This window comes from Patagioenas fasciata, chromosome 1 (genome assembly GCF_037038585.1).
Source record: "Patagioenas fasciata isolate bPatFas1 chromosome 1, bPatFas1.hap1, whole genome shotgun sequence".
Taxonomy (NCBI): Eukaryota; Metazoa; Chordata; class Aves; order Columbiformes; family Columbidae; genus Patagioenas; species Patagioenas fasciata.
The window spans coordinates 35,832,954-35,977,132 of record NC_092520.1 but is presented as its reverse complement, the minus strand read 5'-3'; the positions used below and the strand labels follow the sequence as shown (position 1 = coordinate 35,977,132).

The 144,179-nt window shown below is 36.5% G+C and overlaps 1 long non-coding RNA gene across 1 annotated transcript; it reads left to right on the top strand.

The window, feature by feature from the left end:
- The first annotated feature begins 35,274 nt into the window (after positions 1-35,274).
- LOC139826977 (uncharacterized) lies at positions 35,275-81,451 on the top strand. The gene is made up of 3 exons (XR_011737144.1): positions 35,275-35,469; positions 38,258-38,343; positions 81,382-81,451. It is a non-coding gene; the product is annotated as an uncharacterized lncRNA (long non-coding RNA).
- The last annotated feature ends 62,728 nt before the right edge of the window (positions 81,452-144,179 follow it).

Genomic DNA, 144,179 nt, shown 5'->3' with positions numbered 1-144,179 from the left:
GAATGAGATGAATACAGAATTCTCAGGTTTTGTAAAGTTATTTGTGTGGGGCTTTAACACCGTTCCTCTGAGATGTATGGAGAAGAGCTATGAACTACTCTTTTGTTTTTCCCTTATTGGTTTATTTCTAACTGCTTATACAAATATCTTGTTCCATACTTCCCTGAAATGTTATTTTTCACACTTAAACTTATTTGTGAATGTGTTGGATACCAAACCTGCATGATTGGTACTTGTGTGTTTTGTTATGTTGCTGAAAAAAAGTCTGATCAAATGGGCGTTGATTTTATCTTTTTATTATTTTTCCTTCTGTAGTGTTTGAAAACACAAAAATTGTCTCTCAGATAGACACAGATGGAAAAATCCTACCCACACAATACAGATGCATTATATTATCTTCTTTCACCTGGTATTTATGAAGTGGTAAGATGGGTTGTGGTTTTAATTTAAATAATTTCATTCAAGAAAAATCTGTTGAAAGATATACCCAAGGAGACCTCCTTTGGCCCCAGAAATCGCTGGATCACAAACTACTGAAATCTCCAAATAAATTTTTATGATGTTCTTGTAGTGGGTTCTCTGGGATTCTCCACCAGTGGTTTCTGCATGTCAGACATGAGACATGTCTTTTCTGTAATCAAATACAGTTTTAATGACATTAACAGAATGACCTAATGTTATACTGCAGATCTTTTGTACAAAGTTGCTCATTTCCAGAGCAGAGAAGCATTTTTGAAAACCACAGCAACACCAGGATATTCTTTCTGGCTTGCACAGCAGACTGATAAAAAATAAAATAAAATATTAAATAATAATAATAATAATAAAGTTTAGATATGTTTTAATATGTTTTAGACTTCACACATTGCTTTGCCTGAACATGTCAGCAGATAAAATGAATTACATTTTATGAATCACATTTTATGATGTGTTTCTTGTGCATGCTTTGGTTGACAAGACTGTAGGACATTTCCTGTGCTTCCCTCTCACATCCAAATTTCTTCTTCTTTTCTTTCATTAGAAGAGAAATTAGTGTCAGAATGTATCTGTACAGAAGCAAAACTACAATTAAACAAAAATGGTCTTTCCTTAAAAAGATACTCAGGCATCATCTATAACTCATCCAAGACATACATTTATGTATGAAAGTATAAATAAAATTATTTTTGATGGTGGAGTACAGGTAGTCTTGTGACAGTTTCTTTGCTAAAGACAAGAAAACCAACCTCTCATGGATCTCCAAAGAACAGCTCTAATTGTTCCTTTCATCCTGGAACTGGAAAATTGAAGCTATTTGTCTGATACAGGATGTGATACTTAGAAAGACTTTATTGTGACCTTGTTTTCTTTAATGTTCAAACAGGCAGAACTAAAATATAAAGACTTTACAGATTATTTTCAGAGCGATTATAGGAGTGAACCATCTGGCCTTTTTTTTTACAACAACTCGTTGCCTTCTTTGCACTCAGTCCTTTTTTGCTATGAAGTCCAGCTTCTGAGAAAAATAATAAAAGTTTGGTAGACCATTTCTTATTGACATTAAATGAAAAATAATAATAAAAAATTAATTAAAAGGTCTTCATGCCTTTCTGTTCATCAATATTATAACAAAATTTACTAGAAACCATGTTCCTGAAAGCAGTGCCAATTTGTGTTGGTTTGTTTTTTTGTTATTCTTATTATGAGTACTTAACCTTTTGTTTAGAAGCTAGGAATCATTTAATTTATATTTTTTTCCTTTCTCTTACATATATTTTTAGCAGATTTTCCATTGCCTGATTCAAGTATTAGTGTAATAAGCTAGTGGATTTACAACACAACCGTACAAGTGTAGCTTAATTTCTAGTTTCCTGTGATGCCATGAGTTAATAAGTATTACTTTTGGCCTTCTGATTTCAGTTCATTGCCATGTTGCTCAGAGTTATTTTTGAAAAACTGACTACTTCTCTTTCTTAGAATATATAGTTATTTTACATATTTCTCAAGCTCTTTTGAAACTGGTGCAGTTTTCTATTCTGAAGCATTTTAATACTTAATGTATAGGTTTATCTCTTTTTAGTCAGAAGTATGAATTCATTTTAATTTCTGCAAATCACTGACTCGTCTTCCCATGAAAGGACTGCATGAATATTTTATAAAGCAATCTACTTTTCTTAATTTGTTATTTCAAGATGCTTATAGATGTTCTCCTTTCTTCATACAAAAAATAGTACGAGGCAGTATTCACTATATTTTTTAGTGAGAGTCTCATTTGCAGTGTATCTGGTGCCTTCAGTAATGTAATGATGTAATGTTACACAAATGTCATGGAATCACAGAATGGTTGGGGTTGGAAGGGACCTCAGGAGATCATCTAGTCCAACCCAAATTTGATTGTGCTTGTCCACCTCAGTAAAGTGTCAACTGTCAACGTAGGTACTTCATGGAAGGGCAGATGCTCAGTTCTTTGTTCTGCATTGTCAGGGCAGTACAGAAGTATTGGTAAATTAGGCTCAACTTTCAGTCTCTGCAGACAAAGTTAGAAATAGGCAGGCTATGGGTAAAATCCTGTAGCCATGCAATATGGCATTAACAGTCTAGTAACAGGTCATAGGCTCTATCCTGAGTTTGTAAGGCCTCAAGACTCTGTCTGAACCTGCTTTGATCAAGAATCATTTTTAGTCAAAAGAAAGTATTAGAGAGAAATAACACATATATGGAAAAAAAAAAAATCAATATGAGTAATAATGCAATTAAAATTGCTATACACAAACTCCTCAGTTTCTGTTTTCCTGGATCACTCTTCACCTGTCTTCAACTACTGGCCCAGAAGGGCACAGGTTTTCTACAAGTCCTGGTATCACAGTCTGGGTTTGTATATGTCTTGGTTAGCGTTGGCCATTTCAAGCTATATCAGAACGCTATCTTCAGCATTTTCTAGTTATAAGCTGACCACAAAAACATTTTAGGTGTTGCAGACAAGTAAATGCAGTATGTTCCACAACTTCATCATCCACTGGAAAGGGACACAGCTCATCATAAATTCTGAGTTATTATCTGCTAACCTCATGTCTTCAATACCCTATAGTGTCTCATAGGCCACTCAGATTGAGTCTTATCTCCATGGACTGCAGCACGAACTTAAACATATCTGTAGACACTTACAGAAAGATTTCAACATATTATTATAAGTTAATAATACTTGATCTAAAATCGAATCACATCATTACAGAAAAATGAATAGAAGCTTATAGAATCTACTTTAGAATGGGGATGTACTTGAAAAAAATAAAATAGAAAATCTCTTCAATTAAGATGTGGGGAACCTCAGGTCAAATCCATTCTCTGAAGTAGACTGCAGTAAAAACCTGAATCTATGTTTTCTATTTCCTAGAAACCACCTTTTTTAACCACTTGTCTAACTAGTTAAAGTGAGACTTTTTCCTTTTTATTAAACTGAATCAATTAGACAAATTCAGCATAGATTTGTCAGTGAATCTAGCTTGACCCAAACCAATTTATAATTTGGGAGCCTTTCATCAAACAAATTATGTGTTGAAATAGAAGCACAGAAAACTAGCTTGTCCTAATTAAAATAACTGCACCAGAGTTCTTTAAGGATTAGTTCTCTAGGTGCTATTTTATGAAATATTGAGATGCTTTAACTCTCAGTGTCTGTATTCATACTGTATTATCTATCATCTTACTTTTCAAATCACATTCCTACATTCCACTTGTCACATCTTTAACACTTAGCGTTGTTACAGAGCATACTATATCAGGGTTGGGACAGATATTGAGAAATCTACTCGGGGAAAGTTTTTTTTTTATTTTTCCTTTTTTTTTTTCCCCTCTCTTTTTTTTTTCCTCTTCTTTTTTTTTTTCTCCTCTTTTCTTTTGCTGTTTACTTACTTGAAAAGGAAAGGATTAATAACACTTGGGAATTAATAATTAATACTTTTTATTTAATTATACTAGTGGGTTTATGTACAGAAGAAAACAAGTGCCATATGTACAATCTGTAGCATCTGACACGTTGCACAAAACTCATTCACATTACTTACCATATCATATGCCAAATAGGGCCAGGATAACCAGCTTAATTGCTTATCACTCAGCAAAGTCAGTTGAGACACAATTTAATCTCTTACTTTTCACTTAGGCACACCATCCTGACACAAAGTATTCAAAATACATATCTAAATAATCACATTGGATGCAAAGGTAGTAATTCAGAGTTTTAACACGTATTTCATTACCATGTATTTTCCAATATATTCATTGTTATTCAGATGTTGTCACCTGTCACTCAGCAAAAATGCTTGGCTGGCGTTATTCAGCGTCATTGATCTTACCTAGTGTGAAGGAGGTGACACAGCTTATGGTTTCCTCAACCATTTCGTGAATGCAAAAACTTTGCCAAGTTGCTTTAGATGTTTAGGACATCAGGCTATAGCTGAAAACTCTCTTTTGGAAAGCAAGGATAATAATTCCAATGAACCCATTAACATCGAAAGAAGGAAGGATTCTCCTCTTATGACAGCATACCTGGGATCTTCTAGAGATGAAAAAGTAAGAATATTTTAAAATAAGAAGGAATATTCCAAAAACATGCCTTCTTGAACAGTATATAAGCGCTAATCTATTCTTCTTAATAAAGGGTGTAGAAATTATTCTTAATAACAAGAAAACCTTTTATTTTAATATTAATTAGCTCAAATCCTGCTTTTATGCACAAAATGAACCTGTTTATGTTTTGGATCTATCAAGAGTGTACTATAAACAGTAATAATATTTGTATAACTTCACTGAGTTCTCACAGTTTGCTTTAGGCAATTCAGTGTTTTGGGGCTCCAAACAGTTTTTAGTGTCTAGACATGATTAGATGAGTTTCAAAACCGTGCACTACATAATTTTTTAAAACTAAATTGCTCTATCTTGACCTCAAAAGCTGTCACACTTGAAATTTTACATTTTCATAACATATATGCATTTGTTTTCTAACAACATGAGGTCGAGAAAACCCTTTGTCAAAATAATTTTGAAAACAATTCAGTTGAAATAAGAATAGGTGTGTTAGTTCAATTTTCAATTATTATTTAAAAATTGTTGATGGCAATTAATCTGATGACAATCACCACTGCTATGATTTTTAATGAGGTCATTTGCTATCTTAAAGGCAAAAATATTTTGTAAGTTTTGTCTTTTTAAGAATTCATCAAGTAGCTTTTGATGCAAAAATATTCAATAAATGAAAGAAAAGGTATACATTAATGGACAAAAATCAAGACCAGATGTTTATTGAAGAGTAATAAGATACAAAAGAGATACTATGCAAGATTTAACAGTAACAGGAAGACAAATATATATTTGTATGTAATACATTAACTTTACTTATATGCATATTTACACAGAATCATAGATTCATTTTGGTTGGAAAAGACCTTTAAAATCAATCAGTCCAACCATTAACTTAGCACTCCCAAGTCTACCTCTAAATTATGTCTGTATCACTAGTTACCTTGGGAAAAGAGACCGACACTCACCTCACTACAGCCTCTTTTATGGTATTTGTAGAGAACAATAAGGTCTCCCTTCAGCCTTCTTTTCTCCAGATCCTTTTCTGCCAGGCAGATTTCTAGCCATTCACCCCCAAGCCCATAGCGTGTCATGGGGTATTTGTGACCCAGCACAGGATGCAGCACTTGGCTTTGTTGAACCTCACACGATTCACCTCAGCTCACTGATCTAGTCAATCCAGATCCCTCTGTAGAACCTTCCTACCCTTGAGCAGATCAATATTCTCACGCAACTTGGTGTTTTCTGCATACTTACTAAGGGTGCACTTGATTCCCTCATCAAGATCATTGATAAAGATATTAAACAGAACTGGCCCCAATACTGAGCCCTGTGTAACACCACTTGTGACTGGCCGCTAACTATATTTTACTCCATTCACCACAACCCTTTGGGCCCTGACATCCAGCCAGTTCTTTACCTGGTGAAGAGCATGCCCATCCAAGCCATGAGTTGCCACTTTCTCCAGGAAAATGTTGTGGGAAACAGTGTCAAATTCTTTACTAAATTACTTGTGCATATTTAGATTATATATGTTTATGACACATATTTATCAACATATATATACACACGTAAGTATAGAGACACTTATGTACATAAATTTATATTACATGCTGGACTTCCATTTGTGTTTTCTTACCTTAAAAGGCTAAAAAAAATCCATATGTTCTGCTACATTAATAACATGAATAAAATATCAGTATTAAGGGAGAAAAGCTGGTGTTTTATGGTGTGGGGGCTTGTGTGTTTTGTTGTTGAAATGATTTATATCCTAGTATTATCTAAGGGACATTTTATCATCATATTCTAACAGTACTTCCAAAATGAGCTTTTTCTGTAACCTGTCTAAAAGGACTCTGAAAATGCTGACTGATGAACAGACTCAATCATGAACACTGATTTTCAGTTAGTATTATAATATTGGGGAAATCATAGAATGAGAATAAAGCTAATAATGGATTAACATTTTTTAAAAAGAAACAAAATAAATAACTTGTGTCTGCTAATATGATATCAGCCCTGAGTAAAACAATAAACCATATTATATATTGTTTAATTATTAAGAAATAATTAAGTAATATAATTTATTACATTTAATATTGACAAATAATTTGTTGTGTTTCTTTGATAAGGCTACAAATATGGTATTCAAGACACCATACATTTTAGATTCTTTAAAGAATCTCAGTTATTGCCAAGCAAATGTGGCCACTATGATCTTATGTGAAAGTAAAACATAAGGCAGGAATGACTCTGTAGAAAAGGAAAAACAAACCTAAGCAAATTATCAGTTACTTCTGAATTCAACCTTATATTTCAGAAAGGCTTGACTTCAACATGTATTGAGATGACATCTACATCTATGAATGTAGCCACTATGATCTTATCACCACATGACATGTTAAATGGATTAAGAGCTAGTCAGCTCATAAATCTTGACTTGATGTTATTTGGCACTGATAGTCAGAGGGAAATGGAGGAGGAGTGGGACTTCACATGGCTTGGTGCTAGTGTGGTTGTCTCAGAAAGTTCTGTTCATTCTCTTATCCAAAAAGTGTTCTGATACTCTGGAGAGTTGGTCTACGTATATAAGGAATCAGGCACCACACACTAACAGACCCACAGTGCTCTGACTTTATCAAAGAAAACCATAGAGAGAATTGACTAAAACTGTTTGTTTTGTTTTGTTTTCTAGAGGAATATTCTCATGCGGACAGTAAATGATTCTTCAAAGTATTATTTAGGAAGTAATAATATCATATTTCTAAATCATGGAAAGTATAGCATCAATAACAACTATTGTTATTATGCACGTAATGCAATTGGGCATAAAAATGTTAATTCAGAAAAGACAAAGGGTTTAAATGTCTACAGTGATAACTGTAGGAGATAATTTTTGTACAGCACAATGTCACGTTTGCTATGCATTCTGTTATAACGGACAAAATTAAGATAAGAGAAAGGAGAATTAATTTATAACATAATCAGGAAAAGAGGAGAGAATATTTGAGATCTTATGAAAGATGAAAGCCAGGATTTGTGGACCAGGTTGTCAATGAATTCTGGTTTCTCTAGTGAAGAAGAGTAACCATGACCCCAAGGAGCAATTTACATCAGCTTTGTACATTCTTTGAATTGTGCCTGTGGTTCAGAACAGCTGCAGGGCTGGATTTGGCCACGTGGAATTGTGAGTTCTTTTTTATTTTTATTTTTATTATAGGAAGCTATCAGAGACATAAGTACTGACAAAGGCTACCTCAGTGTATGCCTACATATTGCTGATATTCCCCTTCCAAATGACCTTATATAATTGTCTGCTATCTATGTATACCCTACAGAAATCACAAAATGTATTGACCCTTCATTGAGTCTCATTTACACATCAAAGTCCCAGGTCAGCTGCATCTCTCTCTCAACAGTGCACAGAAGGACAGAAGGATCCTGCCATTATTAACTAAGGACTGCATTTAAGCAAATGTAAACAACTCTATACAAAGTCTAACAAAGTAAAACTACTTAAAATGCAACTGTTTGAAGGAGATGATCAGTAGTGAAGACCTAGGTGATTTTAGAAACCACTCTTCAAGATGCGCTATTATTACAGTATTGTATTAGCTCAAAAACATTTATGCAAGGTAAGCTATGTGTTTTACATTAACTCTTTAACTATGTTTGAATTCCTCCCTTTTCATCTTTGCTATAAGCCCCAGAATGGTCAATTACTAAGGTGCAAGGTGTATATTTTCAATATATGATTATCAAAATATTCAAAGAAACATCTGATTTTCCTTCAGTGAAGTAGTGCTGGGATTTGGTCTCCACATCATGAGGTAGTTTAGAGTCTAGTATCAATAGGAAGTGTATTTCATATGATACATGTATTTCATTCAGCTACAGCCATTGGACAAATGAAAAAGCAACAAAAATTCTTTACTATGATTGTATTTCAAGCTAAGCCATGCTTTCTAGCTACTCAAATAGCGAAAGTAGTTTTATGTAAATAAATCATCAAATGTCTTCTCTGATGTTTATATACTCACCAGAAAATAAAGTTAAAAATATGCAAAGAAGCCATTAATTCCAGAATAAAAATACAATCAAGCCAGACATAAATGTCCACCATAATCCAAGTATATTCAAAACCTAATAAGAGAAGAACATGATAAATTCCTAAGAAACTTAAATCATATGTCCTTATCCACATTATCCAAAGTTACAGGGGTTTCAAAAGAACTTAAGTCCTCTACTTATGCAAACAGACCTCTGAAATTAAAAGTCATTTCATAGGGCAGTCCTTGCCCATGAAGAGTCTTAGTTTCTTCCTCCTATTACACCTTCTGACTATGCATGTAAAGTATCTCTCTCCTCTGAGTTTTGAGAATAAATTTAGAGACATAGATATCACTAAGCAGGTGAAATAGAAGTTTACTCAAATACAGATGTTTCAGTAGAATCTACACCAGGTGAAGACCCAACTCAGAGCACTGGAGGAGGCACAAGCGATGAGACTGGGATGCAAAAGCAGTTTCCCATTGCCACAGGTTCTCCTGACTAGCCTCCAGCTATGGTTCCTGAAGGGTGTAATTCATTCACCCCCTGCTGTATGAGCCATCACCACACAAAAATCTGGGATGTAATCAAGCATATGAAAAACATACAATATGTTAGATAACAAGTGGATATATATACCGCATTAGAAACATGATGGTTTTTGTCTTCCAGGACATGTTGAGTTGATTCTGCAAGTACTTTGATAAACTGGCTGGGATTGTAAGCTTCTCATTAAGTTATTTTGAGACAGATGCTGAGAAAGAAAGATACGTTATAGAAGGATCTAATTGGTCACAAATATCTCTCAGAAATACTGTCTCTCTATACATATTTCTAAGCTGCAAAATATGAGGAATTCTTGTGGACAGAGGAATACAAATAGTATTAAAATACTAGATACATTAATCTCTTGAAGTGAAAATCTCTTCGCGCTTTCATTGTGGACATTGGTGTTCTTTTTGATTTTATTGTACTTTCTCATTTTTTTGTGCTTTTCACAAGAGCTATTGATAGTTAGATGTGTGTTCAGTATATGTTTGATATGATTAAACTATGAAAATCAAGTTTTATATTTCTAATGAGGTTTGAAAATACAAATCAAACAGCAAATGTCTAGACAATAGCTGCTGCTATATCAAAAAAAAGAGGAAGAGGAAAAAGAAAAAGAAAAAGAAAAAAAAAGAAAAAGAAAAAGAAAAAGAAAAAGAAAAAGAAAAAGAAAAAGAAAAAGAAAAAGAAAAAGAAAAAGAAAAAGAAAAAGAAAAAGAAAAAGAAAAGGAAAAAGAAAAAGAAAAAGAAAAGGAAAAAGAAAAAGAAAAAGAAAAAAGGAAAGAAAAAGAAAATCTCCTCATTAAGACACTAAACTCCTTCACTACTTGATTAATTTATACTTCAAGGAAAACTAGTCCATAGACAGCAAGACACACTGGAGGAACTACTGACTTTGGCTAGCGGTAATCTCTGTCATTTAGCAGGTCTACTACTTAATGGAAAAACAGCATTCTCCTGTGTGCCAGCTTTTTAATGGAATGATGTGTCAGGAATGTGGAGCAATAGAAGAGATGTTTTGCTCCACTTTGACCTTTTATAGTAGTGGTGAGGCAGTTAAACCAAATGAAAGCTTGCAGTCGTAATAGCATAGCTTCAGAGTGGAAATTCTTGCCAAATAGTATCTAATTATCTGCTGAATGTACTTCAATACAAAAACATGTGTTAAAAGCTTACAATTTATAGATTTCTCAGCATACAACAACAATTGTAAATCTTGAAATAATATTCCTTGAAAGTGTGATACAGGGAAATCAGAACATTTAACTTCATAACCAAATAAAGCCCTTTGCTTCACTCCGTATTACAAAAAATATTTCATGTTTCATTGAAAACAGCTGAATGAACAATCTTTTTTCTAAAAATCATGTGATTTGGAAACACTAAGCAAAACTAAAGATTCAAAACACACTAAAAAGTCTATTGTTGTTCCACTGGTTTGATTTTCTCCCTAAAATTGATGCTTTGATTATATCATTAAATACTTAATATTTTCTGATTAAAAAATTCCCACTTTTATTATTCTACTATGAAATAAGAATTAATATGAAAGTAAAACATAAGGCAGGAATGACTGTGGAAAAGGAAAAACAAACCTAAGCAAATTATCAGTTACTTTTGAATTCAACCTTATATTTCAGAAAGGCCTGACTACTGTTTCCAAGTTTAGTTTTTTTCTACTTTGCCAAGACTGGCCCCAGAGCGCAATAGTATTTGATGTCCATCGAAATTTTACATCACTGCAAGGAACACCATTAAATATATATATATATATATATAATGTCATTATATTGGGTCATTGCTAGCTGAAATGTAACAATAAAGATTATGGGAAAATAACAGCAGGAACAGTTAGCAAAAATTTAGTCCTAGGGCATGTTCCAAATTCAGACAATAGTGCTACATGCTGTCAATTGCCACATCTGAAATGCCAAGTTGGATGTGACATCATACGTTGGTCTCCTACTTAACTATCAAATCAGAAAGGAAATTAGAACAAATAGAAACAAGTAAGTGTTGTGCAGCATTATAATTATTTATCTACTCTCTGGCAGTACCTACAACCCTCATATGTAGTTTGGCCATACTAAGGTTCCACAACCTCTGTCCATAATAGTTTACATTCTATTTTCCCAGAACCTGCAGACACACAAAAAAACCCACTCATTTCAAGTTTTCTGGAAACCAAAAAAAAAAAATCTTAGGTTTGTCATGTTACATAGATTTCCAAGTTCACGTTTTCCTTCAAGATATGTTGAGATGACTTCTACATCTACAGAAGACCTTAAATCACTTTTTTCACAAGAGAGTTCTAACATGCGAGAAGGCAGTGCAGGGGATTTTGTTCTGAATTACTTTTCTGAAAAGATTTCTCTGAATCTGTTCCAAGTCATCAAAAATAAGTAGTTGTTGATAAAGAGATAAACAGTAAGACAAACATTAGGACACCTGTTCAGATGTCTAAACATCTATCTCATGTAGGTTTTACCTCAACTAGCTGTAGACAACTGGTCCACAACACTCAATTTTGGTTAAATTATCAATACAGGCACTATCTGAAGAGAACTGATGTTACCTTAAATGTCTTTCTTAAAATGGAATATTGCAGCTTCCAAATGGTCTGTTTCTTTCTACTAATACAAATGGAGTTTTGTTAACTACAATTCAGACATTCATTTCAGATATTTGAGCTAACAAGAATGAAACCTACCTAAAGATACTTATGTCCTATGAAAGCTGCATTTATTAAGAGCAAATCAGAGTGTCATTCTGAGGATTTCTCATACCTGAATATGTCTTCCAGGCAGATACTCCATCAGGTAGCAGGAAATGTGGTTTGAAACCCTCCCAGAGAAGACTAACATCCTTGGTGTTATAAAAATCTCACCTTTGAGTAAATGATAGCTGTCTTTCTTTCAACTAATTTTCATAACATGTCCCACAACACCTCTTTCTCTCTTATTTTCTTTACAAACACGTCTGGAATATTCTGTGTAAATGAATGCTTTTTTTTTTTTTTTTTTTTTTTTTTAAATTCTAATTTTCATGAAGAGAACTGAAAATTCATACTAAAATCAAACTCTTGTGGGCGGTGGGGGCTCTTCCACTGATTTTCTGTTTGTTTTCCATAGATGTGTTCTTCCTTTCCTTTTTCCATTTTTCTTCTCCTTTAGCTTTTATAGATACAATAGAAAGATGAAAAGGTGGGACTACATGTAATTCAGACAAAGTGTCAGTGTTAGAGACTGTGATATGAGCACAGGGCTACAACTCATATTTAGGTTGTTCTTAATATGCTAATGGCTCTAAATATACTAATGGCTCTTAATATACTAATGGCTCTAAAGACAAAAATGTGAAAACCTTGATAGATTTTTTTTAAGCCAATTACTTGAAGTTCTTTAAATTAAATGATACCCTTCATGTTATGAGAATTTATGTTGTGCCTCCATGTGTATAAGAGTTTTAATGTCTATGCTAAATTATAATGTTACCATGAAAATGCAAGCTCAATGATGAAGAAATTTTGCAAACGCACTCTTCAGTGATGTAGTTAATAATGAAATCACCTAGCATAGTCCCAAATCTACAAAGATTTATATCAGGCTTTAGCACTTGGGGACATCATTCAGACATTCCATTTTGAATGCATGTTTGTTAAAGCTTATGTTATTACAATATTGCATAATTATTCTTTCAGGTTAAAAAAAAAAAAAAAAAAGGAGGTGATAGGCCATTTGAATGTTTTTGTCAGAAAAGTGACTTTAATCTTTCCTTGTGATAGTCTGCTAGTCTGCACTTCTGCTTTCAGAGTGACTTTTATGACAAGTTTCAAAGTCAAGCACAAACATAAATATCAAAATCACATTCAAGTCTCCCTTTTATTTTAAACCTACAATCAAATTGTTGATAATAAATAAGGTAGAACAGCATTAAATTCTTCTGTTTCGTTCTGTCAGTTAAGGAATCTTTTTTTAAAAGGTACAAGTATGACTAAGAATGTAGTTTTTTTAGGATTTCTGTATCTATTAATGGTTCTGAAATATAACCAGATCCTTTATAATAGAGTTGCAATAAATGCCCTGACAATTAATAAAGTTAAAGGTTAAGGTTTTGGATAAGTGCAACCACAAAGCTAAGTGAGCAGTTTGATGACTCCTAAATGTATACAGAGTTATACACAATGAATGGGAGACAGGTACTTTATCTACCATAAGTGGATAAAGGTTTTTATCTATCATAATCTAGATAGTGAACTAATTTAAACTATCTAATGTTGCTATGGGCATTTGTGCTGGTTTGACCAAAAATGAGTTAATTTTCTTCATGCAGGTAGAAACCTTTCTTTTTCATAGCTAGCACACTCATCATTTGGACTTATTTTGAGAACAAGAAGATAACACCCCGGGACAGATATAGTGTTTCTAATTGCTCTGGTCTGAGAGCCAAGGACATTCTGAGTGCTCTGAACACAGGTGTGAGTCATCAAGGAATTGGGGCATGGATGGGGCAGAGCTTGACTGACATCTGGACTGATCAATAAGAGTATTCCATTCTATCAGCATCATGATTCATATTTAAGGAGAGTCAGGGTCTTTGAATCTCTCTCCCACTTCTTCACCTTCTTTGTTCTTTTTGTAGGAGCTGGGAGAGTTCTGTTCCGGATGTTTAATTAGGCTTTTTGCCATTTTACAGAGGCCTCTGGGCCTTTCTGCTTTTTTCCTTTTTTTCTCTCTCTGGGATCAACTGTTCAGGACCAGGTGATGCTTCCTGAGACTGGCTGCTTGTTGTGGAGAGTTTGTGAGGAATTGCCGTGAGTATCTTTTATTTTATATTCTATTTCTATTTTATATATATTTACTAGTAGTGTATTAGTATTGTGCTATTTTATTAAACTATGTTTATCTCAATACAAGTTTCTCCCTTCGCTTTCGATTGTCTCCCTTGTTGAGGGGGTGTGGAGGGATTGTGAGTGAGTGGTTATCGTGGTTGCACTGCTAGCTCAGGTTAAACCACGACAGTATAGTAGATAAGTAAGACGGAGTGTAGAACAAGTGAACTGCCAGGTCATCATGAAAAAGAATCCCATCTCTGAAGACAGTTTTGTTCCTTGTTAAGATGTGTGCAAAGTTCTAACCCAAAAGACAACAGATATGTACAGATGGAGTATAACTAGTTTCCATTACATAGGGTTACAGTAGCTACACTTTATTTGCCTAAACACTGCACACTTAGTAACTCCAGGGTACACATGACAGCAGATGCATATAGAGTTTAGTCCATCCTTTTGGTTAAAAGAACAAAAGACACTATTTGACTAGTGCATGCAACCATTACTTTTTCTAAACTCAACTAAAACTGGAGTTGTATACTTCTTTTCCTTCAGGTGGCCTAAAGGGTGATACTGTTATAAGCAACAGCTATGAATCTTAACTACAGAGGATAGCCTATTTGATCTAATTTTAAACAAGCACATAACACCGTTCATCAAATTGCAAATTGGGATACATTCCCAAGTAAAGCAGTTCTATCTATCAGTTCCCATTCAATTTGAAAACAACACAGATGATGGGCCCTCAAGACATTTGTCAGGTCCTCAAAGTCAATATTCTCACAAGCATAGTGGATCCTGACATACTATTTATGTAGGAAATGAGTCGAATTATGATTTTGTTAATTTAAGACCATCAGTGGAGTAAGTTTACCCACAGAAATCATCCTAAATATAATTAATGGATATAATCATAAGTAGTATTAATGTGAAGTTGTTCTCCAAGTGTTAAGTGGTTGTTATGGTAATAACATATTAAACTAAAATATACTATGAAAATTACTCAATATTAATTCTGAATTTGCAAAACTATCAAGAGAGTTATGAAATTAAGATTTAAAAAAGAAAAAAAAAAAAAAGAAGTTTCAAAGCACCTGCATGGGTTTCATGTGCAAAATTAATTGCTGTATTAAATTAGCAGAATGACATTAACATTAAGGGACCATTAATATCGTTCATAATTATTCATTATATTTAAGTTGAATCATATGTCAATTCCTTGACATACTGTGTTTATTATTAAAAAGGTTAGCTTTCCAAAACTCTAATTATGGGTACAGAGCATATGGAAGATATAATATACATAATAAAGAAACCTGAAGATAAATATTCTCAAGCAATTTTTCTGTAAAGAACAGAATATTTTATCTAGAAACTTACTCCAGTTGGGACAAAACCCTGGGAGAGAGACAGTAAGTTAGAATAGCATATAGGAAAATTAAGAAAGCAAAAGCAACATCATCAAGGCAATCATTCACTTTTTTCCTTAACAGTCCAGATTCTACAACACATATTTTTCACTATATTCTTTAAACTAAGGTGTGGCTAATGACCGCAAAGTGCTATTAGGTGTGTCACTTAGTTTCAAGAGATCAATGTTTGATTTTTTTAACTGATTTAAATATTTTCATTGTTCATATGAAGATATTTTTTTCCTTTTAAGACCTAATAATAGACTGTACAACCAGTCTGAGGTGGACCTTAACTCTGGATTATTGACTTACACAAACATACAAATATAATTTAACATTTATTCCAGCACAAATTGCTGCTAATTTAAACTAGAGGTTGTAGAACCATGAGTTTAATCTTTACTCAAGTGCTCTGTGACAGATGGATTGGCTGCATGGTCCCAGTTCTCTCCCAACATACCCCTAAGAGGCAATTAGTCTGTGTCTGACATAGCCCTAACTGTTCTACACTGACTATGACAAACAACAATACAAGCTCTACTGGCTTAGGGTGAGCCACACCAGCTGAAATTGTGATGTTCAAGCAAAGCCATGTATTTCAAAACTATATCAAGGTTTTTAGGGAAAAAAAAATATAACTAAATAAGGAAAAAAAAAAAAAAATGAACAGTCCTAAACATCATCCACAATTTGTTCACGTTTATACATAGGCAAATGGTTTCAATGTGTTTAGGAGACTGAGGTGAAGTATTTTCTCTTCCTTCCAGCCTCCTCACATACACACAAACAACTTTAGAAACTTAATGTTTGTCACCCTCCTGAACACAGCTCTGACTGTTGCAGAAAGGAATTCCAGAAAGCAGTATCAGATGTCAGCCTAGGAGTCACATGCACATCTTGAAAAGAATGGCAAAGCATATCTCCTGAGCTAGTGCACGTTCTTCTAAGTCTTTTACCTTAAGTCTACTCTTTTCACACATTTCTCTGACAGAGTTCAGCACTATTTTTTATTATTAGGCACTAATATTACTTAGTATTTACAGGAATGCACAAAACTTACAAAAATTTCAAAAACCAATGAAGAACTGTATGTTTCCCCAAATATTCAATTATATCCACAGAGTTCAGCCTTGCTTTGAGAATTGCTTGAAAATAATCCATTTGCTTATAAGCCTGCTGCTGGTTATGAAAAATGGACCCCAGAACAGCAGCTATTATTCAGTTGTTCAATTAAAATATAAAAAAAAAATCGTGGACATCAGGTATTTGACATAGCTCTTCAGTCTTTTCTCAGTATAGTCACAAATACTGCAAATATAAAGGTGGCAGTTGCTGCAATTAATTTATTTTGATTTCACAAGAAATAAATTATGCTATGGCCAGCTCACCTTTGATGGTCTTGTTAAAATAAAAATAAGAAAAATCATTATTTGAAGATAGGAAAAGGTTAGGTATTGCGTCACCTAAGACAAACCTGTACCCCCAAAAAAGTTATAACTTAACAAGCTGCAGTCAGCTCTTGATAGTAGTGGAAAAATATTGCAGTTTATTCATAGCTTCTTGGCCTCTGCTTTCTCCATGTTCTCACCCTATCTTTCCTCTGCAGCTACTGGAAAATAACAAATTTATCTAACCTCCTCTTTCACAGATGTTCTGCAGCAAGCCCACTCTTGGTTATATTTCCACTTCAGCACTAAAGGTGGGCAATCTTTTTACTGCCTGTGTAGCCTCACCTGTTCTATGCATCTAGGTAAAGGAAACCAGCTATCCCACACTGCTCTCTGTCCTGAAATAGCTGATGTGTTCCTGGTACTCAGAACTGTACTTCTGAGACAATTCAGTACCTCTCTACTAAAAATCTACTCTCTGTTTACTTGAAGTCTCCTCTTTTAACAAAACAATAGTACCACCGTGAATTTGTAACAGCAAAAAAAGAAACACCACCACCCTTTCAACAAAATCAGTATGTATATGCCATCACATACAAAGTCCTATTTCCAGCTAATCCCAAGGGCAGAGATAATGTTTTGCTTGGGTTTTGGTTTTCCTTGCCCTTTTCTCCCTAAATGAAACGTCTGTAGTTAATTCAGTTCTTTTCAAGTTATACCATGCACCACAAGTTAAAAGCAGCAAAATGTTAACTCAGGTAAGAAGAACTAAAACCCATAAAAATGAAATTTGGATTTTTTTTTTTTCAGATACTTGGAGTTTTTCAAGTGAAATTGCACCCCTATTCCAACACATAAATTTTGAACTCTCCTGCAATATTTGGATCAATGATTTAAAAACCTCACTTTTTTTACCTTACTTGTACAATTCTCTTCCTTTATTGTGATTGACTCTTCTCTGAAGTACCTCTAGGCATTAAGTAAGCCAAGTACAGTTGGTGAATTGGAATGCAGTCATTGACTGGAATCAATTGCCTGCACACAATTATCATCTAAATTACTTTGTAAAACTATTTTACCTGTTTCCTGCTTAAAAGCACAGTTGCTTCTTTATTCTTGGCCTTTTTTCTATTACTTTCAATATCCTTTCAGATGATTGACTATAGGTTTTTTAGCTACTGATTATGTTCAGAGTCAACTTCACCATTTTACACTTCTGTTTTCTCATGCACTTGGATTCTGAAAAAATAAGATTTCTAGAGACCTCCCAACTCATTAATCCTACAGCCTTTCGTAGGAAAAAAACCACTTCACACAATCCAACTCCAAAATCTTTAAAATGAAATGGAATCGGAGTGGTTTCTTTTGCATAACAACAGCAATAATAGTAACAATAACAATGATTATTTATTCCAAAGTTTCACTGACGAGATGTCTGTATGACATATTCTGATTTTCATAGTAACTATATTAATTGACAGTCCATCCCATTTCATTTTTATTCTAACATTGTCCTGTGAATGAGTTGTTAGTCACCCCATTTTTATCTCCATATACTTGCAGACAACGGTTTGTTTTCCCTTCAAACTTGTTTGACCAAATATCATGGTTTCCATCTTTTCGAGATGTGACACACTGTTAATTCTTCCAATACATTAGTAGTTTCTTTATAGATCCGTGGTTTTGGATGACTTTTCCTTGCTGGAAACATGCACAGTATTGTAGCTTGGGTCTTATCACTCACTGTCGTCCTCTTTCTCTCTCTCTCTCCATTTTACTTTTTTTTTTTTAATATATATTGACAAGGGAGTCACAACAAGTACTTATAGACACCTAACTTTCCTCCAGCAAGCAGAACAGCTTTCATGCTATTTCTCCAAAGCAATCTTGGACTCCTTTGTTTTTACTGATGTTAAGGAAGTTTATTTTCCCTACGTACCCTAACACTGTTTTGGTGATCTTATTAATAGAGTGATACTTCTCACTAATTGTTTTATTTCTGTCTCTCTGAAGAGATGATGTATCTCAAAGTGTTTCAGTACTGACTTTCTAGGTTTCTGCTGCTATCCCACTATCTCTTTACAGAACCTGTATTAGAATTGCAAGTTCTTCCTTTCAGTTTTCTGAGCTTCTTATATGAACACAGAGCTGATAATTTCTTGCTGACTACCATCTTTATCTTATTACATTATTTGTTTTCTTCCTGGTCACCATTTTATGGAATCATAAAATCATATAAGTTGGAAAAGACCTTTAAGATCACTGAGTCCAAAGATAAACACAACACTGCCAAGTCTACCACTAAGCCATGTCCCTAAGTGCCACATCTACACATCTTTTAAATACCTCCAAGGATGGTGATTTAACCCACTTCCCTGGGTAACTTTTCCAATGCCTGACAACTCTTTTCATGAAGATTTGTTTTTTTTCCCCAATATCCAATCTAAACCTTCCCTGGTGCAACTTGAGGGTGTTTTCTCTTTTCCTATCACTTAATATTTGGGAAAAGAGACACGCCAATAAAACCTCCTTACAAGTACTTGTAGAGTACCATAAGGTCTCCCCTCAACCTCCGTTTATCCAGCCCCAGCTCCCTCAGCTGCTTCTCGTAAGACTTGTTCTCCAGACCTTAGACTAGCTTTGTTGCCCTTCTCTGAACTCACTCCAGCACCTCAATGTCTTTCTTGTGGTGAGGGGCCCAAAACTGAACACAGGATTCAAGGTGCGGCCTCCCCATTGCTGAGTACAGGGGGACAATCACTTCCTTAGTCCCGTTTGCCACACTATTTCTGATACAAGCCAGGATGCTGTTTCCCATCTTGGCTATCTGGGCACACTGCTGGCTCATATTCAGCCAGCTGTGGACCAACACCCCCACCAGATCCTTTTCCACCTTTTGCATTTTCTGTTGCTGATACTGTCAATCTGCTACTGTTGCCTCAAGCGATAGCTTTTCTCTCATCATGAATATTAATACCATGAGTAGAAATTGCCTTCACTACTTTCTCATCTCCAGTTCTCATCATTTTCACCGATGTCCCCTATCCTGTTCAAACTTCCAAAACTGAAGATAGCACAGTGGTCTTTTACAACCTCTGCTTCTCTAAGATGCTATCATCCAAACCTCAGTTGTCTTCTGAATCATTTAGTCTTAACACAGTACTAACTAATTCTTGAAAGAATTTCTCAGTGTAATGTTTTCCAGCTGAAAAGTTTATTCATGGTTTCTCAAGTCTTTCCAGCAGTCCTTTCTCATATAGCACACTTTTTTAATCTCCAGATTCACTCCAGCTACAGGACTGTTCATTATTCTTAATGAACAATCAAGAGCTATACAGTAGTGACTGGTACCTGTAAATTCCAGTCTTCCTTGTTCCACCCACCTCAAGACCACCTTTCCCAAGACAGTCTTTTGTGTTTTCCTAAGTTAACTTCAAAACTCTTCAGCTTAAACAAAAAAATTCCCACAGCCATACTGGTTAAAAGTATCTAAAACTTTTTATGTTACTAAACTAAACAAAACAAAAATCTTAAACCTCCATTTCCCTTACTCTAATCTAAAAGAACAGTTCAGGTACTTCCGATGCAGAGTAAAAGCATTTATTCACTTGACAAAAACTCCTGCTCCTTCTGTTAGACTGGTCTTGAATTATTGTGCAGGAGTTCATTTGTTCCTCAGGACTTTATCCCAAGTAAGAGACTTGGTTGATTCCAGGCATGTGCTGCTGGTGCTGTCATCCAAGAAACTGACCCAGCTGCTTTTGCATCACCCATTAATGGAGTGGGCCTGTTACCTGGTACGGTATCTTTCTTCTTCTTTATCAGACTCCAGTACCTGAATATTTCACTTTCATCTTCCTGTTATCTCCAGAGCTGGCTGCTCTATTCTTATTAATAATCTCCCTTCATCTTTTTCTTCTCCCCCACCTTTTCCTTTGAACTAGCATGAGTGAAAATAACCTTACAATGTCTCAATATAAGAATCTCTCAAATCATTGAGAATTCTGCAAGAACAGAGAATTATTTAATCATCCAAATGTTATTTGGCTGATGTTAAAAAGTCAGCAAGAGGAGCTCACAACATTAATTTTAATTAGTTGTCTAATAATTCTTCAGAACAGTGTATCTTATATGAAATCTGTTTGCAGAAATCCCCTTGGTGTTTGGACACAGCACATATACCAATGTAACATAACTTTTATTTAAAATTTAACAAATAGGTGTCTCTTCTGAAAGAGCAGCTGGACCTCTGGACTTAAAGCTGTGAGTCCTAATTGCATGAAATAAATGACTTAGCTTTCCTAGCTCAAAGGCTAGATTAGATTAAAAAATTATTTGTATTCCAGTCACTATGGAGGTACCGAAAACCCCACTAATTGTAGGTTATGTGCATATTCTCAAAATGTTGCCATTATTATTTATTGTTCATTACTGCCTGGTCTGAGCAGGCTGATCTGAGTATGACTTCAAAAGTTTAATTTCAAAATGTTTATTTTTTACTCCAAAAAGATCACTCATTTTGACATTCTTCCTAAGCTGTTTGAAGAAGTCTGCAGTTTTTACCTTAGACACAGCTCCAAACCAAATCCACTGATCCAAAAACTAGTTTTATGGAGAAGCACACTGAGGAAAGGATCAGAGATGGGAAGAGCCTGTTGAGGCATCCTCCAGACATTGCATTCACACATACACTCACTTGACAAAAATGCCTAGAGCAGAAAATTGCACAATATAGATTTATAAAGTTCCTGTGTGTAGCAGTAAATAGACAGGATTTAAATTTAAAACTGATAAAAGGATATACTTTGTTGCACATGCATAATTAAGCTAGAGAGCTCATTGCCACAAGAATCTCACTGAGGTCTTAAAGATTAGCAGAATTTTAAAAAGGATTAAACATTTATATGCATAATGAGAGCATTCACATTTCCATGGAATTAGATTTATTTCTTAAAACAAACAAACAAACAAAAAACTAAAAAAATACGAACTATCTTTTTTCAGGACATAAACCAACAGGTAGCCATTTGGGATAGGAAGAAATTTTCCGTCTCAGCAAATTATTGCACAATTGTTCATTTCAGTTTCTTTATGAGCATGTGGTTCTAGTCGCCAATAGTAGTAAGATGCTGGACTACACACAAACACTGCTCGATTGAGAATAGCAATTACCAGGCTCCTATTGACTTATGTTAATGGCCACACAATTACTAAGCTAGAAAAATAAATGTTTTGCCATTCAAATTTGTTCATGAGAAGATAAACGTGACACACAGACATAGAAATTTGTTATAATGAATTCCTGCTTCTTTTGTAGCAAAGAATACTTCTGTATAGATGTTTTGGGGAGTATTTAATGAGTGAGTAGCATAGAAATAAAATTATTGGCATGAACAAGTTAATGACCAATTAAGTACAAAAACAAAACTAAATTACTTGCATTGGTACCTAATTTAAAACTGTGATTGTAATCCAGGTAATGGAGCTCTGCTGGAAGTGTTCTTAGCACTCCCCTAACAGAAAAGTCATTACTGACTGGCCTGCTGGTTCATATAATTGCTGTGATAAGCCACTGCAAATATAATTGGCTTTAGCTGAAAAATATTTTATCATAAAGCAAGAACAGCAGTTTTACTTTGATTTATGTATTTATAGCAACTTAAGGAAGATCATAAACATGTTTAGTTTCCATACATTTTAAGCCAGAAAACACAACGAAAAGAGCTTAAAGAATCTTTAAGGAACAATACACTTTTCCTTTAATTGTGTTTCTTTTGAACACTGAAATGACTTAAACACATGTAGTTTATTAAAGCCAAAACAGACTTCAGATTCATTTCTTTACTCTTTTGGCAGCTTTTGCTATTATAGGACAGGCTGAGAAGCATGATAGTCCTAAACAGATACTGATGGATTGTGTATATTTCCTGTACTTTCATGGATATACAGTGTCATGGCCCGTTCTCTTGCTTGTCTAGATTAAACAAACAAGAATTTACAGTAGTAATAGACACATCTTAAAAAGTGTGTATATCCAATGGAAAATGATAAAAAATCAGAATTTTATTCTCTTGAGTAAGACTCCTAATTCCCCAGTTCATTCTTCCCATGCCTGTTCTAATGAATAAGTTTATCAGTGGGAGCTTTCCTAGAAACATTCATTTTTAATTGAGTATTAAGCATATTCATGACAAGCTCATTTTAAAATTGTGTATACTGGAAACTTAATTATAAAGATCTGCAGTTAGCCAGTCATGAAATGAAACATCAAATCATATAACACGTGACTTCTGTGTCCAATCAAAGCCATTAAAAAAAAAAATCATTGGTGGCTGCTATAATTAGTAATTTAGCTAAACATTTTTGTGTATCCCTGTTCCTCTATTGGCATATAAAAACACAGATACTGAGCATGATCCTTGCCATTCAAATGGAAAGTTGTATAGACTAGTTTGCCTATTTGGATCCCAGAGCCTCAAAATTTCAAATAAATCTATAAATAAGTACATATATAAATAACTAAACAAAGTAACCAACCATATGTGGGGTTTAGGGAGAGAAATCTTGAAAAAATATGCTTTTCAGTAACTGGCACTCATTATATTTGCCTTGCTTAACTTGACTCTGTTTTTATTTTTCATAGGAACAAATCTGTAGCATAAATTGAAGCAAGTAGAGTTGATAAATTACAGTTTAGGAAAGAGACATAGCATGATGTTGTGTAAAGGCTGCTGACACCTTTATTGCAAATCTTCATGCATTTGGATAGTGAAATTACTGCATTTTTATTATTAAAAAAAAAATCTATTTTATTTATGTAAGCAAAATACTTATAAAGTCACTTTTTCCTAAGCATTCTTTAACAACACTCTAACATTATTTTGAAGCCCAAATTCAGAAATATTACAAGTGTTTTTGCAGATTGTAGTTATCTATGTCAGCTAAGGTGTTTGATAAAGCTTTGTAGAATTTTTTACTAAGAACTCATAAAATTCTTCATAATAACCTGAAAGGTACATCTAACCTACTAATTCAGCCCAGTCTTGAAAACCCTTTGGAGCATGCTGACCTTTGAGTATAAAAGAAGTTCCACTGACACTAATGGATTTTGGATCAAATAATAAAAAGAGCAACCATCCAAAGTCACACCTCTCATCACTGGAGAACTGCATCTGTTCACTTCCTGTATCATTAGCACAAAGAGCCAACCATTCATAAAGGTTACAATGTCATTGTAAAGGAATTCAGGAGTCAGTGTTACTGCCTTATAATCAGTGTGTCTTTGGAAACATTAAATCATTCACTCAACTAAAAAGTGGTCTGATCTAGTGTTTCATCCCATGTATAATATGATAGCATTACTTGATATTTATGTCCTTTTTTGGACAGAGAATGAGAAAAATATAGGGAATAAGTCTGATTTTTTTAAAAGTTGAAAATATTAAAGTTCACCTCTACCAAGTAGTAATGATACAGTAGAGGAAAGCATGTCCTATTCCCATTGGAAAGAGTACAGAAATTTTAAAGTTAGAACATCTGTGTTTAAAATGCCAACTTTTTCTTAGTATGGATATGATTGCCTTAGAAACAATAACAGTTTCACAATATAAGAATTATTTTTCCACTGAGCTATTGTACTGGATCTGTTTGGGGTGGAGTCAAGTTTCTCACAGCAGCCCATCTGATGCTGTGTCTTGTGACTAAAAATGTTGATAATGCACTCGTGTTTTGTGTGTCACTGGCTAGTGCTTGCACAGTGTCACAGTGTGTTGGGTTGACCTTGACTGGCCATCAGGTGCCCACAAAGCTGCACTATGACTCCTCTACTGAAAACGCAGGGGAGAAAAATATGACAAAAAGCTCATGGGTTGAGATAAGCAGAGGGGGATCACTTACCATTTACCATCATGGGCAAAACAGACTTGAGGAAAATTCATTTGTTACCAATCAAAACAGAATAGGATATTGAGAAATAGAAAAGAGTCTTAAAACACCTTAACCTACTTCTCCCTTCTTCCCAGGCTCAACATCACTTCTGATTTCCTCTAATTCCTCCCACCAAGTGGTGCAGGAGGATGAGGAATGGGGATTGTGGTCACTTCAACACACATTCTCTGCTGCTCCTTCCTCCTCATATCCTCCCCTACTCCAGAGTGGAGTTCCACCCAGTGGAGACAGTCCTTCATGAACTTCTCCAATGTAGATCTTTACCTTGGGCTGTAGTTCTTCACAAACTGTTCTAGCATGGGTTCTTTCCATGAGGTGCAGTCCTTCAGGAAAAGACTGCTCCAGCATGATTTTCTGGCAGGATGTGTGATCTCAGGGGCAAATCTTCTCTTTCATGGGCTCCTCTCCATGGGCTGTAGTTGCTGTCAGGAGCCTGTCCTAGCATGGGCTCTCTGCAGGATCACAGCTTCCTTCAGAAACATCCATCTACTGTAGTGTGGGGTCCTCCACGGACTGTAGGGTGAATATCTGCTCCACTGTGGAACTCAATGGGCTGCAGGGGAAAAATCTGAGCCATCATGGTCTTCACCATGGGCTGCAGCAGAATCTCTGCTCTGGTGCCTGGAGCACCTCCTCCCCTCCTTCTTCACTAACCTTGGTGTCTGCAGAGTTGTTTCACACATTCTCACTGCTCTCTACCAGCTGTTGTTGTGCAGCAGCTTTTACCCCTTCTTAAATAACATTTTCTCAGTGATGTCACCACCATTGTTGATTAGCTCAGATTTTGCAAATGGCAGGTCTGTCTTCGAGCCAGCCAGAAGTGGCTCCATGCAACATGGGAGCAGCTTCTGGCATCTTCTCAAAGAAGACACCCCCACAGCCCCCTTTCTATCAAAACCTTGCCATGAAAATCCAATACACAGTGTTGTTTCTTTTTCTCACTCTCCCTACACAGCAAGTAGACTGGGGGTGGTCAAGAAACTGTTCAAGAAGTAGGTACTTCCATTTTTTCAAGTAACATTCAACAAACATGATGTGAGCAGATATTCTCACTGTATTTCTCTGTCTATTTTGAATCAGAACCACAAAATTTTTTTGTTCCTTAACTTTTTCACCTGACTCTGTGTGATTTATTTAGACATACAATTCTCACTTGAGGTGGTGATACAGGTAGAGTTTTGACCACTGCTCTATATTATCTATAAACAGCATCATAAAGAAACTTCACCAAAAATAAGAGCCTAACCTTTATTGAGTTGCTTAAGCTTTTAAAATAGATTGGACTATGGTACTGTTTCTGCATAATAGTCAAAATATTCGAATCCACATAGAAATTCACGTTCTCAGTTTGATGCTTCATTTAGGTACATGTGTTGTGGTTTCTAGAATTGTTTCATGGACATCAATTCTTTCTCCTAATTTTACTTACTGCCCCAAAGAGTTACTACTGCCCTTTTGAAACATCTTACTGAAAAAAAAAAAAAAAAAAATCTCTACATTGCAAATGCTCTCTCACCTACTTAGTATTGCTGTCCAGGTCCAGAGAAATTTAGGAACTCATTGACCTCAATTCTTTGTTACAGTGTTTCTCGGTCCCTAGAGTGCTGTTTATTCTCTGCTTCATTAGAAATTAAAATAATTTAAGATAGTTCCTGACCTAGCTTTTTGAAGGTTTTATTGGGACAATGATGCATGAGAGAATTCCAGCAGAATGGAATGAGGAACAGGGATTGTAGGATGAGAATAGGTCACTGGGAGGTAGATACTCTAGGAATTAGCAGATATTCTTCTAAATGATACATTAACTTAACACATTGAGCAGTGCAGAAGCAAAGGGAAACTTATTTTACATTGTTATGCTATTCTACTGTTTTTCAAAAGGTTATTTTGGTTTTGTTTGCTGAATTTCAACTAGTAACTCATTAATCAATTAGAACTTTACTTATTAGACATGCCTTTAACAGATCTGAGATCAATGCAGGTTATCTGCATCACAATCCATGAAATAAATGCTTTCAAGCTAAGGACTCTAGTGTTTATTTTCTATGAAGAAAAAAACTGTACTGATGATTATGTTTTACAAAAGCAAAATAATTGGGAGGAGGTTCTTCATGGCATGTATATTTGGAACATACTTACCAAGAGGCTGATTACAGCTTCTGGTATTCAAAACTTGCATGAATTTGAACAATATAGGTATTGTGCTAAATTAAGACTGTTCACTGAGATCCCCCACACTTCAGCTGGGAATTACCAAAGCAAGTTTTACTCCATCTCCATCTTGCAAACAACCTGTTCATATCAAACAACAGGAAACTGTGTATACGCTATCCTAAAGACAAAGGAAAGCTACTAGAGATTGGTCCTTAGTTAATCTGATGTGCTGAAATAACCTTGTCTCCAGAAAAATTGCAATGGCTGACAACAGCAGAAAATCTGGTCTCAAGAATACAACAACATTGAAAATTTCCAATTTGATTGAAATATGCAATCACTTATACCATAAATATGTCATTTGTACCTTAACTACATGATTTCAAAAAGTTAAATCCTACATTTCAGGGTGAATTTGCAGGATTTCTGGGGAACTACAGACCTGTCAGTCTAACCTCAGTGGTGGGAAAGGTAATGGAGCAAATCATCTTGAGTGATATCACACAGCACATGCAAGAAAACCAAGCAATCAGGTCCAGTCAACATGGGGTTTTGAAAGGTAGATTCTGCTTGATCATCCTGATCTCTTCCTATGACAAGGCGATCTGCCTAGGAGATGAGGGAAAGGCTGTGGATGTTGTGTACTTAGACTTCAGTAAAGCCTTTGACACCATATCACACAATATTCTCCTGGAGAAGCTTGTAGCTCATGGCCTGGATGTACTCTTTGATGGATAAAGAACTGACTGGAGGGCCAGATCCAAAGAGTTATGGTGAATGGGACCAAATCCAGCTGGCAGCTGGTCCTCAGCACTCAGTATTGGGGCCAGTTCTATTTAGTCTCTTTATCAATGGTCTGGATAAGGGGACTGAGTGAACCCTTAGTAAGTTTGTAGATGACAGCAAATTGGGTGGGAGTGTTGATCTACTGGAGGGTGGGAAGGCCAGACAGAGGGATCTGGACCAGCTGGATCATTGAGCCAAGGCCAATTGTATGAGGTTTAACAGGCTCAGGGAAAAGTGGCTGGAAACCTGCCTGGCAGAAAAGGATCTGGGGGTGTTGATTGACAGCTGGCTAAATATGAGCCAGCAGTGTGCCCAGGTGGCCAAAAAGCCCAACAGCATCCTGGCTTGTATCATGAATAGTGTGGCCAGCACCACTAGAGAAGTGATCATGACACTGTACTCACCGCTGGTGAGGCCTCACCTCAAATCCTGTGTTCAGTTTTGTGCCCTTCATCATAAGAAGGACACTGCGGTACTAGAGAGAGTGCAGAGGGAGTGACGAAGCTGGTGGCAGGCCTGGAGCACAAGTCTTATGAGGAGAAGTTGAGGGAACTGAGGCTGTTTAGCCTGGAGAAAAGGAGGCTGAGGGGAGACTTTATCAGTCCCTAGAACTACCTAAAAGAAGATTGTAGCATAGAGGGTGTTTGTTTCTTCTCCCAAGTAGCAAGTGACAGGACAAGAGGAAATGTCCTTAAGTTGTACCAGGGAAGGTTTGGATTGGATATTAGGAAAACAATCTTCACAGAGAGGGTGGTGAAGCAGTGGAACAGGCTGTCCAGGGAAGTGGTGGAGTCACCATGCCTGCAGGTGTTTAAAAGGCATATTAGATGAGATTCTTAGGGACATGGTTTAGTGATGGAGTTCAGTTATGGTGGGCCTAAGTGATCCTGAGGGTCTCTTCCAACCAAAATAGTTCTATGATTCTATATTCTATTTTTTTTTTTCTAGTATGGCACAAATCTTGAAACACTATAAATACGTGTTTTCTCCTTAACTTTCATTCTAGTTGATTCCAGCTGAAATCTTTCTGGCATTTTGAAAGACTCCAGAGCGACCTGCCACAACAATCCTCCTGGCTCAAAATTCTTCCTTTAAGTACCTTCAAAATATAGGCTCTCCTCTCGCTCTCCTCTCGCTCTCCTCTCGCTCTCCTCTCGCTCTCCTCTCGCTCTCCTCTCGCTCTCCTCTCGCTCTCCTCTCGCTCTCCTCTCGCTCTCCTCTCGCTCTCCTCTCCCCGGTTTAAAACATCAAGCTCAGTGATACTGAGCAACTTTGTCTTTCTCTCTCTTTTTCTAGACTTTTAAGAAAATCAATGTGTTATTTACCCTGAATACAAATTGCTAGTACAAAGCTTTTTACTAAGACTGAAAAATATCTGCATATTGCTCCAGAACTGGATTTTCCCTGAGTGCCTGAAGCTTTTGCAGTTTATTTATCTTTTTTTTCTGCATTGTCTAAAGATCTTGTATTGTTTCAGTACCCATGAATCCATAATTCTCCATAGTCCTCCTTGGCTCCCACAGAGCACAAGATCTGTGGAATATTCAACCTCTCATTTTTACAGTCAGTTGAGGGGAAGATTTTTTTCTTCCCTATTATGCACTTCCATACTTCCAGAATCAAAGTCTTTCATAATCAAAAAATCTGGGGCTCTGACTCTTGCTATGGATAGATTGAAATCCAATACTTTTGAATGGGCTTTTGGCAGTGTCTTTGTTTAACTTCTTGCTTCTGTTACTTTATTTCACGTTATAAAGTATCATGAGACATCCTGTACGAATACCGCTATATAAATATTGCTGTTGTTCTCAAACCAGGATTAGGCTCCATGGGTGTGAAGCCATGGTAAACATGGAGTTTTCACAGCTCAGTACCCAGAGTCACATTTTTGTAGGGGAGAGTTTTAAACGATGCATAGTTACCAGCTCCCTGAAAAGTGACTAGTTCCCAAAAAGAGCCCTCATATTAAAGAAGCACATACGGTCATAAAATATTTTCCAGTTTTTAAATTTATCTAGTGATGAAATAGTGATGATTTGACTTCATGAGTTTGAACCATATGAAAATCAGTTGCTCCTTTTTTAAAGAATGTTGACTTTTTATGGCATTGACAGTGGCTTGTTTATGGCTTACACAGTTTTTGTCTGTTCAGATAACGAAACATCATGTTATCCTAAACAAAGGAGGATAAGACTATCCTTCTGCATTCTTTTTCAAAAAAACCCAGTAATGTATTCTTGTGCTACTGGCACAACCCTTTCTGTTAAACAAGTTTTTGTATTCACTTATATGTTCCTCAGATCAGGCAACTCTTTTAAAATGTAAATAGATTGATTAGTTACAATGCAACTGTAGGAATGTAAATCTCAGATTTGGAATATGTTCTGCAAAATATAAATTGGTAACTTCCCATCCTAAAAACCAAAACCAGCAAATTAAAAACAAAACAAAAAAACCAAACAAACAAAAACCACAAAACAAACAAACAAACAAAACCGAAGCAAAACAAAAACAGTAAAGTACTGAGCTGGTATGAGCTGGTATTCATTGGAAATGCATTTTAAGACTGATTTTTGAGACAAGGTAGATAAGTCACTCTCCAGTTGTGCCTAATTTCATGTTACTGATTACAAAGGGAAGTGCCTCAGAAGTCTGATTTTCAGATGCAGTAAGTCAGTTGAAATGAATTCTAACTAAGGGAAAAAAATTTGAGATTTGTGATTCCAAAAACCTAACCAAATTATTCCCATGTACCAAAATTAAATTGTTCTCTGTTTATTTTCTTGTTGTTCTTCTAAATATTTTTTAGACTACTGTCAAGGACAGACCAGGCTAAGAACATTTGAATTTCCATCAGTGAGACACTGTCGAACACAAGTAGAATATCCCATCTCTGAATGTGATACTAACATAGAAAATTCAGGCATTGTTTCTCCCTATATTATTTGTTTTTTCCTGCTTCATAATAAATTGTTCATTTTAACTGTCTTCAAACTGAAATTCTGAATCTCAGTATATCTTTGCAGTGTTTGAAGAAAGAAGTGGATTTAATCTGTTCCAAACTGAGAACTCTTTCCATTCTGATTTGTATGGTTTGTCTTTTGGGGTATATAAATGTAACACACTTTGAAAAGGTGGTAGTTTCACCATAGTTAGGGGAATTTTTAATATTTGCATTTTAAGTCATGTCAAGGGTTCACAGAGTAAAAGAGTGGATATGAAATCTAAGTAAATTAATTACATTTCCTTTACAAAAATTGCCAACATATCCCCAGAGAGATATTTTTATATTTTGAACGCAAAAACATCCTGCAATTGTGAAATAAAAATTTCCAGTTTGATGGAAATTTAAAATTTAGTAGCATATTTTGAGAGTAAGTACCTTATTGGAAACAATTTTTAATAACAAAATATATTACTAGGTTTGTCGTGTGTTAACATGCAAAATCCTCACCTGGGACACATTTTTTCATCATTAAAGGAGAAACTATCAAGTCAGTAATTGGCACTCTGAACTTCACTACTGTATAGCTCACCAGCAGTTTCCCTCAGTATCTGCAAGTCAGGAGACAGACACAGTAGAACAATACCCACTTCTTATGAGGGTTTTGAATGAAAGTATATGCTTCCTTGCAATAACATTCACCTCTCTATTTGCATAGATAAGCTTGGCTCACAAGACCATTTTCATCTGATCACAGAGCACAAATCTGTCTTGTAGAAGTAAAGAATGAAGAATACTGTATTGGAGAAACTCCTGGGGGAAACACTGTATTTTTTTTTTAATTTTTTTTTCCTTTAGAATAATACAAAAAAAAAAACATCAGCTTGCACAAAGGCAGAGATACAGAGGAGCAGGATGAGAAAGGAAGAAGACACTGAGAAAAAAACAGAGGAGAAATGGAAGAAAGAAACAGAAAGGAAGAGAAAGGCAGGTAGAAAGAAAGGAAGGCAGGAAGAAAGAAAGGCAGAAAGGAAGGAAGGAAGAAAGGCAAAAAGGCAGGCAGGCAGAAAGAGAGAGAGAGAAAGGAAAGAATTTGAGATGTCAAGGAAGAGGAAAACCAGTAAAGAAAAGCAGGTTATACAGTGCCTTGTAGTGTTTAGATTACAGGTTGAATTGTTTTGCTCTTGCTGATACTCATGAAAAAATAATTTAAATATTATATTCTTTGTTTGTGTTGTTCAGATCCAAAACTTTTGTTGTTGTTGTTTATGTCTATTGGGGACATAATCTTTGTCAAGTAACTGAGCATACATTCGACACTGAATTGTAAAAGATTGTCATGACTTGATGAAATTCAGTACAATGGAGTTTCAATTGTGAGAATTCAAGGCAGTTTTGAGGGGTGGTTTTTGTTTGTTTGCTTGTTTATATGAGCATTATTTTTACTATCTGATCATGTGTTTGTCTGTATTTCTTTAGTGTGTTTCTTAGTTGAATAGGAATCGGTTCTGTTTATACTAAATCAGGACAGGGAAACTGGGTTTCTAACTTCTTAATGAAGACATAATTTTCTGAAGACCAACATAGCCATATATACTGCTGAAATCAAATGGCAGGTAAGGCCCAGTGAGAAGTGTAAGATTTGTCACATGATAGTTTTAATAGAAGCTGTAAATAATTATAATTATTTCAGAAGACAAAAAGAAAAAATTTGTCACTGAAAACAGTTTGTAGAAAAATACAACTGCAAACTCCACCAGTAAGACTCTGGTTATGTTAATAAATAAGATGGCTCAGGGTCATTTTGGACCTCAGGCTAGTTGGCACAACATAGCAGTTTTCTTTAAACTCTCTTACTCTCATAAACAGAACAGCTGTGTTCAAACTCCTACAGAGAATGATCCTTGGCTCTGGCTTTGTCTGGAAGAAAATTTGCCAGTCTTAATGATGAGATGCTAGGGACTATGCTAGTAATTCTGTAGTATAGGTGACTACACGCCAGTGTTCATGCCCATGGCATGTCCTATTAGATCAACTGTTATAGAAGTATCACAAAATCACAAAGTACTTGGCTCACAATACTTGGGTTAGATTATTACACACAGTGATACCTACAAGGTTGAACAGTGCAGATCTAGAACTATATAAGATTGGATCCTGAACGAGTTGACCAGTCTGCTAGAGCACTTAACCACATATTTCTTTAATCTGTTTTTAAATTAAAAATTAGATGTGCATTTACACTATTTCTTTATGCAGAAAAACTTTTTTTTTTTTTCATGGAGGTCAGTGTACATATACCCATGCTAAATCATGTTTCGAACTCTGAGTTTGTTTAAAACCTGAACCAGCTCTTCCTCTAATTTTTGTGTCTCAACGTGACTAAAGTAAATGAGAAAAATCTGATGCCTGGCAGATTTTTTCTTTCTGAATCTTCCATGTATCTAACTATTAAATGGTTCATGATTCTACTTCAGATACTCTTTTCAATAAATAGTGTGAAAGGAAAAAAAAAAAAAAAGAAAAAAAATGTAATTCTGTATATTACCTTGTGATTACCTCGGTGTAGTTTCCACTCCATTAGCTCTCTTCAGACTATTCAGAAATCCTTCTCATTTCTTGAAACTAACCAACTAGGGTGGAACTTTGACACTAATGAAAACACCTGTTCTGCTTCGGTCCAGTTTTCCAGTTGATGCCTGGAAAGGAACAAAAGAGATTTTAAACTTCTGAAAAGTTTCTGATAGTGAGAAAAGTAAGAAAATATTCAGTTTATTCAGAAGGAGGTTTTAGAAGCTGCCAAAGATATCTATGGCAGTGATGGAAGATGAATTCAGCAGAAACAAAAGATGGAATAAATGAAAAGACTGAATATAAAATAAAAGAAATTCACACAAAGGTTGCAGTGCCAGTTTTTTCACAGTAAGAGAAATAAACATTGCAATAACTTGCAAAGGAATATGGGAAAACACTTCCTGTTGGAAACATAGTATTTCCAAAAGCTTATGTTCCAACTTCAGTTTCTCTGGATGAGCTTGTAGCAGCTGGCATGGGTTGGGCCTTGTTGACTATAGTGTTAATGCATGAACTTCAATTAAAACTTAAGGAAGTAGCCTAGTTTTAAGAATGGAGGTGTGTCTCTAGTGTGAACAACCTGGCAATCACTGAGAAAGCTGCAAACACATGGACAACCTTCCAGCAGGTAGATTTTGAACAACAGTGATGGCAACAGCTGGCCTGCCCTGAAGTGGAACTGTGTTTCAATCTCTAAGGTCACTGAAGCCATGTTCTTCTGACTGGGACCTGGAGCACTGGTATGTGGACATCTGGTCTTCCTTCTTCTCCTGCTTCTCCAAGGATAAGGGGGTTTGTTGGTTTTACAGAAGGGGGCCATCCCCACCGCAATCATCAAACAACAAAGGTAGAAATGAGGCGGATGTGTTTACATTGGGGCTGGTTGAGGCACATGACCAGGAGGACAAGACAAGGTGCTCAGGCTACTGCAGTGCAGCTTGAGTAGACACAGTGGCATGTCATCACCCATCTATGTACCCTATCAGGATTGTGAGAGTTGGCAGGGGGAATGATCACATGGTTGCTGCAGTGCAGGGAAGTCACGTAATTTGTAAAACTACATACATCCATTGTTAAATCCTGTAGTATCCAAGTCTATGTTGTCTGCATGCTCTTATTTGGTCTTGAACTGTGACAGGGAGGCAGGAGTGTGTGTCTCTTCCTGTCAGCAGTGCTTTGTGATGCGGCAGCAGAGCATAGCTATAAAGCTCTTACAACTTTCCACTTCCGCTCATTATTAACATTTTTGTCTCTAGTTACATATCAAAACCAAATCATTATGTCAATGACATGACTACCTTGTCTGAAGAGCTGGTGAAGCTGAATGTCCATTTTAGTCTTTTTGACCCTTTGGTCAAAATTTATTCCAGTGTGCTGAAATTTCTCATCTATGCATCAGCTTGAACTGGGATCTCTCCAAAGGCAAATGTCATAAATAAAACTGTCAAAGCACTATGAAAACAGATCCAAAAGCTGGAAACAAACAGCTTGAACTAACCACCCAGCATTTGCCTGAAGTCAGACAAGGTGAGTCCATCTCTGTATTCCTTGCTTAGGTGCCTCAGTTGACTGTCTAAAAAACAGTGGAAGAAACCTGAAATTTGACTAGTAAGCACCAGTGAGGTTCATTAGAGCATTCAAATTGTCATTAATGAAAATTGTACTTGCAGAGCAAATATGGGATTTTAGCTGTAGTGAGGAAATTAAGTTTCAGGATGTGATCTCCATTGTACTGGTTTTGTCTTGTGTTTTCCCAAATTTATTTTGTCATCTCAGACCGGAACAGTTCAATAAAACAACTTATATGTGTGACATCTTGTGTCTTGATACAGCTGCCTGAAATCCTTTTAAACACCTTCCAAATCCAAGCTCCAGTGTAGAGGTAGAGTACTTAACAACTTCATCTGTATCAGGGCTTTTGTTTTTTGTTATTTGCTTTGTTTTGTTTTCTTTTTTGAGAATGGCAACTCAGTTAGTAATGGAAGAGTTATTTTTCTGTTGTTGCTGCTTTTATTATTTTTTCCATGGCACTTTATTTGTTGACATTTGTGTTCCTGTTAATGCTTCAGCAGAACTCAGAAGCATTCTTTGGAGTACTAAAGCTGTCAAAAGAAGGTCAGCACTTCAGTGGTAACACAGCAGAAACAAGGAAAACCTGAAGAATTTGACAACATTGAAATAGTTAAACACTGATCGTAATGGCATGCCAATATAAAGTATAAATGGTTCACAGATTTGTGCTGAGTGTCCACTTATCAAGGAAGTCTGTGGGTAGAGGTAAGGATATTTGTGTCCACAGAACCTCTACTTTCCAATTTAATTCTATTGATGAATAAGTTTATCTACTTCTTTGTTACCTGGAAGCATTAGATAATCTGAATTTAAAAACCCGAGCAGAGTAGGAGACTGTAGTCTCTTCCATGTGTTGTGCTCCTTGTTGCATCTTCAGGGAAGACCATATGTCAAAATCAATACAGGAAGAGAAATGCCACCAGAGAAACTCTGGGAGTAATTGTGCTTGAAGTAAGAACAATTCTTTCTGTGACTTTGAAGAGTAGAGAGGAAATGTAGATGCCATGTCCTATTTGCTGAAAAATCATCATTTTAGTCTTTACTGAACAAGCTTTGAAAGCTAACAGAGGCAGGGTAGGTTTATAGAACTTGCACTTTGCAGTAAGTAGTGACAATTTCAGGAGACACTTGGAATTTAGAAATCTGTTGTTCAAGAAAAATTAAATATTCACATTTTGCCTGATCACCATTTAATGAAGCAAGATGTTTAGAAAAACCCTTTTCTCTCTCAGTCAAAGCAAGGAAAGTTTTACCCAAAAGCTTTAAGGTAAACATAAAATGACATAATGTTTGTCAGTAAATAACATGTTAGGTTTTCCATAATGTCAGCTTATTTAAAATGAAATATTTTAATTTCTATTTGAAGCTAAATGAACCAATTGAAAACATATCAAAATGGATGTTGTTTTCAAGCAGTGCACAGCTCATTCCATATTCTAAAATTTAACCCAAAAAAGAAACTAGTTATCATTGCATTTTATAGCCATGGCAACAGCTATGCTGTTATTTTTGATTAATTAATTTACCTGCTCAGGTTAAAACATTTTTAAAGTTTATCTACAGTGTAACTGAGTATCAGATCTTCCCCATCCCATTACTAGGACAGCCAAGGTTTTAAGACAATAATACTCAGTGCATAGATTTCTCATGTGCAGGACAAATAGACAAGAACATGTGAACACGTGAACTCTTAACTACATCTTATGGTGTTAAAAAGTTGCAGCTTCAGACAATTCTGAAGTTTTTTTTTATTAACAGTTACTATAGATTAGTATCTCCTCAGAATATTTTAAGACTGCCAAGGGAGTGTTTTAGGAACCCCCTCCCAAAAAAAAAAAAAAAACAAAAAAAAAACAAAAAACCACACCCAACACAAACAAGCAAACAAAAGAGAAAACTCTTCACCCATTAAAAAAGTCTCTGGCATTTACCTTCAATGAGGCAGGAAATCTTCAGTCACTTAGGAAATTAAAGACTTTCCAAAGCTTAGGTACTCTCACTCTATGATAGAATCTGAAATAGAGCTGATGAATGGAACTCTGGTGGTGCTTATTTCTCCTCTTCGACCATAAAATGGCAGCTGATGGTGACTTTGCCATTAAATTCTAGACTTCTATGGCTAGTTTAATCCCATGAAAGGAAATTCACTCTTTTGCTCATAAGACACACAATCATGGCTGTGTCACATCCATCCTTCTTGGTGAAACAACCTAGACTTAAAAAGCTGAGATATGAAATGAGAGCAGCAACCAGGTATCCAAACCTCAGTTTTATACATTATAGGTAATATATCACTATCAATAGAAAAAGGCAGGGTTAGGATTGGCTCTGTATTCCTCCTGTTTTGAGATTATGGGACCACTCAGAAAATGAAAATTATCATAGAATATCAGGTTAAAAGGGACCACAAGGGTAATTTGATCCAACCTTTCTTGGCAAAAGCACAGTCTAGACAATGTGATCCAGCACCCTGTCCAGCCGAATCTTAAAACTGTTCAAAGTTGGGGAATTCGGCACTTCACTGGAGACCTTATTCCAGTGGCTGATTGCTCTCATTGTGAAAAATTTCCTTATTGTGTCCAAGATATGGACAACATATTAAGCAATAACAAAAGCATCCACTTGAAAAGGGAGCTGTGATCTGTTCCAGGTAGAGTTCAAGCATTTATATTAAACATTCACTGTACAAAATCCAAGCAGACATTACAGTAAGCTGTCTGCCTTACGATATTCCCCTACCATAGCCTTTAATGTTCATTTTTATTTTTGTGGTCATGGTAGGTTTTCTTGATCACCTGTATTTTTGTATCTATCCTTTTTAAAATCTGGACTGTAACACTGTTAAGTATCTTAGCGTATGTCTCAGAGTATTGACTTTCAGTATAAAATATTTTATTTTGGCTTGGGTTACATAGGAAGTAAGTGTAAGTGTCTTCCTAGTTAATCCCAAACCAAAGTTTCCACTTTCTCTAACCACCTTCTATATCCTGCAGCTCATCATTGAGTGGCCCATTATCTACCTAGTCTCTCTTGGCCTTCCCATACAAAACTGGCCTTTGTCTGAATCATCTCTGCCAAATTTCTTCTCTACTGCCAGAATCGATTCACTGTTGCTAACATATGTACATGCCATTTGGCACTGAACAAGATCTATCAGAATTTCCAATTTATTGGATGCCCTCTATTCTCCACCTGGCTCCCTCTCCTCAAATAATACCATGCTTCCATTTATAATCTTACAGACACAATGGAGGACAAACTGACCAGAGCTTACGAGAAAAGAGAGGGAACAGCTGAGAGGAAACAGGATAAAGATCTTTGTTGTACTTGTGTACTACCCTGCTACTCTTCATCTCTTCTCCCAGGCTTCCTATTCTGTTTGGTCAAGTCTCTTATGCCTGTGTTTTCTGTCTTACAGGGTCTGGGTTACTTTACTACTTAAAAAATTTTGGACTTTTCAGTGTGTTTTCTTCAAATAATACAGTGTCTTCAGTTTTCAGATGGGAATGAATAAAAGGCCAGTTTAAACATCCGAAGCTCTTGACATACTCTTCCAAGTCAGGAACACATGTACTCCAGGTAAGTGTACCCTCAGTATACTTTCAAACCTGTCTCATATACAAGCAGATGTGTCTATAAGCCTCCCTGTTCTAAAATTTGCATCTTTCTTATATATTAACATGTGGCCTCAGTTTCTACAATAACAATTAGGAGTGAACTTCTTTTAGTATCCATAGCAAAGATACAGCCAACAGGGTCAATGAGTTTTTATGTTCTGGTAAAACATACATTCATGTTCATAAACAGGACTTTATTACGAGAATCAAAGGCTAATCGGCTAATAATCTATTTTAAGATAAGCCACAATAAGCATCCCTTCAAATGGAAGGAAGCCCATGAATAATGGCTTGTCATCTAGCAGGAGCCAATAGTTATGTACTCAGGAATGACCTTAGTATGTTAATCCATTTTCAAGGAAAGCTGAACCTGGGTTGCCTCCAAGGCTGACCCGTTTAATTTTCTGCCTGGGAGACATCTCAGCCTCCTGCCTTATCTTCCAGACCAAAGTGAATAGTTACCTACCTGAGAGGCTCTATACCAAGTTTGATGAATTGCCTCACAGGCTGACCCAAACCCATACGTGTCTGGAAGGCACTGTCTCTCTATTGACCTAATTATTAAGCAGACTGTAACAGTTATATATCCTAAGATGTGTAATGTAAATTATATCTAAATGTGCCTGTCTGTAGCTTTTGATTAATAATTCATATTTAAAATCATCTTGATTTTTAGAAGTAGCAATGACTTTTCCTTCAGAATAATATTAGAATATTCACTTAACCATTGCAAATCATAGTTCTTTTTTTTTTTTACTTGCTCTATTTAATGATCTTTATGCTGCAAATATAAAAGAACAGACATATTTCAAGTTTTCAAGGTCATTTTGAAGCTTAATTTATGATCATGAACGCCTTTGTAATCTCCATTTAAAAGATATTATAAATGCAAAGTAGTAGTGGTAGTATTTCTTAAATCTGTTCTGAAATTCACTAAACTGTTATAAAAAGAGCCATTGACCCAACAGCTTAGATTTCTAGCTGAACATTGCCAATGACTATAGAAGAACACACAGGTGAATTTGATAGTGGAAGAATACTAGGATTTATTAACAAATTGTGTGCTAAATAAAGAAAAAAAAATACAAGCAAAGGATGATCTGGGTAGTAAAACTAAAGGAAGATTAGGGAATATCAACAAAATTAGCACAGCCAAAATAATGGGTTGATAAACTTTCAGAAAGAAAAAAGTAATATCAAAAAGCAATAATCAATCCCTTAAAATATATTATCTCCACAGTTGTCACAGTGAAGCAAATATATTTTCTCTGCACAAATTTTCAGAAGAAATAACAATGGAGAAAAAATTGTAGAATTAAAAAGATTGTGAAAATCAACATCTACACTATCAATAAAGAGTTATTTAAATTGCAGTTCCTGACCCCAACTACACTTCACATGGAAGCATGATACTTCTCCCCATACAACAAGGAAAATGTATTCCTTTAAGCACATTTGGAGCTCTCTATTTTTACAGGTGTGTGTCAGAGCAATTTATCAAATAAATGAAAAAGATCAAAATAATACAGTCCAACCAGTTAAAGCATGTGTTGATATTTTTTAATGGTTTTTTGACACATCTTTTCCTTATAGTACTCGGAGATATCTGTTTAGGTATTTTCTTCACCTTCCATTTAGAAAGTGCACAATTTTGAATTGAAAGTGTCTAAGAGATAAAATTTCCATGTCTGCTGAGTCAGACATCAAGTGCGTGCACACATGCAGTAGGAAGTGTAGCAGAGGGATTTAGACACATGATAACATAAACAACATTCAAAATAAGTAATTTATTTTCAAGGTTATGGATGTGAATATCATTACAGAATACAACAAGCAGCTTAGAAAATGCCTCTGAAATCAGAGAATACATCAGAAAGAGGAGGTCCATGTCACAAAGGACAGACTATAGCAGATGACTGAGCTGTAGCCTGTCTGTCTGGGATCCATAAATGAGATAGTCTCTGCACTAAGGACAGAGTCTCAAGGAAAACTGCTCCATCCTATTTCTGAATATCACTGAATTAGTTCAAAGACTACTCAGTAATTATTGCTGCAGAACTTAAGCGTAGAATCTATGTGCAGAATCTATCCAGACAATTGACTTATTTCCCTTGGCTGACAATTAGATTTCTCTTTTTTTGACATTCTGACTCTCCCATTTCTAAGGGCTTTCTGTCCCGTCATGTGAATCTGAGTGAAAATCTGCTGGTGCTTTCTGCTATCTCTTCACGCTACCTCAAACTGTGTACCTAAGTCACATTTTTGGACACAGAGCAGTATTAACTTTTTATCATTCCCATATTGACAGGAGTAGTAAACACCCAAATTCACTGCATAAAGTAGTAATTAGAACAATTTGTACATTGGGAATAGCAATTGATTCTTACTATTACTGCTAGTACTATTATCACTAGAATTATTAATTAATTTGTGCCAGCGGTTTTATAAGCTTCCAGAACATCAAATGAAACACATCAAACAACCTGGCCAGCCATACAAACTATGTTCAGAGGTAAACCAACTTGACTCTTTTAACAAAGACTCTGTTTAACAAAGTCTATGAGGAAAAAAAAGGCAGCATAATGCTCAAAGTCCTCTTTCGTTGTCTATGGTATCAAATGTCTAAAGAAGCAGACCTTTGTTTTCTAATGATCAGAAGAGCTGTATAATTGGAATTTCTAAGACACACAATCCCTCATATTTAACAAACATTATTTTACTTTGATTCGGAACATATTTCTAAAAATGTAGCTGTTCCCCTGGAATGGAAATTTTCAAAAACATCTAAGTTTTCTACTCTCCCATTCAGTAACTGTGGAACAGTGGTCAAAATGGTTTTTATCTTTTTTTTTTTTTTTTTTTTAAAGAAAAGAAGAACACGGAAAATAAGTAAATTTAAAAATAATTAAAAATATTTTATATTTCAGTGGTACAGACTTTCAGAAACATATTTAAATAGAAAAGAATATTCTATAAATTGTGCACTCTCTTACTCTATAAATTCGATTTTCTTATTTGCTGTGGGCCATGGATCTAATTTTTTCTCATTTTTTAAACTCTTTCAACTGAAAACCAAACAGGAAGGATCTCATGTTTTAACATGATGAAGATGAGTTTTGCCTTTTTGTACATGTATTTGCGTAAAAAAAAAAAAAGTTTTTTTTTTTATATACTGTAGTTAAAAGAAATAACATAAATCATAGAATCATAGAAGCATAGAATAGTTTGGGTTGAAGGGACCTTCAAAGGTCATGTAGTCCAAGCCCCTGCAATAAGCAGGGACATCTTCAACTAGATCAGGTTGCTCAGAGCCTTGTCCAGCCTGGCCTTGCATGTCTCCAGGATTGGGGTATCTACCACCTCTCTAGGCAGCCTGTGCCAGTACTTTACCACCCTCATTGTAAAAATTTTCTTCCTCATGTCTGATCTGAATCTCCCCTCTTTTACTTTAAAACCACTAACCTTTATCCTATTGTAAGATACCCTTCTAAAAAGTCTGTTCCTATCTTTCTTATAGACCCCTTTTATGTACTGAAAGGCCACAATAACATCTCCATGGAGCCTTCTCCAGGCTGAACAACCCCAACTCTCTCAGCTTGTCCTCATAGTAGAGGTGTTCCATCCCTCTGATCATCTTGGTGGCCTTCTCTAGACCCCTTCCAACAGGTTCATGTCTTCCCTGTATTGAGGCCCCCAGAGCTAGATGCAGTACTCCAGGTGAGGTCTCACCAGAGTGGAGTAGAGAGGCAGAATCACCTCTCTCAACCTGCGGGCCATGCTCTTTTTGATGGAACTGCAAGAGCACATTGCCAGCTCATGTGCAATCTTTCATCCACCGGAACGCCCGAGGACTTCTCTGCAGAACTACTCTAAATCCCTTCATCCCCCAGCCTGTATTGATACTGGGGGTTGCCCTGACCCAGGTGCAGGACCTTGCACTTAGCCTTGCTGAATCTCATGAGGTTTGCATGGGACCACTTCTTGAACTTGTCCAGGTCCCTTTAGGTGGTGTCCTGTCCTTCAGGCCTGTCAACTGCACCACTCAGATTGGTGTCATCCGCAGACTTGGTGAGGGTGCACCCAATCCCAATGTCTATGTCATTGATAAAGGTATTAAACAGAACTAATCCCAGTACAGAACCCTGAGGGACACCACTTGTTACCGGTGTCCATCCAGACATCGTGCCTTTGACCCCTACTCTCTGGGCGCAACCATCCAGACTGTTCCTCATCCACTGAACAGTCCACCCATTAAATCCATACCTCTCTAATTTAGAGAGAAGGATGTTGTGGGGGACTGTGTCAAAGCCTTCACAGAAGTCCAGATAGACAACATCCATAGCTCTTCCTTTGTCTACTGGAGTAGTTACTCCATCTTAGAAGGCCACTAGGTTATTCAGGCAGGACTTGCCCTTGGTGAAGCCATGCTGGCTGTCTCAAATCACCTCCCTGTCCTTTATGTACCTTAGTATAGCTTCTAGAAGGATCTGTTTCATGACCTTCCCAGGCACAGAGGTGAGGCTGACAGGTTGGTAGTTTACAGGGTACTCCTTTCTACTCTTTTTAAAAATGAGTGCAACGTTTCCCTTTTACCAGTCACCAGGGATGTTACCTGACTGCCATGACTTATCAAATATCATGGAGAGTGGCTTGGCAACCACTCCTCAGGACTCTGGGGTGCATCTCATCAGGTCCCATGGATTTATGTATGTCCAGGTTCCTTCAGTGATTGCGAACCTGATCTTCACTGGCAGTGGGAGGGACTTTGCTTACCCAGTCCCATTCTTACAGTTAATTTTCTACTCAAAAAGTGTGGAAAGAGAGCTTGCCAGTGAAGACTGAAGCAAAGAAGCTGTTGAGTACCTCAGCCTTCTTCTCATCCATTGTTACTGGTTTACCAGTCTTAATGCATAAGGAAGATGATTTTTTTTTTATTTATTTTTTTTTAAGTATACTTAAAGTTCAGGTCAACTTGAAACATCTGTGTTAAAAATGAGGTTCTTTTAAAAAGAAAAAACCCTGAAGAGTTAAAAAAATAAGCTTCATCTTTGCTTAAAAGCCCTAAGGGCTGCACTTACAGTATGTTACCTTATCACTCATGCTGGAAGTGCTTTACTGCTTGATCATGTAATAGTCTCAGCTTGAACAATATCTGAGAGAATTAAGAAACTCTGTCTTCTGCAACTGTCACTAGAGTACCATGTCTGATAAAACAGAAGGTTTGTTCAATATGTTTTTTTTTTTCACTGCTTTTTAAAATTCTGTAAAACTTACTACAAAATTCTGAAAGTAATAGTGAGAAAACTCTCCTTCACCAAGATTTCTCTCAGCCCACTTTTAAACATGATCCATAATTTGATCAAATGCTCTTGGGCGCTATTAAATAGTAATAATGAACTTCACCTAAAGCCCTTAGTAATTTTGTTCCACATTTCCTTCTCTAATTATCCACTGTTCCCTATTTATTATTGCTTCATTCCCTGCCTTGAGGCCTTCTAAAAATACTAAGAATGATAAATTAAACAATACATTTTGGCACCAAGTTAACCAGTGGGGAGGGTTATAATTTAATGGGTTGTCTTCTGAATTAATTATTTCTGAATTATTTAATTGTGGCTTCTAAACAAAATTTCTTGCTGAAAGTGTGACACTGAAAGCCAAAATATCTTTCTATAGTCTCTAGCAAAAGGAAAATCAGAACATTAAAAACATACATGTTCAAATTAAATTCACAACATGTCTCTATGTAGATCAATAGAAGCCTTCAATTTGCATTTATATTTATATTTTCACTAATGAACAGTGTCTCCTCCCAAGAGCCATAATAGTATTTTTTGGGGTAATCTCACAAGAGTCATCACTAGGCAAATGGCACTTGGAGTTAATGTCTTTTTTTCACATCTTTCTTTTTGAAGTAAAAATAGTCATTGGCTTTTATATGATGTCCTTACACTTTTCATTCAAAATCAATTTTAACACTAAAAAGAAAATCAGAGCTTTATTTAAAACTCCCGGTTCACTCTGTTATTTTCCAGCTTTACTATTCAGTGCTGTTATAACTTATTGTTTATAGCTTCTAAAATAAATATTTTAATTATTTTGAGGAACATGACATTTGGAGGAATGCTAAGAAAAGTGTGGCATTTGTGTGCTTTGTCTAAACAAGTTCATATGGACTAACCCATAAAAAAAATTTGCTGAGATACAGCACAGCAAATCTGTCAGTATCTGGACACATACTCTAGACATGCTTTTTTTGTCTTAATACTGAAAATTCTTACTACAGCAATGCTTAAACATGCTATGCAATTTGTCACTTCTCTGTGACTGACAAAAGGAAGAGAAAATCAGGTCATGTGAGCCATTTAGTATGATGCCCTACATTTTGCAGGATGATGTTCTTTCCTGAATAAAGGAAAATCATATAATTCCTGCATTTATTAGGCATGTGGAAATCTGACTTTTATTCCTCATCCTACTAATTATTGTCTCTGAATCAGAATAAAATTTTCAACACCATTGTGTTTTTCAGTTTTCATGGTTTTATACTTTTATTTCAGACTGTTTTTTTCCTGCTACTTTTTTGTGCTATGGCTGTGAAGTGTCAGATCAATACTCTATTATTTATCATCCTAACAAAAACTGATGCAGAGGAGGAAAGGAAAACCTCTCCTGGTCACCCAGAATCTCCAGATCATTATAGTGTAAATGCATTGGCTCCTGAGTAACAAAAACAGATAGGAATATACTCAAAACAAGCATGTCCTGCTCTTATGATGTAAATAGAAATTTGTTGCAGCTTTTGTTGACATAACTTTTAACATAAGTTACATAGAGTAGTTCCTTTAAACCAATCATATAATTAATTGTGTTTTCCCAAATTATCCTTAAGGCCTATCTGCAGACTCATTCAGGTTCATGAGCTAAAATTTGGCCTCTTACTATTTTATTTATGTTGACACCACTCCCAGACCTATATATGTTCCCTTTCACTTTACTGGTATACTCATTCCAAATAGATATGTGGATTTTCTAGGTGCTCCAACCCCTCTTTGATGTACTGGATGGGAGGTGCAGAAATCCTCTGACCCAGCTTTTGTCATGTAATATGCCACTTTTCTAGCTCAACCCTAAGCCATGAGTGCTGGTGTCTGTAGTAGCTCTCTTCCTGGCCTAGGAAGAAGATGATGATGATAAAGTGACATGAGCTGTACTTGCCTGAATTATCCCAAGCCTTAAGGAAAGACAGTGAATTAAAGTGTTGGAAACTGTAGTAGCCTGGAAAATTTCCATGTAGTATCTGAAGTGAGGTGAGAGCCTGTGGGTCAGAGTTCTCCTTACTCTTGGTCTCACAGTTCTGCTCCAGTCTACTCTGAAGTTCAGTCTGAATCCCTTAGAGGAATGTTAGCCTGAGAAATCTGGACAAGAGCCTAACAAGCCTCTGCCACTAGAAAAAATATAATATTTGTGCTGCTACCAGGGACGAACCAGGGACAAATCCCTTATCATTACATAATGTTGTTGAGTCTCAACAGAAAGTGTGATAGATTGCAGAGTTGCTTATGGTGCAATGACTAAATGTTGCATATTTTCTGTCTAGGCAGCAGTGAAGAAGGCTAGATATTTTCATTACCTTAGTTTCTGATTTTTAGATCAAGAGAAAATTAACTGTGGACTACTGTCCATGTCCTGTTGGAAGAAATTTCTGGAGGATAGAACAACAGAAGCAGTAAAGAGAATACAGAAAAATGTGATCGTTTGGCACGTGATGAGGTCAGGAAACTCCTGAGAAGAGTGTACTTTCTTGCACTGAGGAAGACCAAGACTTAGACATGACAAAAAGAAGGAAATTATCCAAAGTACACACAGATGACTAACTGTTTTTGATATTCACAAATTCATAGACTGAAAAGGAGTTGTGATTTTTTTTTTTTATTTAATTTGACTTATAAAGACACCCACAGTTTTCTCTGTTTAAAGAATAGCTTTGTTCTGATATCTTTCTGTTTCAAGCATACCATTGATCTAAAGCCTGGAAGCAAATGGGAAAATTGGTTTGCTGGAACAACTTAATAAAATAACCATTTTAGCCGTGTTCCTCTGATCTCTGAGCCACTTAGAGGCAATGGGTTGATGAGTATCTTTTGTTGTTAAGCTTGATCATCCAGCACATAATTAGTGATAAAGTTGCTCCAAATTGCAGATCTTCCAGGTCCAGCTGATTAAATCTAGACATAATGGCCTCAGCTTCTTTAATAAGCCTCTTTAATACATCTTCCTTAACTCAAAGTCTGGAAGCTGTTAATCATATCTGTATTATGTGTAGGTGATTTAGCTTTCCTTTAATCATCTATTTATAAATACTTGGCACATATTGGACAATGAAATAACTTGTTTGATGAAAATGTGCAGTCACATATACTTATAGTGTGATGCGATCTTGACTACAGCCAATAAAAGTATCTCATCTGCTGGAGGCCAATGAAATTTCTTGAAAACAATCGGTTTACAAGAATTATACTGGAAAGGTTAATATATTATTCAGTTGAGAACATAAAGAAGGAAAAAAATTGTTTTAAACAATAAAAACAAAAAAAAATAGAAGAGTTTTAGTTCTTGAGATATATCATTATTTTATCGGTTTGTATTAGACAGAATTGTGGAAACAATGTTACACAGCATATTTACTCATTTATTAATAATTTGGGTAAATACATATGCACAAAGATCTGTTTCTTAGACGCTGTTTCACATCTGAAAATAAAAAACACAAAAATTCTTGAGTATTCGATAGGTTATACGAAGTCCAAAATGACCATGTAATTCTTGAACGTGAAAACATAATTCGACTTTAAATAACAGCACAAAAGATTCAACATGTGGCATTTACATATAACTGTGCCTAAGTAGTTCAGTTAATTTTGAAAAGATAAAATTGCCTTAAGTTAGTTATCTTGAAATATTATCCACAAAGATACTGTGTTCTTTCTATTCATTTTACAAATATCATAAGCTATTTTTGTCAGGTATCTATCATTTAATATTAAAATAATTTATCGTTCATATATACAAAAAATATTTTCAGAGTATTTTATTTACTTTTAAGAAACTTTGTATCTTTGTACAAAACCGCTTACTGTTTCTTCAATCAAAACCATAGTGTTCCTGATTAATTCTCTAAAATTTTCAAGCTATGTTTTGATGTAGTATTTTTCATACTGATTTAGGAGAGTGCAAGTACCATGTATTTGCTTTGGCTAATGTCCTAAGCTGGCAAACGGGTTAATGCTACTAAGACATATGTGGTTTTTTTCTTAAATCAAAGAGAATAAAGAATTGCTATTCATAGCTGAGTTTTGAAATAAAGATTAGAGTGATTTCAGTAGTAGATATAATCGATATTCACAAACCAAATCTTTCTTATAGTTTGCACATGATTTTACCACTAGCTCTTTAAGTACAAGTTTGTTCTTTTTTCTTTAATTTCATTGCAAGATTCATGAGCTGAAACCTGCTACATTTTCTGTTCTATTTTTGCATTTTTCATTATCCCACTGTCATGTACCTGACATCCTCATGCAAATGTACAGAGTGACCTATTCTATTCACAGTCATTCAGAGATAAGTACTGTCATTATTTAGGGGTGAATGCAAAAACTGAAGTAGGATTTGTAGTCTCAACGTGGATTTTTCAGTGGAAACACCACAATAACATATACTTTTGCTCTCTATTGAGCTTCTTATTCCTCTTATACAAAATTGGTATTAAAGTTCTTTGATCATTTTAAATCTCTCTATGTTCAAGTTCTTGTATAAATATTAAAAACATTTTCAGGAATTAGGTAAAGTAATTCTTTTCGTGTAGTGATAAAAGGTAAATCACTTGCACATTTTTTTCAGAACACACAATCTAATCAGTTTTGAATTAAGAATCATATGCAGAAAAATAGAAACTTACAGACACATGTTAGCTAATCTTTCAGAGACAGATCTTGATACCTTTTCTGTCATGACAAAGCTAAACAAGAATTCTTATGATAATGACTGTTATTCCTGAAATGTAAAAGCTAAGTACTTAAAAAATGGTGGCATTCACATATTTACCCAAGAACTCCTGAGCAAGACCCCAACAAAGTGCAGGTATGTGAAGTGTTTCTAACAATCTGTGTAGTGAATTCCATGGTCCAGATTGTCCCAGACTTACTCTCTATTTGTAGACCTTAGGCATAAAGTGGAGGACCAAATAGAACACGCAAAAAAGGAGCTTGGCTACAAAACAAAAGCTACTGCAGAAAGTTGTAGATATCATGCTCCTCATAGAGAATACTTATCCCAAACATTTATATTTCATTGAGTATGTGTCTTAATTAAAAGAAAATACTGTGACGTGATCCCTAGTATTTTTTTTCTGAATGGAGAGTAAGAAAGATGCTATGTTAGGAAACTGACTCAACATTCCAAATGCTTGGAACTGCTGCTCTTAAATAATATATTTCCTTTTAGACCAACATATGAGACAGGAGACCAGGACCGAATTTGGTTTCTCTCTGTACTTCCAGGCTTATAACAAAACTTCCATCAGTGCTAGGACCACCACTGACCAAGATATTAGAAGGTCCTGAATTTTCTTACAGCTTAGGGAAGATGGGTTTCTCACAGCACTGCACATGCAGCTCAGATTGACAACCTTATCCAATCTCTGAACCTAGAGCTGAAGTGCTAGCTGGTACAGTACAAGTAATACTGAAGGACTCTCTATCAGATGAGCTAGCCTATTTTGGCTCTTTCATTATAATTGAAAATCTTAACAGTGTTCTGTTCTGCAGGCTGCCCAAGAGACACCTCTTTTATATCTTAACTTGTAGCAGGATTACCCCTATGTTGTTTTCCTCATTCCTAGCACTGTGATATGTAAGGCAATGGAGTTAAGAGGAAAAAGCAAAGTTAAATTGTTTCTTTGCCCTCCTTTCTGCCATAAAGACCTTGGGAAGTCATATCTGGTCTCTGAAGTTTAATTTCTTCATCAGTAAATTGGAATGAGTTCCAGTTCTTCTTTGGCAAAGAGTTTTTTGTTCCCTGGCTGAAAAAGAAGCAACAGACACTAATTAGGTATTATGGAAATATTAAAGTGTTTAATAGCAAGTACTCCTACGTGTACTAGACAGACAGATAGTTCTCTTGTACTTTATTTGTAAAAAAGATATTGTGTTATGATTTCTAGAATCACCAAGTGAATCTGTTATTGACATGTTTCTAACTTTATTGTATGGTTTGAAAGCATCTTTTTTATTTAGTATTGTTACCCTGAGGGAGGTAGAGAAAAAAAGCAATAGAGTGAGATTGACTGTAAAACACTGAGGACTCTCAGAAAGTCAGATCTCTTTCAGGGCTGTTCTATGGGGAAGACCACTGTGGTATTGTTTTATTATCTCTGTTTTCAAGATAACATGCCATGAATACTAATGTTAAGTGGCAACAATGAGCAAGAGACAGGGTGCAGATATGCAATAAGCAATAACAAAATGTGCTTGTCAGCTGTTATTTCCGTATCTTACAGAATAACTAAATCTATAAGCAATTAATTTTGTTAAAAACAGTGTACATGTACATTGTAGTGCCTTGATTCCAAATTCTTGAGCTGCTCATAAACAAGATCATGTTTTTCGTTAGGCATGTATAATGTCTTGAAACAAGAAAACCTCATCATTTCTCTTTCAAAGGAAATTTAAGCAACAATGCAGCAAGAATATACTTTGAAAATTGCTAAAAAAACATGCAAAAAACTCCACATCCTTAAAGTTTCATCATATGTCATGTAACCATAGTCATGGTTAGCAGGCTATCTGACAGGGTAAGTTATATTTTGTTTTCATTAAAAGTATGCCACAAAAAAAAAAAAAAAAAAGTGTCAAAGGAAAAAATAATAAATAATCCTTGGTTTTGCTGAAATGTCATATATTTTATTATTATTATTTAGTATTAAAAGGCTTTAAGAAAAACATGTTACAATAATCATTAGTTTAGGCTGGAAGGTCATCTGGTCTCACCTCCTGCTATAAGTTCATTCACGCTGCTCAGGGCTTTATGTAGCTGAGTTTTTAATATCTCAAAAGATAAAGATTATTCAGTCTTTCTGGAGAACCTTTTCCAGTGTTTGACTGTTCTCACTGTGAATTTATATATACATTTGAAATTGCCATTATGGTAGATTTTAGCCATTGCCTCTCAACCTTTCACCAAGAAAGGTCTGGTACTCTCCTCTCTACAAGTGGCAAGAGTTAGCTGAATGTAGCAAGCAGGTTGTCTCTTAGCATTCCCTTCTTCATGTCGAAGAAACACAGCTTCCTTAGCCTTTATTTCATGTGCTTGTTGTGCCTCTTCATCATCTTAGGATTCCTTTTTTAAGACTTGTTGCAGTCTTTCTATCTTTCTCCTGTATTGGGGAGCCCCAAATTGGAAACAATACTTCAGGTGCACCCTCAGATGTGCAACACAGAGGAGAGCAATTGCTTCACTTTGCCTGATGATTGTACTCTTCCTAACGCAGACCGTAAGTGTTTAGCCTTCACTGAAACAAAGGTTTGCTGCTCATTCATATTCCATTTGTCAGCAATTAGGTCCACCAGATCCATTATTGTAAAATAACTCCCCATCCAGTCTGTCTACATTATGGCACGATGTTACTGCATCCCAAGCACAGATTTTCACGTCTGTATTGGCTGAACTTCATGCGGTTTCTGTCAGCCCATTGCTCCAGGTGATACAAGTCTCTCTGAATGTCAGTGTACTAATTACTCCCCAAATTTGCTTCCTTCTGCAGGCTCAATAATTGTATTCTTTTCCACTGCCTACATCACTGATGAAGATCTCAAACAGTATCAGCCCTAGTACTAATTCCAAAGGAACATCACTCAAAAACATGCTTCTGAACTGTTGAATATGTATGAGCAAGATTTTAATCAGTTCAGTCTTACGTACCTTGTTCTGCACCTTTCTAGGCCATTTCTCTGTAGTTTTACTACAGGGATATTAGCGGTGAGCCTGCTGCACTTGCCTACTCAGCTAGATAACTCAGTGTAGAAGACAATCATATTGAACAGGCATGTTTTGCCCTTGGTGAATCTATGTTGGCTGTTTCCATCTACGTTTTTGCTTGGAAATAGCTTCAAAAAAGGATTTGATACATTTTCTTAATTTTCTTCACAGACAGTCTGTATTATCTTGGATTGTCTTTCAATTTTAGAAGATGGGTCTTTTCTAGTCTATACAGAACTCCTTTGACAGGTACAACCCTTTGAAGACAACAAGACAGGGACCTTGAAGTGGCATCTGTCAGGTCTCTCAGCACTTTTCAATGTCTTTAGTCTGTTCCCATTTTTATGTTTATACAGTTTGTTAACATGGTCCCTAACTTAACATTTTTCTGCTGTTAAGGTGTACTTCATTTAGGTGGACATGGGAGGTATGACAATAGACACTGCAAGTACAAACTGACACAAATAACTTCTTTGCCATCAGCAAGTCACTTGCCTCACTAATAACAATCCTATGTCATCTTTGGTTTCTGTTCTTGTTGTTGACAAGGTACATATGGAAGCCTTTCCTGTTGCCTTTCACATCCCCTAGTTTCAACTATAGTTGAGCTTTAGTTTGCCTAATTGCCATATTCCATCCATGTATCTCATGTAATATTTCTATTTTCCTCCTGGCAGGCAGTCTCTGTTTTGTCCTTCCATATGCCTCCTACCTGCATTTGAGTCCAGTCACAAGCTTTTATCTGTGTTGGTCTTATGCCAAGCCAGTTTGAATTCAGTACAACAGGATGGACCATCCTTGTGCTTTAAGGAGTTTGTCCCTGAAGATATCCAGCTCTCTTGGGTTTTGGATTTTGTTTTGGTTGGTGTGTTTTTTTCCCTTTAAGGTAGCATCCAAGGTATTCCTTCTAGGAATTTGTTGAACAAGCAAAAGTCTGATCTTTGAATCCCATGTCTGTATTATGCTTGTTCTCTTCTTCATTTTCCTGAAGATATTTAATTACATCACCTTATGGTCCCTGGAGCAAAGGCTGCTGTTTATCAATTACATTACTTTTTTTTTATTCACAAGTAGCAGATCTGGCAGATCTGACCTCCCAACTTCTGTCCATACACCATCTGCATGAAAATGTCTTTGATGCACTCCAGAAGTCTCCTGGTTTGCTTACATTCAACTATGTCATCCTTCCAGCAAATGTTGAGGTAACTGAAGTTCTTCATGACAACCTTGTATTGCAACCATGGGATTTCTTCATGTGTTTTGAAGCATTTTATCAACTCTTTGATCAGGAGGTCAGTATCCAGGGACGGCCAAGACATTCTCCTTGTCTATCTCTCCTCAAAACAAGTCTCAAGAACAGCTGATCAGCCTGTCATATGTTACACAGCAAAGTTCCACGTATTTCATTAACTTCTTGACATAAAGCACAATATCCCTTTGTTTTCTTCCCTGCCTCTTTTTCCAAGATGAATCCATCACAACATGCCACATATTCCACTACTGTATGACTGAATATTTTAGAAGATTTGTAATAACATTAGAACTAATTTTGTTCTTAAATTATCCATCTGCCACAAAATCTGTTTGTCTCCTCTACTATCCCGTTCTCCAATCAATTGCACTTCCCTTATAATTCTACACTTTCTGGGGACAAGAAATCAGTTTTTATTTCTGAAGATGAATCCAACACAACTTCATAATGCACTTTCCTGAGAATAACAACATAATTCATGTAATTTGTTCAGATTTGGGAGGGTTTTTTGGACAATTCAAATATCCACATCATGAGAAAAATCTACCTTAACAACACAGTGTGCTACAATTCAGAGCTGCCTTTTTGCTACAAGTTGTCAGCAAAATGCATTAGGTTTCCTGTATTCTTGTCTTCAGGCTTACATTTCAACTATTGTTAAAAAAGATTTGCTCATTTTACCTTTAAATTTCATAGAATCATATGAATCACAGAATGGTTTGTGTTGGAAGGAACCTTCAAGATTATCTAGATCCAAACCCCCTGCCATGGCCAGGAACACCTTCCGCTAGACCAGGTTGCTCAAAGCCTCATCCAGCCTGCCCCTGAACACTTCCACTGTTGGGGCATCCGCAGTTTCTCCAGGAAGCCTTTTCCAGTGCTTCACCACTCTCATGGGGAAAAATTTCTTCCTCATATCCAATCTAAATATACCCTCTTCTAGTATAATACCATTACCCCTTGTCCTATCACTATACCCTTGTAAAAAGTTCCCCTTCAACTTTCTTGTAGGTCTCCTTTAGGTACTGGAAGGCTGCTACAAGGTCTACCCAGAGCCATCTCCAGGCTGAATAACCCCAACTCACTCAATGTGTCTTCACAGGAGAGGTGATCCACCCCTTTGATCATTTCTGTGGCACTTCTCTTGATCTGCCCCAACGGGTCCATGACCATCTCATGTCAGGGGCTCCAGAATTGAACACCATACTCCAGTTGGGGTTTCACCAGAGCAGAGTGGCAGAACCACCTTCCTTGACATGCTGGTCATGCTCCTTTTTGATGTAATCCAGGATACGGTTGGCCTTCTGAGCTGCAAGCACACATTGCCAGGTCCTGTTGAGCTTCTCATCAACCAACACCAAGTCTTCTCCACAGTGCTGCTCTAAATCAAATAGATGGTTCAGAGAAGGCTGGGAAAGCTAGTGAAGGGTCTAGAGAAGTCTTATGAGGAGCAACTGAGGGAAATGGGGTTGTTTATCCTGGAGAAAGGAAAGCTGAGGGGTGATCTTATCACTCTCTACAACTACCTGAAAGGAGGCTGTAGCATGAGGGGTGTTGGTCTGTTCTCCCAAGTAGCAAGAGATAGGACAAGAGGAGATGGCCTCAAGTTGCTCCAGAGGAAGTTCAGACTGGATATTAGGAAAAAATTGTTCACAGAAAGGGTTATCAGGCATTGGAAGATGTTTCTCAGAGAAGTGGCTGAGTCACCGTCCCTGGAGGTATTTAAAACATGTGTAGATGAGGTTCTTAGGGACATCATTTAAGGGTGGACTTGGCAGTGTTAAGTAAATAGTTGGACTTGATTATCTTAAAATTCTTTTCCAACCTAAATGACTCTATGATTCTGCGATTCTATGATTTTCTGTCCAGCCTATATTTGTGGTTGGTGTTGCCTCAATCCATATACAGGACCTTGCACTTGGCCTTGCTGAACATCATGGGGTTTGCATGGGCTCACCTCTCAAGCTTGCCGTGGTCGATCTGGATGATCTCCCTTCCCTTCAGCATACCAACTGCACCACACAGCTTGGTGTCATTGACAAATTCACTAAGCACTTGATTCCATAGTCCCTGTCTCCAAAAAACTGTTAAACAGCACTGGACCCAACAGCAACCCCTGAGGAACACCAGTCACCACTAGTCTCCACTTGGACATCAAACTGTAGACCACAACTCTTTGAGTGTGACCATCTGGCCAATTTCTTTTCCACCAAGTGATCCATTCATCAAATCCATGCCTCTCCAATTTAGAGATAAAGATGTTATGCAGGACAGTGTCAAATGCTTTGCACAAGCCCAAGTAGATGATGCCATTTGCTCTTTCCTTATTCACCAATGTTATAACCCCACAACGATGTTGTGCCTCAACATAGTTTTAAGGAGGATATGCTCCATAGTCTTTCCAGGCACAGAGATGAGGCTGTCTGGTTTGTAGTTCCCCAGGTCTTCCTCTTTTCCCTTTTTAAAAATGGGGTTTAAGTTTCCTCTTTCCAGTCAATGGGAACCTCACCAAACTTCCATGACTTCTCAAATATGAGCAACTTCATCCACTAGTTCCCTCAGGAGCCGCAGATGCATCTCTACAGGTCCCATGGACTTGAGCACTTTCTTGTTCCTTAGATGGTTTTGAACCTGATTTTCTCCTATAGTGACTGGTTCTTCATTCTCCCAGTCCATGCCTTTGCCTTCTATGACTTGGGCAGTGTGACTAGAGGCAAAAATGGCATTGAGTACCTCAGCCTTTTCCATACTGGGGAGTAAGCAGGTCTCTGTTTCTTTCCAGAGAGGGTGTACAGAGTCTTCTGTTTATGACTGATGTATCTATATAAGCTTTTCCTATTGTTCTTGACATCCCTGGTCAGATTTAATTCTATCACAGCTTTAGGTTTTCTAACTTGATGCCTTGCTGCTTGGACAATTTCTCTGTATTCCTTCCAAGCTTCCTGTCCTTGTTTCCACCGTCTGTATGTTTCCTTTTTGAGTTTAAGTTTGTCCAGGAACCCTTTTATTCATCCATGTAGGTCTCTGTGACAACCTTGAAGTACTTCCCCCACCATCATTAGCAGAATAAAGGACCTTGTTATACTTTAAACGACTGTTTTTTGTTACTTTGGGAGGACAGGCAGGTCGTTGTGCAGACAGCCATCTCCCTTATCTTCTCTGAGGTATTGTATTTGGCAGGGGAAGAGGTAGATGGTTATGGTGTCAAGCACCTTGTTAATCGCTGTGAAGGTCGGGTTGGAATGAGATGATCTCATCTGTCAGATAGCCAGCTACCTGAAGAAAGCCATGAACCAACAGCTACCCCTGATGGGCAAGACAATTCACTTCTGGTCGGCACTGTGAACCTTCCCCTAGTTTGCAAACCCCAGACCCATTTCCAGAAGAGTCTCCCTAATTAACATGAAGAGCAAGCAGAGGGAGGAGATGAACTGCCCACATGTAAATGAACTGGGTTATAAAATGACCCCGCATGTGGCACCAGGTGGTGGTGCGTATATACTGCGCAAAGTAACCGAAGTCTTCAATGTATCCACACTCCCTTCGCTGGACATCGCTGGATTGATAACCTGTAGAGTGGTGATATCTTACTGTTTCTCTCTTTCTCTCTCTTATACATTAGTTTTCCTTCACTCTCTACCACTCTCTTTTCCTTTTGAACAAAGAAGAGTAACATTATCTTAAGCTCTGCTGTTGGATTTCTGTTAAATTTCATATTATAGCTACTATAGCTATAGTTGCCAATACATTGCTTGTAGAAGGACTTTTTGCTGTTCTACGTTTCCCAAACCACTATTCACTGTAACTAGTATTCCAACGTGTACTTTTAGTAAAACTCATAATTGAATTGGACCCCTGGAGTGACTGTCTGTCATTCACTTCACATAACCACGCAGAATTAACCCAGAGTTAACTCACACCTGATCTCATCTGTTGACTCAGGGCGCGTGCTGTGTTCAGAGTTAACTCATCCCTCATCCCATCTGTTGGGATGGGACAGTCTTTAAACGTTTTTGCCCAACTTTTTCGTTGGGTTGCATCGCACCTGAGCTTGGGGGAGGTCATCCTTGAATATTAACTGTCTCTCTTCCTTACAGGGCTTTGTCCCATAGTACTCTACCCAACATATCCCTGAAAAGGCGAAGTCTGCTCTCCTGAAGTCCAGGTTAGTGAGGTTGCTGTGTGTCCCCCTTGTTGCACTAAGGATGGTCACTGCAGTCAAGGCTGCTTTTGAGCTTCATGTGCCCCACCAGCCCCTCCTTGCTAGTGAGAACAAGGTCCAGCATAACAGCTCTAATTCATAGAATCATAGAATGCTAGGGATTGGAAGGGACCTCGAAAAATCATCTAGTCCAATCCCCCTGCTGGAGCAGGAACACCTAGATGAGGCTACACAAGAACGTGTCCAGGCGGGTTTTGAATGTCTCCAGAGTAGGAGACTTCACAACCTCCCTGGGCAGCCTGTTCCAGTGCTCTGTTACCCTCACTGAGAAGAAGTTTCTTCTCAAGTTTAAGCGGAACCTCTTGTGTTCCAGCTTAAACCCATTACTCCTTGTCCTACCATTGTTTGTCACCGAGAAGAGCCTGGCTCCCTCCTCATGACACTCACCCTTTGTATATTGGTAAACATTAATAAGGTCACCCCTCAGTCTCCTCCAAGCTAAAGAGACCCACCTCCCTCAGTCTTTCCTCATAAGGAACGTGCTCCACTCCCTTAATCATCGTGGTTGCCCTATGCTGGACTCTTTCCAGCAGTTCTCTGTCCTTCTTGAACTGAGGGGCCCAGAACTGGACACAATATTCCAGGTGTGGTCTCACCAGGGCAGAGTAGAGAGGAAGGAGAACCTCTCTCGACCTACTAACCACCTTCCTTCTAATACACTCCAGGATGCCATTGGCCCTCTTGGCCACAAGGGCACAGTGTTGGCTCATGGTCATCCTGCTGTCCACCAGGATCCCCAGGTCCCTCTCCCCTACACTGCTCTCTAATGGATCATTCCCCAACTCATACTGGAACCTGGGATTGTTCCTGCCCAGATGCAATACTCTACATTTGCCCTTGTTACATGTCATTAAATTTTTCCCTGCTCAGCTCTCTAGCCTGTCCAGGTCACGCTGGATGGCAGCACAGCCTTCTGGTGTGTCAGCCACTCCTCCCACCTTGGTGTCATCAGCAAACTTGCTGATAATACACTCTAGTCCCTCATCCAAGTCACTGATGAATATATTGAACTGTACTGGCCCCAGCACCGACCCTGGAGGCACTCCACTAGATACAGGCCTCCAACTGGACTCTGTCCCATTGACCACAACTCTCTGGCTTCTTTGCTTCAGCCAGTTCACAGTCCACCTCACTACCCGATTGTCCAGACCACACTTCCCCAGTTTAGCTATGAGAATGCTGTGGGACACTGGATCAAATGCTTTACTGAAATCAAGGTAGACCACATCCACCGCCCTGCCATCATCTATCCACCTCGTTATATCTTCATAAAAGGCTATGAGGTTGGTCAAGCATGACTTCCCCTTGGTGAAGCCATGTTGACTGCCCCTAATGACCCTCTTATCCTTGATATGCCTTGAGATGGCACCAAGGATAAGTCGTTCCATTACTTTCCCAGGGATGGAGGTGAGGCTGACCGGTCTATAATTACCCGAGTCCTCCTTCTTGCCCTTTTTGAAGACTGGGGTGACATTAGCTTTCCTCCAGTCCTCAGGTACCTCTCCCATCTCCCAAGACTTGGTGAAGATGATGGAGAGTGGTCCAGCAATGATGTCAGCCAGCTCCCTCAGCACTCGCGGGTGCATCCCATTTGAACCTATGGATTCGTGGATGTTCAGATTGCCTAATTGTTCCGTAACCCAGTCCTCATCAACCAAGGCAAGTTCTTGCACTGTCCTGACTTCCTCTGGGGCCTCAGGGGTATGGGGCTCCTCAGGACAGCCTCCGGCAGAGTAGATAGAAACAGAGATGGCATTCAGTAACTCTGCCTTCTCTGTGTCTTCTTTCACCAGGGCACCCACCTCATTCATCAGTGGGCCTACATTGCCTCTGGTGTTAATTTTATCTACCATGTATTTGAAAAAGCTCTTCCTGTTGTTCTTGACCTCTTGTGCCAGCTTTAATTCTAACGAGGCCTTAGCTTTCCTAGTTATCTCCCTACACCCTCTGACAACAGCCTTATATTCTTCCCAAGTGGCCAGCCCCTCCTGCCATGATCTGTAAATTCTCCTCTTCCACCTGAGCTTACCCAGCAGTTCCCTGTTTAGCCACGCAGGTCTCCTGACTCCGTTCCTTGACTTCCTACATGTCGGGATGCTCTGATCTTGACCTTGGTAGAAGAAATCCCTGAATATTAACCAACTATCTTGGGCCCCTTTACCCTCAAGCAGCCTTGCCCATGGAATTTTCTCTAGCAATTGTTTGAAAAGGCCAAAGTTGGCCCTGCTGAAGTCCAGGGTTGCAATTCTGCTTGCTACTCTGTTCCTGCCGCACAAGATCCTGAACTCCACCATTTCATGGTCGTTGCAACCAAGGCAGCCCTCAACCTTTATCGCTTCAACCAGACCCTCGTTTTTAGTGAGGATGAGGTCCAGCAGTGCACCTCTCCTGGTTGGCTCCTCCACCATTTGCATCAGAAAGTTATCTTCAATGCACTGGAGGAACCTCCTGGACTGTGGCTGTCTGGCCGAGTAGTCCTTCCAGCAGACATCAGGGAAGTTAAAATCCCCCACCACAACCAGGGCCTGTGATTGTGAGGCTGCTCTAAGCTGCCTGTAGAAGGCCTCATGAGCTGCCTGACCTTGATCTGGTGGTCTGTAATAGACACGCACAACAGTGTCCCCCCTGCCAGCCTGCCCCTTAATTCTTACCCATACACTCTCAACTTGCTCCTCATCTGTGCCCAGACAGTACTCAATACATTGTAGTTGCTCTTTCACGTAAAGAGCAACTCCACCACCTCGCCTGGCTGGCCTGTCCTTCCTGAAGAGGACATAGCCATTCATGACCACGTTCCGATCATGTGTGCTATCCCACTATGTCTCCGTAATTGCCACCAGATCATAATCTCCTGCCCCAACACAGGTTTCTAGCTCCTCCTGCTTATTCCCCATGCTGCGCGCACTGGTGTACAGGCATTTCAGGGAGCGAGCTGAGCATACTGATTCCACCCTAGGAGGATGGGAGATCTCCCAGTCCCCATCAATTCTAGAGTGCTGCCCCACTGATGCAAGCCCACCTAGAACCCCATCCCCCTTCAAGTCTGGTTTAAAGCTCTCCAAATAAGCTCTGCTAATTCCTGACCCAGCATCCTTTTGCCCTGCAGGATAAACCACTCCCATGCATCACTGTGTGGACTGGTGTCCTATAAATCCAGGCATTATCAAATAATCCGAAGCCCTGCCTGTAGCACCAGTCTTGAAGCCAATCATTTAGGGATTGAATTCTTCTATTCCATCCCACAATGTCACCCAAAAATGGAAGGAGTGACAAGAAAATCACTTGTGCTCCAGACTCTTTCACCATCCATCCCAGAGCTTTGAAGTCTTTCTTTATTCCCCTCATACTGCGGGATGCAGCCTCCTCCCTACCTGTCTGGAAGATAAGCAGTGGGTAGTAGTCTGTCGGGTGCACCAAGTCAGGGAGTGCCCTGGTGATATCCCTGATCCAGGCCCTGAGTAGGCTACAAACTTCCCTACGATGAGGGTCATCTCTGCATATTGGGCCCTCCGTCCCTCTCAGAAGGGAATCGCCTATTACAATCACCCTTCTTTCTTTCTTGTCAGAGGCAGTCTTGAGGTGTGGAGTTAACTGCCTCTTCCTATGTGTCCCTGTAGGCAGATCTTGCACCGTGTCCTCACCTACCTCACCTACCTGCTCTTCAAGCCCCAGGGCTTCAAACTTGTTATGGAGGGGCACCGGGGGAAGTAAAGCAGGTAGGGAGGGGGGTTTCCCGTGATGCCAAACGGGAACTTGTTGGGTCAGCTGTCACTTGGAGAATGAAGTTATCACCAATGCACTCCAGAAACCTCCTGGATTGCTTACACCCTACTATGCTGTCCTTCCAATAGTTATCAGAGTGGTTCAAGGAGTCCATGAGGAGCAGGGCTTGTGAATGCAAGGTTGCTCCTATCTTTTTATGGAGAGTATCATCCACTCTGTCTTCCTCGTCTGGCCGCCTGAAGCAGACCCTCGCTACAATGTCACCAGTCCCTGCCCTTTCTTTAATCCTGAGCCATTAACTCTCAGTCAGTTCTTCATCCAGCTGCAAGAGGAGTTCCATGCTCCTATGTCATTGACAAAGAGGGTGACACCCCCTCCACGTCTACCCTACCTATCCTTCCTGAAGACCCTGTATCCTCCCATTCCAACACTTAGGATCTACCCTACTATGTCTCGGTGATACCAGTAAGATCATAGCCCTGCAGGTGTATGCATATCTCTGACTCTTCTTGTTTATTTCCCATGCTACGTGTGTTTTGAGTAGAGGCATTTATGTTGGGCCCCCAGTTAATCTGACTTACTGGCTTATGCAGCTGGAATTCCTTTGTGCTGCTCTTCAGGGGTTCTGCTGCTGACCTGTGACCCTTCTCCAGGCCCTGGACATCTACTGCTGGCACTGGCATCAAACTGACAGGAGTGGGATGGATTGAGGTTCATCTTCCCTGTCAGCTTTAGTTTAAAACCCTCTTCACCATCTCTGCAAGCTGGTGACCAAAGATGCTCTTCCCCTTGTCTGACAGATGGACCTCAACAGCCTCCAGTAGACCAGGTTCCTCAAAGCAAGTCCCATGGTCTAAGTAGCCAAACCCCTGGTTGTGCCTCAAGTCCTGTAACTATTTATCGATGCACCAAATTTGACAGATTTGTGCATAAAGTGAGTAATTAGCTATAACTTCATGACTTCATGCCCACAAACTGATTTTGTGTTTATTATCTGAGATGATATTAATGTGAAAATACTTGCCTTCTCCACCTCAAAGTCTGTGAAAGCTTCAAAACTGAAGCCGCTTTGAGAAAACGTCTATTTCTTGATCAGAATTAGAATATCAACACAGTTAATTCCTATAATGACCTCTACATATTTCTGCTACATCCAGCTTGCACTTTCCAAAGCAATTTCATGGTGTGACTCAGGAGTAAAAATGGCTAGGGGACCATTTCCAGTCAATAGGTTAGATCTGATCTACATGTTTTAGAGACTAAAAGAGTTTAAAAGTATCAGCACAGTCTAGTCTGTGCCAGTTCACCTCAGGGACAGATAATGGCCACATACACATTTACTTTACTAACAGACACACATACAGTAGATGGTTAAGTATTACTTATCACACATATGGAGTTCTAATTTCAAAGATGTTTTATTATCTATTGTGCAAAGTCTAAATAATAGATATTTTATAAATACAGTGTAAGAATTCAGTTAATAATCATGTGAGGGGAGTTAGTTGTAAGTAGGGAAACAACATAAATACAAATAAATCATGATGGCGCAGCAGATGAATTAATTGTCCTCAGAACTTTACTGTCACATTGATTTACAAGGTTTCGTCTTTTAGCTTTAGGTTTAGGAACATCTTATTTTTAGGTAACTTGGAACTGTAACTTTGTTTTGAGAATTAATTGCAGCTATTTTGTAAAACTGCATTTTAAAATTACGTGTCTTATGATGTACAGTACTGATTGGTGTGGTGGAGGGGTATTACTGGTCTGATGTTAGCTCTCATTGAAAGATGACTAACTGGATTTGGGATACACTTCAGCTTCTCAGATCACAGATTTCATCCAAGTCATTACATATTTTCCTTTTGTCAAATTCAATGTTTCCATTCCATTTATGGAACTGTACAGGCTGCCATACTTTATAAATTTAATATATGCACAATCTATCATTTCCTTAAATTAAAAATGCTTTAAGTTAGACTGGTGATTAACATGACTGAAACATGACTGAAATTAATTGGAAAAAAAAAACAACACTAGTATGCTATGTTTTTATTTTAATTAGAGACCTGCTAAAGTGGGTACTAAGGAGGTGTCCACAAATGAGTAAAGTCTTAGCATCTCTGTTCCAAGATATATGGACATGAAACATTATTGTGACATTGTACCTATATAAAACAGTACACTTCTAATTTGCTTCTCATCTCTACTCAACACTCAAGCTGTTTTTTACTTTCTGTTTCTGCTATATCCGTGGCTAGTTTGAGAATCCTTTAGTAGTCCATGTAGCTACATTGCCTGGCTCGTTGGAGGGACAGTATCAATTTCCCTTTAATTACCTTATGTTCTTTTTCAATTCCCCTCCAGTCTTAAGGTAGAGGTAAAAAAAATGTGTTTTTTTTTTCTATATACATGAGTTGTGTGATGCAAATAAGCACTGTGGGGTTATAGAGTCCGCTTATATTTCCTTAAAATGATGAAGGAGTTGATAGATAGATCACACTTTGAAAAATAAATGTTTGTATTCTGACCTATCTTGACTTGGACATCTAACAGCTCAATGTCCAGCAGATTTACTTCATGTTGTTTTTACACTCAGTAAGACGCAGTCAGCCACCTCCAGAAGGTAACTCATGTTAATATGTGCAATAAAAATTATATGAATGCCCCTCTGGAGGTGCCTGTTTTTTCTGTTAGGACACAAAATAAGACTTAAGATGACTATACTGCATTTGTCTACCCTTTAGACATTCAAAATAAGGTGAAATTAATTCTACCATGTGTATAGCAGCTGGTAAATTTGTCTTACATGTGATAAGGATTACATTTATCCAAATTATATAAATTATATATTCGCATTTTTTTTTTCCCTTGAAACACAATACCTTAACAACACCTTTAGATTGAAACTCTTGGCATTATTTTCAGAACAAGTTTGGAAGTCAGATTTTCTGAGAAAAATGCAATCCATGCAAGTTCATAATATAGAGAGTAATGTTATTAGTTGTGGATTTTTTGTTTGTTGATTGGTTGGGTTTTTTTTTGTTTTGTTTTGTTTTGTTTTGTTTTGTTTTCTTCCTAAGAGGATGAAATTTTAATCCAGTCTCTCGATTATTTTAAAAATCTGTGTTTGGTAACATTATTATTATTTTTTATAAAATATTTGGGTTTTGCTTAATTACAGCGAGTTAAAATAGGTAAAGGTCTTCAGTGTAAACCCTGTTAAACTACTCTTTACAATCAACTGGGCACCTAGCACCTACAAAATACCAGCAGATTCTATCATGACTACTGCTACTACCTGTGACATTTTTGCTGAGCAAGTACCTGATTGCCAGATGGAGACAGACGAGAACTGATAGTGCTGCAGAAGGTACAGTAGTAGCCATATCAGCTTGCCAAATGCATCATCTCAGGGTAGAAGAGAAAGATAAAAATCAAAGAGGTGGATAACATTATCTTATTAATGGCTGGCTTACAGGAAAAATATCTGGGAGGAAATCCATGCTTCTTGAACAAAAAGATAGGTTTAAAAAAAGAACATAGGCTACTGAAACAGGATTTAATTGAAGTTTGATACAATACCATTTATAATTGCATAAATATGCATGTGTAAGCATTTATATGCATTTAAAATGTATGCATTAAGCAATTCAGAACAGATTTAACACAAGTTTACATAATTAGGTTCTATGCAGACTAGCGGTAATGTGGATATCTATCTTTGATAGAAAGGTTGGATAGGTTTAAAACCATTTGGTGGTGTATGATAAATTATATTTGTTGACTAAAACCTCACACTCCTATTCCCTTTAAGCATAAAACTGGAGACTTTATCAAACCCTGCCTGTGATCTCCCATATTCTCACCCTCCCTGCCCCCTGATACTACCCTAAGCCACTTGGGTGCACTGCAGTTATCTTTTTCATGCCAGATCTGGAGCCTCTTCTAATTAATTGGTTATGGTGTATGCACACATGCAAAAATAAGTGTTGAAACATCATCTTGTATATTTTGAATGAATGTATGTTGTGAGACAGAGAAAATGGAAATATCGCAACAATTACAGCAGGTTTTTTGTCAGAAAATCTGTTTATGGGTGTCTAATCCTGGCAGAGGTTTTGTAAACCTCTATTGGAGAGCAAGAAGTGAACACTTAAAATCTAATTTCTTAAACTTCAACATTCATATTGACAAAAATATCATTCAAATATCTAAAATTCTTTCTCTACATTAACTTTGCAAAAAACACATAAATGTCTCTAGCTGCTCTGTGAAACATAGCAAAATATCTGGATAAATATACAACCAACTTGTGTAGTACTTTTATGTGATTATTTTTTCCAAAGGATATTTTAGTATATGTTGAGTCTTTCCAACAGGCTAATACTTTCTAGCAGTGCAGCAAAAAGTGTATTTTTCGTATCTTAAATGTGAGAAAACTGTTAGCACTGTAAGAAGTGGTTTGTTAGTGAAAGGCTAGCATCCACTCCCTTACAAAAAGGACCTTAAACCTCAACACTTTTCAGGAACATTCGGATTTAGAATCAGGAAAATGAGCTTTATCACACAGTCTATGACCTGAAAGGATGTTTTTCTTTGTTTTTAACAACCTAAAGAATATAGCCTGTCTTTCAGTTCATGCCTTCACCTGTATTTGTCACTTCACTCCTCACCTGTATGTCTACTGATAGTGCTCCAGATTAGAAAAGTGAAAATGAAAAGAAAACCAGAAATCCTTTAGCTGGAGGTGTCACAGTATGATAACCATAAGAAAAAATAACTTGGATTTCATATTGACATACCTTTCCTTTCGCTTAATCACATTTTTTACAAGAAGTTTCACACTGAGAAGATCCAACAATGTATGTCAAAGGTTCAGAGAGATGATTTTACCTTGGGAGTTTGCAATGTCATTAAGATATATAGACACATACAGTTCTCTGCATTATAATTCATAATCTAGCTGGGAAAACCTGTTATAATGAAATCACCTGTGATTATAAAGAAAACGTTCATCTATATTTTTGACACTGCACTCTTAACTCATGGATTTTCAGATGTCTCGTGAATCACTATTCATTAACAAGTGCATAAACTTTCTGTCAAATCAGTGGCGAGGATGTTCCATGTGTGAGCATTTTGGTTAGTGTTTCATCTTTGGATTCACAGTCACAAATCTTGATGATGAGTTTCGCACTTAAGAACAATGGCTTGTTCCTGGGACAAAAACTTGAACTTCATTTCAGGAAAAAAAAAAAAAAAAATATATTAACCTTCAGGAACAATCACACTTCCTATCTCTCCAGTCCAGTAAGCTTTGTAGTTTTCAAAGAAAGTGAATTAGCTTCCATTTTGGACAGGAAGAGGCTTACCTTTGTTTTCACCCAAGTAGCTCAGTATGAAAATGATTTGGGTACAACTCCCTGCTATTAATCAGGCACCTGAGAACATGTTAAATAAGGTTGAATTTTTTTTAGACATTAGGTTACTGAAAAAAAGGACTGCAGCCAGCATTCATCCTTAACTTTCCTGCAAGAGCAGGTTTGGCAGCTGTTCCACAGAAGCTCTCACAAAATGAGGCTTCTGGAGGGGACACTATGGAACACTTGTAGTCTGCTGTAGGATTTAGGCATAGGATGACTAAACACTGAGATTCAGGTGCTTTTCATGTCCAATGTTAAACATTAAAAATGTCTTAACTAACACTGCATAATTTAAACATCTTTCATAGTCTAAAAGACACTCTGAAGATCTCTAGGTTGTTGTAGACTGATGTGGTGGCTTGATTTTGGCTGGTTGCCAGTCCTCCACCCAGCTGGTCTCTCACTCCCCCAGCTTCATCAGGACAGAAGAAGAAAATAAAATGGAAAAGCTCATGGATTGAGACAAAGTTTGTTTAATAAGAAAAGCAAAAGCTGTGTGCAGAAGCAAAGCAAAAAGGATTTTTTTCACTACTTCCCATTGTTAGTACTGAAAAAGAGGAATGAGAACCAACATCAAATCCAGTACTGTATGAGGAGCAGAAACTTGTCACACACTAAGGACAGGATCCAAGGCCAGAAATGGGAACTGGAAGCAGAGTACTTGCTGCATAGTCAGGTGTGGAAGAAAAGGGACCAGTTGATGCACTAATATGCAACTGGAAGTATCTTGAGAAACCTCCTGCTCCTGCTCCACCTAGGACTGGGACAAAACACCTACTGAGTCACTTCCTTGGTCCTTCCACTGTGGGAGTAAGATTTCCATGCTGGTATTATCGTTAGCTGCCTTGTTTTGAACACTTTTGTCATCTACAGCTGCTGATGTTAATGGAACTTTAGGACATATAGCCCTAAAGCATAACTGTGTTGAATCAGTGTCTTAAATGATAAAGTGTATTGATTAAGTGAGAAGTGATGACATACATAGTTACAGAGGAATTTCTCATGATCGTTCTCCCGGTGCAAACTGCCATCCCCAAATGTTACAGTCATATATGTTCACTAAAAGAACCTTGACAGTTTCCCCAGAATTGCTTACCATCAATTATTAGCTGAAATTATGATAGGAAAATAATGCTTATTTCTCTCTAAAACAGAAACTCATGCTTATACAAATGCTTCCCCTTAAAAATCAGTTTTCCCAAGGAGAATCCTGGATTCCACAGATGTTTGTCATAAAACTAATAACCAATGAAACTGATACGCGTAAAATCCACCAAAGGATTGTGATAATGAAATAAGACATTCCCACTTACTTGGCATCAAAAGAAGGTTAGGGGAGGAAGCCTAAAGCAATGTGTTTTCCACTGAGAAGAGTTAGAGATCAAGGGAAAGGCTAATATTTACTGTTTCACAAATTAACAGCTACATGTTAAGTTTAATGTAACACAGTTTATTTGTGCTGTTTATTTTTTTTATTTTCCTTTAACCCCCTAGCATTATAGTTTGAAAAGCTTAATCCTCATTTCTCAACAGCTGACAAGATGGAGTGAAAAACTAAGCACAATGGCAACAGTTGCTGAAAAAGATGATACAGCTAATACAGCTAAAAATGTGATGTATTGATATCTTGGCTGGGATTCTAGACAATGTGTTGCTTTCTTTTCTTTCTCTGGGTTGAGAGAACCATTAGGTTCTTCCTACGAACAGTTAAAAAATGTGATGTGTAATGTATAGAGGTCACCAAATTTTATTAAGCTGGCAATATAAATAAACAAAATAATGCAGTCTGAGATCCTTGGTAAAACCTGGAACGTAAACATTTTAGTTGGTAAGCATATATTTTTTTTCAGGGGAAAAAAGAAAGAAGAAATAACTAAGCACAAGCTTTCTTGAAATTATCAATGTGAAGTTTATATTTCTGAATTGTAAATTAGCATGTTGCTTTTTAAAATTTATTCAGCTGTGTATTTCTTATAAAATATTGATCGTACTATAACATTTTCAGAAAATACTGACCATGAGTATTCAAATTGAGACAGATTCTTATAACCTTACAGTGAAGTCAGAGATTATATAACCTATATCACTGATATTAACTGTATACACAAAAAAGCCAAAGAACTATGTAAATTAGCATAAATGTTTACTGTTTTTTCCTCCATAACATTGAAATTAATGTATGGGTTTCACAATTATAATAATGAGCAACCCGTCTCCCAGTAGCACTGTCATCTGAAGTAAAATGTTTAAAATCCAATACAAGCTCTGGATTATTTTTTAATTAATATATCTTTTTTATCCTACATAATTTCATAGAAAAAGTAATTAATTTTGATTTTTTTTTTATGAGAACAGATAATATTTAGTTATTTTTCTTGCTCACATAGGTCCCTTTTTTCACCTTTTACTTGAACAACTGCCCCAGAACAAACACTTCATTTTGATACAAGACACAAGGTCTTGATAAAAATTAAAAATTTTCATGGAGCTAAGTCTGGAATATAGAAATTCTACCCACTTCAAGTAAGAATAGCCATAGGCCCTCCTCTCCAGCTTTCAGATATAAAAAAAAAAAAAAAGGTTATTTTACTGATTGTTCCACCATCAATTTCTTCAAATTATAATACTGCTCTCTTACCTTTCATAAATACTAATTCACGACAAGCAACAGAAAACAGAACAAGAATTACCCTAATAGACTAATCAAACTATTTATCACAAAGCTTAAGGTGGAGGGAAGATGAGAGAGGATTATGTCTACAAAATAAAATCTTCAAGTCTTGCAGTCAAAAAATTATTGATTTATTTTTTGAAAAGATGCTACAGAATAGGAAAAATGCAATACACTTTTAGTCAAATACATATTTTAAAGACCTTCTTTAGACTTACAAAGCATATAAACATCAAGCAATCTTTTTGCTGGTGAGCTATTTCACTCCCCTGCTAGCTATTTCACTCCATTATCTCTATCACCCATCTCTTTGTCAAAAAAAGCTTGACAAAAATTGTTGAGCCAAGGGCCACACAGATGAGTAAGGGACTGGAGCATCTGGCATACAAGGGGAGGTTGAGGGAGTGGGGATTGTTTATTCTGGAGAAGGTGATCTTATCAATGTGTATAAACACCTGCTGGCAGCAGTAAAGAAGATGGAGCCAGGCTCTTCTCATTGTCCATTGATGGGACAAGAAGCAACATGACAAAAATTAAAATAATGAAATTCTATTCGAATGTAAGAGGACAGCATTGGGGCGGGGTGGGTTTGTTTGTTTGTTTTTCTTTGTTTTGTTTGATTTTGTTGTTTTTGGTTTTGTTTGTTTGTTTTGTTTCAATTTTGCTTGTTTGATTTGTTTGTTTGTTTTTACTGTGGAAGAGGTTTTCCACAGAGGTTGTGTGGTCTCCCTTCTTGAAGATATTAAAAACCAGACTGCTGTAGCTGACCCTGCTTTCAGAAGGGGCTTTGACTAGACAGTCTGCAGAAGTGCCTTTCAGCCTCAGCAACTGTGATTCTATGATTCTGTTATTTGGCAAATCTTGCACATGAAACTGCTTGTCCAATTCAGTACCTCTTGTTCTGTTTATTTGTTTGTTTGATTGCTTGTTGCAAACATTTAGAAGACAGATTTTGCTCTGTACAAACATTTCAGAAAGAGTTTTAATTAATAGAAGTACAGAGACTGATGTGCAAATGAGTGTTCTTGTGTTTGATTACACATTCTTGAGTGCAATTATAGGGATTCACTTCAAAAGTGCTATCATACCCCTTCATAATGTATATTTATGTCCACTGTAAAAACTCTTATTTCAAACCTTTGAGCAGTTCTAATCAACTCAAATCTAAAAGAAAATAGCTTACTAAAAAAATATTTCCTTTCTTTCTCCCTACATATGAAGCCCATCATCATTACCAGAATCCAATCCTTAAACCTATAACTGTATCAGTTATACAACAAACTATAGCCTAGTCATGTGCACTGACAGCCATCAGTTTAAAATGTCACTTTTCACACTGGCTGTTGTCTACCATCAGACAGAGGTGACCTTTCTTTATCACTATGAGTGAACGTTCCTTAATTAACTTTTTTTTCTCACAAGTCCAAAAGGAGATGGGAACTGAACACCAATAAAACTTTTCCAGAGAAACAGTTCTTCACTGAATCCCAATTTAAATTAGAATTTGACAGGAAAAAAGTAGAACTGATATCCAGTTCACCTAACAGAGACACCTAAATAGTGATTGCATTTTGTGCACTCTTTGAACCAGTCTACCTAAAACTGGTGTGTTATATTCCCACGCCAAATGAAGGTTGGTCCTAAATAGGAATAGGCCAGCGTGTTCTGTGGGGTGAAAATTTGAAACCCCATCCCCAATAATGATGGGTTAGAGGAGTTTTTGATGCTTAAAGATCCCTTAGTTTTGGATGTGTCTAAAAAAGATATTTCGTGCTTTTTAAAGCCTTTGTACATGTATATTTGAGGTAGAATTCACCTGAGGATTAGTTACCAGTACTCAAAACATTTGCTTAAGCATCGTCAAATAATGCAGCGTGATACCTTAGCTTATCTGCACAAACATAGCAGGTAGAGTGTCTATGTAGAATGTATAAATAAAAACATGTGGCATTTCCACCTGTCACAGCTGGGGTCTCAGGTATTAACTTCTATGCTGTATACCTGTGTTCAGACAACTTAATACATCCCAAATTTGCTCAGGTGACTTCATCTGTAAACTACACTAACTCTAAGGGAAACTCAGAAACGTAAAATTTTACATCCCAGAGGCAAGGCAGCACAGTGAGGCATGATCTGAGCATCTTTAGCCTTACTAGACCCCTGCAAAAATGAATAACATAAATCCTTTGGATGTTATTCTTTGAGTTGAAAACAAGATTTCAAAATAAGGGCTATAGAGGTATATAATACAACTGGAAAGAGAAACAGTTGCCTTCTGAGTTTAAAAACATCTTTGGAAACACAGTTTGCACTCTTATTTTCAAATAAATAGGCATAAATATTTTCTTAGATCTAGATATGAGACTATTGTGCAGAAACTGAGATGAAGAAAAAATCTGGGAATAACTCTAAGGAAAGTAGTATGAGTGATGACAGTCCAACAAAGCCTAAGTAAGTAAATCTAATCTGTCTTTGGTACAACTCAAGGAAGAGACCTGTGTGTTTTTGAGCAATAGTTTTACAATTTATGCAAAGATTTGGAAGCGAGAGTGTGTTAATATTTTCAAAAGCTATATGTAGAAATAAGATCAGCTGCTAGGAAAATGTGAAAAAAGGCAAATTTGAGTAATATTTTCTAGATAGCTTCATTTACCTCTTGAGTATGCGTAGAATTATCCTGTAAACACATATTCTTGCAATAAGTAGAACTTCCATACGTTGGCTATGGATGAACTAGTGAAGTATGTACAGAGTAACAGAAAGTCAAAATAGAGTCATTTGTGCTTTTCTGATTTCTTGGATTATAATCTACAAATTGATCATGAGTGTGACAACAACTACTTAGGTAATAGACTGTCATCAAATTAAGATGTTTCCATTAAATCTTAGGATAGTCTTTTCAGTGTCTGGAATGAGAAATTATTTAATTGGGGTTAGTAAAAACAATTCCTGTAAGGCAACTGTAGCAGAAGTGACTAGAATATATCAGTGTTGCCCACAGTCATTCATGTAGAGTGTTTAATTGTAAATTACAGAGAGAAGTGTTCTCACATGCAGACATAGCTAAATTCTACATTTGGAATGACTTTGCTGATCGTCAGCAAAGTATTATTTCCTCTTTCAGTTGGAGACTTTGTTTAAAAGGGCATAGTTGTTAGTGCCTCAAACCTTGACAGTATTAAAATGTTTCTGATGTGTATTTGTTATTGTGCATTTAAGAGGGAAATAATCATTTGCCTTCTTGATTGACTTCAAGACAACAATTATACTGAACATTTGAAAATGCAGGAAGTATACTACAAACAGGTAGTTTGAATCTTTCTTCACAAAAGATTAGCATTTGCATCTCATAATGTTACTATTAACTGCAAGATAACTACTCTGTTGCTTAATCGAAAATAACAATGAATGTTCCTTTCTAACTACTGTCCAGCTAATTTACTTCACAGAAGCAAAGCAAAATCTGAATAAGACATTTGATCATCCAAACTGTGATAACCTACACCAGAGCTAGAAGATGAGTGCCTGCCTTCCTTCCATGTAAATGCTTGGGATGAGATGAAAAGCATATAAAAGGAAAATTCTAACCTCAAGCTAAGAAAAGTTGTGCAATCTTTCTGAAAATTTAAGATAATATTAAATTAATTTCCTCCTTAAAATGAAACATATGATTTCTAAATCTGGGTTGGTCTCTGTTTGCTTCCTTTATAGTCAGTGGAAATAAGTAGTTACTTTTAGAGAGCAAATCTTCTCATACTGAGACAGGAAACTGTAGCAGATCAGATGGATCACCTTAAGGATTTATGGGACTGCTTTGCTACACAGTTCTGTTGCTATGAAGGAAAACTGAAGAGTTGTCTTAGATTGGACGGCTAGATGGCTAAAGTGAGATTGATCCTATGCTTAGAACCTAGTGTTTTGTATGCTTCCCATGTCATTCTAAAGCATGAGACAACAAACATAACCTCAACATAGTGAATACAACCCATGCTTTTTCCAACACAGATCTAATTTTTAGATGATATCTGTTCTACTTATTAAGTAAAAGTAGGTTTTTTTAAATTATTGAAGGAGAAAAGAATAAGAGTAACAAACCATGAAGATTTATCACCATGCCTCTCTGGAGTGCACCATATATTAGAACTGCCTTCAAAGCAGAGGCATAAAAATACTGAGTTGCAGGTCTGACCTGTTCTGGTAAGAGCAATGTACAACTCTCACTCTGTTTAATTCAACTTAGCTAGAGAATTGTTCTTTGTGATCTGAGAATTTTAATAAGGAGACTATAGGATGGAAATACAGAAATAATATGGAAATAAATTAAACAGTTGACAAATTCAGAATGGATAGACAGAGAGCCTTGGTGAACCTCTGGCTTTGTTTTTAATGACTTGCTGCAAATTTAAAGAATAATTTAGTATATACCATCCAAATAAGATGCCTGGTGAATACAATGCCAAGAGACTTGTCTTATCCTTGCATTTTTTTTTTTTTTATTTTATCTCTTTGCTTGATTAGAGGAAATTCTTTAATATTCAAGGCAACTCAATGAGTAAAGTGTATTGTATATATTATAATTAATAGTTTGAGATCACTGCTAGGAAAACTTCTACAGGAAGCAGGTAGAATTCCCTTTTAAAATGCAGGGCTCTGGTTTGTTGATTATAAGGGGTGTTACTAGAGATCACCATATGACATACAATAAGTCAGAGGATTGCCCATGCACCCACTATATGAACAGAAAGCGTATTGAATATTTTCCTTGTATGAATGTAGATTAAAAATGTATAATGCTGTTCCCTAGAAAACATAAGCAAGTGCTTTACTGACCTTCTTCAGACATTTGAAAATTAATCCAGTGTATGGAAGCCAAGTGTAAAATTTGGCTATGAATGGGCACCACTCAATCATAATTTTCCTCACCCAGACTCTGAAAATTCTCACTTCTTCATAACAAATGAAACTAACCCATGAAACATAATGTATTCTCAAATTAGTTTTCATGATTCTTCTTCTCTATATATATGTTAGAGTCCTAAAGGCATTGTAGGCCTTATTGCCTCTGCCCTGCCTTATCAAGGACCTCTCCACACCCTACCCATGGAACCAGGAGCCCTATTTCAGGTCAGACCAGGGAGAACAGGCCCTGCATCAGCAATGCCAGAGGAATACTGGTCTCCAGCTCTGCCACAGCCTTGTCCTGCCGAATCATAGAGTCCCTAGATCCAGACTCCAACTCATCGGCTGAATTCCTGGTCTGACATCAGCCTCCATTGTCACTATGAACTTGTCTGGCCACCATCAGACCTGATCCTAGTTCTGACCTGTGAATTGGATTTTCAATTTGTTCTCAGTCCTGGTTCATCACTATGAAATGTTCTTATGATCTGGACTCTTGGCTGGTCCTGGCCGCCTTCCCTGAGACTGCCCTGCTCACCTTGCTGGCTTCTATGGGACAGGGCCTCCTGGTCCTGGGATATCCCGTTTAATACCTGGCTCATCTTCTCTGATAGTGTATCATCAGGAATACTTATATTTAGTCCTTATAATGTTAGGATGAAAGAAGTTTATGTTGGCTTTCAAGATGATACATTAAGAAACTTAGAATTTCTGTGCACCCTTCTAGGGACACCATCTGGAAATTCAAAATAACATCTTCCCAAGAGTAAAAGGGGGGGCATTAAACAGAAGTCACAGAAATGAAATGAAGAAAAAGGCCTGGTTAAGTAAATGACAACTTCCAGACAGTCAAATCCTCTTTGGAAATATTCTTGTCCCAGTGACATAGAATGACACATCAATAATTGTTTGTGCTCTAGAAGAAAATCCATAAACATCACTAATCAAGATGTAAATAAACAATAGTAATGATGCAGATAAGCAATACTAAAAAGTGGGTTCCAAGACTTATTGAATTTATTCAAAATCCAGAGAAAAATTGGACTCAAACTGGACCTTGTTCACAAACAGAGAAAGACTCACAGGCAATGTGGTGGCTGGAGGCTGTCTTGAGCATAGCAATCATGAAATGATGGAGTTTTTGATTCTCAGAGAAATAAGGAGTAGGGTCAGCAGAACTGCTATCTTGGACTTCTGGAAGGTAGACTTTGGCCTGTTTTGGAGGCTGGTTGACAGGGCCTCCTAAGAGGCAGTCCAGAAGATCAAAAGAGCCCAGGATGGCTGAACATTCTTCAAGAAAGAGATATTAAAGACACAAGAGTAGGTCATCCTCATGTGCTGAAAGACAAGCCAGCAGGGGTGAAGACTGACCTGGAAGAACAGAGAGCTTTGACTTGAACTTAGGAAAAAAAAGTGAGTTTATGACAGGGGCAGGCAATGCAGGAGGGCTACAAGGATGTTGTGAGGTTATACAGAGAGAAAATTAAAAGGGCCAAAGCTCAACTAGGACTTAATCGTGCTACTGTGTAAAAGGCAATAAAATCTGTTTCTATAAATACATTAGCAACAAAAGGAGGGCTAAGGAGAATCTCCATGCTTTATTGGATGTAGAGCGAAACGTAGTGACAAAGGATGAGGAAAAGGTTGAGATACTTAATGCCTACTTTGCCTCAGTTTTTAATAACAAGATGATTTGGTCTCTGGGTACCTAGTGCCCTGAACCAGAAGGCAAGGACAGGGAGTAGAATGAGGCCCCTATAATCCAAGGGAAAATGGCTACAAAACTTCTACAACACTTGGACACGCACGTCTATGGGGGGCATCTGGGATCTACCCGAGGGTTCTGAGGAAGCTGGTGGAGGTGCTCACCAAGTCACTTTCCATCATTTATCTGCAGTCCTGGCTAACTGGGAAGATCCCAGTTGACTGGAAGTTGGCAAATGTGATGCTCATCTACAAGAAAGACTGGAAGGAGAATCCAGGGAATTACAGGCCGGCCCATCTGACCTTCATGTCAGGGAATATTATGGAGCAGATCATCCTGAGTGCCATCATATGACACATACAGGACAACCAAGCCATCAGACCCAGTCAGCATGGGTTTATGAAAGGCAGATCCTGCTTAACCCACCTAATCTCCTTCTATGACAAGGTGATGTGCTTAGTGGATGAGAAAAAGGCTGTGGATGTTGTATACTTAAACTTCAGTAAAGCCTTTGACACTGTTTCCCACATCATTCTGCTGGAGAAACTGGCTGCTTATGGCCTGGACGGGCCTACACCTCACTGGGTAAAAAACTGGCTGGATGGCCAGGCCCAATGAGTTGTGGTGAATGGAGTTAAATCTAGTTGACGGCCAGTTACAAATGGTATTCCCTATCTTTATCAATTATCTGTATGAGGGGATCGAGTGCACCCTCAGTAAGTTTGCAGATGACACCAAACTGGGTAGAACTGTTTATCTGTTTGAGGGTAGGAAGGACCTATAGAGGGATCTGGACCAGCTGGATCAATGGGCTGAGGCCAATTGTATGAGTTTCAACAAGGCCAATTGTCAGGTCTGCGCTCGGGTCACAACAACCCCGTACAGTGCTACAAGTTTAGGGAAGAGTAGCTGGAAAACTGTCTGGCAGTAAAAGACCTGGGGGTGGTGGTCAACAGCTGGCTGAATATGAGTCAGCAGTGTGCCCAGGTGGCCAAGAAGGCCAACTGCATCCTGGTTTGTACCACAAATAGTGTGATAGGGAAGTGATCATCCTCCTGTACTCGGCACTGATGAGGCTGCACCTCAAGTGCCGTGTCTGGTTTGGGCCCCTCACTACAAGAAAGACATTGAGGTGCTGGAGTGACTTCTCAGAAGTGCAACGAAGCTGATTGAGGGTCTGGAGCACCAGTCTTATGGGGAGTGGCTGAGGGAACTGAGGTTATTTAGCCTGAAGAAAAGGAGGCTGAGGGGAGACCTTAACACTCCCTACAACTACCTGAAGGGAGGTTGTAGCATGGAGGGTGTTGACCTCTTCTCCCAAGTAAAAAGTGATAGGATGAGAAGAAATGACCTCAAGTTGCACCAGGGAAGGTTCAGATTGGATATTAGGAAAAAAATTCTTCATGTAAAGGGTTGTGAAACACTGAAAAAGGCTTCCCAGGGAAGCGGTTGAATCACCATCCCTGGAGGTGTTTAAAAGACATGTAGGTGTGGTGCTTACAAACATGGTTTAGTGGTAGACTTGGCAGTGTTAGGTAACAGTTGGACTTAATTTTAAAGGTCTTTTTCAACCTAATTGATTATATGATATTATATGCTCTATAAGACTTAAGACTTCTTAAAGATAGTTTCTGCTTTCTGTTCCCCAGCAAATGTATATATGTTTCTACAAACCAACCCATTAAGTAGTCATAGCATATAACAAGAGTTTCTGTTTACCAGCAATAAAATACTAATTTAAATTTGTGGTACAATATTGTGTGTTAGACATGCAAATTTCTTGTTTCTGTCTTGTTTTTTATCTACTCTAACAAACTCATCTAAGGAAATACAAGGACTTCCTCTACTTCCCACTTTTAAAAAATAGAGTGAATTGATCCAGGTCATAAAAGTCAGTGCATTAAGAACACTAACCAAGAAAACTACTCTTGGAGATTTATAAATTAATGTGTGCTCCACTGACCATTAAAAAACATGAACCTTGCTTTTATCCTGTTTATAAGGTTGCTGTGAGGTTGAAGAGAACAAAGTTGACATATCTGTAATCTCCAGTGAGTCTATTAATCCCTCCCCCTACTACTGTCCAAACATTAACCTGTGACAGGACTTGAGATGCAGCTTTCATCAAAGCCAAGTGTCTGGAAGGTACAGCACATCTATTCTTTACAGATGAATAGAGGTTTTTAACATTTAATGAAAATCGTGCAGCATTTTTATTTGTATTCCTTATGTTAAAGTGGACAATCTTTTGACTCGCAATGTTGAGCTCAAATACATTTTCTTCTGAGCTCCCAAATTCCTGAAAGATTAAACCAAAAGGGATTTGTCAGTCACAACAAATTACATATTTAATATGATAGACAAAGGGAATTTACTAGGATATACTGATTTTTAAAAGCTTTCGGCTCTGTAAATCAGGTTTTCTGGTTTTGATACTAATGTAATATGGGATAACTGATAAAATATTTCCATGACTTTGTTCCTACTAGAATATGAAAGCACAATGTAATTGTCATAAAACATAAAATACAATAGCAATTTTAAACCCCTACGGTGTTTGTTTTGTTTTGTTTTTCTTTCACCATTCCCTTGATTTTATTGCTATTACTATTCAACAAAAATTGGAGTGGAACTTATGTTCTGGTTGAGATGCACCAAACCAGCCTCCTTCGTATCTCAGCAAGGTGGAGACATAAAGGGGAAGGGGAGGAGCAGCTAAAGCCAGTTGCCTCCTAGACTCCTGTTCGGATGTTAAAGACCTGTATTTGAGGTGGGAAAAATCTTGTCCAGATCATGACCCTCAGTGGTAGGTACAGTGGACCACCTAAACAAAAAGACTTTGTACGTAAACAAACATACATAAGTAGTATCATACTCAGCAGAGTAATAGATATCAGTGAGCTGTAAATGAAGGTGTTAAATAGAATTGCATAGAAAAGTGTATGATCTCGCTGCTATTTAAGTTCCTCCATGACTTGTGCTAGGAAGTAAGCCTGAAAGTTGCTAAAAATTGTGGTTTTGTATGTAAAGACTGAATTATTTTATTTTCAGAGCGTGAAAATAATCAGGAAGGGAAAAAGTTGTGAGTCCATAGCAATGATAGAACAACTGACTTCTACTCTTCTCCCTGTCAATTTCATCATTGACTTTATAATTAAAGCTTGAAGAGTTTCCTGCCTCATTTCTCTAGCTTTCTTCAGAGGAGAGTAAGTAAAGAGATGGACTTAAACTACAAAGTACACCTTCTGCTATCATAGTTACACTAAAACTGTTAGTTCATTTAGGCTGAAATATTTTGTTTGAATCATCTCAGGCTTGTCAAACTTTCACTAAATCTAAGGGCCAGTAGAAAAATTATCTGCACCTGGACCACAAAATATGAATCTGTCTTACTTGTGTAGAAAATCCCCCTCCACAAAGTGTGGCAGGTTTTTTTAGAAATTTTAGAAATAATGCAGCCTGAGCTTACCTGGGGTCTATCTCAGCTTGGAACATTGTCAGCAACTTGCAAGGTCTTCTGAAACGTAACAGTCCAAGGTAAAAAATACTGAAGATGGATTGTAACATAACTCCCTACATTAATATTTTTCTTTTTCATGTCTTGTATCTGCTCTGCTTTACCTGTTTATTGGATAAGTCAGCTGAGTACTTACATAAATCTGAGAGACTTGTTGGAGAGGGTCCAGAGGAAGGTCACAAAAAGGCATGGAACACCTCTCCTATGGTGAGGTATCTTTTTCTCAGACAGGCTGAGAAAGTTGGGGTTGTTCAGCCTGGAGAAGAGAATATTCTGGGGAGACCTTATTGTGGTCTTTCAATACTAAAAGCAGTCATAAAAATATAGGGACAGACTTTTCAGTAGGGCCTGTTGCTGTAGGACAAGCACAAATGGTTTTAAACTAAAAGAGGGTAGATTCATACCACATATTTGGAAGAATTTTTTTTTTACTATGAGAGTGGTGAAACAATTGAACAAGTTGCCCACAGATGCTATAGATGCCCCAACTTTGGAAACATTCAAGGCCAGGGTCGATGGGGCTCTGAGCAACCTGATCTAGTTGAAGATGTTCCTGCTCATTACAAGGAAGTTGGACTAGATGACCATTAAATGTTCTTTCCAACCCAAGCTACTCTATGATTCTATGATTCAAGGTTTCTGGATGCAGACACTCCGGACTGTAACTTCTTCATAATTGTGGAAGCTCCACTGCCTTTTCAAAGCAATCCTAATCCTATTTTTTTTTTCTGGAGCTCCTAATGCAGTCTAGATTCATCAATTGTGCTATCTAGATTTTATATTTATTTGTTCTTTTGGGGAGCATAGCAACAAATATAAAGGGACACAGAGACTTTGAAAGGCTGTATTAAAAAATATTGTATTTTCTTTATATAGTACAAAAGTACAGTTATGTGTATTAAATATACACCACCTACTCATGTCACAACACTTAAATTAATTTCTGTTTGCTATCGAACCACCCTCTTGGGGAATAGCAAGTCATTTAGGTATTTCTGGATGCTTAATATTTTATTTTTTTCTGTACGTCGTTTGTATCACAGAATACAATTTTTCTTTCCCCCCCTGCCCTTTTATCTGTAGCAACATCCTTTCAGTTCTGTTTCCCTAAAAGTAGCATGTGAGAGATTTATTTTATAATTTCCAGGACTCTTATCAAAGGAAGTTCTTGCTGGTTCCTCCTTATTATGTGAACTTATTAGTTCACTAGATTTAGCCATTTTCTTTTTCCTTGGTTGAGTTATCAGGATGCCAGTCTATGTCCACATGGAACACCTGTGGACTAATCTGCATACTTGTCCATAATTTGCAGGTAGCTAATCTGCATACTAGTCCATTAGACATGAATTCCTTACATACAGTGAATATCCCTGGGCAGAAAATAACACTAAATTAAATAACTAAAGTAAGAAATGTAATATTTAATAATGTTGATTAGTTTTAGAAGATGGGATACTTGACAAAGTAAAATATCATCCTCTATGTCTTAACTTGGTACTGCTTCCAGATGTGGATTACCTATAACTTGGATTATCTTTTAACCTTAAATTGGAGATTTTCTAACTTAACATTAAAATTTGAACATATTTATACAACAAAGCAAAGGAATGCATTAGAGAGTAGCAATAAGAACACAAAAGAATTCAGGTGATGATTACTAGAAGTCCATTATTTCATATGTGGAGCAAATAATAGAGGAAGAAGAGCTCCTTGTAGACAAACCTAGAAACAGCATTTTATATTCTGGATTCATTTTGCATATATTGAATCCAGATGCAATAATGTCTCCTGTCATCTTTTAAAATATAAGTGTTTCTGTCCCCAAAAAATGAATCAATTCTTTAAAATGGGAAATGGGCATTCAAAATAGTGGGAGAAGGTTGTGATATCCAGAATTTTTTTTTTTTTTTTTTTTTTGTAGTAAATGGTACTGTTCAGTCAACAGAACTCAGGGGGAAAAAGCACATTTGGCTTAGGTCAGTACCAACAGTCCTTGGAGAAAATCCAGCCTCTGCAGAAAGTGGTGTTGCAGGATATAGTGCTGTTTCAAGGTCTTTGTAGGGAAAAAAAAACAAAAACAAAAACAAAACACAAAACACAACAAAACAAACAAACAAACAAACAAAAACGAAAAACAAAACCCTGGTCTTTTCTTTTTCTCCTTCCATTTCAGAAACAAACAAACAAACACACAAACAAAAACCCCAAAAACAACAACAACAACAACAACGACAACAAACACAGACCACTATGGGGATCTTTAGTTTCCCATCACCCTCATGTTTTCACATGAGAAAAACCTGTAATTTCTTTAATGCTAATAAAACTTCCAGGGTCCATTATAGTTGTTGTGAAAGGTAATCAGTCCACAGAACTGGGACCTTAATATTTCTAAAGACCTCCAGGACAATTAGTCTTAGCATCATTATATTTTTTTTTCATATCTCTCCTGGCAGCACAGGGAAAGTTTCATTTAATCTCACGGATCTCATGCTCAATACTGGTGTTAGTTTATTTATCTCTGTCTCATAAACTCCACAATTATCCAAGCTAATAGGTATGGCACAAATGTTGTTGAGTGCACCATGAGTGGCTTCAAAGGATGGGAATACAGGAATGACTTACTGTTCATGGATTGTCAAAGCTACCCACAAGGACCTGCAATTCACAAACAGTCCCATCATACTCAGTAAACCAGTTCAGATACTCACGGCTGAAATTAATGGTAAGTATCTGATTCAAAGTAGGTTTTCTACTAAGCTGTAACTGTCATATGCTGCGCCATATCGTTATACAAGATGCTACTTGAGCAACATAACTCAACATAACAGAAAAAAAAAAGAACTATAAGATACTGCACTGTACAATCTAGAAACAAGTTGCACTTCTATTTCCTCCCCAAAAGTTAAGGATGTCTTGGGCCAGCTTTCCAGATTCCCAGTTTCCCATTTATAACTTCTCCTTAATTCTTCTGTTGTGGTCCGTACAGGTTCTAATGCCTCAGTTATTTTCTCGTGAAGGTTTTCACCATCTCTTAGTCTGTGATTTACATATGATTTATCTCTTTTTATTCTAAAAAGGTATTGTTCTAGAATAATGTATATGAATTTATGCCCTGAGTGTGCAACACTATCCCATTTTTACTGAGCACATTTCAGAGAGTGGTCTAAATGCAATATAGCACTTCTTCAAATTCACTTGAAAACCCAGTAAGTGCAGAATCATGGTACTGAGGAAAATACCATGTCCCATGGCTCTACTGCAGTTCTTCTGGCTGACCTAATATTCAAAAAAGAGGGTCAGATTGTCTGTCTATAGTCATGGAGTAATCACAGTGGTTTGGATCTCTGAAGGAAACAGTAAATCCATGGCTAGAATTAAAAAACAAACAAACAAACAACAACAACAACAAACAAACAAACAACAAAAAACAACCATGACATTGAAATAAATAAAATTATTTGTTTGCCATTAAGTAACACTAACAATCATGATAGGCCACAAAAGCTGTATTTCAGAAATGTGAACAAATACAATAAAGAGAGAAAGAGATTAAAATGTTCTATGTTTAAATAAATAACTAACTATAGAAAATACCCATAGCACTTATGCAAAGAACGACATGTAAACATGGGTGGTCTGAGCTGTTCCATTCCAGCTGGTAAGAACTGAAGGCCACTGATGTAGTATATTCACACACATGTATACGTAATTTCTCTTCCTCTCTCTCAGGATAGAGAGGACACCGAAAGAGAGAAATAGGATTTCGTGAGAATATAGGACTTATTGTGGCTATCAAGCATGGGACTCAGTCAAACCAGTCAATAACAACCTGTTTACACTTGACTGTCCTCCTTTTACATCTTTTTGCCTCTGATTTGATTTTTGTCTTCAGCCCGCCTTGGTCTTGCTATTTCATTTGTCTGGTTCATCCTGATGGGTTCTACTGAAAGAATCACGGTCTAATTTTTTTCCTTTGATGGCTGTAAAAAATAGTTGAGTCACGGTCCCTTCACTGATTAGGTTGCTATTGATCCTCTACCCATCTCATCTTTGTCTTTACTGTGATTCACTTTTTATCATATAAGTTAATATTATGCAAAGCATAGAATATTCTGTGACTAAAAGTCTGATGCATACTTTGCCAATAATACAACACTATGACATAAAGCACTATGATTAGTGAGTCAAACATGTCCAGGAGAGCATGTGCGAATTAAGTTGCATGTACGCAGACATCGCTATCTCCCATGGCGTTAGGTGCATATAACATTGCCCAGTCCTGATGAACACTGTTAACTCCAGAGGCCACTGTCCCACCAGCAAGTCTGAACTTGTTCTGCCTCATATTCTTGGCTTGTTTAGGTATAGCCACATTCCTAGGTTTTATGGATGCCTTTCTTTGATATAAATATAACCATTATGTAAGAAAAAAGGTTAGATATCTTTCATTAAGGCACTAAGGTTACCACCCTTGGGACTGTAAATCTAAGGTACGTTTGGAAAGATGTTTTGAGCCTTTAAGTGACTTAATTTTTTCTGAAAATTGCCACTTATTTGTTAAACTTATATCTCTAAGTACAACTAGAAAATTATGTGAAGCTTGCTTCCCCTCACTCTCTTTTGAAAGAAAGAGCTACCAGTATTTCACAAGTAATAATTAGATAGCTAGTTAATGTAATGAATGCAACTCAATAGTCTGTTAGTTTTAAAATTATTTATTTATTGTGGACACTGTTCTAGTCTATATTCTGATTACAATATGTTGGTTTTGCTCATATATCTCAGTAGTATATCTGAATAAGTACATTCTGACTTTTGTATTGTCATCAGGTTTCAGATTTGGTCTTGAAAAGAAAATCTGGATCTGTTTGAAAATTTGTTGTCATCAATAAATTGTATTAGGTTGTTTATTCTTCCTACAAAATACAGAACAAATTCTGCAGAATTGATTATATCCAAGGGAGGACATGAAAAATGCAGATGTATACATACCATTTGCTAGGGAGTTCATTAGCAGATTCTTCAAGAGTGCTTCATATTATACATACTGTGCCATTAGATCATAATAATATGTTATATAAAATATATAAATATCTTGAATGAACATAAAGTAGTCTTTAAACTCTCTTTTCATGCAAGTTTTGTATTTATTGAGGAATTTCTTGATGTGTAATGCATAGGTTGAGAGTCTACCATTCAGTTAAAAAAAGGGGGGCAAATTTGTCACTTCTGTAGATGGATAAGGATAAACAAACATTTGCATGCACTTGAGACATCTGAGACAATACTAAAAGAATGAGCAACTTTCAAAATGTCTAATTTCCATATAAATCAGACTTTTACTCCAATGTCTTTGCTTTACACCTAACCTTCACAGAGTCACACAAGGCAGAATTCCAAACTATGTGATTTAAGGTTTCTTCTGAAGGGCACACATCTCCCTCATTACTGACTACAGAGATCTTTAGGTGAACAGTTGGTAAAGTCTTGGATAAGTCAAGTAACTGCAATTGAGTTTGGACATTCATGTTATTCATAAAGTTTTCTTACATGAATGTAATTTAAACCAGAATCTTGGAAGCAGATAAAATATGTTGAGATTCAGAAAATTTAGTTGGAAAATTGGAAAAAGACCTGCTGTGATTACTTGCCAATCTGCTAATAGGTCTAGCACTGGTCAATTGTAAGTGGTGTTAATTATCAAAAGATCTGAATAGCCAATACCTGGCTTGCAGTTAAGGCTACATTCAGTTGCATTTTCAAAAACTATTAGGAATTCAAATACCAGGGAAAAAAAAAAAAAAAGAAAATCTTTTTCTTTGGAGGTGTAAAAGACCACCACTATTTGATTGCCTGAAAAAGGTGGAGCCAGCTTCCACTGGACAGTATTTGGGAGAAAATAACTTTAAGCTCTGGTTCTCAGGAAAGCAGATCTAACTTTATATTCTATTTGAAAAATTAAGCTTAAATGTATAAATATATTTATAATATGAGATTAAAGCACTATACTGTGACTCGTAATATTTAGTCGACTAGTCTTGCTCTGACTGTACTCATGGTATAGTCTTGGCAAGATGTGATTTTCATGTGTTTTAGCCTGGTATCGGGAATGCATGAATAATGTATTCTCTGTGAAGAAGGAGGATGCTACCACAATAATGAATTTTATTCTATTGTGCAATAAAAAATATAAGTATACTCTTAATTAGTTCTTCCTTAAGCTAAAATACAAAATTCGCTATAGCCCTAGATAGGTAAAACTTTAATTGACATTTCACGGGTCATTAACCTGAGTATCAAAGATCATATATTTTTTTCTAGAGGGACCTGCAGTGTTGTTTCATTAGCTATTTTCATATAATAACTGTAGTCACAGAACGTAAGATCAGAAAGGAAAATTATTCTTAATTCTTTTATACCTATGAGCTTAACTTCAAAAATTGTGTTGAAGCCTTTTGGCTAGAGTGTCAAATATTTGAATAACCTGGGCACTTCTGAGCCATTTTCTGAAGTACACAGATTGGAAAAACATATAGTTTATTTTCCAGCCTTCTTTGACTTCAAAAAGAGTTGGGCATCCAAATTCTTGCCTCCTTTAAAAAATTTCTGCTTCTCTGGGAGCAAAAGATTAAGCTAAGGAGCTGGTAAGATTTAAAAAATGTTTTAGCTATGTAACACTTATAAACATTCTGAAAGTAAGAGGAAAGTAGGAATTAGTAAGACCCTAAGGTCCTTATGAAATTTATACATGGATAGGACCATTCACAATAAGTATATTAAACACAGACGTATGAATTTGCAGAATCAGGGCTATATGTCTATAGATATGAAAATTTCTTCATCTCAATTTCCAAATAAAATAAAAATCCCTTATCATACTCTCTGTGTGTTCCTCCAGTCCTTTTTTGTCCATCTAGTCAGCCTTCTTCCTGCCTTCGTATATATACATCCAATCCAAAATTATATATATATATACATAAGTATTTTTAACTACTGATCAGTAACTATCAAATCTGACAGGAAGAAAAGTATCAGAAACAATTGCACTAGCTATTTTTAGTTGAGTAGAGAAGAGCAATCCAAATTAGTAAATTTCATTGCTTATATATCTACACTGAAGAAGAGACTAGCAGCACTCAGCTATCATGTAGTCCATTTGACAGGGACCAGATAACCAGCAGGCATGCATACCATTTTAGACATGCCACAAACATGCCCTATTTTGTCATTGAAAGTGACATATGTGAAAGGAGTAGGAACAAGGCTGAGAGATATTTACAGTGGAAGATGGAAGTGAAGGACACAGATGTGTAGAAAGACAGAGTTCATTAACTCTATTGTACTCTATTCTTTGCACAACAGACCCTGCCTTGATATAAATAGGAATAATAGATAATATTTATCACATTAAAAAAAAAACCAAACACCTTCCCACTTCTGAGTTTTCCTATGATGAAAAAGACAGCTATAATCTGCAGTACAGGCGACACAAAGTCAAAGAGCATTGTTTTAGCTGAGTTTACATGAAATACCATACTTACTATAAGAGGACATTTTTTCAGTATGCAAGGATCTCAGAAGGAAGAATACAATCAGACATAAACAGAGAGACATCAGAAGGGAACAGACCAAACAACTGGATAGAGTAAGTTGAAGGTGGTTTTTTGGTATTAGTTTTCCAATCTGAAAATTCAGATGTTCCCATAACAAATATACATATATATATATATATATATTGTTTATATTTTATGGAAGAAAATGAATGAAATGATGGATTTTTTATGAGGTAATATTTGAAGAACAACTGTTAGGTTTTTTCCCAGTAAGGTATATCATAAAGGCAGGTTTTCTGATCCAGAATATAAGTCAGGATAGATGATAACAAGCAATTAAGTCATGAAATCAGCATTGACTTTTACCTTTACTATAACCTGCATCTGGTATCAGATTAAGAATATTGAATCACAAACATTTCTTATTCCTACTTTTTAAAATTAGGAATAGCTTCTGTATTCAAGTGATTCTCTTACTGATGATAGTGATGAAATTGTAAACTTCTCTCAGTGAATAGAATTTAAAAGTAAGAAAGAGAATCAACATTTGTCTGTCACCAAACATTACATCATCTGTCAGCCACATGTGGTGCAAGGAGATGGACAAGCTGTTAGCCTCTTACTAATTTTAGTTTGTTTTTATTCAGCTGTACTTGTTTTCTTGGGTCACTAATTAAAGTTTATGAGCTGCAATTCAAAATTGAAAGTTTTTCTTTCTTCGTCAAAATATTTGCTGTAATGAAGAACAACCTCAATTTCTTATGAAATTATTTATATAATGAATTATAGAAACAGAGAAGAAGATGGTATTTCGTATTTTTTGTAGGATTGATCTAATAGTTCCCATCATAATTACTGCTGTAAAAAAGAGTAGTTCCTGATAAGCTTGCATTTATGTGTTCATAAAAATCAGAGAAAAATAACCAACTGTGAGGGTGAATATTCCACTAAAGTAAGCTTGAAAAAATTACATTGTTGAATTCTGTGAAGAATAAATTACACCTTCACACTGTTTTCAAGTTACTGAACTTGTACAGGATTTGCTACTTCAGCTGGATCCCTACAAGTCAATGAAGTGTGATGAGACTCATCCAAGGGTACTTAAAGAGCTGGCTGATGTCATAGCGAGACTTTTCTCCATGATTTTTCAATGCTCCTGGGAATGTGGAGAGGTCCTGGTTGACTGGAAGCTGACAAATGCCCCAGTCTTCAGAAAGGGCAACAGGGATGACCTTGGCAACTACAGGCCTTCTGTGCCTCACTTCTGTGCCTAGCAAAATCATGGAGAAATTATTCTGGGAGTTATTGAAAAACATCTGAAGGGCAACACAATCATTTGTTCCAGCCAGCACAGGTTAATGAGGGGAAATTCTTGTTCCACCAACTTAATTTCTTTCTATGATTTCTTACCCACCTGGGTGACCAAGGGAAGCCTGTTAATGTGATATTTTTTGGATTTCAATAAAGCCTTCAGTACTGTCTCTTACAGTGTCGTCCTGGACAAGATGGCCAGTGTACAGCTGAATAAACACATAATGCAGTGGGTGAGCAACTGGCTGATCGGCCAGGCTCAAAGGATTCTAACAAATGGGGTTATGTTGAGCTGGTAACCAGTCACTAGCAGGGTTCCACAGGAATCAGAGGGGCAGCTCTCTTCAATGTCTTCACAAATGACCTGGACACAGGACTTGAGAGAATACTAAATAGATTTGCCAATGACACAAAATTGGGAGAAACTGTTGACACTTTCAAGGGCAGAAAGGCCCTGCAGATGGATCTGGACAAATTAGAGAACTGGGCAATCACCAACCACATGAAGTTTAAAAAGGGCAAGTGCTGGATTTTGCACCTTGGACACAGCAACCCTGGCTGTGCATACAGACTGGGGAATGAGAGGCTCAAGAGCAGCTCCAAGAAGAGGGATCTTGGTGTTCTGATCAATGCTAAGTTGAACATGAACCAACAGTGTGCCCTGGGAGCCAAGAGAGCCAACCATGTCCTTGGGTGCATCAAACACAACTTTGCCAGCGATCAGGGAGGTGATTGTGCCGCTCTACTTTCACAGAATCACAGAATCACAGAATCACAGAATGTCAGGGATTGGAAGGGACCTCAAAAGATCATCTAGTCCAATCCCCCTGCTGGAGCAGGAACACTTAGATGAGGCTACACAGTAACGTGTCCAGGTGGGTTTTGAATGTCTCCAGAGTAGGAGACTCTGCAACCTCCGTGGGCAGCCTGTTCCAGTGCTGTTACCCTGACTGAGAAGAAGTTTCTTTGCAGATTTAAGCGGAACCTCTTGTGTTCCAGGTTGAACCCATTACCCCTTGTCCTACCACTGGCTGCCACCGACAAAAGCCTGGCTTCATCCTTGTGACACTCACCCTTTATATATCTGTAAACATTAATAAGGTATTATCAATAAAATTATTAATAAAAAGTGATGAGGTTGGTCAAGCACAACTTCCCCTTGGTGAAGCCATGTTGACTGCCCCTAATGACCCTCTTATCCTTGATATGCCTTGAGATGGCACCAAGGATAACTTGTTCCATCACTTTCCCAGGGATGGAGGTGAGGCTGACCAGTCTATAGTTACCCGGGTCCTCCTTCTTTCTCTTTTTGAAGACTGGAGTGACTTTTGCTTTCCTCCAGTCCTTAGGCACCTCTCCCGTTTCCCAAGACTCGGCAAAGATAATGGAGAGTGATCTAGCAATGACCTCAGCCAGCTCCCTCAGCGCCTTTGGGTGCATCCCATCTGGACCTATGGATTTATGGATGTCCAGATAGCCTAATTGCTCCCTAACCCAGTCCTCATCAACCGAGGCAAACTCCTCTATTGTCCTGCCTTCCTCTGGGGCCTCAGGGGTACGGGGCTCCTCGGGGCTCCTCAGAGCTCCTCTACTCCGGCAGAGTAGACAGAGACAAAGAAGGGATTCAGTAACTCTGCCATGTATTTGAAAAAGCTCTTCCTGTTGTCCTTGACCCCTCTCACCAGGTTTAATTCTAAGGAGGCCTTAGCTTTCCTAGTTATCTCCCTACACCCTCTGACAACAGCCTTATATTCTTCCCAAGTGGACAGCCCCTCCTGCCATGATCTATAAACTCTCCTCTTCCACTTGAGCTTACCCAGCAGTTCCCTAATTAAATACGCAGGTCTCCTGGCTCCCTTCCTTGACTTCCTACATGTCGGGATGCTCTGATCTTGACCTTGGTAGAAGAAATCCCTGAATATTAACCAATTATCTTGGGCCCCTTTACCTTCAAGCAGTCTTGCCCGTGGGATTTTCTCTAACAATTGTTTGAAAAGGCCAAAGTTGGCCCTGCTGAAGTCCAGGGTTGCAATTCTGCTTGCTACTCTGTTCCTGCCACACAAGATCCTGCACTGCACCATTTCATTGTCACTGCAACCAAGGCAGCCCTCAACCATTATCACTTCAACCAGACCCTCCTTGTTAGTGAGGATGAGGTCCAGCAGTGCACCTCTCCTGGTTGGCTCCTCCACCATTTGCATCAGAAAGTTATCATCAAGGCACTGGAGGGACCTCCTGGACTGTGGCTGGCTGGCTGAGTAGTCCTTCCAGCAAACACCAGGGAAGTTAAAATCCCCCACAACAGCCAGGGCCTGTGACTGTGAGGCCACTCTCAGCTATCTGTAGAAGGCCTCATCAACTTCCTCACCCTGATCTGGTTGCCTATAATAGACACCCACAACAGAACCACTCCTGCCAGCCTGTCCCTTAATTCTTACGCATATACTGTCAACTCGCTCCTCATCTGTGCGCAGACAGTAATCAATACATTATAGTTGATCTCTTACGTAAAGAGCAACTCCACCACCACACCTGACTGGTCTGTCTTTCCTGAAGAGGACATAGCCATCCATGACCACATTCCAGTCATTTGAGCTGTCCTACCATGTCTGTAATTGCCATCAGGTCATAATCTCCTGTCCAAACACAGGTTTCTAACTCCTTCTAACTTTGCACTGGTGCAACCTCTCCTGGAACACTGTGTGCAGTTTGGGGCACCACAGTATAAAAAGGATATAAAACTACTGGAGAATGTCCAGAAGAGGGTCATAAAGTTGGTGAAGGATTTGGAAGGGAAGCCATATGAGGAGCATCTAAAGTAATTTTGTTTGTTCAGCCTGGAAAGGAGTAGGCTGAGGGGAGACTTCATCATGGTCTACAGCTTCCTCACAAGGGGAGGAGGAGTGGCAGGCATTGAGGTCTTCTCTCTGGTGGCCAGTGATAGGATGCAAGGGGGACGGCAGGAAGCTGTGTCAGGGAAGGTTCAGGTTGGATATTAGGAAAAGGTTCTTCACTAACAGGGTAGTGGAGCACTGGAATAGGCTCCTCAGTCTCAGCCCCAATCCTGGGAGTATTCAAGAAGTGATTGGACAATGCCCTCAGACACATGTTGTGAACTCTGGAGTTGTCATACGCAGGGACAGGAGTTAGACTCCATGATCCTTGTGCGTTCCTTCCAACTCAGGACATTCTATGATTCTATGATTCTATGCTATTTGAAAAGCCATCCTGAGGTACAGTAGCAAATTGGTTAATACCAAATTTAAGTTAGGTTAGAGCTTCTTTAAAGACTTGACTTCAAATTAGCTTAAAAAACAATAACCAAAATAGACTCAACTCTTTCCTCAGTTGTCCATTTTTTTTCTGGTAATGAACAGCATGATTTGGAAATTTTATATGAGTTGGAATTAAAATCTATTGCTACTCTTTTTCTCCCTCTGTTAAGCACCGACTATAAATCATAGGACAATTTAAATCTGAAGAGACCTCTGGAAGTAATCTGATCCAACCTCAGTAAGACCTTCCACCTTAAACTGTTCAAATAGAATGGGGTATCAGGCCTAGTATTCTACCCATAATGTCATGTAATAAGATTATTAACAAAAATCCAATTGGTGTTAGCCTGAAACATGGTGATGGATATATACTACCAAGTGCCATTTATATGGTTCTTTTCCAGTATACAGATTTGCAGAGATGTTTTCACATGAAACTACAACATAGTTTAAGTTTTCCATAAATGGAGTGAAAGGCTAAAAGTAAGTAGATCACCATGAGGTGTATTGCTGTGACCTCTGTACTTCATACTCTAACTCTTCCCCGTCATGTCATACATGGTAACTGGAGAAGAAGGATAAGTCAGTTTTATCACTCCTGTACTAACCTTCAGAACCATTTAGAAACATGAATCATTGACTGCATGGAAAAGTCAATGTTTTCTACTCTGTCTACAAGAATGGGTAGTTTTTCGTTCAGTCAGTAGCTTTTCCTGGAGCAAGGCAATTCTCTTAATGTCCCTAAAGACGCAAATACAGAAAACTACAAAAATAATGATAAAATTATTCTATTTTAGACACAAAGAGGATGTTACCTTCATAAAGTTGGTGGATTTTTTTTGAATACTGTTGAACTGGAATGTTATCTATATGGCCAAGATGTTAAGGACTAAGAAAAATACAAGTTCATCAAATTATATGAGTTTAAGGCAAACTACACAATTAAATGTTATAAGGGCAGTTAGTTATGTCCAACTGGTAAAATAAGAAGGAATTAATATATTTTTTCCCAAAGTTTGTAATCAGATTTGTTCACTTTTGCATACTCTGCTTCAATCCATGGTTCAATTAAACATTCTTATTCACTGCCCTCTATGATGTGTTTAAATAGGGATTAATTTATGCATATCCCTTCATGCCTTCTTAGTCTTGTATTAGAATCACTAAGATAATATACAAAATTAATGATATCATATGTATTTTTTTTTCTTACAGATATTTTTTTTAATGTAGCTTACCAGATTTGCAGACAAGATTTTAATCAAATATATTGAATTTAACAATGCAAACAATTTTAACAAAATACATTGTGTACTTTTGTTAGAGATACAAGTGACTTGAATTTGCTTAACAACTTACATTAAATTTGAAATAGGGCAACCACTGGAAACAAATTCTTATCTTTCTTTTGGCAGAAGTAACATTTTAATAGGTTACTAGAAAACAGGAATAATACAATTTCGTGGATAAATGACAAAATATATGAACACTAAAGAGATTAATGTCCTATTCTACTGAATATGAAAAAATAAGCTGTGTAGAAATTGTTTTTTGCCATTTCAGTGGGTTGGAGAATAAGGAAAATACATAGTATGCCTTTAGGAAAATTCCAGTAGTTTGAACCCCCTCAATAACTAAAAGATATTCCAAGAGCTAAAAGAAAAACAAAAAAAATCCAACCAATATTCTCTCTGGGGTCTGTCAGCCATTTGTTTTTTATTTTACTAATTCCAAGTGTATTTATCTGGAAGCTCTGATTCCTGAAATTTGATAAAATGAACTTTACAGAGATGTAACAAAAAGCTGGAAAATTGTCTTATATGGAAACTTATTTCTGGACAATTAATGGTCTTCACATTTCTCTGTCCTCTCAGTGTTCACTAAACATGATTCTTCTTTGGACAAGCCTATAGAAAAAAAAAGTACATGCTTTACAGAATCATGTTCTAAAGATTAAGAGGTGATGTTAGTGATTCCTGTTTAAGGAGATGTGTCTGATTATTATGTGGTTCTATGAAGTTAAAAAAAGAGTAATGCTGAAGAACATGTTTAATCTAACTCTTCATGTGTGGATTTTTTTTTTCTTTGCTTTTCTAAATATGTCTTTTAGCAGAATCTCAACTCTGCATCATGGAGACAATCATACATGAGTAACATCTTTGATTTGTTTGGCTCCCCACCCCCCGCTTCTTTGATCATATTTATGCACCAAGAATAAGAGAATCTTGAACCAATTGTAAAGGGAAGGGTGGCTTGCATACAAGAAGGCAGCTCGTCTCCAAAAATATCTTTACAAAGGTTTGTCTTCCTTAGATTGATGTCCTATGAATTAAAACACTTTATTAACTTTCTCTGAAGTGTGGATCTTGCCTTCCCTTGCAAGAGTATTACAGATCAATTTATAAATGTATAAATTGGTGATTATATTCTAAACATCTCAAAACTGATATTTTGAGTAATTTACAGACTATTTTAATCTTTACCTGGCCAAATAGTATCTTCCTGTAAAAGCTTACTTACTTTATCTATGTACATTTACAAATGTGATTTCTCTTAAGTTTTTTTCTAATTATAATTAGGTGCATACAGGTGTGCCCAAGAGGTACACACTCAGCTGAATGAAATGACAGGAATTTGAAAGCATCTAAGAACATACATAAACATGCAGGAATCTTCTGTGTCTTCTTGAGCTGAGGTACTTGAATTCTGAACAAAACTGAGGATTATTTTTTTCTGAGTCATGCTTACAGCTAGAACCCATAGATTAAATCAGCAATGAAGCACATCCATAAGGCAGAAAGAACTAATTGTGAGAATAAGATGACTCAGATTAGATTTCGCATAACTTAAGAGCTAAATGGAAAGAAATAAGTTAGGAGACTAATTGAACTCCATAATTCCTGCAGAGAGATCTTTCAGAAGCTATAATTTCATCAGATTTTCTTCTTAAGCATGCAGAAGAACCTTGATACTGACATAAAAATGTCAAGTCATGTCTCTGATTACTCAAGCACCCTGAAAGAGAATAAAAAGCTTTGAACCTGCAGTCAATGATCACACTGTGTGACAATGGACTTATCCACAAATAAGGTAAAGACTGATTTTGTGAGTTTGTTTTTTGTTTTTGCTTTGTTGTTGTTGTTGTTGTGTTTTGTGTGTTTGTTTGTTGGTGTTAGTGTTGTTTTTTGGTAGTTGGAAGGTAATAGGGAAAGGAAATAATGGCTGTTCTTAACATCCATACTTGTTCTATTATTGCATGTGTCTCTTCAGCTTTGCTTTGACAAATATCAAGCATTTTAAAATAAGTGAAAAAAAATCAAGAATACAAGTAAAATGTCTCTATGCAGATATGCTACTGAATACTGAAAACTGAATAAATAAGATATAAAACGTACTAATTCTATTACTTTATAAACTAATGGAAACATTTAGATGAATGATAAACACTGTAACAATTATAGCTAGAACAAATTAAGATACAAGAAGAGGTTAAACACTGATAATAGAATGGAGTAATATGACTGTTCGGGATAAGTCAAAGCAAAAGAGTAAATTATATAAGTTGCTTACTGAAAGATTTATTTGTAAAGGTTAGCAGTTCTGAAAACAGCCTAGGTAATAGTGTCCATGTTCAGTACATACTCATCCCAAGAGATTTCACTTCAGCTATTCTTTGCAGGTGTCACTCATTGAGGTTACACTACCACATAATCTGCTATAGGAGGTGTGTCATTTTTCTACTATTTCCTTCTCTAAAAAGAAGTTGTCTCTTTCCATGTTTTTTGTATTAATCATCTTCTCTCAAAAGTCATACTGTTCTTCTCGTTTGCATGCAAACTTCTATACACTATTACTCGAAACACAATATGAGTAAAAGGGTCATGTAGGATCAAATTTAATGTTGTAAATGAAAGAATAGAAAGAGGTGTTTAAAATTATTCCAAAGAATCCTTCAGAACTTCTGAGTAGGTGGGTCCAGGAAAAAGATATTTTCATAATGCAAAGTGCAAACAAGCTACTTACTATCACAGAAAACATTAAAGGGAAACTGATATGGTTGGGGGGGGGGTGGGGGGAAGAGAAACCACATCTAGCCAAAAAAAAGTTTATTTTCTTGTTTTTGTTTTTGTTTTGTTTTTTTTTTGTCAAGACCAGGCTTTTCAGTAACTTAATTTTCTACATATTTAAGCAATAAAGAAATCTAGGATAAATGATGCAATTTAGCTGGGTATTGTTCCTTGAAAAAAGAAGTCTGAACATAATGTGTAATCTTGATGCAGTATAAGCAGAAGTGTAATTGGGTTTTGTTTATCCAATATGTATGCCAATATGTGGGCAGTATAACAGTCTATTTTGTTTGCTGGCAGGTAAGTTTCTCATTCAGTGAGAAGATAGCTCTTCTAAAGAAGCAAACACAGAGCTTAATTGATAGTGAATGTTTAATTCATTTTCATAAAAATCGATAGTGTTTCTCAAGGGAATAAAGGTGAATTAATTTGTTTATCTAGATCTTTAAAGTTAATGCATAGTAAACACAAGATGTTTAAAAAAGGTTAAAGAGTGCTTGTTGAGAGGCCTTCAAGATAGCAACACTATTTTGATTTGATTTCTTAACACTAGGAAGATTATTTGTATTATTCCACAGTAGAACAGGTACTTCCTCATGTTATAGTCCTATTACTAGACATTTGTCACTCGTGTAAATTCATAACACATGCAATACCATCAAAACAGGAAAAAAAGCCTATCTTGTTGCTGAATAGAAGTGGAATTAATTGTTTTGATATGAAATATATATATATAAAAAGAAAGACTAGAGAAAGAAGAGGCTGGATACTAAATGACAGTAACAATCTAGACAAGGTGAAGATCCAAAATATAGTAACCACTTTTACAAGCTTGTGTTAGCCTTCCTCTGCACTGAGAGTTTTATAGTCTCAATAATAATTGTCTGATATGCCTTCCTCTGAGATAGAAATTAAACAGTTGTGCTGTTGTTAACAGCACTAAGTGTATATTGCATTTCTAAATTCACTCTATTCCATCCAAAAAGGACAAGCAGAACTATTGGTTCAGATAGGTCTAGCTGCAAATGTGAAATATACACTTCCAAATTCAATTGCCCACTTATGCACACTAAGGAGTAAGTCACATTAGTATTTATTTGATGATGAACATTTGCAACTACAAAAATGCTACTTTTAGAGGCTATGGATTAAAGCAAGGCACGTGTCTCATTATTGTCAAGAATTACAGGAAGACTTAGTTTAATCAGCTGCAAATATGCAGAGCAATAGTGTAGCTACTAGACCTTAGAGGAATTCAGTAATCAAGAATGGGGAAATGTACTTCAACTCTGTTCCCCTGTCCAACACTCTGAACTAGGGAAAGTCTTGAATCCTTTACCTTCAGCACTGCAAATTGGGTATGATGCTGTTTGGTCAGGTTTATGAAGATTGATCCAAACATAATGGCCAGTCAATAAGATAACTAGGAATAAATTGAAAGTTCTTATATGAAGGTCTAGTCAAGGTCTGACTTTTCGCATGCAGCTGCTATCATAACATGAGAAAAGCAAAAATCTGAGTCAATAGGATATAAGCTATGTGTTATATCTAATTAAATATATAGGAAGGTATAGGTAAATACAACTATATAGTAAATGTGATACATCTCAGTCATCTATGCTCACATATTAGCTACATCATATTTAAAGATGATTAAAAGTGCATCTGGAGATTGTTAAAGAGTAGTTAGTTACCTAACTTGTTATCTTATCTGTTCTGATTGACTACACACCGACAGCTTACAGAAATCTTGTTTATATGCCCATACTTCTATTCACAAGATACAGCCTTGGTTGGTGTTTCATTTACCACTGCGGTAAAATGGTCTCTATGTGGTTTTGTTAGGCCTTTTCTGTTGTGTTTTTTTTTTTTTTTTTTTTTTTTTTAAGGAAGGGTATTTTTGCAGCTGTGTGGGGGGAAGGCAGGTAGGGGAGAAATGGAAAATTATAATTAGCTCCCATTACAAATAATAAACAAACCAGGTTGTAACATTTAAGAATACAGAAGTTGATTGAACAAAATGTGATTCTTATTTTATTTTTTACATTTTTAAGTAAATGAGAAATCAACATATCTTCATTGAAACTACTCCTAGGAAAATCTGTGCTGATTCATTCTGCTGAATCTTTCTAATGTAGTTAATGTTTGAGTGAAACATTCTCTCACAGAAGTTTCTGATGGAAGCTCATTATCAGCCACTATGACAAATAATTTCAGTATGTATACATAAATATGTTATTATTGTGTACAATATAGTCATGTAGCTGTCACATCATGTAAAAAAAAATGTACCTTCATATACAGAAATCAAGAGTGGATTCATGAACCATAAAAATCTACACTGCATCACCCAGTCTCATACAGAGATATTCAAGCTACCCTAGCACAAGCTGGATCTGGAACTAGAAGCAGCAGTGTCGTGCCAATATTGTGCTGTGCCAGAGCCAATTAATCCTGTTAGGAGGCTACTCTGTTGCCAAGATTCAAGTGTGTATCTCTATATAATGCTGCACAGTTCTTTGTATACAAACTAGGCTGTTTGGACATTCCTTACATGGTACTGCATTGTGTGGTGTAGGAATACTCAAATATCCTGTTTTACTATGCAAAACACAATGACTTTTGATATATTAATGCAGCATTTAGTGTTTAATCCCATACTGTTACGAAAACTAATTATATTTTCAAAAACTAATTATATGGCAACAGAATTTCACAACATCTGAGATTAAGATGGTTCCAAGACTACGTCAGAGAAAGTCTGGTACTATTCCAGGCTAGAGTTTTTGACTTAATTTCTGAAGCTATATCTCTATTGCACTTCAAAGGTGTAACTGAGGTTCATGTAACTGTAAGAAAAAAGCCAAACCAGCTAACCCTGGTACTTCTGGCAGTCTAGCCATGACAATGCAGATTCCAAAGTGAGTGCACTATAAAATAATGGTTATGCATTCAGAGGATAACATTTTGTGCATTGTCGTCCTAAAATGCAGAAGTTACACTTGTTCAAGGAGATTAAGAAGATAAAGTAGCTATTCTTCTATACTGCTATTAATACCTAAGCTGACTACTTTCAAGGGACCTCACATTTCCCTACATAAGCTCTAGCAGCACTTTAAAACAGCAATGTGCTTGTACAGACTTGGTGATTTTATGTGCATGTGTTAATTACAAAATTAGCTCTGCTCTTGTTAATGAGGAAACATTTGTTTCTTTACAGCAGAGAACAAAATACAAATAATCATTTAATGGAGATCTTGCTTGTTCTGAATACACCTTGTATTTTGAATGTTCTCTTCTCCACGGGATGTTGATTCTGTGCATTGTTGACCCTTCAAGACATTAAGCTTTGACTGTATTTCTGTGATATATACATATACTGTATGTTCACCTTAAATAGAACATGTAAGGCACAAAAGCAATTACCATTAAGACAAAATATTGTCAAGTACAATGTAGAGTGTACACATAACTCAGGATTGAAGTTGGTCCATTGCTTATGTGCTGGTTTGGCTGGGATGTGTGAATGGCTGCCTGGGTCTTCATTCTTCTGTGTTCAGCTCTACATGACTGAAGTTCGCTATTGCTGTTCTGGGTATTGCTGCTCGGGGGCCACCTGGGCATCTGTTTTCCAAATTGGTTACAACTGCATTGTTTATCCCTCACCTTCTATGTTTTTTTTGTGGTTTTTTTTTTTTTTTTTTTTGTAATTATTGTTGTTGTTTCTCTCTTTCTTTGCTGCTCGATTAAACTTTTTATCCCAGCTCAATAGTTTTTTCTTTGTTTTTTTTTTTGACTATTGTTTCTTTCCTCCACTATGCCTCAGAAAAATAATACTTAAAAAAAAGATTTTATTTCTACTACACTTTAATATTTTCTTTTTTTGAGAGGATGACCCAATTGTTATATCCTCTTGTTATAATTTTACTTCACTCTTCAGGATTTCTCTAGGGTGAAGAACATATATACAAGAAAAATATTTTTTCCTATATCTAGTAGTATAAGGAATATATAGACTAGAGAACCAGAAAATACGTTTGGAAAACTTTTTTAAAGTAGTACAAGTACAAGCATAACCAATACCATTGCGTAGTTCAGATGGTATACAGATAGCACTATGTCACCTCCATTAGAATTTAATTTTCTCAAAATATCGATTTTATATTTGCATTTCTATACAGGTAAAATACAGACATATATAAAAATAGATATTAAAGAAATAAGTAGACATATACACATATCAAATATATATTTTAAAATGGTTTGAAAATAAGTTTGGAAAACTTTTTTTCTGTAATGACCCTTCATTTCCAAGTGGCTGTGCTGTCACAGTTTGCTTCCCTGTAGTTTTTAAATCAATATTGATCTAGCAGCTTTGTAGGAACCCATGCTGACAACTCTGCAATCACTGTCTTTTCTTTTTAATTTGCTTGAGCAAGTGGAACTTCAGCAATTTAAAACTCCATGTGAACAGCCCCATCACAACTAATCGGTCTCCAGGATATGTTGGCATCTCTGGAGAAACACCTTAGATCCTAATCCTAACGTATCCAACTATTCAGTGATGTAGTAGCAATTACATAGGTCAGTGCATAGCTTACATCAGTAGAGAAAAAGAGACAGTCTGGTGAAAAAGGAAAAAAGCCATTTAAGTGATATATAAAAGCATATATTAGTCAAATACACTCCAGTAAAGAAATATATATCAAGCATTAACTTATTTATTTCCAATATGTACCATGTTCCTAGCCAGATATCTTTCTTGGTTTATTTGTAGTCAACAACCAGACAAGGCATTCAATCTGGAGCAAGGGAAGGGTAGGCATTATGGACTATTTTCCTTCAAATATTTTATTTTCTGAGTGGGGGTGGAGGCAGGGCAGGGAATTGGATAGGATTTTAAGTTTTAATTAAAGATTGATAGGAAATAGGTTTTTTTATTCCACAAGAAACATGGACATGTAAACATTTAGACTTCCCATTAAAATAAGAACCTTGAAAATTTAAAGTGGTCCTTCTCTCTCTGAAAAAGATAGAATTAATCAAATGGTTTCATCTAATGTTTTGAAAAATGTTTTCTTTTTTTTTTTTCTCTTTTTACTTGCTAATTATAATTAGTGTTTTTAAAGGTCACTTTCTTCAAATGAGTATTTTTTTTTTCCCTGTTTGCAAGATAATAAAATGTGGTACTTCAACAATTTTGAAACTTCCTTTAAAAAGGCTTTTGAAATGGAAAATACATTAAAATAGTCTTTTCCTCATGAATAGTTTAAATTTCAATAAGTGAATATATATAGGAAGAAGGAGGATGGGAAGTAATTTTTAAAATAGGGTAAATTTTCCAATCTGATTTCTAAAACCACTGCTAGTCTTCACCTCTGCAATGTGTGAAGGGGCAATTTCTGAAGCAGGTGACAAATTAAATTGTGACTACAGCGTGAGGCTGTGTCTCAAAAGGTTGGTAAACATGGGAGTTTTGCCACAAGCTTCCAGTCTGATGTTGGATAATTTACTTTGGTCAGTTCTTCTCTTTGAATGAAACAGGTCTACCTCAAAGAGGCGTTTTAAGAGTAACGGTATTAACATCAAGCTGCTCTGGTAATGAAGGTTCTGTAAGTGCCCACATAAAAACAGTGAATGTACTTGGACTGCAGTTCACTCAACAACTAATGAAAAGCTATATTTACTTGCATATAGGTAGGGTGAAACTGTTCAATGCAATTGCTTGTTTTTATAATATATCATTGATTAAAGTATCACTTTTGTCTTAAAAACATCCCTGCAGATTTGTCCTTTGTGTCCTTAGCTCACCTGTTAAATATTATTTGAAGGACTATTTTAAACTTCCAAATATTTGTATGTCTTCTGAATTTAGAAAAAATATAGCAGTCCTGTAAATTTTTTTTAAAGTAGTGCAATTACAAGCATAACTAATACCATTGTGTGATTCAGATGGTATACAGATAGCACTATTTCAACTCCCTTAGAATCTAACATTCTCAAAATATCAGTTTTATCTTAACCTTTCTATACAGGTAAAATACAGACATATATATAAATAGATATTAAAGAAATAATTAGGCATATACACATATCAAATATATTTTTAAATATATTTTATACATTCTAAATTTATTAGGCTGAATATTCTCAGAAATAAGAAAACAAGGAAGCATGGAATTACTTACTCATGTCTACAGAAGCTTTTATTTTGAATGGAAAATAAATATGAAAATTTTAATTCCAGAGAACTTACTGACTTGTACTTTGCTTTTTTTAATTTTTTTTATGTCAAGAATGATATGTCCATGGCTCATACAGAATAGCCACATTATTTACTAATTTTATTACAGAATATTTAGTTAATGAACAAAATTTTCTACTTTCAAAATGTAATTTGGACCTTCTTTGGTTGATGAGAACTGGGAAGTTAGACCAAGAGAATAAAAAACATTCCAATAAAAACATGTATGTAAATATTATTGTGAAACTCCTGGAAACAGTCTTTTTTGAGGATTTAAGATATGTAGTTTGTCTTAAATAAGCTTTTTCTTTAAAAGCTATATCATTATGCATTTGAAGTCTATTATAACTGAGGAGTATATTTTTTCACATTCTAACCAATAAGGAACATTTTTTTTCCTGTTAATATATGGAATTATGCTTTATGCTCATATCACTGACTTCTTCATTTCCTGGCTTTTACATGCCTATTTTGAAATGTTTCCTTAAGGTGGTTGTTCAAGTAATTGATAACTTTTTCCTCAAAGAAACGATAAGATTTTTTGTTTTGTTTTGTTTTTACTGTCATTTTATTCTAATCATGCTTGATTTGATTAATTTCTCTGGAAATAAACAATGTGTTGGTTTCAGAATAGACATTAATCTTACCATGGACACATGTACCTAACAGTGTCCCACAAAAGTTATAAGGTTATTTTTTAAAACAAAAAACAAAAAACCAAAACAAAAAAAAAAAAAAAGAAAACAAAAAACAAACAAACAAACAAACAAACAAAAGCTCACAAAGAAGCTTTTTCACTGCTCCTCCCCACTCCTATGCTATGAAATTTTATTTTGTCTCAGTTGTCATAAACTTCATTTAGAAAGTCAGTCAGTTTGTAGAGTGGAAACGAGACTGCTATGCCTCCTTCAGTTTGTAGCCTGTTGGAGACCCACGGAACAGGCACTTATGTATGGTTGTTACCTTGAGTTTCAAAAAAAGATGAAGCAAAGAAAGGATAATAAAAGTGAATTTAGTTTGTCTGTTATGCTCTGACATTTGTGGTGCACATCAGCATCTGAAGTTATACATTGTGCCAGCAAAAGGACTGGCCATAGGCCATGGCTGCAACAGTAGACAAAGTTATAAACTCCTACTTGTTCATGCATTGTTTCTCACATTCAGACCTGATTACATATTAACTCATCTTTCATATGTAACGTGTGCAATGCAATATGAAAGTTAAGGCTTATTGTCTTAGATTTATAACACATAAATTTTGATCCATTTATACTCATCTAATTCATTTTATCCTCTTATGCATATGAATACTTTGGAATAATTACAAATACAAATAATTTTTCCCCTGAATTTCCAAGGATTAAAAGACATAGTAGTTGTTTTTCATTTCTATATGTAAGCATTTCTTAATTCTATAGTTCTGAGAGGATCTCTAATTTGAACTCAATTTTTTGTGAGCTGAGACATGAAGAAAGCTGCCCGTAAAAACTGACTTTTCCTTTAAGTAGTGTATAACAGAATAGAACACCTGGCAAACTACAACATTTGATTCAACCTTTCAACACTCTCAGATAACCTACTAATATTTTAAAATTGAGTTCAAATATATCACCCTCAGTCCTACACAGCCAGGTTGATGGGCGAGTCATGAGTTTAAAAGAGCAGAAATCGGACTCACATGGTCAAACATAACGTTAGGGTGTACACAAGTTTCAGGTTCAGAAGCCTAAGTAGCCTCCTACCAGCAGTATAACAGAGAGGACAACAGAAGAGGAGTGCAGGTAAACAAGATATTTAGTCAAAAAGGACCCCTGTTCAAGAATTCTGCACATCATGAGGATTTTGGTTGTTTTTTGTTGTTTGTTTATGGTTGTTTTGCTTTGGTTTGTTTTCATGTAGTGAAGTTTGCAATGCAACTGTATTGTCCTTGGTTTTCCAGAATTTGTTTGCAATCCTGGACATTGAATACCTTTGGCTTCAGAAAGACAACTTTACGACAAAGAGGATGGTGATTTTCTTCCACTCTGATAAAGTTCTTCAAGAATATCAGTAGAAACAAATGCTGCTGAAAAGAACATCCATAGAAACAATGTTTCTGACACTCAGACTAAATTTTATAATTCATTATGTAACAGATCTTTCAGGAATTATCCCATCAAAGGATGGTAAGGTCTAGCAAGAGGATTCCTTCTCACAGAAACACTCTGCCTTTTGGGTCCTATTGTTTCTCGTAATCCTTGGGTTTGGCATCTTCACTAATTCCACAGGGGAACCATCTACAGAAAGTGCCACTCGGTCAATTTGCTGTATTATCAAGAATCCTTTTGCTTTAAAGAGGCTAGATATAACCCACAGACGACATGAAGAGCAGTTAGATTGTGATATTTGAGCTACATAAATGGTGACATTTATGATTATACTTAATGTATTTTGTCAAGCAGAAATATTAAACTCATCTGTAGATCTCAACATATTTTAGTTTCCATACATTCCAAAGTGAAACCTACCATCAAACATTAAAAAACACCTTGCTTTAAAATATTGCAAATTGTCCTTCTCTGTAATGATCAAAACTGGATATATTTGCATAGTTCCCCTACTGAAATTATTTATCCAATAAAATCCACAAACTCATAACCAAGGGCTCTCATAATTAAGTTCTCTTCATTAAGCATTGCATTTTATGGCCTAAAAATGTTTTTGGCTTAATTTGCATAAAATGACTGCACATATGTAGCTAGTCAAGTCGATCCAGGTGAAAAAAAAAAAAATTATAAAGCATTCCCTGTGGGTGATCAGCAAATACAGTTATCCAAGACTTGTCTTCTGCTGGAAGAAGGCATTCTTAAATGTAATTTAATATCATAATTCATCAAAGCTAAAAAATTCCAAGATGCATTGTTTCTAACTTAGCATTTTTCCCTCAGTAGATACAGAGCTTAATTTTTCTCCCACTCTCATTATTGTCTACTGTGTCACTAAATAACTTTTTTGGGGGTTTCTTTGAATGGTTACTCCAGGTTCAACATTCCTTATTCTGTCTCCTGATCTTTTACTTCAGATCCTTCTCAAAACAGTTATCCTAAATACTTTCCCAAACACTTATCTTAAAGTATCCTAAATAGCTCCTTTTAAACTTACAATTTATGCTTTTTACTCCTATCTCCTAAGAGAAAACATGACATAGTAGTAGTCAACAATATTTTGAAATTGACTCAGGTATTACTGTGACAATGTGCTCTCTAATTTCCCTTCATTAAGTTTAACAAAAAAGTTTACTGTCATATGTAACAATTCTAGTTTTTCACCAAATGTTTAATAGTTAACCCACAATGACTTGCATCCTGGAAATATGATTCTGTAGATGCTGTTCCTCTTTTCAATTATACTTTTTCCATGATAAAATATTTTATATTCTTTTAGTGAAGAACTCTTGTTAGCTCAAAAAGTCATATAGCAGCAAAAATAGAGAGCAATTAAACTACAAATTTATCAAATTGAAGTTTAATATAAAATTTGAATGTTACATGCAGAAATCAGTTTCAGTTTTACGTTATTTTTAATAAATTGCAAAAATTACAATTCATTTTCCAGAGGTCAAGAACAAAGAATGTGTCATTCATGAATTCCATTTTGCTTATTTCTAACCTGCACATCAAATATGTACAATTAGAAGATTCTTAATGCTAGAAAAGGAGTTATAAGGTGACAAAACTGTACAGGTAGCTTCAACCAACAAGAGTACATAATTGCTTATATCCAAAAAGAGGGCAATTTCACTAAATTAATTATACATCCTGAATGGTCTTTCACACCCAGTGGTATTTCATTTTAGGCACCATAAATCTGCCCTTTCTTTCTGCTAAGCTCTGACCAGCTCTTCTATACAAAGCTAGTATATATGAGGACTTTCATGCTTTAGAACTGCTTCTGAGTGCACTGCCCTCCATTAACTTGAACAACTTTGAAATTCATGAAATCATTTACTGGTGACCCAGCAAAAAATCAGATTAGCCAAATCTCCCAAACAACAAAGATGTACTATGACATAAATTGTTTTTTCCATAAATAGCACTGTAACTGGTTTCTATTGGGCCTGAAGATTGAAAGTTGTGTTAATATAGGTTTGAGGTTTTTTTCTGTTGTTATTTGCCCATAAGGAATAGGATGTCTGTTCCTTGGGTCATCAGCATGAGAGAATCATTAATTTTTAGACTGTTACCCAGGTTTTCATTATAACAAACAGAACATCAGTATCACAGTGGCTGAGGTTGGAAGGGATCTCTGGAGATCATCTGGTCAAACCCTTCTGCTCAGGTGGGGCCACCTAGGGCCCTGGCAGACACATCAGGAGCATCATTACCAAGAGATGTGCTGAATGTAACTTTTTTTTTCGATATAGAATAAGTTGCCATGTCCTTGAGGGTACTGATGGACCTGACTGTTGTTACAAGCCTCCCAAGGGCTCCTCCCAACCTGACCATGGCCCAGGACCCCATATCAGCCCCTGGGGCCCATCAGACCCTCTCCCAGTGATGCCACCACAGGGCTGGTCTCCAGCTCCTCACAGCCCTGCTGTGCCTGGCCATGGGTCACTCAGGCTGGGTCCATGGACACACATCCCAGGCTGTCTTTGACCTGTTCTCATCTGCAGGCAGGTGCCCAAAACATGGGCATTGAAAGAGAAAATTAAATGGAGGCAATGAGACTTGAATAAGTACCTTGATGATGATAATAATAATAATAATAATAATAACAACAATATTTTAAAAGCAGATCTCTTTCTCAATCAGAGGAGGACATGTGGTTAAAAAATTGAGTAGCAAGGAAAGGGCAGAAACAGATAGAATATGCCATGTGAACGAAAGAAATGCTGATTCAGGAAGGAAAAGTTTTCAGAAAACTAGGTGTTGAATTTAAGCTAGCGCCTCTGGCAGAACTAATTTGCTGGAGTGATAACTGGATAGCAGAAAATCCTACCTGACATTGACCTTGCCAGTATTGCAGTGACAATGTTTTCAAAAGGAAAAAAAAATCCCTTAAAATAAGGATTTCAATCGAGTCAACACATGGTGTCTTTCCGCATAATGTAAATTACTTCTTTTCTTACACAAACCAGGCAAGAGAAACAAAGGGGGTTTCCATTTTTCACTTTCTGCTTCCTTTATAGGAATAGAGAATCAATTAATACACTTTTACCATTTTTTTCAATGTTCTTCTAGCATGAGCAGAGGATTAGAAAACAATTTTCAGTGGTTAGTAACCTCCCACACATATTTTCTTAGAGTTTTTGTATCTTGTCTTGTAGACACCCAAATTTTTGCACTTCTTGTTACACTATGGTCATGGAATAATTTTAAAATAGAAGAAACAGAAAAAAAAAAAGAGAGAGAGAAGAACAAAAGAGAAAAACAACCACCAAACCCCCTTATCTTCAATAATCTTCAGTATAAACTTGCAGTAATCTGAGAGCACTATCATTGCAGTGAAACATTGGCTGCAAATGGAGTATTATTGCTTCACAGCTCAGTAAGAAAGGATAACCATTCTTCTTGCAAGTGATGTTGTGATAGTACAGGATAGGAAGGAGTGTTCCCCTGTCATCTCTGTATTCTTTCTGTCTTTGCTTCTTCCCCACAAACCTTTTTTTGAAGTTTCACATTATGAGAAATTATGTTCCCAGCCAAGAGAGTCAGAGCATGGTGCCTCATATAAGCTTTTTTTGGATCTTATGAATACAGCCAGGGTAGATTTGTTCCCATTGCTCACATAGCCGTGCTCCAAGGCTCAAGGAGAACAGTAAATGGCAAATAGCTCAAGAGACTCGACCTTGGACTCCAGCTGGCATGGTATTGCCACTAGATAGTTGATACGACAAGTCAATTCTTTGTTCACATCCATATATTGGGCTGAAAGAGGCAAATAAATAAGACCTTTGTTGAGTCTTTTCTAGAAGTATAAATATTCTTCCTTGTTTCTACTAGCCTACAAAACTGGTAGTCATATCAGTTTTACAGTGTTAGCTGAGTTTCAACATGTTCAAGTCAATGAGCAGAAAAATCTCTTTGAAGGTCCTCAACCAGTATTCCTTGTAGACATGAAAAATAAGTCTGCCCATGTCGCATAGTCCTATTCTTACCTCTAAACTCCTTAAAGCTGGCCACCTAGGATTACTTACTGCTTCATATTTAGAGCTTTATTTACAGTAGAATGAAAACACAGTATGAGACACAAACTGACTTTCTGGGGAAATAATTCTTTGTCAACAGCCCAGATTGAATAGTAAAACTTGATAAGCAATGAGGTCAGTAATCTTACTTTTTGGTTTAAGGTAGTTGATTTGACCCAATTTTAGTTAGTTGTTAAATTATCCATATCATTTGCCTACTTAAATTTATTGTTTCCTTGGGTAAAATTCCTCTGGCCTAATTTTAGACTTAAAAACACTTAAGACTTCCAACAGGTGACATGTCATCATAACATGTATCCAAAACAGAACATAGGAATCACATTTCAGTCATGATTATTTTTCTTCATAGAGTATAACTGGACATTGGATGACATAGTGACACTTTACTGTCTAACAATATCACAAGAATGCATTTCACAAAGAATGCTTACCAAACATGTTTGTTATCTGTGAAATCAAAGTTCATACTGCAACATCGGTGAAACTTTCCTATAGCATCATGGTTCTCTGTATCCAACTGTCAGTTCTACCTTGGATTGTTACCCTCTACTTCTACGCAATAGTAGATATCTTCTTTATTTTAACAACTCCTGTGAACTAGCATCTTCCTCTTTCCCTACCTTTCCTTCATATTCAGTCAGCATTTTGTGGAACTTCTACAGGTCAATGCAAATTCTTTTTATCCTCCCCCAACTTCCATCATATCCCTAATGAGCCTACATGTCTTCTGTCTATACCAGATTCCTTGTTCTATTCACCTTTTCCCAGGGTCTCTCTTTATTTCTCATTTTATTTGTGTTTCTCAGTCAGAAGGTTCTACTGGAGAGCAAGACACGTAACTTTCACAGGGTACTTCTCTACTTTATCAAGTGTATTGTCAGCAGGGAACAACTTCAGGCACTGTATGAAACATGATCTTCTGTGGGAGATGGGAAATAAAGCACTCACAATTAGATTTGAAACCTTCAAACAACTATGTGGTGCTGTAGTCTGAAGTAAAGCTTAAGTCTACGGTAACTTAAATTGTCTTTATGTGGGACTTCACTTGAACAACTCCATTCAAGAGTAAGAGTTCAAGAATAGATTATGGCTGGACCAGGAGATTTTTTAACTCAGAGAGTAATGTTGCTCTTTGTTGAAACTGTGTGTGTAAGTTTCAATTCTATTTCACATGACATAAAAAAACCCACCACCATCAACAAAAACAAACCTGTATCCAAGTTAATTTTTAAACATTATTGAAAGGTATCATAGTTTTTGTGTTGTTTTTTTTTTTTTTTTTTCCAGCTGCCATCTTGCAAAACAACCTAGATCCAAAGCAGAATTTTTCTACTGAAGAACAAACCACATGGGAAAGTCACTTCACTGTTGTTATTGCTGCAGCTAATGCCTTGCATATGCCAAATGTCTCCCTCTTACACTTGAAACAGAATTCCATTCCTGTTAACTACAAGATTATGGAAGAACAATGAGTGCCCCAAACTCATGAAAGTGACAATATTTGAATTCAAATATTGGACAGTCTTGTATTAGGTAGAAAAGAGGTATCAGTCACAATTTTTATGAAGTGCAATGCTCTGATGAGAGAGGTAATAGACCCATTTTATTGAATGAATCATTGATGACAGTAATGTTAAATCTTGATCACCTAGAAATTCAACTAACATAAACCAAATATTTTGAATGATAATATGGCTTCTGTTTCCCACAGAAGTTGAGGTTAAAAGTAGCAAATGCCTAGATTTATTTGTAAATCAAGTAAGCATTTTTGAGCTGGTATTTATTGTCATATATTACTTCTGTATTCTTTATTGAATATATATTACCTTTCCTTGTAAGCTGGTCCTTAAAATAAAAAAAATATCATAAATCTAAACTTTTCTAGCATGTAAGCTGAAATAATGTAAAATTCACAAAGATAGAATCACTACACAGCCAGACCAGCATGACAATAGCCACTTCCTTTGCTGTTCAATACTCCTATTACGTTGTACCAAAGTTTTGTTAGTGTAATACATCATTTTGATTGATTTAGCCATGACATTTGATGAAAAAAAAAAAAATCACCAACTTAATATTTAGGTCATTTCAAAGAGAATTTTTCTTATATGCCTATGAAGTTGGAATATTTATTAAGTCTGCTCCTGGAACTGTAATATAAAAATACATGGTTCCTTTTCTAATAGCATGAGCATGTTTTGGTTTTTGGTTGTTTTTTTTTTTTTTTTAGATTATTTTTTTGTTTCTTTTGAGGGACTGTAGGACACAAAATTAGGGAGTTCTCTTATACTTCAAAAATATTGATGAGCAGATACTTACAGAACAATAATTCTGAAATGTGAATAAATAGCTTATAGACAGTTGCATTAATAAGATCAACTATTTTATCCAAAGATTTTATGAAATCTTTATTCAATTTCAGATGACTTCAGATGACACTTGAGAAAATTCCTTTACTTGTTATATTCTTAGAGGATTTAAGTTTATAGCCGCAAATTACATATATTTGGTATAGCTGAATTCCACCTTAAGCCCAGTATAAAATTCAAAGGCTAGAATATGTGAATTCCAAGTCAAGCAAGAAATAACAAATAAAAGTGAACTGCCGCAGTAAAACTAAAAAGCTTATCTTTCTTCTTCTTCCCCCTGGAAAAGCTAGTAGATTCTTTAAGTTATTGCCAGTTCTCAACTCTATAAAATCTAGTTATTAAACAGAGAGGCAAAACAGTTAAAGGGCTTTCTTTATGGAATTGAATATTTTTCCTGAAACTTTCCAAGCAGCATAAACATCATTATTAACTTGTTTTACTAAACTACTTTTCGTCTTTTTATTTTCATTAGATTTAGCTCTGAGCTTGAATCATGCTGTAGCTAAGTAAACTAATTTCCAAGTAATTCTGGAATTCAAAAAGAGGCAGAAAACAATGTTTTTTTCTGTTAGTCATAATTGTATTTTAAATTGTAAGGTTCACCTTTGTTTTTTTCTACTTGTTTTGATCATGGCCAGAAGCAGAATGTCAGTTTTTCATGTTCCTCATTAGGGTTGATATATCAGAATATAAGTTTATGAAAAATTACTTGTCAAAAAAAAGTGGCAGATTCTAAAATCAGACTTCTAGTGTTATTCTTCCTACTGCCTTTGCCTCAAAAAATTTTTAAGTACTTTTACTGTTAATTTTAAATCATTCACTGGATAAGTTTCATCTTTCACTAAAATTTCAGATACCAGAAGAAACTTTCTATCTGCATCTACAAGCCATTCCAAATTCAATTCCTTTGTTCATATGCATTCTTAAACTTCATAGGCTAGATCCGTAAATAGCACTATATCTGACAGAGAAGGTAAGCATAGGATGAGTTTGATCCCCCATCTGAAATTTTTTCCTCATCTCCTTAGCCTCCTGTTTTGATAAACTTCAGTATTCAGACAAAAGGGCTGTTAAATATCTGCGTCATATTAGTAATTTTGATTCGCTTTGTTCTTTTGTTTCTGAAAGTTCCATTGTCATTTTTCTTTCATTATATCTCTGAGGTATCTTTTTCTTCTGAAGATTATGGCAAGCACTAATCTAACTTCAGTACTGAAAATGACCTAATATATCAGTTTGGAATGCTTCCAACTGAAGAAAAATCTTATTCTTCTATTCTATATACATTTCTTTTCAGAATGTTATCTGTCACAAAAGAGGTCTTTGATCCACCAGTTAGAAATGCACTTTTGTTTTGCTAGCTGATTTTGCAGATAATTTCATCATTTATTCTGTTATTTCTCATTTTTCCCATGTGGTGTACCACAGCTGGTAGGTACATATAAAAGCACCTAGTTAACCTCTCTGTGTCAGAGGTGTGTATTTACGACCAATCAGCTTTAATGGAAATGAGGTCTCAGTTTTGTCATAAAAATCTCTAATATTTTGCAACATAAATAGCCATTCTAAATATTTGATAGCAAAAAATCGAAACCTTGGTTTTTTTTCATAGAATTATAGAATGAATCATTGAAGGGTTTGGGTCAGAAGAGACTTTTAATGATCATCTAATTCAAGGCCCCTACCATGGGCAGGCACTTGTATCAGATCAGGTTTCTCAAAGCCACATCCAACCTGACCTTGAACCCTTTCAAAGATGGTGCATCCACAGCTTCTCTGGGCAACCTGTGCCACTGTCTCACCACCCATATAATAAAAAAAAAAAGTCTTCCTTATGTCCAATGTAAATCTACCCTCTTTCAGTCTAAAATAATTGACAGGTCTTCTGTTATTTGTTTTTTTCATGCGAATACAACTAATTTTATCATAGACATAAATTTTCTGTTTGTATCTATGCTTGTTGTTCATGCAGCTACCAATAACTGTGCCACAGAAGTTGTTAAGCAAGAAGCTGGGTACCTCAGTCTCACCATGGAGATTTTTGTCTTAGGCGACAGTCACTCACCAGATTTGCTGCTGCTTAACTGATTTAGGTAAGTAACTTTCAGGCAACATTGCCTCTAGCAATTCCCTGCTCTCATATGTTCTCACAATATTCCTCTAGATAGAGTTAACTGGGATGTATAAGGCCTTAGGTTGCTTCTGTAGAAGCTCAAATTTAACTGTATCTCTCACATGTATTATGTCTTTTATTCTTGATACATTTTAAAAATTATTATTAATAATACCCACATGTTTATTATGATAATAAATTGAGGGAGGCATGTTTTGGGGTTTTTTTGTTTTTTGTTTTTATTTCATTTGGTGTTTTTCTTGTTTGTTTAATTTTGATTTTTTGATTCACAGTGCAGTTACTGACTCTTTACAGATAGCACACTACCTGTTTGAATCACCTGAAGATCCTATATCAGTAATTACTAGAATCCACATGTTTCAGATAAACATAGCAAAGTTCCTCATGTCCAAACAGCTGCAGGACAGCTTCTCAACAAAAAACCAGCTTAATAATTAAATATTTCTTTTTTTTTTTTTCCACGCTAAGGTGGCCGCCATTTATGTCAACTCTTTGTGATTCCTATCAACTCTTTGTCTACCAGAAATAAGTTTTCCAGGTTAATTTTCCTTTTGGATGTGTTTGCTTTGTTACAAGCTAGCTCTGAAGGTTTCGGTCTTCATCTTAATCTGTTCTCTGTCCAAAGACTTTGGTAGTTCAGTTACTTTTCTCTGTCGATTTTGTCATCAACACTGAACCTTTAGGTGATTGTCATTTCATATGGAATAGCTCAGTCTCTCTTAGTCTGTTTACTTGTCACTGAAACTTCAGCTTTAAGGCACAGAACTGTGTTTAATGTTTCTTCACTCAGACAAAATGCCACTACTGATAGAGTTTTAGTCTGTAAACTGCCAGATTAAGGTGTCAGAAATCTCAAGTGGACAAATCATCTCAACAAGTCCTGCCACTGGCGTAGTCAACTATTAAGGACTCATGTTATGAATTTGCTACAAAATCAAGTGAACATATCAGTGTTTTATTATTTTTTTTCTATAGATAAATTTCTGCAACATGGCCATACATAGCTGAGCTAGCTAAACGTAATTAGCCACATCACTTTCCAATTGAAAGAGAGAGATGCATGTGTGCATGTGTGCAAATAGAGTCTCCTAATGAGACTTGTCTTATCCTGATGTAGATAACTGAAACAGGCATAGAAAATGTGCCTGTTTCCCTCCTTTACCTGAGGTTGGGGTGTCTAACTTAGATGAGGATAGTCATATACTGTAGAGATCTCAGATAGAATTCATTTCCATAACATGATACCTTCTTTTTGAACTTCATATGTAGAAGTCTACATATGAGATGGCCTAAGCTAACATGATATCATAACTGTAAAATTTAATATAACTACTAAAGCATAGAAAATCATGCCATATATATCTAACACTTATTTCAGTTATCCTCAGACAGACTCATACTGTCATTTGAGGTGTTGTTGTGTTTTTGGCATATAGGTCACACTGAAAATATTTGTTTGGACTGGCAGCTAGAAGCCAAATTTTATGTTAGAGATCTCAAATAGAGAGATCTCTGTGGGACTACAGTGGGTCTGTGGATTCCCTGACGGAGGGCATGGGAACAGAAATTAGCCTTGAAGATATTAAGGCCTACCGGTGAGAAAGATGGGAGTAACAGAGTGTCTGGAGATGTTAAGGATGTACCTGTGAGAGAGAAGGGAGTGAAAGAGTAACATTGATGACAGCAAAAATAGACAATGAGATGTTACTGCTGTAACTTGCAACCAATAGTGAATAAACACATGAATTGATAAAACGGTATAAAAATGAACTTGTGGCAATAAATGACATCTACTACTTTCATCCTGGAAGAACTTGGTCTATGTCGTTTGTCCGTCTCAACCACGACAGATGGACTTTCAGAAAAGACAGGAAATGTGAGGAGGAGGATCAGTACTCTATGAAAAGGATCATTGAGAGTGCATGGAATAGGTGATGAGCCAGTTGAGAACAAATGGTTAGGATTAGAGGACACTGGCACTTGTTTATTCTTTCCCTTGAGTTTCAACACTGATTAAAAAAGGAGCCAGGATGCAGGTTTCATTATTGATTACGTTGTCTCCAACTTTGCACACAAATTTTTTTCCCCCAATTTATAATAGCAATAATTACCTCCTTAAAATAATTTCCTAAGTTTTAATGTAATTTAATTGCTATGCTTGATCAGACTTTTAAAGTAAGATTTTTGCTGTCAACTCATCTCCTAGAAAGCCTCTAACAGTTTTGTGGATAATTAGGCTCATCTTTGAGACTGGTCAAAAATTGGCTTGACCACATCTACCAGCACCTTCATGTGAACAGGAGGCTGACAAACTCAGGGACAGAAACATTTAACCACTGGCCTCCATTTCCTGATTATTCACAAAAATGCTGTTTCGCAAGGCAGTATGTGTAAGTATACTACAAGCAAATTATAACATTTTTCTTCTGTTTCTCAAATAAGTAGTATTCTGTTTAACCGGAACTAAAATCAATGCTGGACTAACAGTCTCAAGAGGATAAAGATTATTGCATTTTCTGGAAAATAAGGAATAATTTATATGGAATGTAACTAAAAGCTTCAAAGAGGAAACAAGGAAAATATGGATATCATTAAGGATACCATTGATAGGCATCAGTTCTGAGCAAAGGAAGATTCCTAAGGATGAAGTTCCAGAAGAACATGTCCTGCTAGTACTCCACCTGAACCCTGCAGGTGATCATTTTGTAAGTACATATAAGAATCCTGTGCTATATTTATGGAATATTGTTAATAATTTCAGTGAAAAATAAATCTTCCTATCTCATATTTAGGTTATTTAATTTTAACATTGTGGAGAGTTTTTGGAAGAAAGAGGACATGGGCTGTGTGCTGTGAACAAGCCAGAGCTTGATGTGACTAAAGTGTAGGGCAGGGCCTACGAGGAAGGTTATCTAAAGACACCAAAGAAGTAAACAGAAGCTGGACACAGGAGGAGCGCTGTCATCACTGCGAGTGAACAGCTCGTGGACAGTGCCCTGCAGCTAATCACCATGCTGGAGGGGAATGCGTGACTGCAGAGAGTAACCGATCATAGCCTGTGTTTTGTCACGTGACCACTAAGTAAGAGTATATATGTGTTGTTAGAATGTGCATAGGGGGACATCGATATTCAATGAGTTGTTAAATCGTTGATAAAACATTCATTAAAGGGTACTGATGTTAAACTCATATTGAGCCCGAGTTTCTGTCCTTGCCGGTCCGCCCGTCGCACTCAAAGAGTCTTACCGTGCCAAATTCTACATTCTCCACGTAACATATAGAGTCTTTTGACCTTTTTATACATAAAACCTCTGATCTCTGAAGAATTTACAGAAACAATGCATGTGCATACATTCTATTTTTAATAACAAATAATTTTGAATTATGCTGGTTTATTCATGATTGAAAAGCTATAGCATTTTTCAACAAACGTATTTGTATTTGAAAAGAATAAAGTACATAAACACTTATTCTATTTCATTTCAGGGGCAGATAGCAAAGCGATGCTATTACCTAGTTGCCTTCAAAAAAAGCTGCTCTATTTACCTTTACCAAACAAAGTTTTGCTATAATAAGTTCTTTGAAAATAAAAATTAAGTAAAGAGTTGTATCAGAACTACATGGCTTGGAGGATCTGAGCACTAACTGCAGCAGTGAATAAAGAGGAAATTGCAAAAAAAATATATCTTTCTTGGAAGGAGGTACATATTGTTCTCTTCTTGTTCAGTTTGTTAGATGGTCATATACATTGCTAGAACAAGAAATTTTGACTAGATTGAACTCTTGCAGAATGCATGGCTCTCAGCTCACATACCGTGCTCTTCTTTCCATGAAAACCAAGGCAGGATGGAAAATATTGTCCTCTGCACAGATCTCATTCAATATATGATCAAGACTCAGTAAGCCATGAGAGTAACACATATAAGCCTAAGCATTTCCTTCCAGAAAGCATGTGGAACTGATCAGAGGGAGAGGAACTGGAAATGAGAAGAGGGAGAAAGACACATGAAAATTAGAGAGAATTGATTAAAAAAAAATCATCTGAAAGAGAAAGGCTAAGAAAAGCAGTCTATTATTGTTGGAAATCTTTGACATAACCTTCCTGAATTATGTAAGTCTTCTAGGTCTGCTTGCTTTTTTTTTTCAATAGCTTACTTTGAACTTGGATATTGACTAAGTAGTGGTGGTTAGTAATTTTAAAACCTCATACACAAAGCCATGTCAGAGATCTTCTTCCTCAGGATCATTAGTCAGCTGTAAAAGCTGCCAAATTAATTGATAAAACATGCTGCTTGACACAAGTAGCACATCCTGCCTCGGAATTTTATTGCTGTGTCTGGTTCTATGGCTTGCTTCTTTCACGCTACATGCAACTAGTTTTAAAACACTAGGTGGAACAGTGAAAAGTACCAGATAAACATTTCTACATGTATGAAGAAAAACACAAGAAAAAGTAGCTAGTTACTTTTATTTCTTCACTAAAACAGTGTTGACTTCCCTGTTCTGGCTTTTTCTTGCAGAGCTTCCTAGGAACAGCTGCAGCCTGAAGTGAAAGAGCACCACAAGTGCCCTTTCATGCTGCATCAGTCAGATCAAGAAGAGACCACGACTCTGTCACACCACTTGATGAGTGAAAAATATGCAAGTAGAGCTCCCCACAATATAGGCACATTCTCGCCTGTTGTGGTTTTGTGTGTTTTTTGTTTGTTAGTTGTTTTATTGTTTTGTTTTGTTTTCTCATGGGATTTGCTCTCAATATAGCCTTTGACATGTGACTTTTGGGCACCAGAGCTAAGAAAGACAATGGGCAGTTGGGTGAAAGAGAGCTAATTCTTCATTATCCCCTCCAGGAAAACCTGCAGCTCTGTGCTTAGTCTATTTGAATTAATGTTAACTTCTAATGTCATGTTGTCTTTGAGGTTCCACATCTTACATTTCTTCTGTGGAAGAAATATGGGAGTACATAGCTATGTTTTATACCTTTGCAAATTCATTGTATTTCTGTTAATAAGGCAAAAGCTTAAGCACTAAGACAAATGCTAACATAAGAAATATTTTTCACAGATATGTATTCTTCATTAAGAAAAAGCAGATGAAGTATGGATAAATATTCTGGTATGTAAAATTCCCTAAGATATAAATCATACAGAAAAAACGAGGAATGTATTTGGCTAAATGTACACACTGAGAGTGTGAATGCCTGCACTTGAGCTAATCACTTTAGGCTCTCCAGTAGTCAAAGGAGAGAAACAGCCTCTTCTAGGTCACAATTCCTCTTATCCTAAAATAGGCATCTGAAGTAGGTCAGATGAACTGCGCCACGAGAGTGCCTATTATTCTCTACCAACTATAAAGGGACCCCTGGTTGATTAATTCAGATTCAGTGTAGATGTTTAAGGAAGATGAGATGAATCGCATTCAGGGAATCCAGAATGACTATTAAGAGACCCACAACAAAAAGTGAGAATTCTTGTTTTCCAGAGGTATAGAATACAACCAAGATAATTGCATGGATTTAGACACTGACTTTAGGTTCCTAAGTAATTTAGGCAATTTGGCATATTTTATGTCATATAGTATTTTGTTTTTTGCTCAGAGAGACTATTGTCAACTTCTTATCACTGTATTTTAATCTTATGATCCATGACTCATATTCACTTTCTTTAAGAGAGATGAAAGCCTTCCCCAACCTTAATAGACTTTTATTAATAAAAACTTAACAAAGCAAAGCAATTCACCTTTTCATCCATTAAAAATGTGCTGTACTACCAATGGCTTGGGAAATACAACATTAAAGACATATCTGCCATTAGGCTTACCAGTACAACTTGATTTCAACAGAAGTGCTATGAACATTTTATCAGATGAAATCCGAGTTTCAAATTCAGCCAAAATGCTTTAGATTTTTTCTTCCAAATTTATGATGAGAAATAATGATGTCCAAACATATTTCTCCTCCTTAACTTTGACTCTTTCAATACTGAAAATACTGGGTTATTTAAGAAATGGTTGGTTCAAATGTGAAAACAAAACATCAGATAATGGAAGACGATTTTTAATGGAAAAGATTTTTAAGCAGATATAACACTATCTTTACTACAGCATATGAGCCAGACCTATATCCAAAGTACACATGGGTAATTTATAATGCTTCTAATCAGTAAATCAGTAAATTTTCCAGTGTCAGTGAAAAAATTGTGAATCTAAAAGGTTATTTTTGAGTCTCTAACTGTTTATCATAGCAAATGAAGTATTCCATTCTATTTTATCACTGTCAATGTGAGCATATTGTAATAATCTGAAAAAGAAAATTTAAAAAAGCACACACACACCAAAAAAACCAAAACAAAACAAAAAACCACCAAAACAACAACACCACAAAAATCCAAACCATAAATTTTATCATTATTCAATTCATTTGCTGTTTGCTGGAGAGGAACTGAAATAGTAATTTTAGATAACAAATGCTTTCCAGTCTTTGGTATCCCAAAGAAGTGAATAAGCAATGAGGATTATAGAAGAAATATTAATAGGATTTAAAGCCCATTGAATTCATAGTATACCTTCCATTGACTTCTTTGGGATTTTGGTCAGATCTTAGAGTAATGAAATACATTGAATTACTTTGGGTTGCTCGGAGCTTGCTAACAAAACAAATTCAAGGTTTGAAAAAAAAAAAAAAAAGGACATTGTAACCCTTGAGACCTCTCCCAGTTCTGTCTTTCTGTATCAGACATTTGTAGCAAGCAAGATACATCCAAGCAGCAAGAATGAAATTAATGTTACTTAAATATTATCCTCCTCTTAAAATCTTTCAATCATCTAAAAATTAAGCATCTCAGCAATTTCTGAAGGCTCCTTCTACCCAAAATAAGAATCTCTAGAAAGTGTCACAAATTACAGAACTTTCACACCTACTTTAGGTTAATCCCTGATTGGTGGCTCTCTCTACTGACAGTAAATGAAATTTAGACACCTAATTAATGCAAATTGCCAACTGCTGAATAACTAGAGTTTGTTTACCTCATCCCTCCTGAGACCCTTGAAAACTTGAACAAACCAAATATTAAAACCTGTGCATATGTATTGTGGTCATAGGGAACACCACCGCCAGTGATGCCCAGTGAAGAATCATAGACAATAGGCACATGCTGAAATACAGGAGTTTTCATCTGAACATGAGGAAAGACTTTTTCACTGTGAAAAAGTAACTGAGGTCAGGGTGACTGAACACTGGCAAAGGTTGCCTGGGGAGGTTGTAGAGTGTCCTTCAGAGATACTCAAAAGCTATGTGGACAGAGTCCTGGGCAGCCTGCTCTAGGTGGCCTTGCTTGAGCAGGGTGGTTAGACAAGACGACCTCCAGAGGTCCCTTCCAAGATCAACCATTCTGTGATTCCATGATATCAGAACCAATGAAATGTAACAACCACAGAATCACAGAATCACAGAATGTTATGGATTGGAAGGGACCTCGAAAGATCATGTGCTGAACCAACATAATGTGACTCAAACCTTCTCTGTAAAGATAATTTATTTCTACAGCATTAGCAATACAGCTCTGTATTGTCTGATTCCATAAATTATTTCCTAGGAGCTATCTTGGGCATGTCAGCACCACAACATGCTTTTTTTTTCAATCATATATAGATCATCAAGACCACAGATTTACATCTAATTTTTTTAATACAGTACAACACACCCATAGACAAAATGACAAAATGAAATTGGATACTGTTAGCTAGACAGCAGATTGTTACTTTTAGGTGTTATTAAAAGAAGCGAGGAAGCATTTGGCAGACTTATCAGAACGTCTGTCTGTGTGTCTGTTTCTCCTGTTCTCCTTCTGTTTAACTAAAGTGTCTGCAGAGTCTAGCATAGTAGTCATTGGAAATGGTGTCTTTTGTCCAACCAAAATATTTTTATATTGTAACACACATTTGCATTCCCTATTTGACTTAGCCTCAATGTCCATCCTATTTCTATACCTGAAAAAAATGTATTAGAGTATAATCCAAAAAATGTAAAAAAAATGAGAAAGTTCTACTCTGAAAGAATAGTCTACAGGTTCCTGAAAGCTTCCATGTATTTTCTTGAAGGGATGTAGATGGAATTCAAAGGTTTCTTGCAGTCTTTTGCAAGAGAGGGACTTAGGACATTACAGTGCATGACATACTTTCCAAGATTTTACCTGTGCTCAGCAGACAGCACAAATTAGAAATGTTAAACTGGAAAGGACTCTTCCATCTCAGGGACCTCTGCAGGTTGGTTGAAATCCATGCCTGTGAGGAAGCACAGTGGATGAAAGACAAGGCTATATTAGGAAACAGGTTCAGACACTGTGGTCTACCTTGACTTCAGTAAAGCCTTTGACACAGTCTTCCACAGCATCCTCATGGGTAAGTTGTGGAGGTGTGGTCTAGACAATAGAGTAGTGAGGTTGGTTGTAAACAGGCTTAAGGAGAGAAGCCAGAGAGTGGAAGTCAATGGTGAGGAGTCTAGTTGGAGGCCAGTATCTAGTGGAGTGCCTCAGGGGTCAGTACTGGGGCTGGTATTATTAAATATATTCATTAACAATTTGGATGAGGAAATTGAGTGTACTATCAGCAAGTTTGCTGATGACACTAAGCTGGGAGGAGTGGCTGACATACCAGAAGGCTGTGCTGCCATCCAGCGGGATCTGGACAGGCTGGAGAGTTGGGCGGGGAATAACCTGATGAAATTTAATAAGGGAAAGTGTAGAGTCCTGTATCTGGGCAGGAACAACCCCAGGTTCCAGTATAGGTTGGGAAATTACATATTAGAGAGCAGTGTAGGGGAAAGGGACCTGGGGGTCCTGGTGGACAACAGGGTGACCATGAGCCAGCACTGTGCCCTTGTGGCCAGGAAGGCCAATGGCATCCTGGAGTGTATTAGAAGGGAGGTGGTTAGTAGGTCCAGAGAGGTTCTCCTTCCCCTCTACTCCACCCTGGTGAGACCCCATCTGGAGTATTGTGTCCAGTTCTGGGCCCCTCAGTTCAAGAAGGACAGGGAACTGCTGGAGAGGGTCCAGCGTAGGGCAACAAAGATGATTAAGGGAGTGGAGCACCTCCCTTATGAGGAAAGGTTGAGGGAGCTGGGTCTCTTTAGTTTGGAGAAAAGGAGACTGAGGAGTGACCTTATTAATGTTTATAAATATATAAAGGGTGAGTGCCACGAGAATGGAGCCAGGCTCTTCTCAGTGGCAAACAATGATAGGACAAGGGGTAATGGGACCAAGCTGAAACGCAAAAGGTTCCAGTTAAATTTGAGAAAAAACTTCTTCTCAGTGAGGGTGACAGAGCACTGGAACAGGCTACCCAGGGGGTTATGGAGTCTCCTACTCTGGAGACCTTCAAATCCCGCCTGGACACGTTCCTGTGTGACCTCACTTAGGCGTTCCTGCTCCAGCAGGGGGATTGGACTAGATGATATTTTGAGGTCCCTTCCAATCCCAAACATACTGTGATACTGTGATTATGCTTAAGTTTTAGGGGGTTGATCATTTCCTACTTAAAACACTCCCATTGCTACAGTTGCAGCTTATGAAAGTTTACATTCTAAATAAATATTAAATACAGAATATCATTACCTTGATTAAGTCTTCTGGTTTTAGTACTGGCCTTTGTTTGGGGGATGGTTCCAGTTTCAGAAATTTGATGTATTAGTTGCTAGATCCTCACTTTATAGGATAAGTGTGTATTACTAGCAGAAACCTAGGAAAACAAACAAACAAACGAACAAACAAAACAAAAAACTAACCAAACAAAAAACAAAAACAAAACAAAAAAACAAAAACAAAAACAAAAACAAAAGAAAAAAAAACATCATTGACTTATTGGTAGAACAAATTTACAATAAAGAATACTAAAAATATTTTCTTTGCAACAGAATTTCAGAGAATAATTCCATAAACTTTATAAATATAAAAGGTTGGCTTTTTCTTTTCTCTCTTTCTTTTTCTTTTTAATTTTTTTTTGTTGTTGTTGTTGTCTCAGACAAGTACTGAGTTTACCTGATAATTTGAACAACTATAAGCTACCAGCTAGTGGGAGGGTAGATAATATGAAAATGTTTCAAAGGACTTGGAGAATGAATCTCCATATTTTGAACAACAGTTGAATAAAGTATATACTAACATGTTCAAAAGACTATCGAAAACTACTCTTTCTTCCTTTTAAATCTGTCCAGGACACCTCCACAGGACATAATTTAATCCTAGTATATGTGTATGTTTTCTCCACTCCCACCCCTGTGGGCTGGAATACCACACTATGCATTCTGAGACAAATGTGCTTTCTTTTTCGGACAATCACTCCACATACGTCACCGAAAGTGCAAAGAATGTACATCAGTGGTTGAACACTTAAGATCTGCAAAATTTATGGAATAATGAAGACAGTATGTCCATCCAAGGGGATAATTGCTTCATGGGGAGCCTGTGCATCTCAAATTGCTTGATTCCTGGACTTTAAGTTGGCCCCTGTTCCTGTTGTTTAAAGCCAGCAAACTGGCACTGGCAGGAAGGCTGTCTGCCAGAAAAGGGCATTTTCAAAGTCACACAGCATGAACATTTTCTTGTCAAGACCCATTACAAGAAAAAAGTAAGTGGCATTTCGATGAAATTGTCCTTTTTTTTTTTTTTTCTAATATATATATATATATGTATATATATATATTATTTGTAACTACCTGGAGATGAAGTACCTTGAAGTACCTGCTACTGACTGAGAACACAATGGTATCTGTATATTACAAGAAAGCAGAGATATGTTTGGAATAAGCAGATCCAAGTATTATATACCTTACTTTCCTCCACTTCTTTTACATTTTGTTTTAAATTATTCATCTATATTTTTGATGCAGGCATTGCACTTATATCATATTGCATTAGGTTAAAAATATTCTGTGATGTGACATAATGTGATGTGACCTGATCAAACCAGATGAGAATGTCATGTTGTATCACTTATTTAGAGAGAAAAAAGTGGATATAGTTTCATTTACTTTTAAATCTATTCAGAAAATATTTATGAAAAGTTAAACAGGTCCTCTTACATGTGCTAATTTCTTACAGTCCTGTGACAGACTAATGAAGAAAAAGTTGTAACAGACCCTACATGGAAAAAAAAAAAAAAGTGTGTGTGAGCACCATATTCCATATTCCTCCTAGCAAAGGGACTCCAGATGCTGAGAACTTGTTGCAACACCTCCCTCACTACCATGAACACCATGGTTAAACCACTGACCTCAAGACCCAGAGCAGCAGTAGAAAGGAGAGCACACCAGGGAAAGGGTAGAAAATAAAAAGTATGTGTGTTACTATTTCAAATATATTGCTGCTTGTTTTGTACCTTTTTCCATATTTTACCTGCATTATTTTTTGTTTGTTTTGGGTTTGGTTTTGGTTTGTTGTTGTGTTTTTGTTTGTTTGTTTGGGTTTCTTTTGTTTGGTTTGCTGTTTGTTTGTTTTGGTTCCCCGCCCCCCCCGTGGTAATTAGATCTAAACTAATCCGCTACATTAAGAATAAATTTTTGACCTCTTTTATGTATAGCATGTGCTTCTTCTTTATCCATAAGCAAGATTTTGAACAGAACAGAAGACACCATTCTGTTGGTGACTTTTTTCATAAAGTCTCCTGCAGATTTGTTTTTGGGTTACCATGTATACCCATGTATATTAAAGGAACAACTGTCAATGTTGCTCGTTTTACATCTTCCATTTAACTCAAACTTTGCAGTAATGTGTTTGTAGATTAATTCCTGGGACACAAAACTAATTGCTGGAAGGAAAAAAAAAAAAAAAAAAGTCAGTTTTGTAAATCTGGCAAGGTTCAAAGAAAGCATATCTTGTGCTGTCAGTTCTACTACATTATTTAGCAGCTTTCCACCATAAGAAAACAAATGGTCCTAAGAGATAACTACCATCTCATAAAGGTAAATACAGTTAGCTGGAAGTTGATGGGCAGTAGCATTCATTTCTTAAAATAAATGATTTAATATTAATACAATTTTCTTATGTGCTAAATGTATCTTTCCATGAAGTTGGCAGTAGATACCTTGAACGTGTATTTTATACAAAAAAATAAAAATCCTCTTGATTATAACTGTTCTTTGGAGTATTAATGGTCCTCAAGTTTTAGGTCTAACCTAAATGCAGTAAATGAACAATTATTTCAGTGGTTGTAGATAGGAAAAAACTCTCCTTATTAAGATAATTTCTTATTTCTGTTAGTAGTTAGTTGAGCAACAAGGAATCAGCATTTCAAGAAGCAGTATATGCAGAACAAAGGAGAAAGCACAACCAGAAATGAAACATGTCAAACATTGACTCTGAAGCCAGTATGTTTTCCTGAATTTGGAAGAACACAAATGGTTGAAATCAAATCAGTTAAAATGTGCTTGACTGAAGATTTGTTGTTCTGTTGATGCCAACTGAAACTTAGTTGTAAATTAAAACAGTAATTTACAAACCCCAACAGACGAGGAGAAGCCAAAGGCACACACGTTCAAAAAAATATCCCTTGAGTAGAGAGGGACACGGCTATGATATTTTTTTTTTTTTCACTATGTTGATATATCGTGAGAGTGATATGACTATAAATAGGCCCCAAATCACACTCTTTTTGTTCCTGAGGATCTGTGGTTCCATGTAGACATAGGACTTCTATGTTATATCCAGGGCTTTCAGTCTGAAAATTTGTTGTCACAAAATGAACTATATCGATTTTTATAACTAATATTTGAAACTCAGTGGCATAGCAAGTCCTCCAGTGCTGCTGGATATAATAATTTGATCTGTAGAAATCAGAGGTTAACTAGTCAAGAGATCTTTCCATGACAAAAAATTTTAGTGCTATACCAAAGGCACATTAAAAATCAAGAAACAAAGCCCCATGTTGTTGCACTAGGACGATTAATTTAGCAGAAGTTAAGGGCCATGCAAGGCAGCTAGGTTGAGCTCCTGAGTGATACAAACAACCTCAATTTGGCATTGTAAGTCTAAACATGCTCAACACTTGGCCTGGTGCACAGATTCATGAATAATATAATACATACTGTAAGTCTGAGCTCATTAATGTTGAATTTGCACAATTAGATTCATGAATAGTGCTGGACAGTCACAATCATTGAATCTACATGCTGCACAGTTTCACAAATAGTATAATGTATACTACAGGTCTAATAGTATAATATATACTATAGGTCTGGGTGTGCTATACTAAAGGTCTGGGCAACAGGTGGAAGTTCTTCTAGATGCTGTTGATAAATAGAGTATCTGCAAAAACACACTTTAGTTGCAAAAATGGACTTTGGTTGAAATACAAATGTTATTTGCAAGAAATAAGTATTGGTATCATATAAATATAAATTCTAAGTTGACTATATAGTGCTAATAATGTGATTACGAATACAAGCTTGAAGTCTTAAGTGTCCTGGGGTAGACTTTGTATGACTAAATGTGCAAAACTTACCCAAAAGCATCTTCCCGTGGGTGGGGAAGATAGGCCTAGCCAGCTGACTAATCCCAGAAATCCTATTATACTGTTCCCTTGACTTCTCAGTGATGGTGCCTTCCCCACCCTTCCTTTATTGTTAGAGTATTTTATATTTTTTTCTACGTTTAGGTGCAGCTTGAGTGACTCTAGTCATACATACCTCTGTTATTGAGTGGCTTAGAAATCCTTGCTTTGATTTTTTAGGTAAAAAACTCACTATGCATGCTTGAAGAAGGGCTGAAGGCATGTATCCTTTGAGACGGAGCTGTGTTTTGGTATTATAATGGAATTATAATGAGCAAAGTTCATCCATTGGACAAATTTCTGGTTTAGTAACTAGTATTTTGGATGGAAATTAATATTTATCCCTTTTAATTTACAACAGCTATATCTTATCTTCAAAAGTGACAGCAGCTATAGTACCTGTGCCTTGTACCTGTGCCTTGTCAACAGGGTCCAGCCATGGTATCTTCATATCACTCTGCCTCCCCATATCTTTTAATTGATACAACACTGAGCTTCCTCAGGAACTACCAGTTAAGAATGCAGGGCAGGTGTGTGGGGATTAAATCATACAGAGCAGATTTCTTCCCCTCTGTACAGCTGCCTTATATACTGAAGGTGTGGATATAGCTTTATTCTCAATAAGTGTATCCTTGATAACCAGTTTCAATAATTTGCCCTCTCAGTAATTATTCCACACACGTTAACTGTATGTAGAAGTAAAGCAAATAGTCATTTCGATAAATGTGGCTGAAATATGGTTAAGGAGACCATTTTGTGAGAGCAGACACCGGAGTGTGTCAAAACCTGGGAAACAGAGATGTGCAAAGTACCTTTATTCATCCTGATGGTGGCAAACTCCAGTAACTACTGACCCATGCAGAGCATAAATATTATTTTACTGCAGGCCACAGGTAGCTGCTTCTAAAATACAGCATTTCTTTAAGGTGAATCTGACAGAATTTGACATGCATAAAAAGTACGCAAACAGTATGCATGTAGAATGCATCGCTGTGACATTCACATAGTCTGGGTTTGGCAATAGTTTGGCTTTGTAAGTTTCTTTTGACATTTAAACAGAAGGTAAGAATCTTTCTGAAATGAGTTGGAGTTGCTTGCCAGGTATGAATATATATCTTTGTAAAGGCCGTCCCCAGGTGAAAATGTTTGTAGAATTGTAGTTGGAGGTGACATGTTTCAGTTGAGAGATTTTGAGGAAAAATAACTTGAATACCACCTAAGAAAAATATACTTAGGTCTAACTGTGAATGCTTCAACTATATGAATGAGACCTTCCTTCAGCTGTCATAAATCATCTGAAGCTCCCTTGACTCATTTTTATCATTTTCATTTCAGTTTATTTATGATGTTTATTTATTAGGATATTATAACTTCTGCTTTGTATCTGAGGGCTCTGAAGAATTTTTATGTTACTTTGGGAATTTTCTGCTTTGGGAATTAGTATTCAAATTCCCATTCATAAAATATACTAATGAGAGGTAAACCCTCATGAAAATTTTATTTAACTACATTTTTTTTTCCCCTCAAGTTGAGATGAAGCATGGATGATTTGTTTTCTATTTCTATATTGTTGTTATCTCTAGTAATGAAGCACCATGCATGATCTCTTGGAAATTGACTTTCAGAAATTAAAACATTTTAGAACCCTGTAATAGATATGAAGGATCAGATTCTCAAGGATATAAACTACCCATCATTCAATAAGCCAGGTCTGCATGAATTAATATGTTGCATGTGTATACATTTCCCCACCCATGCAATACATACACAAATATCTGTATTGAGTTTAGATGGCAAGGTTTCTGTCATGGGGGCTGCTGGTGTGGAGCTGCATCACTGTCTAAGAAAGGTAAATTCTATCATTAGGTAGAAAGGCAATATAGCTTGTAGTACATAGAGAATTTAATATTTTCCTCATTAAGGCATTCACTGTAAGTGCTGGTTGTGCACATGTAATCTCTTTGCAGGAGGAAGTTTAGGAGGGTAGCTGGCCTCTTCATCTTTTCTTTTTTCCATCCCTGAAGGTAGTAGAAATGTTGATTTTCATGTGTATGTGTACATATATATATCTGTATGTATGTGTGTATGTATATGAATTCTTTGGAGTTCTGTACAAAATATTGTATTTTGTTTGCTTAATATTAATTTGACCATTAATTCTAAATTTAGAGTGAAGATGTGTTTGAGTCTTCTCTGTTTGTCCTCCATGTTTCTTTGCTTGGGCTCTAACAACTGACTTCCTGTTCAGACATGTGAGTTGCTTTCCTGTGTTCAGTAACCACTCAGAGCTGAGAAGACAGGGTGGTTTGGTGTGCTCAGTGACTGCAATTTATCAGCACTATATAATTGCTCATGCTGCTGTGAGCAGCAACAACAGAAACAGGTGAGAGGCCTGTTTAACTGTTGTGGTTTTGTTCTTTGTGTACTCATCCGCAAGGTGATATAACTGTACAATTGCCTGGACTTATGTGCTAACTCCAAGCAAATTTTGAACTCCAAGTTCATATTGAAGGATCCTTCATGTGGAAGAGACATACATACAATCAGACAATTGCTCCTCTCTTTGGCCTTTTATATGTGTGTAAGTACAGCCCTTTTATCCATATTTCACTTCTGATTCAAGTAGTCTGTGCTCAACATGTTCTGTGTTGAAACCCAGTTACCTTATTTTGAGTGGTGCTTTCTTCAACAGTCATCTAAGGTTTGGCATTGTTGTGGAAGCACCCCAAAAAAAAAAAATCAGTACAGGCAGGTTATAAGATCCAAGCAGACTTTATTCTAACCAGAATTTTTTAGTGGAGAACCAACTAGAAATGGTATTTATCTATAATTATTCCTCACCCCAAAAACATTATAAAACACAGATTCAGATACCAGGTGGGTGTTGAACTACACCACAACTGATTTAGACAAAGGTGATCCCCAAAACTTTAAAATTATTATACAAAATGCACATCTACCCACTTACAAAAAGAGGGTACCCAGAAGCTATAGCCACTCACCAATAAGGCAAGGTTTCTCAATCCTCGAGGAAGTTTCCTTAAACAGTGTCCCCATATCTAAGGAGGAGAGACTCCAACTGCAGACCCACTGCTTATAGGAAGACCAACTCAAAGTGAGTCTCCAGCAGACTCTATTTATACTCTAAGATAAATCTAAGCTTGTTGTCATTTGCAATAGTGGTCTAAAAACTTCTCTCCAGTGAGGCATTCCATTGACCAAGAATCCTGTTTGCTGACCAAGCCGTCATCACAATAGTGGTCCATTAGTCTAGGAGTTTCTGGGGCTTCCAAGGGGGGCCAGAGAAGCGTGCTTGCCACAGACATGATGATTTGACTAGTAAAAAAGCTATGCAACTCCAAGTACACAGGCCAGAGGTATTACTGGTGTCCTGCTGTATGATGTCATACAGGTGAGTTAGAAAATAATGTATTTGAGAAATTACTGGTAAATGTTATAGGTAATACCTTCATGTGTTCCAACAGTTTGTACCTGTTGAGTCTGCAACTATTGTTGCAACTAGATGAGTGAAACAAAAGAAAAAGATATAAACACATAATAATTAACATACCTAAGCATACCTTACCTGTCCATTAGTAAGTGTGCTTGTTAGCTGTCAATGCAAAAACACACACAGAAGTGATGGGAAACACCATTTGAATCTTGCATGTTATTTAAATCAGAAAACTATCTCAATACTAGCAAATATTATAGTACTAATAACAATTTTGGATGAGAAAGGAGTATGATTGGAACTCTGTGTTTCCTGGTTACCTCCTTCTCTGCAGGTTATCTGATCTCATAGGGAGCATGGAATTCTTGCTGCAGACCTCCAACCTGTGATGGAGGTGGTCTCATATGCCAACACTGTTGGTGTTGAAATTCCCTTTCACTTTCCTGACAGCCTTTGGGATACGAGAGGCGATACCTCAGCACAGACCCCACTAGTACTTTATGCACAACAACTATGCTGTAGGCTGTTGCTTTGAAAGCAAAAAGGACAACAGCTCTAGGTAAAAAAAGGAAAGCTTTCCTCAGTTCATTCTTTTAACAGGACGAGAGCAGAAACACAACTCTATCAAATGGGTTTAGAAAGAGAGAAGCTGTACAGATCGTAGCAGGTGACAGCAAAATTAGGGATTAATCATTTTTGGTATTGTATTTAGTATTGAATTTCATACATTTATAACCATCAGCTCTTCAGTACCAGCATCTTACCCAGTATCGATATCCTGGCAGATATTATAAATTAACTCCACTTATCAATGTCTGCAGAAAATACAAAATTGTTAAAAATTGACATATAATGGATGCAATATTTTTATTCTTTACTGAGTTCATGGGGTTCACTTATTTCTTATTTGTTTTGTGACATTGTATGTTCAATAACTTTGGATTACAGAACACATACTTTTATTTATTTCTAGGCATATTACATTAAAAATTTTCCTTAGCTTAAGCTACAGCAAATAATGGAGAACAGAAATAAGTGGTGTTGTGTATTATTTGTTGATTTCAGATCAAGTAGCATTTAATATGCATGCTTCTATTGACATAAGAAATTCTACCATCTAGAATATTTACTTGGTTCTGAAAAAAAAGAGAAAGACGTATTTTACTACTAACTTTTAATCTATTGTAATGTAGGACAAAGAGTTTATATTTAAGGCTTTTACAAAGACTTTAACATAAGATTAAATTTTTAAATATATTGCATAAATCAAAAATTACACTGTGAAATTTTGCAGAATGTATATTAAGTAATTTCCAATTTTTGGTGGTTTATCACATAGAGAAAAAAAAAAAAGGAGATTTTTCATTTGAAATTTAGACTTAGATGCTTATTTTATTTTATTATGAGACATCTAATGATATATTTAGTGTGTAATACATTTGCCTGTTGCTTCAGGTAGAAAGATTATATAAAACATGTATGTGTGTGGACCTGCTGCCCCCACCAGACTCTTGTATGTTGAAACAAGATGGAACACCTTCACTTAAAGTATTGGTAAGGGCAGAAACATTAAGCCCAAGACTAGTGTTCATTGAATGTTTAGTATATATGCCTTTCAAAAGATAAATAATTCTACAGTTCTAACTTACACTCTTCCTAAACTGTTTACATTATGGTACTGGAGTGTACTGTAGGCATTTGAATTCCCTGGTATTCAGAGGTATCTGTAAAAGACTAGTCATTGCAAAGTCACATTTTGCATATGTTTTGTCTCTTCTCCACTTGAATTTTTTAATTTTATTTTCCTTCTCAGTTAAATTTTGAAATACCTATACTTAGGAATATTTCAGTCAAAGGCACTAAGCTTTTCTTTTGACTCTCCTTTTCCCTGTCTTTCAGATAGGCAATTGCAAGGCATTATTTTTAGAGAAGCAAAAATTTCACATCCCCACATGGTTCATTAAATAGCTAACACTCTATTTTTATGTATGAAGAACAATGTTTTTAAAATAACTTAATTGTCTAGGCCAGATAAAATGTATTCAGTATAATAGCTGTAGCGTATGATTTTATAGACACGTTGCAAAACATTACAATATTACTGAAAATAAATGCAATCCTGTGCTATAGGTATTTATTTTTTAAAAAATAGGGAAATAAGAGACCCCCATTAAATTCTGATTATCTTTAAATGCAGGATCATAGCAGGGGGAGTAACGCACAGATAGTCAGGCCTGCTGCAGTTTAATCTTCACTCTATTCAGTGAACACTGCCATATATCTCTGTCATGAAATGTACATTTGAGATAGAATAGTGTCCTTTATTGTAAGGAGCTGATAAAAGACTTATAAAGAAGTATTAGAGCCCATTTAAAAATAAAAATAAAATTAAATGCTCTTTGATTATATTTTCAGATCTGTAGTAACATCACACCCATCCTCTGCAACACAAGTTGAAGGCAAGCATGGATCCTAATGTGCTATATATCTGACAATGTCTTCTTAAGTTTTAATGTATTCTTTTTGTGCCCAGGTATCCCAAGGTTGTAGAGATGTATGGTCTGCCTTTGTGTCCCGTAACTCATACTGCTTAGTACTCACGAACTCTTAGAGAGCATCAGTAGTGACAAGTTATTGACTGAATATTCATGGGATTCCTTTTTTTTTTTTATACTTTCTCATCCTTATCGCCTTGTAATCTTTCCACTTTCATACGACTTCTTGTAATGCAGAATCCCTCGACATATGTTTTCTCTCCTTGATTTTCAAACATATGTTGGGCAACGTTGTGAGGCTTTTAAAACAATAGCTCCTACTGTCCTGAGCAATTGCCAGATTGCAGATTTTCTATGAATAAAATATTACATTTTTAAGTAGTGAAACAACACAAAAACAACTTTTCTATTGAAGATTCACACATCAAACAGATACCAAGTATACAGTTCACTCTGCTGGGGTTTTTACAGAACAGTCATATAAAATTATCATGCTTTTAGTGCTGTTTACTGATGTCATCCAATTGCTATTCCAGAACAACTGAAACTCAGAACATTTTAGGTTTCATCTTTCCTTGATGCATGAATATGTTCATCCCACAAGGAACTGAGCAAACTGGATCTTATAGGGTTCAAATTTCAACTATATCTAATAATTTGGCAGGTATCCATCCAGGCTTCAGGGTCAGCAATCAGGTATCATATAATAAGATATAAAAACATATTACCTACAGAAGGAAGCTAATTCATCCCTCAGAATGGTACAGATAGAGAATCAGGTATCATATAATAAGATATAAAAACATATCACCTACAGAAGGAAGCTAATTCATCCCTCAGAATGGTACAGATAGAGAGAGGACCTGTAGAGAGCAGAAATAATTCCTTAAAGGAAAGCAGGAATCATTGAAATTTTCCTTGTAACGAGAATGGAGTATAGGAGACAACACAAAAGTCTATGAGGAAATACCTTAAGTGATCATTGATGAAAATTCCTAGAGTTTGATTAAATTTACAGCTTGCAATTTAATGGAAGCTGGAGTCAAATTAGAATTCAAGTTACTAGTAGATGTTCAAAATTGTGAAGGGTGTCTACACTGATTGCAAAGCACTGGAACAACTGCTTTGTCAGGCTTCCTTGTTGGTGTAGGAAGCAGGAGATTTTATAATCTCTGCCAAATGTCATGTCATTTGGAAACACCAGTCTCTGCTCTCTGAAGAGGAGGTGGCAGTAACCTTAAATTTCAAGAAGAAAAACTGAAACTGTGACCTCTACACCGCCAGATGCCTCTGTGTACTTAGGATATAGTAAGGGGTGAAAGCCTGCAAACAGGAGGAGCCAGTTGCAAAACTGTCACTCACCTCATGGGTGCTGTGTTTGACTCAAGGCTGTACAGCTTGTGCATTCCTCTCTAGATATATGCATTCTATAGTTGAATATGAGTATGTACAGTTCCCTTTAAATTTTCTTCATAATTAATCAGAAACAATACCATTCTCACCCTGCCTTGACACATGCCTTCCCTCAGAGACTCCACACTTCTGATCATCAGGACTTTGAGATCCTCCACAGCACCACAAGACACCATGGAAAGAAGTGTTCACATTTGCATTCTCTTTTAAAGAACTTTTATATTTATAAACCATACATTAATGGCTACTAAGCTCTCTCAAAACCTCTGTGAGCTCCAGGCAGAGACCTCTCCTTTTTACGAACAATACTGTGTTCTGCACTGGAAACTGATGTTATCAAAAGCAAACCCAGAAACTGTCCTGCATCCTCCTCCTGACAACAGTATTCCTCACAAATAGTCTTAGCTTATGTTCAAAAAGATTTCATTTTGTTCTTGTCCCTCTTTGTTACGTAGAAGCACATAGCAACTATCTGGTTCCCTTTCTCTGTCTGTTTTACTGAAAGAGACAAGTTTCTTTCCAACAGAATGGAAATGCAAATATTATTATTGAAAGCAACAAATGAAAACTTTAGGGATGAAAAATGAGCTTTATCCAGTAACATTTCAGTGATTCCAAATAGAGGATTGTGACCTTTCCAAATTACAGCTTTTACACCATAATGGTCTTTTCAAAAAGAAAATAATTTTCATTCTATTAATCTAAAATAAATGTATGTCTTCATATGATCAAAGGAAAAAGTGTGTGCATTTTACCACTGCTGTACACATCAAAATAAAAGTGTGGGGAGAGACATAAAAATTAGGGATATTTTAAGCTTCATAAAATCTGCCAATTTGTAGTGTTATACACATATTCATCTACTGTCTTACAGCAGGCCTGTTTCTGTACACTTTCAGTGACAGAAATCACAGAAGCTTATTTTTATTCATAGCTAGATTAAATATATATATATATATATACTTTCCCTGAATCAAAGTGAATTAAAAGGAAATGACATGCAAGGGGAGAAGGTAGCTCAGATTTCTCAGCAGCAGTCTAATCATGAGAGTGACCCACAGGCAGCTTGAAAGCTGCCCACACAATTACTCACGGAGTCTGCTAAAAAACAGGCATCATTGCCAGCAAAATCTCTTTCTTACCTTGAATCCTAGTATAGTGATTGCCACCTGAATAGGAATCGGGGGGAGGAATACGAAGTGTGAAGCAGTGTTTTAAACTGACACTATATACCACTGTTTGACAGCCTGTACATTTTTATGCGATGCATTTTACAGACGCAGATAAATATACACCAATAGGATGGGTGGGAGCAAACAGGCGATTCCTAGTCTAGTTTCTCTTTTCAGTTACATCAGTCTTATCAAAGTTAATAGAACTATCTGAGTATAAAGGACAAAACTTTTGAGTGTGCTGGGTGGGAGAGTGGTACTTTCTAACTCATACCATGCTAGAGGCACACGAAACACTGTGAACTTCCAAGTAATGAAAAGCTGCAAGATCAAAGCACAACTGCTTCTGTAACCACCATGGCTAAATCCTGATCACGGTTTAAGTGACTTCAAAAGCATTATGTGTAGGATGACTTCAGCATTTGAACTTAAACTACACTCATACTCCAGCAACATCGTGTAAATAAAGGAGGTTTTACTGCTGTCTACCACTGTGTTAGGGACAGATGTGATCAGCTTTCAACTACTAGAAAGAAAGTCTTTATTATATTTTTTTCACTGAATACTTGTTTTCCAAAACAAAACAAAAACAAAAACAAAAACAAAAACAAAAAAAACAAAAAAAAAAAAAAAAAAAAAAAAAAAAAAAACAAAAACCACCACATATTGGAGTGGGAGGAAGGTAGGATTTGAATTATTTCTGAAATCATATAAAATTCTCTGAACAATTTCAGCAAAAAAGCTTATGTCTTAAGAAAGCCTGGATGTTTTGACAACTCTATTGTTCATTTTTAATGAAATAAGTATAAAATAGCAACAATATGAACAGCATCAAAAAACTTTAAAACTAATAAGAAATAAATGATATATTTATTTGTTTTCAGCCTAGAAAAACATACATCTGTACCTGGAACAAATTTTAGTTACTTCTTTGAGAAAAATACCACTTTGACTAAAACTTGGTGCACTGTTTTATGATTATTTGAAATTATTTTTTGCACTCATTTGACAATTTATCTGAAATAATTGATTCACGTATTCATTTGCACAGAGAAAAACTGATGATGATGAATAGAATATCTTAATATATTTTAATAATATGTTGTTATGTATCCACATGTGATGTTTTAAAGTATCTGTATTCATCACAAACACTGCCTAATGTGACTATACAATACTTTATGTATTATAAACACAATATCCCAGCCTGGCAGGAAAACCCAGGAGAAAAGAAACAGGCTGATTAAACTGTGGAAGCTGGTCTCTTATCACATCACTGTTTTCAGCTTTTTACTAGCTAATTATTCCTTTCAAATGGGGGCAAAGTTTTTTTTATGTTACATATTGCACCATAAAACCACCTTTAAAAACATCAGTTTATGTATGGCAAATCAGTGACAATAGATTTTTTTTAATTAATATGAAAAATGTAGGATGCCTATGTATTATTGTTTATACTAATAGAGTTACAATGCCTTCATATAATGTAAGCTCTGTTTTGTAAAATCTAATTGAATTATTAGAGAAGTCACCCAGGGTTAGTTCTCTGAACATTCTGTGAAGTCACCTGTTTTTTTATCCTGCTATAATGCTGAAAGATGTACCTTTTAGAGTTATGGATTTGATGAAGGACAGTACAACATCGGTGCGCTTTAATAGTAAGGGTTTTATAAGAACTGAGATATTTGGCTGGACTGATTTTCAAATTCTGAGAATTTCTGCACCTGATTTGCAAATTCTGAGAATTTCTGCATAAAAATAACTTTTACCTTTCCATCTCCAAATGTGTTCCAAATCTAATTGTCTAATAATAAAATTCCTTAATAAACTTAATTAAGAGATGTACTTCTGCAATGAAAAATGTATAAGGCCTGGACGCCTTCCTGTGTAACCTCATCTGGGTGTTCCTGCTCCGGCAGGGGGATTGGACTGGATGATCTTTCGAGGTCCCTTCCAATCCCTAACATTCTCTAATTCTCAGATTCTGTGATATTAGAGTTCCATAGTATCTATGGAGGAAAGAGAAGAAATTGTTGTGTGTACTTTCCTCTTTAACTGAAACAGTCAGCATTGGTTGATCTGAGATAGTGAGGCTGTTACAAGTCAGTGACACCAAAGAAAGGGGACTAAGTAAATGCACAGTAGTGTCTAAGGAGAAAGGTACAGGGTTGGGCAATTTATTTGAGAAGTGTAGGTAATAAGAGAGATACTGTGATAAGTTAAATGTAAATGAGATATAAACACAGCGAGGTACTTGAGGAAAAAAAAAAAAAAGGTCTAATTTAGATGTCTGGAGCCTTTGTAGCTTAGTTTTCAAGACTGGATCATTTACCCATTCTGAACACATAGAGGAGACATCAATAAAAAGCAAATGTGACCATTTGATTTTGAACTCTAATTTCCTTTGCCCTTCATTTCAAAGAGCTTCTTCCTGCTTTCTTAAGCAAAATACTGCTAAAACAATAAGTTATTCAGTAATATTGTCAGTTTCTAAGCCCAGGTTTGTCATTATTGCTATGAGTGCAAAATTGTTCAAAATACTACATGCACCATACATTATTTTGTCGGAAATGCATGAAAGAAAGAAAATCCTCAGTGTTATGAAGAAAGCCTCTGGGACCTCAGATGTCACTTCTAGGAGAGAGATTGCTTTACCTATAAATTCATCTCTCCTAGAACTGACATCCAAGGTCCCAGAGCCTTTTTCCATATCACTAAAGACTTTTCTTATGCGATTCCAGCAACATAGTGCATTCCATTCTTCACGAGAAATGTTCAGCCATTCATATTGCAGACAGCCAGACATCCTGCTGACTGTTTGAGAATATTAGAGAACTATTGGGAATTAAGGTACTAAAATACTGCATTGCACTAAATTTTCAATAAGCTTTCATAAACTAAAATCCACTATATATTTCAAATGAAAAATTGCATGTGGAAAAAACAGAGAATATAATCCTACCAAAAATAAAAAGCACATAAGGCATAAATTATTAAAAATGTTGTATGTCCCCATTTGAATTTGTGTGTGTGTGTGTGTGTGCATGTCTCTCATGAGGTTAAGCTGCGAGAAGTGCAAAGGTTCCTCTCATGAGCCATCAGTCTCACTTTAGTGTTACAGCACAAACCCTTCCTCCATGTAGCAAAAAAGTTCTGTGCCTTCACCTAATAACAGTCACAGGTCAGCTGCACTAAAGACAAATGTGCATTCTTGTCAGTTAGACTTGGCTCTGTTCAAATTTACTGCTTTAGTTACAATTGATAAATGCTACAAGGACTTTAAGACAATTTTTATCTTCACATGAATTGTAGGGGAAAGCAATAATTAGCTGCATTTAAAGCAAACTAGAGATGTGCTGCTAGGTGTCACATAGAGTTGTGCTACTAGGAGCTCAGGGATATTAATCTGGCCAATACATTCTCCCAGTTAGGAGCATATGGCTACTAGTAAACGAAGACTGAACAGAGGAAGTTTTTTAATATTCACACTGCAGCAGCTGAACACTGAGGGCTATGAAACAGCTGAACAGCTCCAAGGTACTGCTACACTATGTTTTAGGCATTAATAAACCATAATAGTTCTGTTATATGACCACAATAGGAGCTCTAGATGTATCAAGCAAACATAGTATTTACACTGCTTTACAGCTGACTATTTTAAGTGCTTTAGAGTATTTCTGAGATTTGATCTGAGTTGATTTAGCTGACAAAATAAATATGAGCATAAATGACATTGCAGTCACTTACCTGAGTATATCCTTTTTTCCTAGGAGTGTTGGAGGGAGGGAAGGAGAGAAGGGAAGAGAGAAAGAGAGAGAGAAAGAGAAAGAGAGAGAGAGAGAAAGGAGAGAACAGAAAGAGAGAACAAAAAGGAAGGAAGGAGGGAAGGAGGGAAGGAGGGAAGGGAGGGAGGAAGGGAGGGAGGAAGGAAGGGAGGAAGGAAGGGAGGAAGGAAGGGAGGAAGGAAGGGAGGAAGGAAGGGAGGAAGGAAGGAAGGAAGGAAGGAAGGAAGGAAGGAAGGAAGGAAGGAAGGAAGGAAGGAAGGAAGGAAGGAAGGAAACTTAAGAAAAAAAAATAAAAAAGGAGAAGAAAAAAGGAAAGTAAAATAAAATAAAAGACAAAAGAGAAACAAGAGGACGGAAGGAAAGGAGGGAAGAGAAAAACCTTGATTTGGTTGTGATGCTCTGAAAATCTCTACAAATGTCCCTAAGGACATGAATCTGTGCAACACAGAAAATTCCAGCTGAGGTCAGAGAACTTCATGGAGACTAAAACATCTGCTGTTGTGTACTGAGGTGGGGAAATATGGCTTCAACTGAGAGAAATTTTAAAAGCAGCTGAGATTTTGATAACCATTATTTTTGTACATTTCCAACTGAAGTTTTGAAATGTTAAGTGATCCAAAGAATCAATATCAATATATTCTAGGATCAGAAAAGTCTGAAGATAGACTTGTCTGACTCAGGTATTTTTGTTCTGAGATTAAGTCTTTCAGGAAATTTTTCAAACTATTTTGTCTGCCTTCTAGACTCACAAGGCCTTTTTTCAGTCATTATCATGACTGTTGCACAATAGCTGCATCAGCCATCACTTTTGATAAGATGCATGTTTTCTGGCTGAACTACAAAAATGCTCGTTATTGTTGACAACCACTTAACATCCAGAACAAATAGTTTTTCACACTGGAAACAAAAATATTAATTGTTTTAGATGTGGTTATGTTTTTTAACAGCAGATTGGACAGCTCAGCAGTTGGGGAAGCAGCTAAATAGTCTTTTGTTTTCTTTATTTTAGACATGCATAGAGATCTGGGAAGTGCATTTTATCTGTTACCGCAGCTCACAGAAGACTAAATTTTCCTAAATCTGGCTTCATGCCCTGTGAACTAAGTTTGCTCTTCCTTTTACCTCTGTGTCTTACATGGATGGTAATTGCACAAAAGGGAGAAAAGGGTAAGGGATCTGTGAGGCTCTCACTTATGGTTGAGTGGCATCCATCCCCACCAGAAATTTATAACCCTCTCTAAAATCTCTCTGAGTCTTATTTCCTTGCTTCCTTTTTTAAACTAGCAGCAGTCCTGGCACATCAACAACAACCCCAGCAGCAATAAAGAGGAGATATATTACACCTACACAGTGGCAGGATTTCCCTGAATACCACTGAGCTTCCAGCACTGGGCAAGTAGCAATTAGGGCTGAGCACAAAAGAGGACATGTAGAATAGAGTTAAAAGATGCTTTATAACGATGGCAATTTTTTCAATATGTAATATACAAATACTCTAATCTTGCTAATATTTTATTGTTGATGATTGCCCCATATTGTTTTGCATGATACTGTACTTTTAAAGTCCATTTTATTATTTGTGTGCATACACACACAAATCAGTGCACATGTGCACAATTCTATTAAAATTTTCTAAAAAGACTTGAAACTTGATAAAAAGCACTAAGACAGGGACAAGGACTCACCTGAGATTTCTAAGTTAGAAAAGCAATGAATTTCTTCTATGGTAAATGGAGAGAAAAAAACAGTATGAGAGAGTAGTTCTTAGGTGGGACAACTCTGGACCTTAACCTCAGTGAAAAAGAGCAGAAAAAATTGAGATTGTCAGCAGTTACTGCAGTGAAAGTGTCCTCAGTGATTTTACATTAATGTTACATTCACAGACCTGTGTATCTGACCCTATTGCAAAAATGCTCAGCTTTATGCTGATCTAAGCCACTGCTGTTCATATGACAGTGTCATGCTGTTAAAAAAAGGCTGTCCTAGTCCTGAAGTTGGAATAGAATTACAATTTTGCTTGATCTAAGATTTTACCCTAGCCTCAGCATCACACCTTTGCTTCATCTGGTTTTGGCCTCTTTGTAGCATCTGCTAGTTCCACATAGGCATCACTGGAAACTTCTTGCATTAAGCAGTTTAGATATGAATAAAATACTTGGTTTGGGACACCATAGGATGGAAAGTGGTCATGTAAAATAATTACATGACAACAGAAATTAATTCATTTGGTAGAGACTTACGTAAATACATTAGGTAAGCAGAACACAGACAGTAATGAAGGATAGTTAAAAAAAAAAGCAAGGAATTTTATATGAGAGTAACATTATTTGCTTTAGCTGCTTCTTTTCTTGTCTGTAGAGTGTTGCTTGTTTTGACTTTTGTTGAAATTCTCTAAACTTTTTGAAATCTACTCAGTGAAATATCAGTTCTTCTGTTTTTCCCTAAGAAGAAGTTTCAGAGTCTGAAGGCAACTGTACACACAACCATTAAAGAAAGAAGAAAACTTGGATGTGGGAGGAAATAAACCAAAACTAACTTAGGTCTAATTCACACTTCTTATTCAGTGTGCATAGAATGGCAACAAATGAGAAGAAAGTCATTCTTTTTTTCCTTTTGTTTCACTAGTCATGAATGTAGGTGTGTAGGAGAATATCATGTCAAGGTTTTGCTTTTCTAACATTAAAGTGTAGAAGAGGTTAAAAATCAGAGAGAAAGGAAAAAAAAATAAAATAAAAGCGAGAACAGAGAAACATAGACAAGAGGAAAAAGATTGTAGAGCAGAAGAAAATAAAAAGTTCCAAAGTAACTGCCTGCAAAGATGTACAAATGGGAGGAACAGAAGAGGTACAATTGAGAGAAGTAGAATTCAAGGGCATGTGAAGCCACGCCAGGCAATAGCAAAGGCCATGGTTTCAGGGTCATCACTTTGCCATGGTTTTAATAACCTGACATCTCTAGAGTATATATTCATCAACTTTTGGTACCTCCAAGACAGTCCACCTGTGAACAACGATGCAACTGGTGTTTTACTGAGGAGATAAAAGCAGTATATAAAAATTCAAACCTCGGTTTTACTATTTGGCATATACACTAAATGATTAGTCTTTATTAATTAAACTGGGCTTTCTAAAACCACCATTGCACTTCAGCAGATTTTTTTTTACTCTTTTCAGAGTGAGTAGCATACAGACATTTTAATAACCTCGCGTCTCAAGTGTATGTATTTCTACTACCTCCAAGCAACATGATTCACTTGTCGACCACTTAATTTCCTAATTTGAAGGGTAGTAAGCTATTTAAACAGAAGGGGAAAAATGTATGATGAGAAATAAAGAGGTCATTCTATTTTTAAGAACTTAACTCCCATCTCCTGTTTTTACTTGTTAAAACTCATCCCTGATAAAATTATAGACTACCTGACATCAAGCAGAAATGAAGATCATATGAGTAAGTATAACCAGGTAAAATGTAACCAGGCAGCTAATCTGTTTCCTGCATCTTCATAGCTTATGGGATTAAAGCATGACAAGCAGAAAAGTACAGGGATCACAGTTACACAGATCAATCTTCATTTTGGATTGTTACTTTGATGTGATTCAAGTAAATTCCTTTTAAGAAGTAAGGATGTGGTTGCCACTTACGGTGATTAAGTGTAATCTAGTTTGATTCAATATGTTACAATATAACTTTCTTTTCGTGTTCTTTTCTGAAGAATTAGGAAATTTCACACTTACAAGAGTCTGCTCACTGCGAATATGTTTCTACAAACCTGTTGAAGCGGTAAATTGGATGTGGGAGAGAGGTTACCAGTTTTCCTTTTTCACAAGTATCAGATAAATGTTGTTATAAATAAATTTAAACATGCTGTACCTCTTATGTCTGGTCTGCCAAGAAGGTTAATAAAACCTTGCTTCTAGTTTGTTTTTCTGAGGGCTAGACAACTCCACTTGTCCAGATCCTCAAATGCCTTGCTGGTAGGTGAATGTGAAGAAGACCAAAAACTAGATAACATCAAAGTGGATCTGTTTGAACTGAACATATGTATTAACAAGTTACAATATGGTGAATGTCTCTGCACAGCTCAGTCTTCAGTTTCAAGGAACAGTTCAGCATAAACGACTTGATTGGGTACTGGCTCACCTTTAATCAAAGCTAGTTACCTGAAACTGGACATCTTTCCATGGCCAGTGACTCCAAAACTGAAAGCTTACACAGATAAACAAATCTGACAACACAAGAGACATTAGAATATAAAGAGTAGACAGACCATCAAGAAGTGGGCTTCTACATCATCACTTTTCCCTTTTTCCAGCAGAAAAATCAATAAGCACGTTTCTTCAAGACTCTGATGATCACAGTGATCCTACGAACGTTTGCACTGATGAAAAATGTCTTCAAAGAGGAAAAAATGGAGATCTCATATTATCACACTTACTGTGACTAATCAAATAAGGTACGTGAATTTACCTTTTGCAAATTGCCCTACATGTATAGATCTGATTGATGACTGTAGTGAACAGTTTGTGAGTTACAACATGATTAATGGAAACTGGTAGTTTTCAATCCATGCTCTTGTCAGAGATATGAAACAGTGTGTGAAGTTGTATATGACTCCCTGGCTGAAGGCTTGACACTCAGGCAATTAAATGAGCCTGACAAGCATCTGGGCACTGCCTTTGTAACTGAATCTGTACATATCTATGCAAATGAAATTACTCAAGAAACAAGCATATAAAATCTGTTGATTAGCTCATGAATTTGGAGCCTCCCTTTTTTCTCACACCTAAGTCAGGGAGGTACCCAGTTTTAATTAGGGGAACCTTATATAGTGCACTTTAGGGTCCAAAATAAATTAAATCTGCTAGATTTGTTTAAGTTTGCCTGGTTTATGGAGGTACACTCCTTTCAAATTTGCTCCCCATTTCAGCTTGCTTCTTGATTTCATTACTTTGTTGAGACAATGTTGATACTTCGTACATTTCCTTGTACTGAAGACACTCATTGCAATGTTTGAGTGTTTTCAAAATAAAATCAGTAATAGAAGCTTGCAGGTCACATGAAATCTCTCGTATCTTTTTAAGGAAAAACTCTGCTTGGGGTAAGTGAGATGAAAGCTCAAGAGACAGAGCAAGCGAAAGAAAAAGGAGTATTGCCAATTCTTTTCCTCAATTACATCAAAGTCCATCTTTAGCTCACCTCCCCTATTGTTAATCTTTAGTCAATATATGAGTTCTTTCTCCCCCTGCAGACTTTTTCTTTCTCAACTCTCACATCTTTCCCTCCCTTAAGTCCTCCTAACACTTTATAGCTGGAAGCTATTTCTTCATGTCGTCTCCCCATGATGTCACTCTATTACCTGAGTTCCATACTGACTTCTGACTTCCTTCTACAATCACTCTCTGAATTCTTATTCTTGTCTTCAAGGATCTATTCCTGCCTATTTCTCTCTCATCTCCCTCCTGTTTTGATGCTCATGTGTATCTTACATTCTTTCAACTCAGAAGCATGAATTTCTTTAGCTCAGCTGTGAAATCTGTGTTGTAATAACATCCAATCATCCCCTATAATACTTCAGCTTCTGAGCCTCTATAGAGAATACACAAAATTAAAAACAAAGCATGAAATCCTCAATGTTACTATAACCAAACTACCGACAAAAACACACAGTAACTTGTTTTACTGTAACAAAATTGAATGTAGCTCCTGGCAGTATTTCAGCTTTTGTATAACAAACCATGTAAAAAGAGTGATGTGAAAGACCAGGAGACTGAAGCCTACTGTTTTCTGTCAGCATATAGACCTTCATATCATGTAACCTTAATGATGTATCATTCCTCCTACATCAGTGTTTTCTGAAGTTGTTTCCTAAAATGAAAGAAAACAGGACCAATGTCCTGGTCATCATTCCCATGGGATCTCTAATGAAACAAAGGCATGTCCTACCTTCCAGACCTACTCAGGTGGTCTTTGGTCTGGATTAGAGATTTCTGTCCTACCAGAGCAGAAGACAAACTATTAAACCACTCCCTGAAACTGTAGCAAAATCATGTCTTTCAGAAGGCACTAAGGGCAATCTCAGTGTTAAGATAACAGGAGAAGAAACAGATAAAACAGAATATACAGGTTTTTCTAACAGATTTGAAGAAGGCACCTTACTGAAAGTAGTTCTCTAAAGAAAAAAAAAAAAAAAGAAGTTAATTTATTGTTCAAAGTCTGGGAGGAGAAGGAGGAAGTACAGCTAATAAAACTTCAGTTCTTGAGATTTGACGTCTGGATGGCCATGATTTTGAACTTTGAAAAAACTGTGAACCTGAATATAAGCAAGTCGTTAATGGTTATAATTT